At 31.3% G+C, this 144,179-nt stretch overlaps 7 protein-coding genes, 1 long non-coding RNA gene and 1 other non-coding gene across 18 annotated transcripts in view; 3 read left to right on the top strand and 6 right to left on the bottom strand.

The window, feature by feature from the left end:
* Nucleotides 1-23,872: 23,872 nt before the first annotated feature.
* LOC126845596 (uncharacterized) lies at nucleotides 23,873-79,317 on the bottom strand. Of its 2 annotated transcripts, none has more exons than XR_007686801.1 (9): nucleotides 79,121-79,317; nucleotides 72,012-72,146; nucleotides 71,527-71,937; nucleotides 65,466-65,614; nucleotides 42,629-42,695; nucleotides 26,658-26,839; nucleotides 24,470-24,706; nucleotides 24,066-24,390; nucleotides 23,873-23,987 (listed from the first exon to the last, which is right to left on the bottom strand). It is a non-coding gene; the product is annotated as an uncharacterized LOC126845596 (long non-coding RNA). The 2 variants fall into 2 exon arrangements; XR_007686800.1 differs by lacking the exon at nucleotides 79,121-79,317 and adding an exon at nucleotides 72,383-72,603.
* Trnat-ugu (transfer RNA threonine (anticodon UGU)) lies at nucleotides 68,345-68,417 on the bottom strand. Its single transcript has one exon. It is a non-coding gene; the product is annotated as a tRNA-Thr (tRNA).
* A 396-nt stretch (nucleotides 79,318-79,713) lies between the features above and the next one.
* LOC126845595 (profilin-like) lies at nucleotides 79,714-85,765 on the bottom strand. Of its 2 annotated transcripts, none has more exons than XM_050584335.1 (3): nucleotides 85,376-85,765; nucleotides 83,063-83,126; nucleotides 79,714-81,226 (listed from the first exon to the last, which is right to left on the bottom strand). In XM_050584335.1, exon 3 carries the CDS (start codon nucleotides 81,096-81,098, stop codon nucleotides 80,715-80,717), a length of 384 nt encoding a protein of 127 aa, XP_050440292.1. In that variant the 5' UTR covers nucleotides 81,099-81,226; nucleotides 83,063-83,126; nucleotides 85,376-85,765; the 3' UTR covers nucleotides 79,714-80,714. The 2 variants fall into 2 exon arrangements, with proteins under 2 accessions (XP_050440292.1, XP_050440293.1); XM_050584336.1 differs by lacking the exon at nucleotides 85,376-85,765 and adding an exon at nucleotides 85,043-85,264.
* An 8,319-nt stretch (nucleotides 85,766-94,084) lies between these two features.
* Nucleotides 94,085-106,817, bottom strand: LOC126845594 (uncharacterized). Of its 5 annotated transcripts, none has more exons than XM_050584333.1 (5): nucleotides 106,753-106,817; nucleotides 96,205-96,347; nucleotides 96,029-96,125; nucleotides 95,108-95,243; nucleotides 94,085-95,027 (listed from the first exon to the last, which is right to left on the bottom strand). In XM_050584333.1, the coding sequence occupies exons 2-5, from the start codon at nucleotides 96,317-96,319 to the stop codon at nucleotides 94,728-94,730; spliced, it is 648 nt and encodes a 215-aa protein (XP_050440290.1). In that variant the 5' UTR covers nucleotides 96,320-96,347; nucleotides 106,753-106,817; the 3' UTR covers nucleotides 94,085-94,727. The 5 variants fall into 5 exon arrangements, with proteins under 5 accessions (XP_050440290.1, XP_050440291.1, XP_050440288.1 ...); XM_050584334.1 differs by lacking the exon at nucleotides 106,753-106,817 and adding an exon at nucleotides 97,557-97,612; XM_050584331.1 differs by lacking the exon at nucleotides 106,753-106,817 and adding an exon at nucleotides 97,276-97,478.
* LOC126845591 (probable pyruvate dehydrogenase E1 component subunit alpha, mitochondrial) lies at nucleotides 99,404-117,218 on the top strand. Its single transcript, XM_050584318.1, has 7 exons — nucleotides 99,404-99,787; nucleotides 110,016-110,078; nucleotides 111,340-111,513; nucleotides 111,590-111,808; nucleotides 113,178-113,426; nucleotides 116,253-116,501; nucleotides 116,566-117,218. Exons 1-7 carry the CDS (start codon nucleotides 99,740-99,742, stop codon nucleotides 116,749-116,751), a joined length of 1,188 nt encoding a protein of 395 aa, XP_050440275.1. The 5' UTR covers nucleotides 99,404-99,739; the 3' UTR covers nucleotides 116,752-117,218.
* Nucleotides 117,219-123,642: 6,424 nt separating this feature from the next.
* On the top strand, nucleotides 123,643-132,572 carry LOC126845587 (uncharacterized). The gene is made up of 3 exons (XM_050584312.1): nucleotides 123,643-123,975; nucleotides 128,803-129,225; nucleotides 129,902-132,572. Exons 2-3 carry the CDS (start codon nucleotides 128,831-128,833, stop codon nucleotides 131,811-131,813), a joined length of 2,307 nt encoding a protein of 768 aa, XP_050440269.1. The 5' UTR covers nucleotides 123,643-123,975; nucleotides 128,803-128,830; the 3' UTR covers nucleotides 131,814-132,572.
* A 706-nt stretch (nucleotides 132,573-133,278) lies between these two features.
* Nucleotides 133,279-137,533, bottom strand: LOC126845698 (lipoyltransferase 1, mitochondrial). Of its 2 annotated transcripts, none has more exons than XM_050584527.1 (5): nucleotides 137,358-137,533; nucleotides 136,281-136,729; nucleotides 136,098-136,205; nucleotides 134,983-135,172; nucleotides 133,279-133,600 (listed from the first exon to the last, which is right to left on the bottom strand). In XM_050584527.1, exons 2-5 carry the CDS (start codon nucleotides 136,704-136,706, stop codon nucleotides 133,371-133,373), a joined length of 954 nt encoding a protein of 317 aa, XP_050440484.1. In that variant the 5' UTR covers nucleotides 136,707-136,729; nucleotides 137,358-137,533; the 3' UTR covers nucleotides 133,279-133,370. The 2 variants fall into 2 exon arrangements, with proteins under 2 accessions (XP_050440484.1, XP_050440485.1); XM_050584528.1 differs by lacking the exon at nucleotides 137,358-137,533 and having other exon boundaries at nucleotides 136,281-136,483; nucleotides 136,557-136,669.
* Nucleotides 137,534-137,860: 327 nt separating this feature from the next.
* LOC126845826 (DNA primase large subunit-like) lies at nucleotides 137,861-139,669 on the top strand. Of its 2 annotated transcripts, XM_050584758.1 has the most exons (5): nucleotides 137,861-137,993; nucleotides 138,057-138,230; nucleotides 138,342-138,595; nucleotides 138,674-139,251; nucleotides 139,334-139,669. In XM_050584758.1, the coding sequence occupies exons 2-5, from the start codon at nucleotides 138,058-138,060 to the stop codon at nucleotides 139,610-139,612; spliced, it is 1,284 nt and encodes a 427-aa protein (XP_050440715.1). In that variant the 5' UTR covers nucleotides 137,861-137,993; nucleotide 138,057; the 3' UTR covers nucleotides 139,613-139,669. The 2 variants fall into 2 exon arrangements, with proteins under 2 accessions (XP_050440715.1, XP_050440714.1); XM_050584757.1 differs by having other exon boundaries at nucleotides 137,861-138,230.
* Nucleotides 139,670-139,681: 12 nt separating this feature from the next.
* Nucleotides 139,682-144,179, bottom strand: part of LOC126845825 (neurogenic protein big brain-like) — a 5,734-nt gene continuing 1,236 nt past the window's right edge. The window contains exons 2-7 of one of the 2 annotated variants that reach the window (XM_050584756.1): nucleotides 141,510-141,636; nucleotides 141,121-141,322; nucleotides 140,992-141,060; nucleotides 140,697-140,799; nucleotides 140,206-140,613; nucleotides 139,684-140,133 (exon numbers count right to left, since the gene is read on the bottom strand). In XM_050584756.1, the coding sequence (XP_050440713.1) occupies nucleotides 139,946-140,133; nucleotides 140,206-140,613; nucleotides 140,697-140,799; nucleotides 140,992-141,060; nucleotides 141,121-141,322; nucleotides 141,510-141,636 (1,097 nt within the window). In that variant the 3' untranslated portion in view covers nucleotides 139,684-139,945. Of the gene's footprint in view, nucleotides 140,134-140,205; nucleotides 140,614-140,696; nucleotides 140,800-140,991; nucleotides 141,323-141,509; nucleotides 141,637-144,179 lie in introns of both variants that reach the window. The other variant, XM_050584755.1, reaches the window with a different exon arrangement.

Below are 144,179 nucleotides of genomic sequence, written 5' to 3' on the forward strand. Positions count from 1 at the left end.
TAACATAATTACTAATAATTTCAGTTTGGAATTGTTCACAAAACTTTCGATCGGCCGTTTAATAATAATTTACCTACCAACAATGCTTTTCGATACACTGGATTTATACCGGGGCCGTTGCCCGTCTATTGCATTTTTCTGTGACGAGAAATCATTGCACTTATACCATTATATTATACTCGTTAAATACAAACGTGCGGCATATAATTATGATTTGCACACGGTTTACTGTAACTGTGTAAAAACCACAACCTACTCTCATGAGAGTACACCGTGTGTCGACTGGCAACCAAACAGGTGTGTTGTTCCAATTGCTACTTACGGTGTTTAATGACAACTGTGGCTTGTGATAACCATTAGAATAGATTAGACGCATTAAGATTCAGCATATTACCGCGGCGACCGGAGTCTGGATGTATATATATACTATTATACCTATGGGGAACTAGAATATTTATTTATCATTATTTATTATATTCTATATGGACTTCGGCGTAATAAACTTGAATTGCGTACGATTCCGAGAAGTGTACTTACTTGTTTGTATAAAATATGTATTATATGTTCGTATACATGTATAATAATAATAATATATATGGACAGTACCAGTTTTTGTCAACCTGCCCCGCCGCGACAAGGGTATCATACTAAACATACAAATCATTATACCAATTCGTATGCGCGGTCTAAAGACTATAAAACATAATCCGTATAATTATTATTGTATCGTTGTATATGTATATATATATATATATATATATATATATATATATATATATTGTAAAGCCGTTCACACGCTGCCAATTTTCTAAGTTTAATTGGCCACTGTTTTTATTTGGTCCGATTTAAGTGTATTTCTTCGTCTGTTTGTAGTGGATACATGTATTAAGGTGCCAAATAAAATAGGCAACATTTAACAAAAAAGTGGCTTAAATAATTTCGACCATGTCAATATACTTTAAGGTTAAATTTTTTTTAGCTTCGGGGTACAGTTTTTAATGTGCACGTTTTATGTTACGGTAATTTTTCACCATCGAAATGGCTAAAACATATGAAGGGCACAGGGGAAAAACGGTAGTTGTCAGATTATACAAATTTTAGAGTATAGGAAAAACAAAGTTCGTGAATTCCTCTACCTCTTACATAAGAATAAAAAAATCACATTAAATGCTACTCTAACAATAAATGTATTTATTTAAATAATCTATTGACATAAATAAAAAAAATTATTGGCATAAATTGAAAAAAACTATTTGAAAAAAAAAAATTTCATAATGTGACAACTACCGTTTTTTCCCTGTACCCTTCATATGTTTTAGCCATTTCGATGGTGAAAAATTACCGTAATCAAATTGTAGTTATATTTTCTAGGCTAATCGTATAAATGGTTCTACATTTTAAGTCATAGGATAAAATATAGATTTTTGGTAAAACCCGTTAATGTACGCGAATTGAATAATTAAGTTTTTTTTTTTAGATAGCTTAAGTACTTGAAAAGTAATAATTAAACACATATTTTCTAAATTATTAATACTTTATTAGGTAAAATGTACTTTTGTCGCATATTTTATAAAATAATGATGATGACTCATCAACGGCGAATATATTATTTTTACCTAATACGGTATTTTAAAATGTTAACAAATGGTGTTCCAAGTTATACTGTTTTACGGTATTTGCCTGTAAGTCTAAATTAGTTACTAAATGTTTATATTACTTGCGTGTCTCGGTTATGATATCATTTGCAGTTTTACCTACGACTTGATTTACCACTGCATTATTCCCGACTCGGTATCCTCGTTCAGTTTGCAAACTACACACTACAACACAAACCTAGATAGCCCAAAATTCACGGGAATAAAAGCCCTTAAATGAAATATCTACAATTGAAAACGTTAACAATAGCCAAAATTTACATTAATTGTTAAAACTACAACTAATTTTGATTACTAATATTATGATATTCTGATAGAATAACTAAGTTTGAAGTTGGGACTAGTAAAAAAAAAAGTTAATTAAAACCATTTTAAAACGATGCATACATTTAGTTCCAGAAACAATATTTTATATTGTTATCTTTGTAGTTTTTTTTATTGACTTTTATATCAATAATCAGAATCATTTAATTACAATGTGTTATAGTTATGATGACAATTAATGTAGATTTTCGTGTATTTTCTCCGCTTATGAAAGCGAACAAGTGATAATATTTTGAACTTCCCTCTCTTTAAACTAGATACACGTAGGTTAGATGTGCTATTTTTTTGGAAGTCCCACAACATTTATTATACTAGTTAGTTAGAGAACTATTTTTTTTTTTTTTTAAATGCGCTATTTGCTATTTATTGTTGAAAAAAAACACAAAACTTTGGTATAATTTACAAGTAGAAACTAGAAACGTTTGTTGGGTAGCTGCCGATAAAGAAAATACATTTTCCTATGTATAACAAAGCTCAAAAATATAGTTTTGGCGTTGGGGCCGTTTTTATTTTTAATTTTATAATTTAAAGATTACTTCAGGGCGAAATCGCACACCCAAGTAAACTCGCGCAGTGGACGTCTCGAATTTTGCGAGTAAGCGATGCCGTTATTACAAAAGTTTATCATGCAGAAATAACCGATACGCCTTTGTATATTACTTTGGTGTGTTTTAAAAACCAAAAACATTTTCCGGGATAGTGCGTTTCCCGGGCAGGACGACGGCCGGGATACGGTGGGTCGCTTTGGAACGATTCCAGCGCATTACAAATCCTCCGGATACATATTACAGTCCTGGCGCAGCTTCGGCGAATGGCCAGGCCGAGATAAGGCCGAAAGCGAAATAATCACAATGAGCGGTCGTGTATGTACATATAGCTGTTGACTAGGTGGTTTTGTGATTGACAGTCCGCAGGGCTGTCGGATAAAGAAGAGCAAAGAAAAAAAAGTCTACACCGGAGAATGAGAAAAAATCCCGAGCAACCGAAAATGATTTACGACCACGGAGTGACTCGACCTCTTCTCGGGCAAACCACATAGCGCATAGTCGAGGCAATATAATGGCGAAGAAACTCTTTTTTTATTTTAAACCAATATAGGAAATGATGTGTTGAAAAAACAACTATAAATATCCTATATGTGCAACCTGCATAATTATATTTATGCGCCGTCGCCTACGCTTTTGTTTTTACAATGAAGTGTTTGTATGAAAAATGACATTTTTCTACGTTTGGCGATTATAATTTATTCCATCCGCACCAAGTCGATATTAGTTTCCAAATAAGTTTCGGAGTGAACGTGCATTTTTATAGTTATTAAAATGTTGAATACAGCATGAACCGTTAACGTTTGTTTCTGCGATAGAATGCGTTTTAAGGGGTTACGTTTAGGCAATATTTTTGCAATCGCATGTTGGCTAGAGTAGGTGTGCGAAAATTATGAATACATTTTTTTCCTTGACGGTTTCCATTCACACGTAAACACATATCAGTGACATTGTAATCACTAATTGTTTTATCAAATATTACTTGCAATGATGGTTAGTTTACCTCTTATTGCACTTATATTCAGAATTATATTATCGGTAGAATGTAATAATGCAATGGAGATCATGAAAATTAAATTGAACTCTTACTCCTTTTTTTTTGTCATTTATTGTTTCAGATAAGTGTAGACTATCGGTAAGAATTATTATAAATATATTTCAAATTGAATTTGAAAAGAATCAATATCATGACAAGGAAATCGAATTTGTTTTTAGAATTCTAGTTATCGTACCTTTTTGTTTTGATTGCAGTTCGGTTTTTAGTTTTAGCATGCAAATACCATTGTGTAGACTCAAAAAGGTGTCTTTATTAGTAATTTTTATGATAATCACGATTCATGACTTTATTGCATTTACAACACAAAGATTAAATAACTTGATAATAGTAATAAGCGTATCCAAGCGGTAGCGCAGATTTTTCTCAGCTGACTATGTAACGATTTATATGCTAGTTCTACTGACTTACATTTTTGTGTACACGTTTGGATACGTGACCGATTTCACATTTAACAATCGTACCGCCGTTTCTATAAGCTGATGTGTAAATTTCTAAGCTAATTGCTTTGATTATACGATTTCTATAAGACCGTAAGAGCACCACAGCATAATTATGCAACATGCAAAACATTTAATAGTATCGTGTGTAGATATTTTCCCTTTTATTATAATAATTAAAACGTGTGTTCAATTATAAAACCATTTGCAATAATAATACATCAATGGAATAAAAATATTATCAAATTTAAAGATATCATAGTAAAAACAGTTTATATTATATTGAATATGAGTCTCGTCACTGGGAGATTAAAACTAAAAATATATTTAGCATGGTACAAAAAATGAAAATTATTAATAACATTGCCATAGGAAATGGTACAGAGACCTCCTATAAATAAAAAAAGAATAAATAAATAAAATAACACTCAAATCAAAGTAGGTAGCTCCATTGGGTGCTCCCCTACATCATCATGTTATACTATTCATTTTTTACTGTTTACTAATTTACTTTTTTGCATATTTGTATCGATGTAAATACACAATATAATAAAAAAAAAAAAAGGAAAACTGTTTTCATTGTGCAACAATGAACATCTGGCACTTCTGTTTAAAAACCCTAATGATTCTGAACTGATCTTGAATTAGTAGCATGAATAGATAAATATGTTAAGAACCAGCTGGTATCGATATAAAAAATTGAAGGACTTATAAATAAAATAAAAATGTATCTATGTGAATTTACACAGAATATGAATTTATATATTTTTCTTGATTCGTGATTAAACTACAAAAGTAGCATTCGGCTTTCAATAATAATGTAAGTTCTCGCCGTAACATACTTACGTTTTTTATAACTTATAAACGTGCAAAGACCCGTGGTAGACTTCTAGACTTAAGGGATTTATCTAGTCTTCATTGGTAGGTACATATTATTTTGTAATAACTTTATAATCTATAAAGTTAATGAAAGTAAACAACATCCGATACGCTGACGATTCTGATCAGATAGTCAAGAACAATGAAGATCTTCAACAAACTATAAATCTTTTAGTAACATAGAGATTTGGATAGATTTGGTCTTACAATAAACCAAAGTGATGTTTATCGGCAAGCCAGGAAAACATGGCAATATTATGCTCAATATTAAAGATCAAGAATAATTACTACGCATTTTACTACACACGCAGGACAGTGTGTTGAAGATCACAGTTGCAGACTTTGAATTACGCAGTTACATATAAATTTGAACATATTTTGACTTATAGTTACGATTTAAAACATTCATTCTATAATTATTTTTTTTATATAAATTTGAAAAAAATGTTTGAATACGACATTGTTTTTTTGTGACCATTTAAAACGTCGAAAGAGTGAAATCAATCACATGTACGGTTAATGCAAACTTAGAAAAAGTCTTATTAAAAAATATTACTTATCCCTAAACACGTTTTTTTTATTTAACCAACCCGTTTTCTCATAATTCCTTATTGAATTAATCTACAGCAATAAAAACTAATATACGTGACCAGTTGTACTTAAACAATTCGCTACGACTACAGTGTTCTGCGAAAGAAACCAAGTTTTATGTAACATTCTTCTTCGCATATTTTTTCAAGTGACTTCTTATTATGAAAACAAACAAAGAAATAGTTAAACAGCTATTTGGCAAAACAATTTAACAAAGATAAAAATATTTGTTTGCTGGTACAGTCTATTGCTATGTAAAAAATACATTATACAGTCTAATTTAACACGTGTATTAACTACCAATAACTGAAAACTTTATTGGCTATTTATCATTTTTATTTACTTTCTGCAGATTCACACATCGAAGCGTTTTCACTTATATTAATTATTTATAATAATTACTGTGACCAAGGCAAATAGAGTTTTTGTTAAATATAATGCAAAAATGAATAATTGATTTTACTTGATGTTATATAACAAATTTATTTAAAACACTACTCTAAATAACAATATTAAGAATTGCTAGATTTTAAAATAAATTAAACATTTAATGCTATAAATACTTTTTTTAATGCATCAATAGGGTAACGGCATCAGTGATTGGCACTGCAGTGTTTTTATCCATTTTTTTTTAACATACTTTACATTTTTTTTCAATTCATTTTGAATAAAAAATTTATCTCAGCGGTATAAAATATCTTGATATTCTATCTGATACATAGAAAAAAACACTATATTGCCAAAATTGGGGCAGTGCCAATCACTGGTGCCGTTACACCATTCTAATTTATGAACAAATTTCAAAAAATAGTCATTTTTTTTATTTACTGAATTTATAAATGATATATAATTAAAAATTAGTCCAATAATTGTATTTTATCTCTTGTTGTAGATATGAAAAACATGTCGTTTAAAACGGGTTAAATCTCGGTGTGGAACCTAGTGATGGGAATCGGAAAATCTGGATTTTCACAAAAAAACGCTATTTAAGCTACTTAAAAATCATATAAGTGTTAAATAATTTTACAATATAAAGCTCTATATCTAATTAACATTTTTTTGATAAATATGTGAAAATAAAACAAAACACCAAAGAGATAAACTGCTTTTGAATTTCGGATTTGTTGAAATCCGAAAATCCGAAATCCGAAAGCATTTTATAGACAAAGTTAAGAGTTTTTTTTAAAAATTTTTATCAACAAATTTTACTTAGGTACACATCTTTATATTGTAATAGTATTGAACAATTATATGATTTTGAAATGACTTAAAAAGCGTTTTTTTGAAAAATCCGGATTTTCGGATTCCCATCACTAGTGGAACCTATGACCGGTAACATCTAAGAGTTATTAAATATTAAGAAATCTTAAATTGTATAACGTCTTTAAAACGCGTAATAAAGTCGAAAATATTTGAAACCTTATTAAAATTTCTAGGAAAACACCAAATCGATAATCGATTGACATTTCTGATGGAGGTTTTATTTTATAAACTATATTTGGTTGACATCGATATTAGTTAACAAAATACGGATCAACTTTAAATAGTCAAACCGTCCCAACTATCATAGTATATTATTCTCTGTGTGATGTCCAGTGTGAATTCTCACGGTCAGCCGGCATATTATAATTATATGAAAACGACGACCGCTAGACTATATTATGTGTGTGAATAAAATTTACCTAATGACATTTCAAAGAGCCGACCGGTCACGAATATCGTACGGCGATAGTTATCGTCCAATTTCTCTCACTCGAACCGGCCGCACACTTAAGGTAAGTACAACAATATAAAATATTAATATCATCGTAGCGTCCCATCCCCTCGTGGCCACTACACTATCTACTGGCTGCCGGCCATTCACATTAATCCGTGTGCATAGATTAAAACGATAGTCGTTCATACCGCCACACGACTTTCGGCGTTTTATTATGTGCACATTCGGCCACTGCCTCTTGTACCTACACTATTTTTTTCAGCCGGCAAAATATAAAAAATTATACTATTATTCATTTAAATTAAACGTCTCGCTGCAATCGGACGCACGTTCAAAACACTAACGCTTCGCTCGTACAATACAGTATCATTAAACATGTACAGTACGCGTTTCGAGTAACAATACATTTACCAGCACCGGACCAAGATTTTAGATTTCGATGCCAGGTTTCGGTTGGAGCAAATCCCATATTTCCATATAGACATATAGTAGTTGACGGAATGTCAAAAGTGAAAAGTATTAGCTAAACTTGGATAATTCATTAGTGTTAAAAAATGTACTCAATAGCAAGCAGTCTGATGCGGCGTTGTTCGAACGAGGATCGACGGTCGGCAGCATATTTTGATTGTTGCGTTCAATGGTTTTCCGTCGAATTATAATTTCAGAAAACAATTATTACAAGAGAGTAGTTTTGATGTGGCCACACAGAGATATGATCGAAGTATGTTTCCTTTTTGCTTGGCCGTAAGGATTCATAAGAAGTACAAACAGTTGTAAGCCTTCTAACCGGATAGCGTGTTAATGAGCAATTTGGTTGCCTTTAAAACGATTCCACCTCATGTCAATTCCATAATCATAAAACCGTGAACGGAACACATATCATTTTACTTTAATAGTTTGTTATCGCTAAATATATATAATATAATGTATATTATACTCATTTCATTGAAATCGAGAAAATAATCCATTTCATGGTATGAGAACTTTTTTGTAGTTTAAATAATACTATAATTAGAAAAAAAACCATAAAAAATACAATTAGACTTCTACGGCGCGCAGAAAAGCGGTAAAACATTCTCTCTTTTTTTTTTATTCGTGTCATTCATTACCATATCACATTAATTTTTACAAAACACCTGTACTAGAATAATAATTAACACCTCGTACGAGTTACAAATTACTCTTACAAAACATAATTTCACGGATCAATTTAAAAATTACATGTAAACACCATCAATGTGAAAGAAAGCGTACATATTGTTTCTTTGATCACCGTGCATTATTTCTTAAGGTATATAATATTATGCATGTTAAAATTAGCTTTTGGGTATACATTAGACCGAAACAGACATTATCATTTACCCGTCGACGATAAATAGGATGGATCTCCAAATCATATTACGGCATTTTATAAAACAGGATTATTGTGTAATAGGAGTATAAAAACACCTTTTTTTTTTTGTAGTCAACGTTTGAACTTTTACGCAAATTTTAACTATTTATTGTTATTTAAACTATCGTTTTGTGAACGATACAGGAATTAAAAACACTTTCAGTCTCCCAGTACTTGGCAGCAAGTCTCTGAAAAGGATAAACGATAGATCTTTAGGTACTTGCTAAGTTTAAAGTCGCAGTCGCAATTAGACGTTGACGATAAATCAAAACTGACCGGGATAAGCTATGTAGGTAGGTACACATCGACAATTAGTTCAGAACATAACCAAGTACTACATATAGCAATTAGCATCCATTTTTTTTTTAGTTTTTCTAAGAAAAAGTGCATTAGATGGTGTACCTGTGTTATTACCTTTCTTAAAACTATGTATTTATAAATGTGCCGGCATAATTATGCAGACATTGTGCAATTATTATAATCTGTGTTCGTAGGATAGTTTAACAGTCTTTATTGTGAACTAAACAGAAACGGCCGTGATTTTTATTATTTTTTTGATCGCATACAATTGACCGAGCACCATAAATTAGTAAATAATTATAATAGTAATAGCTTGCATAATACATTTAGCTGCCGTTCGCCAAGAACGTTAAGAACCTTTAATAACACTTGAGCTATATAATAAGTAATAGTTTGCAGACTTTGGAATGCTTAGTTGGGTTCAACAAAGTTAAAATATTTTGTTTGCGATGAAAAACTGCTGTTATACGATAGTAAAAGTTAAAATATGTGTGCATGTTCAGTTCCTTCATTTTACCAGTGTTAAATTAGACAAATAAATTGAAGTACCTACATAAGATATTAGATAAGTTTTGATATTTAATCTACATTTTGATTAGTAAATCAAATTCTTATTACCTACAAAACTCGATTCAGTTTGATAGTTTTTAGTCAAGTAAAGGTATACAAAAGTTGAAGTAGTAGGCACTTATTGATCGCTTTGAGTGTGGAATATTTTTTAATTTGACTTCTATAACTGACCGTCAGATTTAGGGTCTAAATAATGAATTGCAGGCCAGCAGTTTAACAATTATTATTATCGTGAGCTATCCAATTATACAAAACTCATGTCTGATCTAAGACGACCTTGTTTTTCATTATTTTTAGGTTATAGTATTCACTATAATCATAATTTCTCAGCAACAATATTATCTATCGACATGACTTTATACCGATTTATTAATAGACTACAGCCTACATTACATTCCTCTGTAAAAATATTAGTCGCTGTAAATTGTAATTTTGAATTTATAAATACTTCAAGAACAATAGACATTAGAGTTGTTATTATAAAAGAAAAATAAGGTACTATTATTTTATTGTTGTTGTTTTTGGTATCAACTGCAATTAGTATTATACCGTGCACCGGAGGCAATAATCCGTTTGCCATATCCTCGCTTGTTCGTTGTATTTCTTGGAAATTTAGTGGTCTGCCATAAGCCGTTGCATAATAATCATTTCTTCGCTGTAAAAGTTCAATTACCCACGTATATGCATTACAAATAGGGTTTAACGTAGTGTTATTTTGAAATAATTAGTAGCGAATAACTTGACCAACCAAAACATAGTCAAACATCAGTCCTATGATACAAGAGCCAATTAACAGCGTTTGATAATTATTCTGATTGCCCTAACACAATGTATATTTTGTTTTGTATACAAAACAAGAGTACACTGTTCGATAAAATTTAACATGAAGCTAAAATGTATACAACTAATAACCAGATAGTGCGACCTAGCCGAGAACAATCGACATTGATAATTATTCACATTATTTCAGTATTCGCAATGCAGTTTTCCCGGCTATTTTTGTACTAAACATGGAATTTCGAAATACCTTATTATATTTTAATTCAAGGTAACATAGCCGGTAGTTAATAATAATTAATAATATAATAATTTATTTTGTCATCGCAAAACATTTTTTGGTCAAATCCAATACAATTGTATAGTAAGTGGGGTAGTTTTTGTAATTTTTTTGCAATAATTATTATAGTACATGGGTTTATGTAGATACTTAAACATGCATAATCTATAACTGAATATACATTAATTATTTTAATGATATAACGATCAAATTTACGATCTACCAATAATTTAATATCGTAATTTTTGTACATTTTTAAACGAAACAATAATATTTATTAATTTAATACCATTGCGCACTTCTCACAAATATTTTTAATGATTCATATACGTCAATCATGAATGGTATGTTATCCAAAAATTTAAATAATATTATTATATAGGAATTGGGTGTTAAGCTGTATTTGTGTTGTAATTTAACTTCTAATAATTGATTGGGCTGTATTTTGTAAATCACGACTTTCTGTTTATAAGCTCATTACAGACATTTATTATATATATAAAAAATACAACATGTTTTTAATTACTAAGATGTATAATCTATAACCCTAAGGCCAATTAGTTAGTACCTACACTGAGTTAATTAACAATAATGAAATATATGTTTTAAGCAAACACTTCCGTTTGGTTGGCAAATGTTTGTGTTATATAACGCGAAGACAGAAGTTGTATTCTCAATCAGCAAGACTGGTTATTTATTTAAAAGTTATTTAATAAATCCCTGAAGATTTGAGTGTATATTTTATTTACAAACAATTGGAGGTGGAAATTAGTTGTTCCAGGAATATGAAGTGTTCTAGAAACGTCAACTTAAGAAATGCAACTTTCAAACATTACATTGTCAATAAACGTCTTCGGGGAGTTTTCTACTTCCTAGAAATCGTTCTAACAATTCCGCTACCGAATTCGCAAAAGTGAAACTGTGCTATCCGATGAAGTCAATTGTATAAATACTATTGTTTATAGTCTATACCGTAGAAAATAATCATATTTAAATAATCTTCGTCTGTTTCAAAAAGTATATAGATAGTAAGAAGTCCAGAATGACATATTAGTGTTTTTGTTGAGAGCTGTACACTGTGAATTGTATTTAAAACTCCCAAGTTATATATTTATAATACTTGAAAATCAACAATTATAATATTAAAGTCATTAAAATAAATTTATTTTTTTTAGTGTTTAAAATTGAAATATAATATATAATCTTCATTATTAACGTAAGCACGTTTTATATTAAATAATTCAATATAATAATGTTTGATTGATTTTTTACAAAGATAATAACATACTATTTAACAATAAGTTTGAATCAAATTTTTAAATAATACAAATAGTTATTACAAGTTATAATAATTATTAGTAAACAGAAAGTAAAGTAAAATATTTGTAGAAAAAAAAATACGTTAGTCTCGATGCACAAATATATTTTATAAAACTGTCGTTATAACATGTATTATGGTTAAGAAGTGCGATATTACGATATTTGAAGCAAAGCAATTTTTTTTAGCTAAAATTGTATTAAAAAAGAAAAATGATAATAATTAGGGTCTTAATTTCCGTACAGTACCAGGGCTAAAAATGGTATGTGTGGTCATACAGCCAAATATTATTATATTAGTTTTAATAATTACAAGCATTATCAATTATGATGAAGTCAAAGAAAAGTTATAATACTTGAAAAATATAACCACTATATTATTTGTTAATTTTTAGTTGGTGTAATAACATAAAAAATATAAAAAACATAAAAAAAAAATGAATACAAATACTTACATTTGTGGCAAATTTGTTTTAAATGTCTACTTTACAACAGCTGTAGTTTAACGAATCGTTTCCTAAATGTCACAGATTTAAAACTTTAATTTTGTTATGGTTTAACGACATTACACTGCAAATCGATAAAGCTTGCTCGTAATTTATTAGACTATGCAATATAATGATTATCGTGGATGAGTATATAATATTATATATATTAACTAAATGTTGGCCCTTTTGTGAATTAACGAATTCTTTTTTAGACATAATAATAGATTTGGTTATACTGTACGTAGAGAAATAACATTAGTCTTTAGCTAATTTTTTGTAAAACGTAGTTAATATAATTAACGTTATTATAGCATACGACATCGATGACTCAGTTTTCATTTTTTAAATTATTATTATTATTTTTTTTTTTTTCAGTAAATAAAATATTTTTCTCCAAGTTTCTAGGAAAGAAACGTTTCGAATAACTATTAAATCGAAATCTTTTATACGTCGGTGACGAATAGCTTTGACTTGAGGTCGCAATTATATATAATGCGTGTCGTCGCCATCGCCATCGAGTCCTAATTGATAATTTGCACAATTGCATTATGTCGTCGTCGACCTTGAGGACGCGATTTTAAAAAATCAAGTAAAAAAAAATAACAAATATGGTATTTCACTGTAAAAATTACAATACATTCGACCGAAGTTGACTGCGTTAGACCGCTTAACAAGTTGACTGGCTTTTTACAATTTGGGAAAATATATTAATTTGTTTGATACAAACATTAGTATGTTTGTAGTATTATACACTGTACACAATACACTTGTTAATAATTATGTTTTGTTGTTAATTAAAAAAATGTAATAACTTTACATTTTTTAATTAAAATGTTAGGTATTATTTTATTTATGAATTAATTAGAAAATTAAATGCAGCATACATATTTTTGAACTAAAACGAAATGACAATCAAATGTTTTAGATGAATTCCTGCTACTGTTGCTAGACATTTAATTTAGTTAAAGTTAAGTTATAAGTTATCAAAACTTAATGTTAAGTAGAGTCAACTTTAAAGTGTTTGTATGTCACTATATATCATTTTTTTTAAGTTGCAACCAAATTTCCCCCTCTTCTCCCCATGATTTACCAATTTGATTTGTTAGTTTTTAAAGTTTATATTTTAAAGTTTATTTTTAAACTTATTGTAAAAGTTTATAAGTAACTTGCATATATTTCTTGTGGTTATTTTAATATATAATTTGACTTAAATCAAAATCATTAATATTATATTATATAATAATAATGGAGTTTCTTTTATATTTTTAATTTATTTCACACTGCGTAGTAGAAAGACTATAATATTATACATGCCAAAGTGATTGCTGTAGTATTATACTGTCATTTTTAAGTGTACTCAATGCGTTTCTATTTATTATTAAAATATTATTAGTTGCCACGCCTAAATAAAACAAAAAATAATATCCAATATAATTTATACAATATTTATTTTCGAATACCTACTGTGATTGTATAGACCGATAGTGCAAACGAAAGCGCAAATTTATCATAGAAAACGCGTTAAGTTTATATAAACAACATAGTATTCTTGCCGGCGGCAGCTTTATTGTGTATTTTTTAACCGCAGCGGTTCTCAATCAAAGACGTTGCCGATGACATTACAATACTGTCGCATGGATACTAATTAAGTAGATCCTCATTGGATTAGATATTAATATTCATACGATTACTTCTGTATGAGAAATACCTCTGGGCCACCGCCAACGTCTGATGCCATAGTCCTTTGCCGCCACTATATTATTCGGAGCCGTTAACACCCACATTAAACATTATATTTATTTGTATTTGAAAATATTGTGTACTATTTAACTTATATAACGGCCAAAGCTCGTGTCAAATGGTCGCGATTCGTTATAAAAAAAAAAGCTGCATTCTTTTGTCTATCTTTTTTTCCAATGCAATCCTATCCGGTTTAAGTTATAATATTATTATTCAACTATTTAAGTTTTACATTAAACGCATAACAATTTATAGAACAAAACAAAAATTAGCCTATTGCTGCCGTTTTCACACTGTTTAGTAAACATTCTTATAGTGCGAAAGTAGCACCATCTTTGTAAGTTATACCTACTATTTTTATTTTATCCCCAGTAGGTAGTAAGTACCGATACTTAACATCATATGGTAAAAAAATTGTTTAAAACAATTAAGTAATTTAGATTGGGTGGGGTTGAGTAGGTACCATTTACATTTATTAGAAAAACATTATAAAATCACTGTCAAACGCTTCGAATGCTACTCCGTAGATTATTATTTGATAAAATCATATTAGTATAATACACCTTATAAGTTGTAATAATAGAGTAAATTATGTGGTGAAAACTATATTGAAGTATTTAAATGCTCAATGCTGATATCTCCCTCTCTGACGAGGGATGAAGACCCGTCTAGGATAACATTTTTAATAGTTAATAGAAACTGAGTGAAACACCATTTTACCAGTTTTTAATCTTTAATACTTTGCATAAAAAATTGTAAGGCTAAATTAAAAATTGCTCATGTCAAAATTTAGATACATACTTCTATGAAAATTGCTTTGTTCTTTAGAAAAATGTATTTACTAAGACATATTTAACACACGAGGTAAAATAAGAGTAACATATCGCCTTAACTGTAAAAGTTTATTTCTCAATATTACATGAGAGAAAAAAACTATATAACTAATAACGATACAAAACCAAAAATTATACAATTAGTATTAATATACATCCTAAAATATACAAAAGAATAACAGCTAAATCTATTGGAGCGAAATTGGAAACATTGAAAAGTAATTATTTTTTGTGTAATTAATAGTGTAATTGAATTTCCTTTAACCCAGTGCGATATCTGATAACTACACAGAAAAAAAAACAGAGTTCGTCCAAGTAAATGTGTAGTTGCTTTAAATAAAAAAATCTAGTTGTGTTAACTATTAATTTAGTTATTCCAACTATAAATTGGTTGTGTCTATATATTAACCATAATTTTAGATGGACCAACTATGTATTTTTGGTGTATATTTTCAAAAACTTTTCAGAAGATATAGTAAACGTTTTTGCTTTGATTGAATGTTTAAAATTAGACAGCTTTATTAGTGTTGTGTTTACAAGTTATGCTATGCCATAATCAAAAATTGCCTCCTAATTCTTCCACATAAACAAGTATGAAAATTTAAATTACAACAAAAAATTGGAGCCTGGAGGTGCTATGGGCTGTGCAATGATTTAAATCAATGCAAAGAGAAGGTCTGACATTTGTTATTTTTTGGCAATTATCATTAGTATATTGTTAACATCACCTCAAGAAGTCTAATCGATCCAATTACAGCTGTGCAAGCCATTAGAAATATTATTATCTTTAGAAAAAATACTATTTAAACGGATGGATAATTAGATAAAGTCATTCTTTTAGTTCTCTTAGATAGGCGAAAGGTAGTCAATGTTATATTATTATTTTAAAATGAGGAAATCAGTTGTAAAATTTCAAAACATTTTTACCTTGTTGTTGTCTTAAACAATAGCGAGAAACTAAACATTTACCGGCTGTCGATTGCTCAATAATAAAATAATAATAGCGTTTTAATAAATCGGTGTACAATTATATACTATAGTCAATAGTGCACATTTTATACATCAATCAATATATCTATAAATATGTACGTACAATAACAGTTAGACGAACAAAATACAAAATATAAAGTATTATATAATCAAATGTATAAAAATATATTAACAGTAAAAGTACAGGTTACAATACTGTACAATACAAAATATGAACACTCGGTTAATGCGCTACTACTGTAAAACAAATAAAATGGATTATTTATTTATTTATTTTTCATTACAACAATTATTTTACGGCTAGTACAATCTATTAATACTGTGCTTCATAACCAATGGTACACGAGGTCACATGATTCTCAGCGGATTACATAGTGTATGATCATTGGCCGATTTAAGAATAATATTATTATTTATTGTATTATCAAAGAAACTTAACTAGTTCAAGGAGCTATTCTTATGTGTGTGGTGCACGATAGTATATTTACATTGTACACTGATCTAGCCAGTAGCCGAAACTATTGTTTTTAGAATGTTTTTTTGTGTCTAAGCCCACAAACCACTGAACCAAATTTTTTATGTAGAAAATCTATAGAATTAAAATCGTTCCTAAAAGGTACTTTAATGGGTTAAAAATTGAAAAAAATCTCTTCTTCCTCTTCTAAATCGAGAAAAACACAAAAAATATATGTTTTTGGCGTGCTATAACTATTAATTATAAATAGTCGAATTCGTTTCAAATGTTTGTGGAATATTCTTTATCTACACTGCGCGTGCTTTTCCAGTCAAACGCTTACGTAGCAGTTGGACAAATGATGTTACACCATACGAGCCTTGAAAAAATTATTAGGAGATAGCGTTTTTTATTTGCTTTTTAAAGGACTACGGTCGTAAGGCGCGCAACAATTATTTATAAGTACGCCCGAATGGGCCGTAGGAAGGAAATACAAATTATACTTTTCTGTCTTGTTGCACTATTTTTTTTTATTATTATAATTATTATTATTATTATCATTATTGTTGTATATTTTTTTACATCCGCCGTAGCTCTTAGTGTGGTGGTCATCTACTTGTACAGTAAGGTCACTGATTATCGAATAGCCAATTATCCGGCATTTTTACTGTAAGGAAAAAAATTGAAAGCATAAAATTAAATCTAAAAAACCAATTACAATTCTCTGAAATATCCAAAATAAGCGTCATCATTATAGAGCTTATATCCTCTTCATAAGGGAACGACGCGGCGGTGGTGTAGGTATGTATAGGTTTTTTTTCGGTACTAATTTCACAAATTAATTTAGATTTCTCCTCTTTTATAGCATACATTAGTTACTGTTAGCTTACATTACCGTGAGTAAATTATACTTATCTCGGTTGAGTCTTATTAAGGTGGCTATAAAAAAAATCTACTATAATGACATTGTGATGGATAATAAAATAGATGTTAAAAAATACAGAAGAAAAAACAAAAAAGTGCTTACATAATTCATTGGTTTTATGACTGTTTTCAATCTCTTTCATTTTACAGTAGACCTCTGAGTTTTACAGTAGTTAATAAGTAACGGTAAACATTTAAAATAAGAAGTATAGAAATAATTAAAACTGTTAAATATTCAATCCACCAAAATAAGACATAAAATCGTTTGTCTTGTAGTCAGGGCGGCGTCTCAAAAAATATATTATTTAAAATTTGTACGCAAATATTTGTTATTTAAATTGAATAATGATGGGTTGACACCGTCCGCTTAACATTAGCCACTGGTTGTAAGAAATTATTTGTAGTAATGGAGTTTATTGACTTAATGAAATAGTAATTGTTAAAATTGCAAATTTGAAACAAACATAGTTTAATACATTTTTTTTTTATAAAAATAGCCTACTGTACTTAATATATATATATTAGTTTTTGGCAATTTCTAGTCAATTGAGATGATCATCAAAAGAATAAAATACATTTTCGAACAATAATTGATTATAACGTCATTATCAATAAATGTATACAATACATTTATAGTAAGAATAACTAAATAAATAGTTAGGCCAACTAAATTTTTAGTTAAACCAACTACCTATTTATTTAGTTATTCCAGCTATTTTATTGTGCCCCTATATTAACTATAATTTTAGTTGGTCTATCTATTTTTTTTATCCTTGTAGACAAAAAAACAATATTATTGTAAAATGAATACCTCCTTAGTATGCCATAGAAACAGGACTTAAGATACGGCAATATAACATCAACATTATTTTCATGGGTTTATTAGATATTAGTTTTTTGTATTATTTTTAAGTGAGTCGTCTTATAACTTTGCTAAGTCCAACAGATTATAGAAACTTTTTTGTAGAACAAAATATACATACATAATTTTATAATTCGTAATCAAATATTTAAAAATAAATGAAATAGGTATGGCCAGTTCATAAAATTCTAACTTTGCTGATGTACAGTATTTTTGTTAACAAAATATCGAAGTAGTATTAATTTTTAATGTACAATAAGGTCAATTCTACGCTGCACGGTACGCTATTGAATTATCAGATCACAATCAAATAAATAATTTTTCGACGTCAATATTTTTTGACAAAACGTCGTATTTCGTGTTTGGTTAATTTATTAAAAAGCTTTAGGGTCCAGCAATGAAAAAAAAACGTTGGTCTAATGTGACACAAACGACCCCAGAGTTATATTTTTAGTTTCAATGCGGAGCTAAGAAGGTATTAATTCTAAAATGATATGTTTTTTTTGTCTCTGTTAACACGAAAACTTTTTTCCTCTGGATCGATTTACTCGAGAAGCACCTCTATGAATCCGAAATTGTACGTGATTGGTACTTTAGTGGGTCAAAAGTTAAAAAGTCGGCTTTTTCAACCACAAAACCGGGAAAACCCGAAAACGAACAAACCATAAACCATTTATAAATATTAAATAACACATCGTAAATCCGAATTCTAAATAATAATACAATGAATGTACATAGAATATATTAAAATGTGAAATAAATTATGGTTATATATTTTTAAACACGCAATTAAAACAAATACAAATAATTAACATGTATTTAAATCCAAAAACAAATATTTTTTTACTATAAATTAACATCTTAAAATTTTTTTTTTCTTTTTTACGTTACACTAAACTTCAGTATTGTTCAAACCCTTGTAAAAAACATAATAACATAATATTATTAGGTTTAAACAGTTTCCAAAGTTTTGTTCTTGGTTTTGACTTTAGCTTTATATACTTTAAGGTTGTCAATCTCTTATTGACATACACATTTAAAATGGTTTGGGCCGTCATAAAACTTAATTACTAATTACTTGATTACTATATGAATATTGTTTTGCATTCATTTTATTATACTGAACTAAAACTAGTTATTTTACTTGACTGAAATTTATTCTAATAAAATGTTTGTATTGAATATTAGTTTAGTTTTAAACTAATATAAAATACAATTATTATTATTTAATAAAATATTAACTTCATTAGTTGTGTTGTAGAAGGTTCTTATCTATATGTAGAATTCATTCATATAATATTCTATATTTACCTAGTCAATTATTATTCCGAGCTACCGTTTAATGGATATTATACTTTCTATTCGATGAGAAAGTAAGACATAAGTCTTTCTGAATGATAATAATAGGTACTATGTATGTGTGCGTAAAAAGTACTGATATTGCTGTAAATATCAATAGAAGAACGATAATAATTAAAATACTGTCAATTTTTAAAGAAAATACATATTTTTATGATCGGACTATTCGAAATTCGGTTAGGACTCGCCTTATAGCGGAGTTTTTGTTTATTAGTGATTTCAAAAGTTACAGGCGCATCCTGCTGGGGAGAATTTAATTATATGATTCTCTAGTTGTAATTATCGAATGTGTATGTGTGATAACTGTCAAAATTATGGTAGCACCCATGCCGATATAATATATTCTAATTATAACAATTCCACACACATTATAATACAGTAGGTAATTTGGAGGTTAAATTAACAGAACGAAATTTTAGTTCTCATGTTTCCATAATATTTTTCTTGTTTAATAACACCGTACTGCGAAGGAACGGAAACTCGTACAAACAGCATAAATATTCATTGATAACCGCCGCGCCGCATCCATCACCGCCTTTATAATATACCCAGGTGTGTTGCCTAATTGAATTATTATTATCATTTTTGTTTTTTTTCTTATAGTCCATCTCCTCACATTGCATATTAAGTTACCAAAACGCAGCGCACAGGTACATAATAAGTTTCGCTGTAACTCATGCGGATATCGTCATTTACTGAATGTTAAACACGGTCATTACAATAAGGTGTAAACAAAATTATAATTAGTTTGACCTTGAACGAAGAAATATTATGTGTAAAAAAGTTTTTGTTAACGTCGTTAAATCCAAGTATAGATACATTATTTCGGTCACTGAAATGTACATTTGAATTACCTAAGGAATTACACAACGAATTAGCTTTTTTATGAAATTTAAAAAAAGGATTTGATGCAAACCTACGGAGGGCCAGAAAAACTTTAAATATTGATAAAAAATATCTAGTATAAAATAAAAAACTGACTTTTAAATAGTCTTAGGCAAGAAATGTCACCATTAAAAGACCCTTAATATATGAGCTAAAAGTGATAAAATCAGCAAAATAATACTAGATGAGAAAAAATAAAAATACAATTGTTTTAGTAAAAAATGAAAATATTAAGTAATCGCAATGTTTAGTTGACTATTTTATATGATTATCACTTCTAACCAACGCCAAAAAAATATATATAGGTATAAAAGTGGTTATTTACTAACCACCGCCCCTCAAATAGTTAAGACCCAAAACTAAAAGGATTATCCTATTATTAATGAATTTGCACAGAGCTGGCATGTGTTGCATTGCATATATGTATATAATTATGAGTTATAATGTACTCGGTGCGGTGTTATTGAAGAAGTATAATAGTAAGTGTTGCTGGTACGCGCGAGCTTATTAACTGCTTTGTTAACTTCATGTGAGATCTGAATACAAACTAGTAAATTATAGGTTTTGATCAAACGGTATATCGATCATCATCAGTAATATCTTTTGTGTCAAAAGCACATACTAAAGATACAAACGAGAGTCCAGAGAGAGTTTAATGATATACAAGACATCTAGACGACGGCAAAACAATACACGCAATCGACACCCCCTGGCGATCGCCGCGCTCTGTCCTCCCCTTTGGCACTTAAGAGTCGTCGACGTTATTCCTATTCCGGTAAGTCGTTGGCATCGCGGCCCGAGCGAGTTTTCGTACTCGTACAACGTTGGTTTTTACACGCATAAAAAGCCTAAATGTATACCGATGGCCAGGACGTATATGGCCCAAAGGCAGTAACAACAACAACAACAACAAAAAACAACAAAGGGCAAGTCGAGTGTGTGTGTGTGTGCGTGTATGTATAATTATTGATTATTGCTCGCGATTTCAAAGAGGGCCGCGCCGTTTCCGAAAAGAAGGGTGGAATAGGAAAACTCGCATATGGAAAGAAAGAAAATAACGATAAAGACACACGTGCGGCGGAGAGCGAGAGAGAAATATCGGTCGAAGGAGAGGTACGGGGAGCCGAGAGACAGAGGCCGAGAGAGAGAGAGAGAAAGAGATGGTCTATAGGCATTATTTTCACCGCAACGAAAGTCGGAGGCGGCAGCGGCGGTTGTATTAAAATCCCACGACGGGGACCGCCGCCTCGTGTGTGCGTTGTAACCATTGGCAACCGTTCGGACGCAATCATGTGTAAAGCTCGCACATTTACAATCGGTCCAGCATATATACATATACATATACACACACATTTGGAAAACCCGCGTGTCGTATACATTATTTTGCGTTCCTGCGTGGCGAGGAGGGGCAAAGAAATCTCTGGATGGAAAACGACGACGGTGCAGAGCCTTTATCCTTTTTTCGTCCGGCCCCCCCCCTCCTCGTTCTCGCATTCTCCTTATATTTTTTTTTCTTCGCCAACATTTACGCGCAAAAAAAATATATATATATATATATATATGTATTTATACATTATTCTTTCTTTCGTTTTTTTTTTATCCGCCAATGTAAGAAAAAGGAGTTCCCTTTTTTATCGGACGGTCACCATGGAAAAGTATAATGCAGAGAACATCGCCGGTAAAGGTTTTCATTTTTTTTTTTTTTTATTATTCTCCCGCCCTTCCCGTGTATCTCTAACCCTCTCCCCGACGTTCAGGCTGCAATACCATTGGGTGGTCCTAACCGTGTCGTTTTAAAACCAACCTCCCGAACGGTGAATACATTATATTATTTTATTTGCATACCATTTTTTTATATGGAGTATTCCTGTATTTTTATCATATTTTGCATAACCTTTCGGTACCACTACACTCGTTTCGTTACCGTCAATCATCATGTTACTGAGCATTTGCTATTTGTTAAAGTATTTAAAATATAATGTACATTATAGTTTAATGTACAGTGTGAAAATACTCTTAGGTCCTAATGGTACAATAGCGACGTTCAAATAAGAAATTAATTACAGATATTTTAACTTCGATGCACAGCCGAAAAGGTATTTTTTTTATGTTATTACTATATTATTTGGGGTTTTCTAAGACAACCTGTTTTTTAGCAGCTAAAATTGTTAGTGTTTTAGTGACTCAAAGTATAAAACGTATTACACTATTAAATATTCATTAAATTCTCTATCATGCCAACCGTTATTGATTATTGTATTTGTACTACATAATATTATATAATATGTATTTGTAGGTTATTATATACGTTGTACTTGTATTGCCAGTTAGACTTGCGCCTGTTATATTTGTATACATAAAAAATATAATTATTAATCGAATTAAAGTATCCAATGATGACATCTTCACGTTTAATTGTTGAATTTCAAAAGCTGTAGTTTTTTCTTCAGAATTGCCAGCTTCGTCAGGTTCAGTCTTAAAGTAACCTCCAATTAAAGACTCCTAAAACAATAGTAAAAATTAAAATGAATATTAATTCCTATTAAATACGGTTCAACACGTTTATAGACCTTGTAGCTACTAAAGCTGTTATTAATTTTGCAATTAGAATGTTGATTGCAACTAGCACGTTGACGATACTGTTAAAAATGTAACTTTTTGCGATTGATTGTAGTACATTTTTTAAAATAACATTACAATATGTTGCTAGGAAGATTATGGTTTTATAATGTTAATTCTTTTTTAATTGACAGTCGGCCGCAAAACGATCAAAACAAATTCCACGGTACTCGGCAGTTGTAGTACTTTGAAAAAGAAAACGAAAACCTACAAAGAAACGATTAGAAATAAGTCGAAATAATTCTAACCCTTGGGACTACCCAAATAATGTTTAAGCCGCAAAGCAATCGATCTCTTTGAAGTTACTGAAGAGAGAAAGGGCGCATTTTTCGGTTACAAATAATCGAATAACATATTTGTTGGAGTCGGACAACTTAAGCGTTTTACCTTAGCTCTTTAAACTGTTTCATCGTCATTTTATTAATTCGAATTTTAGACTTCAGACCATTGTCTATTAAAAAAAAAATAGTAAGTAATTAAGATTAAATAATTATTGAGATGTAATTTTTATGACATTGTAAATCCAACGTTCTGTAGCCGTTTATTTCAATTATGCGTTAAACAAAGATTGTAATTTAGTAATAAAACAAATAATACGAACTTGAATTAAGAATATTTTAACTATATTTGAATTAAAATTAAATAACTTTTTATTTATTATTAGTCACACTAAATTTTTTCTCTCGTCTGGCTGTCAATTGTCATGGTGGAAAATCGAGCGAGAAAATGCATATCATAACAATAATATCATTATACAGTTTTACACTACTCGCGTCTCTCGTTCAGATGCATAATATGCATGTTAGGTATGATATTTATTATACTCATGGCGTATTTATTAGCGGCGGCGGCGGCACACATCTTGCGTTTGTTATTCAGCATTCTTCATCTTACGCGTACACTCTTTTCTAATAAAGTGTGTGTGTGTGTGTGTGTAACGATGTCCGAATAATATAGAGTAATGACAACGTTGGCGGCGGTAGTGGAAAATCTAATAATAATAATAACATAATGTATAATATATTATTATACAACGTACATGTAATAATAATGGGTAATAAGTGTATACTTTTTGCGGTGATTGGACACGCGGCGGGAAGCGAAAATTTGCATTCCCACGACCGTCAACCGATGTAACCGGTTATGAATAAAAAAAAAAGGAGGATTTTTTTCATGCCAAACAAACGTGTCGCCAAGAACAGCACCCGGTAAGCGTAGACGGCTACTGCCGTGGGTCGTTTTCGGCCGGCGACATTTCCTCAGCTCGCGCAGTGTTCGTTCCGCACTGGTGGGTGGTCCGTCGCCTTTCGTTCCGGCACACGGAAATTATTAACCCGAACCGATCCGATTCGTCATTATCGTTGTTAACTATTATTACAATCACATCGCACACCCTGTGTATTATTGTGTGTTGTTATTGAATTATATTATATTATGTATGATAATAATATTAGTACAATTACTACACTATACCTATAAAATATATATACCGTATACGGACAGCGACAGCGTGGTGTATTTCGGTGGCCGCCTAAATCCTTAAACTCCTTCTCGGTTTTTCGTCCGCCTCTCCGAGACGTTCGTATTAATTTCACACCTGTGACCGCGCGTCTGTCGGTCCGCGTCAAACGAGGATGGCCGTATCGTATACACAGTACAAAAATGCCCGCAGTTCGTTTCCGGCTCCTCGTCGTATATAACAATTGATATCTAACAACATTATATTTTGTAATTAATCGACCGATGAAAAACATTACGATTAAGCGCCGTAGGCAACAAATTTTAATACATATCATGTTTATTAGTTAACAGCGCTGACATGGCAAAAGCCAATGAATTATGCATTATTCATTAGGCGTACGCCCAATATGGTATGGACAAAAAAAAAAAAATTCGACGATTATTGAATTTTGCAAAACTTCAAATTTATCAAGTTCAGTGTACCTTAGGAACAAAATAAATGCAATTTACATAGAACATATCTGATATGACTACAATATTTTGTTCCGAACCCCAATATCTACCCTGTGGAGATAACCAGGATATTTTGAAAATTCTCCAACATCCTTTCAAAAATCACGAAACCTTAAACCTATTTATGTAACAATAAAAGAATACTCCGCACAGAAATTGGAATTGAACTATTAACAAATACATTATGCAAACAAATTTCCTTCTCACCATCGTATAGCACAACAATTTCAAATGCGATACACAATTGATGTAACACGACAAAAAATTACACAAATAAAAATATTAAAATTAATGATCTCAACGAAATAACCAGGAACCACTATCCGGACCACGTCAGAATTTCCACAGACGCTTCAACAAATCAAAATGGAGTAGACCTAGGAATAATCAAAGGAATCCACGAAATATATTTTAAACTACACAACACTTTAAGTATTTTCACAGCAGAACTAAACGCCATTTAATTCGCCATAAACAGTATTAACATTTGTCATTTAATGAACAAAACACATCTTAATCAGTGATTCTCTCAGTTCCGTCAATGCCATTAACAATCCGTATACTGTAATTCTACTTGTCCAACGCATTCAAAGCATCTTAAGTTCAAATAAGAACATAAACATTTTGTGGGTCCGATCACATGTTGGTATTGAAGGCAACGAAAAATGCCGCAAAAGCATCAACCTCGAATCCAAGAACAATTCAAACCCAACATGATTTGCTTAAAGATAACATCGCAATAAGTAACAAAGGATGTCTAGATGGCAACACTACTTGGACAATAACATTACGAATAATAAATTAAAATTGACAAAAAAAAAATGTATACCAAACCAGAACAGTAAACACAAATAGAAGACTCGATACTATCCTCACGATACTACACATAGGCCATACAAAATGTACACACTCTTACATACTCAATAAAGAAAAAGCACTTATATGCGAATACTGTAATAGAAAAATCGCCGTCAAACATATGCCTCAAATACATAATCAACGACATACTAGCAAAATGGGAAGACGCCTTGGACAACCGAAATGAAATCAACTTCCTCAACTACCTCAACAACATCAATTTGATCGACCTACTTGAAAAAAAAATCTTTAGAGTAATGTTACAAACCGTTATTATTATTCCTTAACTACCCAATTGTATAATTGTACGGCTAACGGCTAATGATGATAAGGAAATACATATACATATTTGTAAAGTACAATATTTGACTTACAGTCGTCAGTCATAATAGGATTTTTAAAGATTGTAAAATGTATTTGCAATACTAATAAATATTGTAACAACATTTATAAAATAAAAATATATTTTTGCAGTTTAGGATTGAACTTATTTAACTTATTGAACTTACTACATCTGTAAGATGATAGATATTAGGTTAAAACAATTTAATCATCGGTTAAGGAAGTCTTTCTTTTTTTGTCCAAAATTGCTCGGGAAACACAAATGTAAGATGCGAGGCTGCCCAAAATGTGTTACATTTAATACTTTATTAATTATAATGGACCAATTCCGTGCATTTAAAATTCGTTTAAGGGTGGCTATTGACAAATAAAAAAGTGTTATGTATCCACTTATTATATACATTTAATAAACGTTCGTCGTTCATGTGACGCGCATAGGAAACAAAACTATAAAATACAAATTGGTTAAAGTGTGCAATTTACAAACCAATATTTAATAGCTGACTAAGTAATGCCATTTTGGTCTTTCTTTTGATCCAGCACCAATACAATTACTTTAAAATGGTCATTGCATATTCTTCGACTTGAATGTACGGTAGTAACAGCTTTTGGTCGGCTGAAATCGACTTATGTATTCGAGTAGTAGATCGCAGGAGAGTATAGTCGTATCTAAAACAAAAATCAACATTAATACAATATAATAATTTGCTCGTCACGGCGCTGGTATCATAACGGTGTTTAAACACAACAGTATGATGCCACGGAATCATGACTTGTAAACTAGACACACACACACACACATCACTGGTAATTTTTCTATTTATAAAAAAAAAAGGAAAATAAACGTCGCTTCCCGCTAAAATGTCGAAGAAGTTAAATTCGTTTAATGTTTTTCACGCGTATTCGCAAAGAAATTTGTTACACCGCATCAGGACGTCCGCTACATGAGGATAAATGGCTGTCAACACTTATTATATACCTACTACCTACCTATAGTTAAATTGGTTAAACGGTTGCGGTGCAAAAGAAGTCTGACGTTGGTTCGCTAGCTGACCACAAAAATATTTTATTTATTTCTGTCAATCTGCAATAAGTAGACACAACACATGCTCACAGTAGTATATGTATTTATTTTTATACAAATTGTATTTAAAGCTCTAACGAATTATATGAAAGCATAGCAAAAATGATAAATATGATTATTTGAAAATTCAAATTGACCAAATTTTCAAACTCACCCTGTAAAAAATAGCTATTTTACAAACAAAAAAAAAAAAACATTTGGCGGTACGATTCCGAAAACCTTGTACCTAGATTTGTTTGGCCGTTTTTGTTTTTAAGGTTAATTGAGAGCGATTGAGAAAAGCTGAACGTGTTTCCACTTTCAAGGTCGTGTCATACAATCAATTACCACCCAGTACTATACCGTTTATTCGGACCCCAACGGCGGCAAAATGGCTGTTAAATAAAAAAAAAAACTGCTTCAGGCCAATTACTATACACTATACATAATATAAACAATGTACATACATATTGACGTTCTAGACCACCGAACATAGCGTTAATATTTCAATTTCTCTTGACAACACCAAAATATAACATATAAACCGATATTTTCTTTATCGCTTAACCATTTGTCGAAATAACTTGACATTTTTAAAAACTGCATTATTGTGGTTTAACTCTTATATGAATGCTCAGTAGAGCCATACAATTCTATTGTAAATATTGGATATGAAGTAAAATCGAGCATTTTCTTCCCGGAATTTTATTCAAGTCTTGACTGTCATTTGTCAAAATAATAATATGAAGTAGGTATATCTCTTTTAAAACCGAAAGACAGTTTTTTTTTATTGTAACTCTAATGACAATACTTTTAATTCAACATTGTAAATTACAAATAAGAAAGTCCGTTATCTAATTTCTCTACAAAAATCGTACGTTTAAATTTGACGCATTGGCTATTTGTTTACAAATCACTAACTTAACTTTACATATAAATAATGAGTTAGCCAAAAAGATGGCGACTGTTGTTGCACACTTGACACTTCGCTTGTAATACATTTTTTTTTTATAAAAAAAATATTTTTGTTACAATGTTATGACCACGTGTTATAGTAACGCTCCTCGTTTTTTTTTTCAATGTGCTATTTTAAAAATAACGCCACAATTTTATTTAACATTATTATCGGTTGTATCAAAATTAGTAGAGACCGGTGGAGTGTAAGCCCGGGGTATCTCGTTAAGGTTGTCTGATCTCGATCGGATGTTTTGTCAAAATAATGAGATTTCGTCTTTCTACTTGTTTTTTTTTTAATTTCAATAATAACGACCGGAGGAGTTAATGTTCTGTACTTCCGACACGGAGTGCATTGACAGATCTGTTCGTCCGAGGAAAGGATACCCCGACGACGGAAAACCGATGAGCCGATCAGATACGATTCGATGATAATTATGTTACACGATCAGCCTATACTTGTGTATATGTGTATTGTTATCGTGGCGAATGAAATAATGCAATATAATAAAAATATATATATCGGCAAAATAAACGCACGAACAGATACGTAGCACGTGAACTACATTATTTTGTGTTGTTTCGCTTTTTACGTCCCTCCGATTTAACTCCATACACGTGTCCAATACATATTATATCATATTATTATCTATATATATATACACTACCTATACCCATGGCACTTATAGGCGTATTATAATGTCATTATTCTTTTTCGGATTCTTTCGCGTTCCTCATTCGTGACCGTTGAAAAAACATATAAATAACAATGCGCTAAATAATAATAATAATAAAATAATGACTGAATAAAGGAGTGAAACCCCAAATGGACGTTAATTTAATATGGTAGGCACTTATATTATTATTATTATTATGTACCGCTTCCATTTGCGACTTGTCGACTCGTCACTGTGTCGTGTGTGTGTGTGTGTATTCATTCGTTTCGAACTGTCCGGCCATTTGTATACCTATATTATATTATGTGTGTGAAAATTTAATGTAATAATATAATATATGATTGATAAAACTGTTTCCACTCGCTTCAGCATAGGTACTCTCCGCCCGAAAGAATGAGGTTAACGTATAATGTAATACTATTATCCTCATTATTATTATTATTTATTGTCGTTATTAATATTATTTTATACCGTTTCGATATGCCTTAGGGGGGTACGTCACGTCGTCATCACAGCGGCACGCCGGACCGAGCGGTACCCGGTAGCCGCGCCAACCAGTCATGCCCGTGCGATGGCAAGTCATTATGCTTGTGCATAGTACACTGCGTATAGCAGGTACCCATCATCGCGTTTAGTAAAACAGTCGTCCGATTGTAATTCGACAATAAGAAGAAGAAGAAGAAGAAATACCCCACGACGTTCCGGCCGATAAAAAAAGAGAAAAAAAACGTACATCGGGTAGCGTCTCAATATTAACAACAATGATGACGATAATAACATTATAATAATAATGATATGTGTGTGTATACATATCATTATAGTAACATCGGTGAATACCTATGTATATCATAATATAATAATACAATACAATAAAAATTATTGTTGTGATGTTTGTCGGGACGAACGAAAGGGGAGAACGGAGATGAGAGTTCTCTTATAATAATAATAATGATATAAAATGACAAATAGGCCCTGTTCACATACGTATACATAATAATAATATCATTATAACTTATATTATTCTTATTCTTATTCTTATTATACACGTCTCACAGACACACGAACACATATAATATTTATATGTACAGTTTCCCATTGTGTTATCAATCGAACACGGTGCGGCCACCGTCGTCGTGTGATAACCCCGTCGATGGTGGACCGTCGTCACCGGCACCTGATATACCTGTCATAATTCTTAATGAGGTTATACACGGTATGTGACTTAATTCGAAAAAGGGTAGCTAGCTGTATATTATAGGAATGTGTACGGTCCGATTGTCAAGGTTGGTTAACTCGAATGATTGCCAAGATTAAATGCGTGGAGCGCGTGGAGGGCGGCAGCCGCACCTCGGCCGAGAGGATAGGTAATAGTATTAATGTTATAATATACAATTTTTTTGTTTTCTTTTTTTTACGCGCATTTTCATTCTTTCAGCAGATCTTTGTATCTTTTTATTATTTTATTATTAACCCGCGTGGACACGCATCGGCGTTTTTTATCTGTGAGAAATTCGTTACAATAGTACAAATGTAACGCGACAAGAACAAGTACAAATTCGTCCTTATTAGAATTTGTCGTTCAATATACATTTGCGAGTAACACTCAGAAATGGCCAAATTGTATTAAAGTAAGAAGCATCAATAAATATCATATTTTATTATATTGAGTTTAGACTTATGGACCAAGTATGGACCGGTGCACGCAAGATCTTAGTATCGATAAAATGGTGAAAAGTGATTTGTATTCATTTGCAATGTATAAAATTACTTATTCATATAGGCCAGCAAAACGTGTACATGAATATCAATATAATATTTTGTACTGTTGTTAGGGAATTCATCTTGACCGTCGCCTAGGTACCTACCACCGAACAACAAGATATTTATCGCTTTTACCGTCAAATGTTGAAACCAATCAAAAGTATTCCGTGGCCAAAGTCATTTTTCACTGCCCTCGACAACTGTTCACCATATTTATCCTCGCACGACTAATTTTTCAAAGTATTTACAAGATTTTTCAATGGACCCCTATACTCAATCTGATGGTATCTATTGAGGTGGACCCAGCGGTCATTCCGGCCGTGTTTGAGGGAGAAGGCGACACGACTGTGTGGATTAACAGTCCAACGTCTTTGGCATGTCATCTTCCGAAGAAGCTGAAACCACCAAGTCCACCGAGGAGCCAATGACAATCTAACCCTTGGTTCCCTTGGAGTTCTTCTAGCATTGGATTTGGATGAGTTGAACATTCGTAAAGTATTAAATGATAGTAATAGATTCGGTTCCTTTTATCGTCGAGAGTCCGACGATCGTTGTGGAAGAGGACTAGACGAGATGTAGCCTGTAGGACAAGGTCTACGGTAGGTTTGTCACAGAATATGTTTTTGCTTAGGATAGGCCCATATTTAATTATTATTATTTATTAGTTATTACCAATTAATATGTATTAATCATTTCAAATTTTATTATTAATTATGTATTATTTTCTGTTGGTACTTCATGGTGTGTGGAAGCGGAAGTTAGTCACCTAGTAGGTCGCGACACCACGTTCGCTTTAATATTTATATTAAAAAAAAAAAAAAAAACTAATAATTTTATGTTTATATATTTGTTTAATTTATCTGTGAACTTTGTTATAAAATAAACTACAACGTGCATAATTGAAGTCTATTTTTATTTTTTTTTTATTTTACATACTTACGCCTTTTGAAGAATATTTTAGCAACATCTGAAACGGTAGAAATGGAGAGATCGTTGTGAAGGACAGGTTATGATTGGTAACGTAGTATTGGGCTTTCATAGTTTGTCTAAGAGTTTTTGACTGAAATGTTGGAATTCTCTTGATGTCGATGGGCTTTGCTGCCCCCCCCCCCTCGAGCTGAATACCGTACATCCACACTGGTTTAAGCAGCATTTAATAGATGATAAGTTTAATTATTAAATGCACATGTTTAGAGGTTAGTAAGTAACGTAAGGGCCGTCTGCGATCGTTGAGAGTTTGACGTTTAGAAATAATGTGGAGAGCTCAAGTGAGTCAACGGTCTAGGGTTACGCCAATATATTTGACGTTTTGGGAATAGGGTATTGGATGGTTATTGGCGAACAGTAAAAGGCAGTCTTTGTGTCGAAGTGTACCATTCTGAGTACCACGAGGCCAGTAGATTTAGATGGGTTTGTATATAAGTGGAAGCTATGTTTGGGCCAAGGTAGCATGCAAGTAGAGCTTTGTCGTCCGCAAAGTCGGCTACTATGGAGTTTGGAGTTATAGGTTGATCTGATGTGTAGAGATTAAAGAGAAATGGTGCAACAACAGCTCCTTGAAAGACGCCAGCAAACTATAAGCAATTAACAAAGGAAATGTCTCACTGGATATTTCCATTTCTTATTTCTCTTTTATCATCATAATACGGTGTTTTTGAACTTATGATACATATATTGATAGATTATACAACTAGTAGGTATAGATTCTGAACAAAAATGTGTTCTTTGCTTTAAAATTATAGTTTTTTTCAACGATATTAGTCCTCCACGATAATTACTAATATTTATTTTTAAAAAAAATACATCCACAGTACGCGTTCATTACTCGGCATTCAATACTCCCCGTGTCACAGCACCAGTATTACTGTAATAATGGTGTTAAGTCTAGCAGTTTTTGCTAATCGGGGTACACAAAACTCGGCGATCGGCACGTTCCCTTCCTTATTTCGCGATTGCTGGCCCTTGTTCCGTTTCCACGCACTTCCCTGCCCGGTCTGTTGCCAATCCCAGGGTCAGCTATAATTGGAATGATATCTCCGGCCGGACAACGCTTTTTTCCCTCGCAGATGAAGCCAATCAAGACTTTTTCCCCTTCTCCTCCTGCCGCTCCGTTTATCTTTCCAATACACCCACAAGTATAAAGCGAACATACATCATAATCGTCCACGTGCCAGTGTCCGCCCGGCCGAACTGGATTCAATACAATACACTACCAAATAATAAACTCATAGCCTGAGTTTTTCGGATAAGGAAAATAAAATGTATAAATGTTCGGCCATAATTACAGCGGACGGGTTCTGGCCGAAAACCCCTATGTACGGACGGATGTTTACACGTCAGATAACTAATTGAAAATACAATGGCGGCGGTGCATCTTCTTTTTAGATTCGCGCGTCGACAGGACTCGTGTTTCTGTCGTTCGCACGCATGTTTATTGGCGCGAAATCCCGCAGGATGACCGAAGGGAAGATCTCGGGCAAGGGGTAGAAGGAACCGTCATCGAGGGCCGACTGGTTGCGCCCGGGGGGAGGTGCGCGCGTACTAGAATTTGGCGTGTGACGAAAAGAGTAGTGGCTTTCGCGCAAGCACAAAAGGGATTTACAGGACTCGGGTGGCAAAAAAAAAAAGGGGATCGCGCGCATAATGCTTTATTCATGCGGCGTATCTCTCTAGCTGCTCCCCGCGTTTCTCCAGGACCTTTGAACTTTTCTTACAACGGCGGTGGGGGCGGCTACGATCCGAGAATAAATACATATTGAGCGTAAAGAAATTTGTCAGAGTGGCGACGGCGGCATAGCGGGAGTGTTCTTTTATTCATGTTGCTGCTCGCTCGCCATAGCATCAGCTTTATATACACATAGATAATATACACACAGTCGTGTCGTTCTAGTCGACCCAAAGCCCGGTCGATTGTCCTGGTATATTCTTGTCGCCACTCCAGCACAGTCTTCTCGTCCATGTCTCGCTTCTAGCAGAACCGGGTTTAGGTAAATGCCAGCATGTATAAACTTGAAGCCTCAAATAAACGTAAAAATGTCTATTACCAATACCCATCTTTGATATCACATAGTACAAAAAATTAATTAAAAAATATTTTAGGAAAAAAAAATTATCCACTATTATTTTTTTAAAGAGAAAACCAAAATGATAAGTTTCGACGAGGAGCTGATCTCCAAAAAATATTGATCACCGTTTTTATCTTATGTCTTATCAGCTGATTTATCCTTATATTTTCCTCTTATTTGGTGATAGGTAATAGGAAAAATATTTTGTATTACATATATTTTAAGAAAAGTAAAATCATTTTAATTATAGACATAGTATAGATTATTTTGGATTGGATGAAACATATCAAAGTTGGTTTAAACTAAATTCAATGGTATCGCTTTGTATATTATAATTTCCTCTAAGCTAAACAGCTTAAACCATTACTTCTTCCATTCATCTTTTGACTACACCATCCAACTTTAAAAGAAAATTTAATAACTATTCAATACTATGTAGGTTATAAATTATAATGCATTATTATAATACGTTGGATTTGATTCAAGGTTGATTGATTGAACAACATATAATAAATAAAACCAACCAAAAATGCAATGTGGGGTATTGAATTATTAAAACATACATTGGTAAATATTTAGTTAACCTATGCTAAACAACAAAAGTTTAATGTTTTGGTCTTCACTCTTCTTATTAACTGTTAGTATATTATTAATCACATAGTTTTTACACTTTTTTCAAGTGTTGTCCAAAAATCACATACCATTGTGTAGGACGCCTGCGGTTTTCTATCTCTCTAAGGACAATGTACCTAATACCTATTATAATTCTCTAATAAATGATAATTATTACAATTTTTCAAGCCTTTGCTCTCTAAGAACAATGCACCTAATATAATAGAAATTCAAAGAATACTATTGAATACTATATGAAGTGTATAGTATTATATACTATACGCAGTATACTCTATTTTAGGTTAACGCCGGTACTGTTAACCGATGGATATATTATGAAAAGTGCGGATTTTCTATTATTTTTTTTGTGGCAGAGGAGCCGGGGAAGTCCATTTGAGTACGACCGCTACCGTCGACGTAACCAGCGGTAAGGTGGTACTGACACACAAATTGCCACGCTTAAGAATGCGATCCACGTGGCCCGGAAAACTGTCACGGCCCTTGTAAAACAAAAGGAAAATCCGATAAGGTGCAATCGTTTTGCCGGGAAACAATAATAATAATAATAATAATAATATCATTGGCGACGGCGGAGGAGTGCTCGTATAAAGCGATTGGGGTGAATATATAGTGTGGCGCAGGCCGCAGCTATGAAAGAAATGCTCGCGACGCGGCGGTCTCGCGAAACGGCAAAAAAATATATATAACGGCGTACAGAGAGATGGAAAAAAACGAATTGACATAGCCTTTGGGGATTGCAACTTTCAGAGAATAGATGACCCCTCAAGGCCAGTAACAATTGCTCCCTAGCCGCATGCAAAGGGTCACCACGGGTGAAGACCGAAAGACGGAAACCCGCAGGAGAAAAATAAGTATAGGAAAAAAAAAAGGAACAGGGAAACGTCCACCGAATAAGAGGATTTGAATGTCTGGACCACCCTCGCGCCACCACTGTGTTAAAGCCCGCTGCATGTTCGGCTGTACACTATGTGTGCATATGATGACGTGTCGGTTTTTGGGGTCTGTCAGGCCGGTCAGACTAAGACCGATCGGAATACCAAAGCGTTTAAAAGCCCGAGGAGCTTTATACGCACGAGGGATAATCGCCCTTTAGTTTATTTCCGACGTTTACGAGTAGAGTGAAAAAGGATATTGTGGACTCGCTTTTTTCCTCCTTATTATATTTCAGCAACACTACCAATTCGATACAAATAGGAAACACGATTTGATCGCGACCACGATAAAGTAAATTTCTATAAATTGATGTTTATTTATCGTCCGATTCATCGACAAACATACAACTTATAAAAGCCACTCGACTGTTAGTTTCGATGCGGGGCTGTGAAGGTATTGTTTTTATTTTTATTATACTCGTTTTTTTGTGTCTGGACCCACTATATCTTCTAAACCACTGAATCGACTAGCAATAGGTAGCAATAGTCTATAGATACATATCAAATGTCGTACATGAGATGTTCTTTGTTGGGCCAAAAATTTAAAAAGTTCACACCTCCTTTTTCACAATCGAAAATTAAAATAAATATATATTTCGACTGGAAATATATGTGCAATAATTTTATTCAAATTAGTCAAATTAGTTACACATTTGTATGGAATATTATTTAAATAAATTATTATCGATAAATGTTTACAAATCAAAAAAAAAACTATCATAACCTCTTTCCTCTAGAAGAGGTGGAAACATGCGAAGTTTTTTGGCCTTAAGATCTGAAAATTAGATTAAAGGTATATCTGGAGTGGGGCTATAACATTGCATTTTCTTTAAAATCTGTAGTCATACTTTATGTTATTAAGGAAAATGGAAAATTACACTTCGATTTTAACTTAGTACTAGTACTTAGTTCTCTGTTCTAGGTTATCTATGTGTGACTGAATCAACAGGTATCTGAAAAAAATTTTCATTCAACTGTTTTAACTACGATAACACTAATCGTATCCACCTTAAAACAACAAAAATAATTTTAAGCATATTTTAAACTGATTTTATCACATTCAGTTATAATAATTCCTGAAGGCCTGTAATCTCCCTCAGCATAATATGCCCAATCGACAACACTTTGCCCTAATCCCAATGTGCTGGCTTTTTTTGTTTTTTAATATCATTTCTAACGTTATTACTCATCTATTTCGACTAATTATTGTATCGTTAATTACTTTAACTATATTATTTTTAAACGTAATTCAATTTATAATCCAAAAATATTTTAATGTTAAAAATCTATATAGTTTTTTGAAAGTGAAAAAAATATTTATTTAAAATAAAACACTTTTTATTAAATGCATTTTATAGAGTTCCGTGCAACGAAAATTATTAAATTCGGACTCAAACATAATATAGAAGTGTGAAAATACAATGCAACACTACGATAGTCATTATTTAAAAGTATGTTATAACTTATAAATATAATATAAGGCTTACAGTAATTAAATTGTTATATTTTCTAAAAGGGCATCACAAAATGTATTTGTTCAGACTTACGGGGTTTAATGTAGGCAATTACACACCAAACGGTAAACCGCTATAACAGTAGTCCACTGTATCAGAATAAGCTTTGTTGGATTAAAAAAGTCTTGTTTGTGGAGCCAATACGATTTAGCTACCAATTTGACAATGCTATATTGTCGTGTGTTCTTTATTTTAATGATGTCAAACCAGTATCAATACTTATATGTATTGTCGAATAGACTAATTCTATTATTCTGATATCAATATTATACTGTTGTTAGATGTTCTACTTACAGTACTGTTGAATAAAAAAATAATGTATACCAACGAATATATGTACAAGGATTCAATAAAAAATATTAACTGACTACTCCTTTTATTATAGGGTAATTGGTTAATAATTTAACAATACAAATACACGGGAAAATATCTAGCATTAATATTAAAACAGAAGTTATTAGTTTGACCTTATATTTTGTTTTTTAGATTTAAAAAAAGTTAAGTATAGCTGTAGTTAATGCATCTTACATTATGTGTAACTTCTTGTGTCATACAAACAAACAAATTAATTTACTTATATGTTATTTATTTTCAACATTTCTACCTTCCAATAATAATATTATTATTATTAAAATATTGTATATCAAATAGAATATAATATTGCATATTATATTTTATAGGCAAATGACTAGTTCTTTGACAAAAAACATCACGTCATTGCGGTCAGCATTCAATTCATTTAAAATTGTTTTTTTATTCTAAAATTTAAATTATACACAAGGACAAAAGTTAATAAATTGTTTATCCAAAGAAAAGTCGACAGAAAATATTTGTTATACTTCCTCACACAGCAATAATTTAGAATCATACATATTTTCTTGATGAAAAATATTTACAAGTGTACTGTCTGTTAAGGGGGTTGAACATATGTACATGTATAATCAATAAAAATAATTTAAATATGTATGTTTTTATTTGTTTATTTCTGACAAGAAATTATAACAAGAAAAAAACAATAGAAATTATTTCAAATATAATTAAAACATATTTTTGTTGTTTGGATTTAAAATCAATTTAAAAGGTACAAGAACGGCAAGCAAATGGTTATAAGTTAAACGATTAAAAAAAAAAAAAGTTAAATAAGACATAGAGATGGCGTGTTTGACCCAAGAGTGTCGTCAAGTCTAGGAAATGTAGCTGGTCAACGACTGGGGAACTAGGACAAAAAAGTCATAAAACATATAAATCACTAATGCCATATAGCATTTGAATGTGAAATGAGAAAGAAGAAGATACGTATGATAATCGTCGTTTACATCGCACACGCATCTATAGTTATGGTAATGATTAACGGCGATTAATGCAAAGTATATACGTGTCAACGTTACCTCGACCATGTAGAAGAAAATTGAAATTGTATAAAATATTATTCTAGCGCAAATTCCAAGTACCCCGGGCTATTTTACCACATCAGTATACACAGGTACAAAATATATTATACCTAGTTGATGCGTCATACTACGATGTGACAGAAAAACGGCAATACCATTTTTTATTTTTTTGGTCGTCGTTGTGTGTGTGTGTATATTCTCTATTGGAACAAATAAACAGAATGGTTAATACGGTGATAAGTCACCGACAAAAGAAGACAGGCTAAATAAAAAAAACACGGCAAATTGAAATCTAAAAATCCATAATAGATATTATATTTTGTTCTCACACGGTTTTCCTCAAATTGAACGTGAAATATCGGCACACGGCCGCTGCACAACAGATCACAAACACCACACACATATATAATATAACAAGAGTGAAAGAATATTTATAATAATAATGTACCTACATAAGAAAATAATATACAATAATGGAGTATACGCACCTCGCGCTTTTTTCTCTTATCAATCACACACCCATTATACACGGCTTTGTAGTGTGTACAGGCTACAGCGTAATTGAATATAACTGTACCCACACGATATATAATAATATAATACACAGTACCTAGGTTGAACGCAGTTAGTGGAGAAAATCAAAACGGAAATACATATTATTCTATTTTCTCCGGACAAATATATAATTCTCTCATACAACAATAAATGTATTATCACTTATCGATTGGTCATATATCATGTATTATACTAACGCTATTCATCTACACTTGTAATATAATATAATACTATGTTGATAATATATCATCTGCCGCAAGCGTGTGTCTAGAAATTGCAAATGAGAGGGGCTAGTTTGAGCGAGACTAGTAAAAATATTGATTTCTAGTACATCTCGTATCATTTTCATACTATTTTTGTTAAAAGTTATTAAATAACGATGGAAATAATTTTATTTTTTTTTTTTTATTAGAAAAATATACATACTGTACACTACAATATTCGTACAATAACCATATGGTATGATTATTATATACAGTTTGCAGTGTATCACTTGTTTGAAGAAACCATCCAGTGATGGAACTCCAATGGCTGGAAGAGTGGAGTTTAGGTTAGCAGTTCTCTACACCATTTTTTTTTTAGGCGACGGGGTGGGTTTTCAGGAAGATTAGGCCAGGTCGGCAATTAAAGGTTAAGGATGTCCCTGGACTCTATTTCGGAATCTTTTGTAGTAGGTTTTGGCTGGAAACAATAATTATTATAAATGCTGGTATCAACAATAAAGACAAAACAATAACGAAGTCCCATCCACAGTTTTGATTTATATAATACAGTGTGATCCATTCAGTAGATAGCCAGTTTTTAATAATTACGTGCAAAAACTCAATCGGCCCTACTTTACCACTCCTATAGTGTAGGATAAGCGGCTTACTCATACTATTTTCCGGTCTGTAATCAGCTTCCTCATTTTTAGCAGAGAAAATTTAATTTAAAAAATATGATTGTGTTTCGTGTACTCACATTTCAAAAGAAAAACTAAAATTTTTTATAATATTAAATAAGCAAACAATAAATATAATGTTTATATTAAATCATGGTCTCTAAAATGTGACAAGTATTTATTTTTATTTTTGTAAGTACAAACATATTATCGAATTAGTACGACTTTTAAATATTATAATGTGCATCGAGCTTTGTCGGTTTGACCCTTGATATCTTATTATAGATAATGATCTCAGATTTATTTACATAAATACAGACAGGAGAGACACATTGTCAACGGTATTTTAATAGGATCGTCGTTAGCTCTGAACATACCGAAATAGTTGTGGAAAAACAATTAATTTATTAGAAACCAATAATATAATTATTAAAAAACATGTCGCTCTGCGGTCTGCTGGAAAATTTGTCAAAGATTTCTACTAAAGGTTGACTATACAACCCTCCCAACATGGCACCGCCGGGCGCTGGCCTGTGGCGTTGAACGCGAGGTAAAAAAAGAAACAGCTTAGACTGAGAGAGGTACAGACATCAAACGCGCGGAAGATAACCATGTTTAGCGTCGAGGCAAACTTTGCCGTCCCTCGGAGGATTGTTATCGCATTGTGGAGAATGTAACTAAATTCTTGTTCCTTTTATCCCCTTCCGCCCACACTCCTTTGCCTATTCCTTTGTGTAACAAAATCGAGGCGGAAAAGCAATTTCTTTTAAGAAAAATCCGAGTTTGTATGTGCATTTGTATTTTTTTTTTTTAACGAATTCGTACGATTTTTTCTCCCTTTCCCCCCTTTTTTTCTCTTATCTAATACGACAAACAGTCATCTAACGAACTGGTCTTGTTTGTCTTTTGATACATACACTCGGGCTTGCCGGCTAAAAAACATCAACTATATAACAACAAGAGAAAAAAAACCGCACAGTTACGGTTTAATTAAGCTGCAAAGTACGAGGAGACCGTTTTGTACATTGGAATTCTATATGTGCGCATTGGCGGAAAACGTTTTTGCCATTTCCGCCTTATCGTTTAATTATTTCCAATGTAACTGCTGTTGTAAATAGAAAACCCGTGGAGGGAGGAACCAAAATGGCGATGGCATTGTGTTGGCTTGTGCGTAGGCGAATGGCTGTCATCACGACTAGAAAAACATAGGAAAACGTCAGAATACGATGTGCGGATCAAGTATAGATAGATTTCCCAGATTAAAGTTGCCCTACATCGTAAAGCGCTTATCGCTGTCTATTCGATTATATTGGTAAAGAAATTAAAAATGGTAAACAATATGCGTGTTAAAGTCTTAAGTTTACACAAAGAATAACATTTTCTACGATATGTGTTATAATTATTGAAGTAATCAAATTTACAACAAAGAACGCACGGCGATTTCTATGTTTGAGGTAAGAAGACAAAGATGATTCACCGATGAGATATATTATTTAAAATTATTGTGTAAGCGTAATATTAAAATAATAAGTTGCAATGAATAAAAATACTATTCAAAAGACACTCGGTCACTGATATGAAATCAAATAATTAAGCAACAGCGAAACAGCAAAGATTTTCCACAATTTCACTCTCACACAGATGCTGTTTTTGGAGAAAAGAAGTGCGATAAATAAAAAATAAATATCTCACCCGATGTTTATAAAAGTTTAGGGCTAGAGTGTTTATGAATTTGCATCTATATTACTATTAACCCAGTTTAATTGTTATCTAGCTACAAAGCACATTGATGAATGATATAAATATTACTATTTTCAGCTTATTAGCTTATCTAGAACTTAAGTAAAATCAACGTTTTTTTTTTATAATTCTAAAAGTTTTATTTGCATAATATTTGTAAATGTGTAATATTGTTTTTTATTTACATTCTTCAACTATGTTGTTAAAATATTATGTTTTCAATTAATAAACTTTTTAATTTTAGTGTTGATATTGAAAAATAATGTTAATATGTAAATATATATATATATATCGGGTGATTGGTTAACAGCTATGGACCACTCAATATCTTAGAAGCTCTATGTATTGAATTTAGGTATAGGTACCTATACCTATATTTTTGGTATGAATAACATTTTAATTACATAATTATACAAAAAAAAATACATTTCCACCATACAGTTAATGTAGCAACGTCGGTGCGAAATACAGTTTACCTATTGGCTTAATATATAGTATTTATATACTGATAGCCAATCTGTATAAGCGGATAGACCGCGACGTTGCCTAAGTGTCACCTGGTAAAAATATATAGTTTACGTTTGAATTAAAATCTCGACAGCAATCGAATCTGCGGTTCACCATCAAAGGTGTTCCGCATACAGACGATAGGCCTACATAAAGGGAATGTCGATAAAGAATTAATGCTTGGGCGGTGGGGACTCGGGACTGATGAAAATCAGGAAACGATCGCTTTGGCCGGTTGCCAAGCAACCAGCCCAGCTAACGGCCAATTTGCGATTAGCGCACGCTAGTACAATCGTTTTGCACACTTTATTCTACCGCCTGCACGCCCGTCAACCGTCGCCACCGCCACCAACGTTTAACTCCCCCGAATGACCAATAATAATTTATAGTGTCAATGACTGGCGACCGTTGCACTTTCGGTTGTTGCATACCGCCTTGGAAACTTTAAATAATGATTTTTAATTTTGTCTGATGCGTTTGCTGCACCTATGTTTAATTTATCTACAACAAGTATAGGTAATGGGGAGTTAATGCAGCTATATTAAGTAAAACATGATAGTTACATTATAGCTTTTTGGGTGATTAATATTATATTTTAATGCTGCATAATATAAGAGCCAAAATCTACTCCAATTCTAACCATTTCCGTTTTTATGCATACAATGAATTCATTCTTTTTTTTTTTTGTATAATAAACTAATTATAGATAACTGCCCATGCTACATAAAGAAGCGCTTACGACTTATTAAATATAAATTAAAATATGTTAATTTTTAGTACTTATACCTTTAACGTAGATGGAATTTTCCTCGGTCTGGTGAAAATGCCATACAACAACTGAATACAGAACGAGCTGAAAAATTAAAAATTCAATTAAAACGAATCACAAGAAAATACTCAAAAGCTAAAGGCCAATTTCGGTAAAATATATTTGAAAATATTTTCCTATGTAAAATAATCACATTACATAATGATAAGTGCGATGTAATTATCTTATCTAATACATACATATAATATAACGCGTGTACCTGATTATTTAATTTTATTTGTTAAACATAATGGAATACTACGAAAGATATAAATCTTGAAACACTTCACACACCTGGGTGCACCCAATGCTTTTGTATACTAAATATGTATTACAAATTAATCGCTTGGAATCAGAAATCTCCACAATATCATTATACCAATTATTTCTACCTCCGCGGTATAATAATATAATAACATGAAAATTAGATATTATATTCCAGATTTGTAATTATATGAAATTTGAAAGTCTGTAATGCTTTTCTGACTACGCAAAACGATGTATGAAAATATAATTCTTCGTTTCGAGATCAATTTCCCTCAAATTACACTCGAGCTACAAATAATTTTGAATTTGTTGCAAAATTAGGGCTACGCGGGTCACTGGACGCTTACTGTGGTAATTGACAATCGTGTAAGACAAATTTTCCTGTCCGTCTATTATCCGGTCTGCTTCTTATATAGCCCAGGTTATAAGTGTTTTGTTTAATCCGACCGACGTGCTCGAATAATAATTATCACAAGTTATGTTAATCCTAATGTTCATTTACATTAGTATTAATAACTCGGAAATGTTTAGTCGTATAGATTAAACAACAACTTACTCCTACATACATAAAAAACTAAGCACAATATAAACCAGTACCAGTTAAAAGTTATCATACAAGCATATTTTCTTAAATGTTAGACAGAGCGAAAGCCAAAACAATATGTTACACTGAAAAATCTTTGGAGCGAAATAATACTTTCGTATTTCAAATACTAACAAATTATATGATAATAAATGTAGAGATATTATGTATAATATAGTGTTTGATAGATGAAAGTATTACTATGTTTACTGTTTTGTATACTAACGGGTTTTAAGTTAAGAAAATGTTTGAGACAAATAGTCTTCATTAATCGTTTTATTGATTATTTTTTCACTATCGGTTTTCCACAAGATCTAATTAAACTTTCAATTGTTAATCATATTATCACTGTTATAGGTCTACTCAAGAACGCATAATACGCCTTGAAACACGACCAAAGGTTTTATAAAAAATATATTAAGTATCCTACATAGGAAAAATTGCCAAGTACCAGTATAAAAATCTTCATTGGACTGAACTAGGAAATACGTATACGGTAAATACTAGATAGGATTTTGTGAACAAATTGCCTATATTTTACTCCTTAAAAAATTGGTGGTGTCCCGTCCTTTAATTTTTTCATAATTTTCGTAACATAGCTAGTATAAATGCAAAAAAATAGTTCGAAAATTTTGTTTGCATACTTGTAAGTTGTAGTCTCTTAACTCAATATACAATTTGAGTTATACAATTTGAGAGTACAGAAAATCCATATTATTGACCACCTATAACTGTTAGTTTATACTTAAATCGATTTATGGAAGACTATCTTCTTACAATCTAAAGATTCGTGTCGAAAGGCTGTTAATAATTTTAAATTTGATTTGATAATTTTTCCTGAAATTATAGTTTTTTTTTTTCAAACGAAAAACTATACTGTATACATAAATACATCACTGTGAAATGCAAGTTATATAATTTGTTTCCAATAGTTTTAGTAATAAAAACAAATATAGAACTCCAAAGTTTTGAATTTGCAGCATTGAGTTAGATTGATCAAATTTTGTTGGCATTTTGTAGCCTTCAAATAAATTACCATATTATACTAAATTTCTAAAGTTTGCAATAAAAAAAAATGGCTTTAAATTCCACATTTTTTAAAATGTATTTATAGTGTAACGGTTTCTTTTCCTCAACAACAAAATTTGTAGTCTCAAATTGGTTTTCAGTATAATATCATAAATATGATACTAGACCTAATTCCTGTCTAATTTTCAGTTTTCAAGACGTGAAATAGAGAAGTGCGTATAATATAAGTGTCATACAAGCGAGATTCGTTAAATTACCCAATTATTGTCGTTGTTTGCAATAGAAAATGATTTTTACTGCGCCGTTTATCGATTCGGACGGCAACTAAAAAATCTTTGCGAATATCGCCGTACCTACCATTGCAGGTCCATTACGCCAACGCCGTTCATTTATCATCGCAGCAGGTGTATATTGCTGGAGCCGCCGCCGCTTGTAGTTCGTGCTCTCATTTTAGATTCCGCTCATAACTTTTATTATTATACTTTTTCGGAATTAATACGATTTTTCATCTTATATTACTTCATTGTAACTAGAACCGTACATCTTTTCCATCTCTCCACGTTTCCGGTACGGGACCCCGCCGCCGCTACCTCTGTGCGTGTGTGTACACAGCTTTTCATACGACCTATTCGTACACACACAAATATATATATATACCAAAGCCCCGCCGAGGATCTTTGGACGTTAATAATATCCTCGGACCGGCCATGAGCACAATGCGGGAATTAAAACAGTATTCATTGTTATTCTCGAAATGATTCGGTTAGGGCGGCGGTAGGAGACCTGCGGACCCAAGATAGCAAAAAAAAAAAAATAATAATAATAATAAGCAGAAAAAGAAAACGGAGAATAAATAAATAGGACGGAGAAAAAGGGAAAACCGTGAGGAAAGACGTGGAGGTTATTAAGTGCGACGGCGACGGCAGTAGCAGCAACAGCAGCAGCAGGCTTGATAAAAATAAAAAAGGACGTATGAGAAATGAGTTCGGACTATCCACCATTTATTTTTTTTCCTTTGCCATATTTCACATAGATATATATATATACCTACATACACACATTCGCAGGGCGAAGGAAATATTCTTGCCTAGATTAATTAAACTCTTGGGCAAACCGCGTATGTCACGCGTCTCTTTCACCCTCTCTCTTTTTCATTCTTTTGTAACTTCACAGGCCCGCCCAGACATTTTGCACAGTTCTATAATACCTACGTCCTGTCCTTATGACTCCCGCTATTCATTATTCGAACAACGACCACAACTATACTGTATTCAGCTGGTCATTATTCGCACGGGCTAAAAACAACTTCAGGTGTTTCAAATATTTTGTGTACCGCTGATAAAAATACTGAAATCAACCATTTCGCCCATTCTTATCAACAGTTTCTATACATATTTATATTTATAGTTTTATAACTATAATTTTACAATTATTGTTGGTTCCTAAAGGCAACAAGGTTGTGAATTGTTAACTGTTTACCCCGTGATATTAAATTATAGGTACAATAATAACCAAATCGCGTTGTATTCACGATAGCGTTTCATTTCATTTTATTTCCGTTTGCGGTTTTTATAAGCCAAAATCAAATATATCAGATCGTAAGTTTATATTTATTTAAGAAAATAGTCTATTATTCCTTAACGTTTTTACCCTTATCTCCAATTTTCATGAACCACAGAATCCATTCAATCAATCCGTCATAAATCTCTTTTATAAAGTATTCCCCGAGTAACGAAAAAAAAAAAAAACAACATCACAACTTACAAAGAAATTGTGTTTGCGGTTCATCACAACTGATCCTTGACGAGCGGGTTGTCTCGTCGAAAAACTTTCGTTTAAACCGTTCGCTTACAGTTGAAATGAGTAATTAAAAATTATTGTCGATAAACCAATGCATGCGGAAAACAGATAATGGGTAATATAATCGAAACAACAAAATATTATATCATCTAAATTTTAACCTGTGCAATTCGATTTGGATTTTTCGAGTTTAATCCGACCCTCTGACAACGTCGGTACACTTCATCGCTGCGGTTTGGCTCTTTTAAAGAGGAAGGGCCACTTAAATTTCAAACGGAAACCCTAACACGATAAAAGTGTGTGTTTCCCATACGGTTGTTTACTTCACTGGTCCATATGTAACTCGATTTATTATAAAAAAGAAAAAAGAAAGGATCCGTATGACACGCATCGACCAAGCCCTCGACAAGTATAACCGCGAGGGGAAAAGGTCAAAACCTCAGTCAACCGATTTAAAACGCTGTTTAAAAATTCCAATAATCCCGTTTACCAAATAATCCCATACAAAATATACTTTTATACAATATTCTCCCCTTCTAAAAGTCTATTCAACATCTGAAACCGTCGCTTCTCAATATTTCGCCGATAAAAAAATATTGGTTTTCATTGTTTTTACAACGGTAACTTTATTTAGCTCATAATGTTTTTGTTAGACTTTTCAAAAATCATTAATCAATACTCAATTATTCTAATACTTGTTTTACCTCAATTAGCTAAACAATAAACTTAAGTGAATAATTTCTTTGACAATAATTCTTATAGTATTAAATTATAGTTCTGAGTTACCTAAAGGCATTGTTTTTTTAAATTATTATTAAATATATTTTGTAATTAATGCTACAGGTAAACAATCAGGTAGGCAATCAAGAAAACTACTATCTCTGTGAAAACAGTTCTGTGGATAAGTTTTTTTAATTTCAAATAATCACAATATTCATACTTATTATTATTATTATTATTTATGTTACGATACGGGCTTTTGTCCAATTTACAACTTGTATATTTAAATAACAACTCTACAGAAAACAACAACATTTTATAAGCAATTACAATAAAAACAAATATAATATATTATATTACTTAATACAATATATTTATACTTATTACTTATTTTTCTACGATTTAATTTCTTTCAATTAGTTTAATAATAAAATAAAATTATAAGGGTTTAATATTAATGTACCGTAGTCTGTAAAAGCTTGGTAAAAGCTATACATTTTATTTGAAATAGTATGCTTCATGTTGGAACCATCCGTTTGTAACCTCTATATCAAGCAATAAAAACGACACACATGTGGTGGTTTGCTCTACAATTAATATGGAATTGATATTTTTTTAAAACATATTATAAATCATTAAATATCTAATATTAAATAAAGTGTTCCATTGCATCTATTAAGAACGCGAATGTAATTCAATTAGTCGAAGTTATTTTCAATAGTGTGCTTTAAGTAAGGATTTTACAAAACTCACCTACAAAAAACCACTTAAGGGGAACGGAAAAGGCTATTTGTTAAGGGCAAAGGATAGGCAATGTATGACAAAAATTGACCTAGTTATTATTTTAATATGCCGACTAATATTAAAGGGAAAACATTTTAAGTTTTTCTAGTTATAAAACTTTTAAAGGTATCTTTTTCCGAGTTATGACGAGAGTTTAATAAAAAATGACTTTCCTAAAAGTCAATTTCAATTCGTTTTATGTATATACGTGAAGCTTACTATTTTCTTGATGGAGACTAAAACTTAAAAGGACGATTTTCTTATTTAGGCATTTAGCTATTAGAAAATTAGTTGTATATATTAGGAAAAACTGTAAAAGCTTTTCGTTCCTCTTAATAAATATCAGATATATTATGAAATCTTCTTAAATTCTTTCATCGGGTATATGTACTTCAAAATACATACTAATAACTATAATTTAAACGATTTATAGCTAAATAACCCTTAATTTTAAATTCAAAACTGAATTTGCGTTTGATTTGCATACGTATTTGTGTCAGTGGCATTTTGAATTTTGTCAAGGAGGGAAGAAATATGCACTGGCAAACATTGCATTGACCCTATGGTGCTGTGCTTTCTCACCTCCCCCTCAATATAAAGGTAACATTCTCCTGAATAAATAAATTTAATTCTCCTTTAACTTATTTACTTAAAACAATAATTTTTTTGAATTTTGCCAAATAGTTTTTAAATTGTTTTCTAATTATTTTAGTGATTAATACCATCGCTAGTAAGTTTAGAAGTGTGCCAAGACCTGCGGCAGCAACCTGCGGGTTAGCATGTAGGAGAGAGGGGGCGTAGTAAGACACTTAATTTTAAACTAGACATGACTCATGTAATTGTAATCATCAATTCAAAAATCTAATTTTTTGTTTTATTGCAAATTAAATGCACATTTAAGTAGAACTTAAAACTAATTTACTTTTTATAATTTTTAATGTTATTTTTTTCGAAGTCGAATGTCTCAGTGTATCCCCCAGTGTAGGACTAAACTCAGGCACTGAACTGTTTGCTTGCTATATTATCCAATAAAATATATTTTCTGTAACTGTGTTAATTAGTTTAGGTACAAAAAAACAATAGACGATTTATAAGGTTTTTCGAAACAATACATAGGATCAATTCATCGTGCAAAAAAACATATTATAGAATCCCATTGATACCGGACGTTTTGCCAAAAATAAAGCTTTCCTGGGGTTTTTGCCGTTTCGTGCGGCCAGGTTCAGAACTTTACCGGTCGGCATTTTGTGTGTTTTTTTAACTCAGCTAATATCAGGTCATCGCGAGGGAATTCAAATTTGAGATAGCGCCAAGCACCGCCGTGTCTGAAATTATAAATAATTACTACTCTGGGCCCGAGCCATGATGCACACGGGTGTCTGGAGAGGTACACGCTATGAAGGCGAAAGCGTTTTTCGACCGTAGTGGTCAGCCGCGGTACTTAGTATTGATCCCGGAGGCCAGCCAAACGACCGGCTGGGACTAGCAGGGAAGAAACCGTCGCCGCGCCTCCGAGTGCACCGCCTCTGATCCGGAGTTTCTATGTACAACTGCAGGCGACGAGGGGAGGTGTTGCGCTCTCGGTGTTTACACAATTAGCCGGAAGCGGTGCACGCCATCCCTTGCCGAGCCAGCACCTGTGCCGAGCTTTACGACAACAATTATGATTATATACATACTATTATAATTGAATGTTGAAAAAAAATACACGACTAAATCGCTATGTCGCTTTCGAAAGCCCAGCGCCCCCAGTACTGCGTTATACGATACACGACGTATTAAGAGGGCGTCGCACCGGTGATTTTCAGTGGTAAAAACATGTTTAAGCAGACTAAAAATAACTCACTTAATTTTGGTTTTAGAGTAAAAGCACCCATTATGAAATTTAAAAAAAACAATATTTTTTAAAAAAAATTAATTTTTTGGAAAGTTACAGTCATTTAAAAATGTTAAAATAGTCGTTATTTCTAAACTATGTATTGAGCGTTATACTTAGAATAATGAAAAAGGCGCACCGTCTTGCCCTCCGAAATATTGTTCTCTTTGAATTTTATAATGGGTGCTTTTACTCTAAATCCAAAATTGAACGAGTTATTTTCAGTCTGCTTAAACAAGTTGAGATAAAAAAAACATTTTTAAATCGCTTTCAAGGATGCAGTCCAAAAAATAAATGAACTACCAAAATTGAGTCCTAGTTATTGAACTAATAATTACACATCACAGTTTAACCTTTAAATTAAGATTTTGTAAAAAAATTGCCTATACTTTACACCTTAAAAATGGGCGTTGCGACGCCCTCTTAATATTATATAATAATATATATCGTTAGCATTAACGTTTGGCCATTAACGATATTAAAAACACACAACGATACTATTACTACATACGAGCAACGTAATATAGTAGTATATCGGCATACCGCGGCAGGCTCGTGTGAGAAATTGCGCAGAAAAAGAGCACCGTATACGAGGGAAATTAATCAAATTACTCGCGACTGCCCTGGCGGTTTTTGACGAAATGGAGCGGAAATATTGGTCGGCCATATCGCACATATATATATATATATATATATTTAGTTGACGACTGTGTCATTAATTCTTGTCCGGTTTTGTTTCTTGGCCGTGGCGGTTCACGTGTCAGAAATTAATAAATCCGACGGCGGAGAGCGCTTTTTCATTTCGGTAATGGATTTGCTTCTGCTTCCGCTGCTGCCACCCGACGGTCACATACACACACACCAAAATATCATACGCACGACCGAAAAACCTTCCTCCCCATCCCCCGCCATTAATACACATAAAAACTATGATTAAGTCACTGAACGTCTCGATGGCCCGTGGCTATTATAACCGTAGCGCTCTTGTGTTTATTGTGCAAATAAAATATGTGTATATATATATATATATACCTATTAATATAATATACCTTATGTATCAAATAAATAATACGTTTTCGACTAAGAAAACAACAGGTTATAAGTAAGTACGTTGTACGACAGGTTATGGAATTCAGTCCAAAATTCACAACTAAACTAAACAATTATTAATCCCTATAGTAAAACAATGTGTTTTTCTGAGTAAAAGCTTCAGCTACAATACCAATACTCCTCCAATTTTTTTTTTACAATTTTCCAGGATGATAAAAATAAATTCTTTATCCCATTTAATACTTTATTGGAGAGGGGGAATTGCGTTTTGTGACATCTTTGTTCAATTTTTTATTGATTTCATCAGTGACATTATAGCAAAATATTCGTCTGATTTGTCTCTTTACTGCACCAAAATATAAATCGTTTTTCTATAAAAAAGAAGATGTTTGATAATAATGGTTTTGTTATTGCACTGACGCTTTCAAATGGTAAAAAATATATTTTTTTAATAAATTATAGTATAATATAATATCATAATGCATTTAAATATATTTTATAATATATACTATATAATAACATTAATATTATCTTCTCAGTGGATGATCTATTGGTGAGTGATGTAATAACCTCTCTAACTTTTCTTTTCAATTCAAAAGTTCAAAGGAAAATTCCGTTTATTTCTGAAAAATTCTCAGTATTTTGATCCTTAAAAATGAGAAGATTTGGACAAGTTCACAAGTCACCACAGATATTAAATAAACAAATTACATGAACCTAAGCAGCAATAAGATCAGAAATTACGCCTCCGATAATTGAGCTAATGAAAATGATTGCCCTTTACTATGCGCCATCTGAGGGGTGAGATTGAGGGGCTTTATTGGTTTTATTGAAATTCTTTATAATATATACCCATTGATTATTAACAGAAATTCCGAATTAAAATACTATGTGATTTTTACTTTTAAATATTACTATGAATTTATTTTTATTATTGTTTAATACTTTCTACGAAAGACTATGTGAAAACGATATCGTCGTCTCAGATCTCCCCTATTGTTGTCCTATAGCTTTTTGTCTAATTTCAAAGTTAGTATCGTGACGCTTGCACATATTTTGTATTTAGGAAAATAACAACGTGTTCGCGATAACCGAATTAATCTAGCTCCCTCCCAACAATCGCTTTTGTGTGTAAAGAGCCTTGTCGATGTTCGCCAGCGCTGATGTATATTCATTCAAACAGAGTATTACCTCCCCCATACATGGACAATGGCCACTCGATTTCCGGATATAAAAAAAATAATAAGCCTTATTTATATCCGCATCAGCTACGGTCGTAAGCGAATTTTTCAAACAAAAGCAAGTCTCTACAATATAACAAAATATAAAATATTACTATTATTAAACTTGGCGATTTTTAGATAATATTTATCTGATAAATTAATAATTGCTAATAAGGATTAATGATTAATATATTATACAATATTGTATTTTTTATTACTGTAGTACCCACTTGCAACAATATTGTAAAATGCCACTAAACTTAATTTTGACTTTTGATAAAAGTATGGTACATAGATCACTTCGGCTGTAAAATTATATAATTATGCTTTCTCGTGTATTACAGATGTTAACCTATTAACGCTCGGTGGTCTCTTTTGGGACTCAAAAATTTAAAAAAATATATATTTACGGGCGTCAATAGGTTAAAGTAAATTGCGCTTAATAGTCAAATTACTTCAGCTAGCAAAACAGTCAAAAACAGTTTGTATCGATTCGGTTTTGTTGAAAAACTGATTAATTTCTTTGAGGTCACTCGTTTTTGAACAAGTGAACGTAAAACGCCTTAAAAATTAGCCTCTTGGGACAATACGGTATACTTGCCGCCCCTTTCTTATACAGTTTTGATAACATGTGTAATAAAACTAATAATTGATAAACAATTGATAGTTCCAATATAAAGCGGTCGCTTTACTTTCCTAGCTATCAAATTAGTTTTTGTATTTTCCTTTTTTTGATAAAAATACATTGTACATATTAATTATTAAACATGAAGAGGTAGCAACAAATTTACCACCAAAAAATGCACGTCTAGTCCTCAAACTTTTACACCATAAAAACTATTTAAAATATAGATCCCCTCCCTTAGCCTTTTTTTTTTGTAAGACTAGGTATAAACAGAATAGATCTCGCAATATCTGTAAGGTGACCCGTGATATATTATTATTCTACTGAAATATTTTTAACACTTGAATATAACCGACACCAAAAAACTTCAAGTCTATAATGCTTTAGGAATATATTTAGCTCAAAAAAAAAATTTCACACCTTTCCGCCTCCTCAAGAAAGTCCTATATACGCCTCTGGTTCTGCTTATATTATGGTGGTGGCGTTGTATATTAATATAAATCGAAAAATAATTACATATTATGTATCCGCGAGGGTTGGGAACAACTATGTATTTTCATACAAATGGATATTATATGATTTTTTTTTTAGAAATATCAACGGTTTGATCGTTTAAATCGTTAAAACATTTTTAGTCGATTACTACGAATACAGACAACTGCAAAAAGAGAAACCTAAGAGAATATAATAAATAATAATATAATATATTACCTATTATTTATTATATTAATTTTTTTGTTACCTATGAGATAATATTTTTTTTTATTATTTTGTATGATCAATTTTTTAAAAGCGAATTCACAGTAGGTTATCATTGATTACCTATTGAACCTCCCCCTCCCCTTCCACCGTGACATTTAAACTATCCAGTAAGTCCTCCACGATTACATACATACACAAAAGGCCGAACTGGCCCCAGTGTTGCAGTCCTATTACTATTATTATTATTTCTCTTTCTACTTCGAAAAACTTTTTTACCCCTCCGGCCCCGAGATGGCAATAACAATAATAACGCGCTCGGTGGCGGACTCGGTGATTTTATGGCACGGAAAAAGGAGGAGAGAAAAAAAGGGATACGGTCAGTCCGCGGGAATTGATGGCGCGCGCACGGTTTCCTTTCTCTCGCCAGGCGGTTTTTATTTTTAATGCATAATGTAATGGCTTAGAACACCCTATATTTATACATAATATATATATATATTTATATATAAGAACTGATAGCGTAGAGAAAAACTTACCGCGTACCAAGAGGAAGATTTTCCATTTTCCTTTCTCTCTCTCTCTCTCTCTCTAGTTTTGAATCCTACTTGGTTTTCCTTTCTCGGCGAAAATAACAAATCGTAAAACAAACACAAGCGTTGCGGATATTATTCACCACTGGAGACCGGAGGGTATCATAAATTATGTAACAGGCCCCACGCGAATATTTCCGCATGACAGATACACGGACCCTTCAGATATATACATATACAGTCCGGGGATTTTATTTTGATTATAAAATACTATATTATTATTCGGCCGCATTAAAGTCATTCTATACATACTATTTATGTTAGGAGAAAACTAACCAACGGACAGACGGAATAACAGACGAGCGACGCGGTCAAAGAAGGGATGTTTGCCAATGCGAAAACTACCCGTGGAATAGACCACTATGAAAAGGGTGCAACTATAATAATAATAATTGTGGTTGTTTATATACATATATATATTATATATATATATATATATATTTGAGTGTGCGTTAGAGCGTATACATGGAAACCCTGAAAAACGTTTGCCCAAAGGAATTCGTTGTACAGAACGTCGTATATTATTTATCATATGTGTTCTGTACAGTTCAGTTCCTTAAAATATCAAAAAATATAACATTTGATCATTTTTTAACCATTTTTTTTCACCTACAAACTGAGTAAAAATAAAAAGTTATTACCAAAGATAAATATAATATCTAAAAAAAAAACCAAATGTATTATAAGTTTTAATCCAATATCTGCAAATTAAATACAATTTAAATTGTTAAATTATAATTATCTAAACTTTTCAGTCGTTTAATATGTTTGGTCTTTTCACTTTAAAAATCTAGCTTGATACTATTATTATACTTTGCTTAAAACTTTCTCGGATCAACTTAATCACAAAATTTCATAAAAATCTGTCCAGCCGTTTAGGAGGAGTTTGAATACTTACCCATGGACAGAATAAATATATATGTATAAAGATAAGTACCTAATAACTTATTATTATGTGTATTCTAAAATATAACTTGGCGTAAAATTTAAATTCTCTCTCTTAAACTTCACAGATAATCGATGCAATTTATGAATGAGCATTGGCGCAACTAGAGGGGGCTAGAAAAGTTCAGACCTTTTAAAAAACTCCCTCGAAATTCCAGTAAAATGTAAAAACGTCACTTTGGGCTAATGGTTACAACTAGTTTATCTAACTAAGTTGCACCAGTATACAAATATAAATTAGAACTTCCATATTATTATTTATTATGCTATATCAGAAACCTAAAAACGCCAAAGAACTCAAGTGTGATAATAAACCTCCTTGGTTTCTGTATTGCAATATGATCCAATTTCCATTTTGTTGCTATTTTGTATAATTATTAACTATTACTGATCTGTATAAAATGTACAACGTATTTGAAGCTTTCCAGCCCTAAGATGGTATATTCAAATTTAAAAACGATATCTATTTTAAAGATACATAGGCAAATTGCGAAAATGATTATTTAAAAATTCCATTACCATCGCGTAGCATTTGATAAAGCTAATGCCTAATACACTAACTGCAGAAGACGTTCGGACGTAAAAATACCCAGTCGTAAAATTTGAGCATAAAAAAACCAAAAGCCGTATAAATAAAACAGACATTCGTGAAATGTAAAGCCGTAAACTTTCTGGTTATTGCCATTTCATTCCAGTGTGTATGTTTTTATAAACATCCATGGACTTGCTTTTTTACTTCGCGTTTTTTTTTTTTACAATCCCCTAAACGGCCGTTAAGTCACGTGGGGCCAAAGGCCATTTAAAAAAAAAACGCTTCCACCCCACGAGAAAGATTATTCGTATTCATTTTAAAGTACAAAAAAGAGGAAACCTCGGGCGTGTAAATATATTATACTTGTACTGGCAAAAAAAAACCATCCGAGGGGTTCACTACTACCCAAAAGTGAAGTTTAATATTTAATAGAGTTAAAACATGTTTATATGCATTATGCACGGTAGCAGGGACCGTATGCTTTGAAAAATCGGCTTTTAACCGATTGATCGGTAAATCACTTAACATTTCTTATAGCTTTCACGATTGCCTTATAAGCGCTACTAAAGTTATTAAACGCGTGTAACTGCTACTACTATGTACAGCTGCCGAACGCTCATATTTATTTTATGTTTGGCGCACTTGTAGATTACAGATAAACGTCAAAAGTTCCGACTTAAGCACCAAACAAGAACTATAATAATTGATTAAAAATCGTTCATCCGGAAAATTGTAGAAAGTTATATTGTTTTTCCACTATCAACTTGCATACTACTATTATTGTTATTGTTGTGAACAAAGTGCGTTTCGTGATATGCATTTTGTTCATTGATAATATTCATATAAAATTTGCATTACTCTTGTAGTCTAATACCGAAGTTGTATATGAAAACCCAAAGAATTATAAGAAAAAATATAAGAGCAAACATATTATAATTTCTAAGTGTGTGAAATATATTATTATATATTACATTACAGCCTGTCAGACATTTTTCTCTAGTCAGAAGTCCAGCCAGATATATTTCCACCGAGGGACTTTTACAGTACAATAGGGACGATATTATAATAATGTATACAGCCAAATCTTTCGGGAACGCGCAATAACGTTTTTTGATTCGTGATTTCACCGAGTGTTCATCCGAAAATGCTTTGTTTTTCAAATCTATAGGTGGTTGTTTTATATCGCATTATTTTATTACAAACCACCGAACCTCTAACGAATAAACTGTCCGACTGTCGTTTAATATAATTCTAAATCTAAATATTATAATATAATACTGCTCGACGAAATTAGAAATACCATCACCCAAAATATATATATATAACTATATAAACCGCATTGAATAAAAAAAAAAAACTGTGAACGAACAAATCATTTTTTTTTTTCTCGTGCACATCGTAAAGCCGCCCGTGTAGGCGAAAAGTTAGGGTCATGTGGCTTAATGAATCTATGAAGTCCGGGTGTAAGCAAAAAAAAAAAACGAAAGGAAAAATCCCCTCGTGTCCGTCAATCGACGATATTATCGACTTATCTCCGCGCGCCAAACGCAACTGGGCAAAAAAAAAAAACAAATTAATTTTGGCAACAAGGAAGAGAGCAGACGAAGCAGCTGATTGTGAATTAAAGAACGCAGTATAACGTGTGTGTGTGTATATTGTGTGGGGTGACCCGTCCAACTTTTGCTCCAATATATGCGACAGAGCACAGGTCATTAGAAAGAACCGAATCGTCCCCCGCAAACCGGGGGACATTGCCCCTCCCATCCCTTTGTAAGTACATTTAATTTATGCGGCATCACACGCGCTCACCCTCCGCACAACGTTTCGAGCACCCGACGACGATCGTGATCAGATTCCGAAAACGACCGTGTATGTATTTTTAACCCCCAAAACACCTCTCTCCTCGTACGGTCATTACGCGGGATGTGTTTTTTACGCTCCCGCCCTTTGCCGGCGGTTTTTTTATTTTATTTATTTCTTGCAAATGGGTTTAATTCGGACGCCATTTTTTTCCAGGCCAAGACGAGATGAGAAATTATTGCTGTCCACTTTTTTTACCGCCTACTATTTCCTCTGCTATCTCCGTTTCCCCGGCCGAATATATTTCAGAATTTGTGTGGCAAAAAAAAAAAAGAAAAAGAAAAAAACTTTCCTGGACAGCAGCACGCAGGGTTTTGGCGGTGTGGCGCGTTGCTGCAGAATAAGCTTAAAGAAAAGCCTTAATGCCGTTTCAGCGTAGTTTCGCCCTCTGAATAATCAAAATTTATGAGTTTCCTACGAACCCCGCTCGAAATGACGGTATATATTCCATCCCACGTCCTTCACCTCCACACACACCCCTTCGCACGCAAGCACCCTTCGGCCACAATTCACGTGATCACAATATTATATGTAGCTCTGGACAACGGTCGCCCCATCACGTATATTGGTCATGTGTTATACCGCCACCGCCGCCGTTGCCCGTTTCTTCCGCTGAAAAACATCATTTTCCCATTTGAAATGTAAAAATGAAACATAATATACAATCGTTTTTATGATTTGTTCTGGATTTATACGTATTGGTTACCTCACTGAAATCCAAATCCAAAAGCTCATTTAGAATTTTCAAGTACAACAGGTTGAACAATGATCTTTGTTGCTAAAATGTAATTTCAATAAATCACATTAATTAGTTCAGTTTCAAGAAAGTATGGTATCTATTTTTAAGAGTTGACCACTTGAAGGGATTATTTTAATTAATGTGTATCATAGAGTTAAAAACCTTTTAGCGACTTTTACCGAACTCGGAAATTTGATATTTTGTTCTCCAGTCTTCGTTTCCGCCTATTTGAAAATTGAATGCCAATTCCTGTATTTGGAATGCTTTATTATTAATATTGAATTAGCTATTACAGCAATAACGTTTTTTTACATTTGTATTAAATATTATGAAGCGTTTTACTAGCACAGAAACTTCATCAATTACAACAGTTGTTTTAATTAAATTAATGTATAACTTGTTTTAATAAAACTACATTTTATTCAACAATAGGTATAGCCTATACATCTAATTAATAATAAATAATAAACAAAACAATAATTAAAACAATATATCTTGTAAAACTGTTGACTTAAGAATTCATTATCTTCCTCAGTCATTATGTCATATTTATTCATTATTGTTAAACATTATATGAGTACATTAACATTTTTTTTCTCGTGGGACTTTCGCAGACTTTTTTTTTTTGGGGGGGGTATTATTAAGGTTTCTCCCACGCCACAAAAAAAAAGGATGATAGGTCTCTTTCTCTAATCAGAGAGGAAGAGGCCACTCCTAGCCGTGTGTTGTACCGGCGACAGTGAGCGCTGAAACAATGCCACTACACCCACTCGGCCACTCGTCCTCATCCATCATCATCCGGCATCATATTAAATTATCATGCCAGCAAAAATATGAATTGTAAACATGTGAATTATATACATTTTTTAATCATTATTTCTAGGAATTCACGCATCAAAGCGAAGACCAGACAATCTGTATACCTACACTAAACATAAATACGTAGATATGTACATGCAATTGTGTACAATTCCCCCAGAGGCGACACATACAAGCGTGTCGTTGAAGTTTAATGGGTCTAAGCCGTCGACACGGGGACAAGACTGATGCAAAGACTACTATTTTTTTTTTTTTCCAGGACGATTTTTCTAGCTAGTATTTCCTTCTCTTCCCCGACTGTGCTCGAGACCTTTTTACCGGAGGCTCCGACGTCGATTTATTTTGATCCCGTTTTGTAACGTGTCCCCGAGGACGGTCCGAAAATCGTTTCCCGGACAAAAACTAAAGGGACTTAAAGCTCAGAGGAATGATTCAACACTGTCGTACGTGCATTATCATTTTCCCTTTTGCTTGCCCGACAAACACACACACACACTCCCTTTTACTTTTTTCTCTATACATATGTGTGCGTGTTTGTATGAAAGCACGAGACACTATATACAACAGACGCTATGGTGTTTATTTTGCCGTCTGTTTTCACCTTCCCTCGGTGGCGAGTGTAAGGCACGTAACACTGTATAGTACCGTAGAAAACGTATTTTGATGAAACCCGTCCACAAAAGAAAAAAAATATATACACCACAAAGCGTATTTTTTTAATCTCACGTCGTCTATACCAATATACCCCAATAAGTATTTCGACGAACTCAACACAAACATTTTTAACGTCGAGTTCCCCACAAATAGAAAATACAAATTAAGAAACAATAGTTGTAATATGTACAATAATATGTAATATTAGGTATAAAAATAACCATAACTGATCCGATTTGAAACCAAAAATGCAAAATAGAGAAAGAGTGTTAAACATTTACTAAAAATCACTATGAAAAGACTGTTTTTATAATTGCTTAGAAAAATTTAAATTGTAATCCTACTGGTCTAAATAAACAAATAATTTACATAGAAATTACCAGCATAAAAAATGTAATAAATCAACTTTAAGATCATAATTTGATTCTTTTTTATGCTAATAATGTCCATGTTAATACTTTTTTATCTAGATTATTATGCCTAAATTTTTTTTTTTTTTTATTTAATAATAGGTACTGTCGAAGAAAAAACGATAAAAACTATTTGTCCAAACCATAACTTCCGGAAGGTTAAGACTTCTGATTGTTTGGCATTGCAGTTATGAACAAGGAAGAAACAAATAGCGCGTTCTGGGCTGGAAATACACTAAAACTCGGTCAGAAATAAATGCAAACTCTCTACGGTCGTTTCAGTCGCAAATAAATCAACATGATTGATTCGACTTCATGCGCAAACATTAGCCTCACGCAGCACAGGCGACCGGATCGAGTGCAAGTGGTAAAGGGAAAATTTCAATTATCTTTAATAGACGGTAATTCTATACTTCCCCAGCGTGCCGGTCTTTGGCTGTGGTAGCGGCAGCAGCTCTGCAGGGATGTTATTATAGCGAAACGCACACACATAATGCTCGAGTGAAACGTTAAACGGCCCACCCCGAATCCAACAGTAATTGCGTTTATACATTTTGTATATATATATATATAATATATAAAACAGAAACGTTTTGACTGGCTGAGAAAAGTTATTTGTGTGTGATAACCGTAGTTATTTGGTTCGAAGAAAGACGTCAACCGATTTCGGTCACCTCCTTTCTTCACCCCGTTTTATGCAAAATCCGTAAAAAAAATAACAGATTACATTATGTTTAAACGCTGAATGTATTTCTATGTACTATACCGGTAATAAGATTGTGCGTTTTTTATGCAATAACTTCTGTGCTGTAAAATTTGTAGAGAACAAACGAGCTTTGGCCATCTCAGTTAGCCCGAAACTGTTTACAATTAGTCGGCGTTAGCCACCATAGTCTTGTATCTGATACCGATTGCGTCATGTCTATTTAATAGGTAAGACTCTAACCGTTAGAGTCTAAGTTACAATATTTGTTCTTAACGGTTGCTATCAAAAAGGCCACTCGGCCGATACTTTGGAGTCTGACACCGTTATTGCACCGATAGTGCGACGTTTTTCGGCCGAAAACGTTTATTGTTATTATAATTTTTATGTACCACGTTATAAGGGTGAAATTGCACGTTGTTACAAGAATGAGCCGAGGCTGTTTTTGGCCACCGCCGAGTCGCGCTCGCCCCGAGTGCAATGCGCCTGCGCCCGTCAGCAATTATGTTTATTCACGCTCTATACCACCGCCCAACGTGCCCCCTAACCCTAAGCTCGCAAAAAAAAAAAGGTCCACCAAGTCGGTCGTGTCATTCCCTTAACCCTGCACTACTTACTGTCTATCTTTCCCCGTCCCTCTCTCTCTCTCTCGTGTACACACATAGACACGCATTCTTTGTGCTCCTCGCGCCCCTCGTCCGGCAGGCTTTCCCGTTCCGGAATTTCTTCTCTCTTTCTCCACAATCTCTCTTTCTCTTTTTTTGCTTCGCATATTCTCTCTCCCCGTTGACAGCCGTCATTCTCCCGGACACCGCCGCCACACACCAACGGTCGGTCCCGCGATCAATACCCGCCACTCTTATACGTATATCCCACACACACACACACGTATATAGCAGACATGTTGTAATATTATGCAGTGCACACAGTCGGGTTTATTCGCAAATCATACCATAGAACTACGAGTAAAGTGTGGCCAAGGTTCCCGCCGTTGTATTCGGCACATTGGCGCAACCAGTAACGGGCTGTGAAAGTTCAAAAACAATCCGACACAACCCCAAAGATTTTAACCGAATCTATCTACAGGGTGTTATGGAAAAATATCCTGTATATTATAAAGTCAGCAAACTGCAATTTACCGCTCTTGTAGGTTCTTAGAAATTGGGTAAAACTATAATAGGACAGTATTAATGTTTATAAGAAAGTAGTCCATACGCTGTTTCCGAGCACGGTTTGATTGCACTTTAAAAAGTAATAGCTCTTCTGCAGTACGTTGACTGATATCTATTATTGAGGTGCCAAGTGGTATTTGTTTACACTGCGATACACAATATAAAAACGTTTGTGTCTTGGCTTCTAAACGTCTCGTTTTGCATTAAAATTCGTAGAAAACCCGAAGAACGTCTTAATGTCATTATTTGGAGTATCTCTTTTAGATCTAAACTTTAAGTAACAAGTAGAAAAAAAATTGAATTAAATAAATGAACGCTGATGACGCTTGTTAGCCCACCGATTGACGACAGATAGAACTTACACACACACACACACGTCCCACTCGATGGTGTAAAGGAAACAAAATAAACGAGATGAAAAAGGAAACAACGGGAAATACTAATTCTCGAGCGGGCAAAACGAGGAAAGTCGAAATTAAATTCTTTGTAGAATTCATGCTTGTGTTCTGGGGGCGATGGCGAACAACACACGAGAAATCCGTGGAAAATAACCCGAATTATTTTCCTATATTGCCCCTACAATGGCGGAAAAGAAATGTGCTCATATGTGTGCAGTGTGTGAGCGCGTTTGTAGGGTTTATCTCTGAGAACAACCACTAATTGAATCCCGTTCAACGCATAGCGAGGGATTAAATCGATGACGTAGAAGACATAGGGCGAAAACTACAAATTATAAGAGAATTAGAAAGAAAATTACATACATACATATTACATTACATATTGTATTTTAATCGAAATATAATTAATAAAAATAACGATGAATCACGAATGCATCATATTATTATGACTGTCTTAAACAATACACACTTAACTATTTTCTCAATAAGCTTTAATTCCGCAAAAAATAAATCTGCATTCCTACATCTTGTTGTGATTTTTTTTTAACGAAATACTACGACATATTTACAAAAACCTTTTTTTTTTTTTAATTTTTTAATTGTACGTTCTTTATTTACATATTATTTTCCAATGCCTTTGCTGTGTTGCGAATAATTGTAATGTTATTGCTAAACAAAAATAATTGGAATAAAATGCATTCAAAAGTCCAAAATATTCTGAGCAATATAGCACAAAACTAATTTCCTTTGTAATCATTTGTCCTTGCGGTATATATAATCTGTATAATTAACATTGATACTAGATGAACGCAAATTTTAAAATTTTAATTTTTGCAAATGTTTATTCAAATAACAATTGGAATGGAATTTAATTAACTTAATGAAATTTAAATAGCGTAGTTTCGAATAAATGTAAATGTTATTTAGATAACATTGTATTAAATTAATTTCCAATTCTGTAAACATGGTATGTAAAAATATATTAGATAAAAGCGGTTTTACATAATACTGATCGTTTTTAGTTTTAGCGGTGTGAATGGTGTGTTAATTGTTTTTACTATAGAAATGGTGGATGAATCTATGAACCAACATAGAACGTGTCCTATAATATAAAAAAAACGTTGTTTTATGGAATGAATTCTGACACTCGACCCCCCCCCCCACCCTTCTTAGTGTTATTTTATACACAAACAATGAACTTTTAAATTTACAATATATTAAATTTTTATAACAATTCTGTTTAATTATACCGTTTTTTCTTTTAGTATTGAGACCAGTTGAGAATTCTGTTTTATAACTATATTGGGTAAAACGTATAAAAAGAAGGGAGACTATATTTTATTTGACGCCTATATGTATTGACAGTAGAACCATAAGGGATTTAAATATTTCTTTTCCAGTCAAATGATTTCCATGTTTAACTCAACATATTTTAAAATAAATCGTATACATTATTCAGGTTCTCCCCTAACGCAACTAGCGGACGGACGATAATGTTATAAGCCCTATATACATGTTTTTTCCAAAAAGTATGATTTACATTTCAAATAAACCCACATAACGTGCAAATGTAGAGCGAGTTTTATTCTAAATAATAGTTTTACAAGTCTTGTGAATTTACATAGATTGATATAGACAGGATTTTTTAAAGGATGGTGGGTCCTAAATAATTGTTTTTATCAATGGTATAATAGAATAAAAAATAAGGGAAAAATAATATTATAGGTTTTTTCTTTTACAAAATAATTTATTTCCATTAAGAGAGGTCTCTTTTTTTATAATAATGATATAAGTAATAACACAATAACAATTTAATTGGTAATATTATAACTACTTAACCCATTTGTTTAATGATTTATTCAGCTTTATTCGTGACTTATTTAGTATTTTTAGGAATTAATAATTATTATCTTTAGATAATCTAGATTTTTGAAGTACTTTAAGAACGAACCAAGGCCAATACAATTAGTTCAGTAAAATAAGTAATTGTACGCTTTATACCAATTTTAATCTGCGTTTGGAGTATAATACAATTGAAGGAAAAAAAAAAACAAAAATCGGGACGAGCTTAATAAGCAAGTAAATAAATAACGGAGAGAAGCTCCTTATCCACTGCCCACGTCTCCAGTTCAAGAACTCAAGTTTTATTTATAAACGTACATTTATGTATTAACCTCGCACGCGTGTGCGTTTATGTGAAAGAAAACGTCACAAGGTAAAGTAAAGGCGGGACAGTTTATAAAAATAAAAAAAGCTGGCGAGAGAAAACCTGTACACATAACGTAAATAAAAGTAGAGTGTGGTTTGTTTACTGTCTCTTAACGCATATTTCCGTTTTTTTCTCCTCCGAGGAGATCATTTATCACGAACGGAGAGAGAAAAAACGCCAATCCCGAATGTTGTCGACCGTTTTGAACGTCTCGGCTTTTGACAGATTATCATACACGCCGTTTATAATACGGCGTTTGCGACCCAAAAACCGTATATAATAATAAAAAAATACTCGGGCGCGCGTAGAAAGGGGAAAGTTCCCGGACTCGACTGGATAATTTTGCGGAATAATCGAAAGCTAAGGAACCTAACCGACGGGTTGTAGTATATGTGCACGGGCTTTGGGGGAACGGCGCGTATGGAGTACGGCTTACTTAACCTCTGTGACCGCCGCTCTGTATTCGCTCTTCAGTATAATATGCGCCGAAGGGTGAGTTTCGGCTATTGATAAAAAAAAAAAAATAATAAAAAACCGACCGACCGACGACCCCGTCGACTGGTGGCCAGAGCTGCTGAACGAGAGGGATCGCATCCATTCTAATTCTTGTGTACATATATATATATATATATATATATATATATATATATATATGTATATGTATAAAAAAAAATCGTGTCCGAAAATAGAGGGGCGATTTTTTTTTTGAGGGGATGATTCCCCAATAACAACTGTGTGCGCCGCTCGCGGGCGGAGGGTGGGCGATATATTTTTTATCAGCTATTGTTGTTTTGTTGCCTTGGAGGAGCCGTCCGAGCCATTAGGCCGAATTGAGAAAATATTTTTATATAAGTCCCACTCTCTTGGTATATTCTGTTATTATTATTTTTTGCCTTCTCCTTCTCGCTCTCTGTTGTTTTTGCCCTTGTTTTTATCGTGCCCATCATATATCTACACTGTGTAATTGAATTATATTCTGTGTTTTTCCTATTTACCCCTTGTCAAAGGGTCGGCCCGTTGTCTTTATATTTTGTTTGCCAACACAATTCGGCGACGGCGGCGGCTGTATTGAATCCATCATAGGAACATACTATATCATTATTATTATTATTATTATTATTATTACCATCTTATCTGTTTCGGAAGGCGACAGCAACGACGACGACGACGACGGCGCTCTGTGTAGGCAACACCGTAGCGGCCAAGAAAATGGAAATAAAAAAACGCCTTCATCGTTATTTCCTGAGTCGTTATTTTTCTGTACATCTCTGTATCCTGAAAAAAATGCCGTTAAATTTAAAAAAAACAGCTATCGGTGTTTGTATTTGCTACAACACAATAAAAGGCATACTAAAAAAAAAACTTGTAAACTGGTAAATTAAAACAAAATAATTTACATTTTTATTTGCAAGCCCAACGTTGTAGTCGTTGTAGAGGATGCCACACCGGCCATTTCTAAGGTGTATACCTTATTTAGAGTTTGAACTATAACGCATACTTCTTAATACAGTAATGAGGATACTTTGTTGATTGCCACTTTTTTTTTGCCAGACTATCACAGTCATTTCTATAGGATAAATTACAATTTTTTCCCTTCAAAACTGCTTTGCGCGAATTAATTTTTCTCGGGCTTCATACTTAGTTAAGGAAAGAAATTCATAGATATTATTTATGTCAAAATTATCTGTGTTTCATCACCCGTATTTTTTCGACATACCTAATACAACTAACGCTTTATCGTTTTTAAAAAAGTCCTTTCTTAATTAATTAATTATTCACTAACTGGTTTAAATATTAAAAAAAGGGCAATGGTAGAACACAGACAATGTTGTTGTCTATATTATGTAAACATTTGGTTTCTTAGTTTCGATTACAGCCTTTTTAAAATTAATCCGCGCAAGGCGGGTTTTTCGAAGAAAATAAGACTCTTAAGACTTATGACGTAACTAATTAGTACATAATTTTAACAAATGAAAGGCTGCGGGGAAAAAAGATCAATGTCAATTTTTTAACATTCTGAAAAAATCATGTTTTTAATTTCAAAACGTAATACATTTTGCCTGTATGCCTAAACTTCCGGCGGTCGTTACTCTCGACTAATCTATTTTTTCCCCTGGTTCGAGCGCATAAAAGATACAATACATCAATACAAATAATTTGATACCAAAATCTCATTTTCAAAAAAAAAAATTGACATTGATCTTTTTTCCCCGCAGCTCTTCAAATACATTCGCTGTAAGAGACCTTGAAACGGTATAGAAAATAAAAATGAATTACCCGTAAAATGAATAGGTACACCAAATAATAGTCAGGGTTTATTAAAAAAAATTTTAATTATAATATTTATCGGTAGTATAAATATTAAACTGGTAATACTGATAACAAATATTTCGGCACAGTTTATAAAATGTCAACAAAGTAGTAAGTGATGTAATTAAAATGTTGTCATTTATTATATATATTGAATAAAATTAATAAAAATGCTATCGATTTCATATGAAAGGCATCAGAGGGAAAGAATAGCGTTTACCAATTTTTTTTTTTTAGATTTTGAGTAAGTGGGACTATTATCTAATTTAGAATCCATTCGATGAAAAAAATAGTTATAATTGAGTGAATATTAAATATATACAGAGGGGAACAATTTAACTTCATTATCAAAAATACGACTTCTCAGTTTTTTATTTCCTACTGTATATAATGAGCCACAAAACCCGTTTAAAAACAGTTAAATCGAATTTTTTTAGAATATATCAAACCGTTCTTTTAATTTACCGGTTTTTATCTCCTACAAAAAAAGACTAATCGTCTATTTTTCCTTTATTATTTACGTTTTATAATAATAATCTAATAAAGAATGTATGAACTCTGTAGTAGTGTATAAGACTTACCTAAGGTATAAACTTTATTTATATTTTTGAGTACCTATTCCGTATCGTTTTACTTTAGTAATATAATAGGTAATATAATATATTACTAAAAAGAAGTCTAATGATATATTTTATCATTTAGATTAATGTAATTACTATGTAAACATTATATAAAACATAATTTTAATTAGCAGTTAGCGCAATACGTGAAAATTAATAATTTGCAGTTAATAGAGAAGCTATATTGATAATCATTGTATTTAATCAAAAACGTTCAATGATAATTTAGGTTGAAATTGTAATTGAAGCATTCGTTGTTAGCCGACTTGTGTCATGTGTAAGACAAGTTGGAATTAAAATAATGAGTTACAACGTGTTACGCGTATTTGGTTTTCTTCGGTATAACTTTCAGCTTGACCAACAAAACGCCATTTACTTAAATTATTACTAATAACACCACGGTTTTTACGTGGAAGCCAATGGACGATATATTTTCGAAATTACAATAATGTTGGATTTACAATATTGTATATTTTATATCTCTAAAGACTGCGCTATATAATTTTAGTGTGCAATTCGGCGGTTTATGAGCTATAAAATATCACCCCGAATTATCGGTCACTCTTCAATGCATGCGTTTACGAGTTTAAGTAGAAAGAAAAAACACATAAATGCTTTTAATAAGTACAACGGCGCATATTGAGTGTATTTTATTACGGAAATTCTGGAAAACACAATTACCGACTTTTATTGTTGGTCTTCTTACAGTTTGCAGAACTAACATATAATTTATCATTATTGGCTTTGGTCTGGTTTACGAGAACTTTACGTTATACATAGGTCATAGGAAATAATAGTTACGTTGTACACAAAACAATGCAAATTAATTCAGCACAATGTAAGCTCGTAGACTGTTAGTACTATAGCCTAAAGAAATCAGAATCGGATACATGAAAACTAAGCTAGAATCAGTAAACACCGTTCTGTACTTTGTAGTGGAAAAACTACTTAAAAAAAAAAAAAAATGTATTAAATTACTTTATTAATTATTATTGAAATAATCGTACAATTTGTTCAAAGGCAAATAAAGGAAAGACTACAAAAAAAATAGAGTTCAAAAAATGCAAAAAACGTTTGCCCCCAGTGAGAATTGAACTCACGACCCCTGGTTTACAAGACCAGTGCTCTAACCACTGAGCTATGGAGGCTCGGTGGTCACAAGCCCGTAAATTTCCCTATTTAAGACTACACCATTGAGTATTTACCAAAACTAAATAAACATAATATAATTTTCTAGTTTATCAGCAATATATTAATTATAATAATCATAGCAATGATGGACCATTTTTAAATGCTTATAAATTATAATAATAAACAACAGCTAAGTTAACACAACCATTTAGGTATTTAATACATACTTAACCAGTAACCTAACTAATTAACGTGCAACTCTCTAATGTGAATACCTAGAAAATAATTAATATGTAGGTATAAAATATTGAGCGCCCAAGGTATATTATGTATGTAACTGCATAATATATAATTTCGATTTTTGTGGTAGGATTGCGTTTCAGAAAACATAAAAGATTATACTTGCCTATAAAATATTTAAATTTTTGCATTAGTGATGGATATATCCGAATTTATTGATTTTAGAAAGTCATAGATGTCTGAAAAAGAATTATAATATTTATATTTGCCATTATAATGTGTTGGTATTAAGTAGTAGTTAATTTAATTTAATAAAACAAAAAATATGGGATGTTGTCATTATATAAAAAAATGAACACATCTTACCATGGTCCCTAAGGACAAGAAAAGTAGTACATTTAAGTAATACCAGATATCTATATTTTTTACTAGATCAAGTACCTTTGTCTTACTTCTCAAATTATACCTTAGCTTTTTATCATAATTTGCTATAACTCAATAAAATATCAACATATTCCTAAAAAAACATTAGTAAAAATTCAAAATTAATAGAAAACAATTTGATTTAAAAAAATTCAACATTTTTATGCGTAAATATTTAATATTACATAATCAGGGGGTCAAACCATTATTACCAATGATTGCTAAAATTGATGATTGATGACAAAATCTGTTTGAATGTGTTTAAGAATTGGTCACCAGAGGTTTTTGTGATTAACATAGAAGGGTACAAATTCTATCAGACTATCTAATACACAATAATTTACCATTCTAACTTGTATAGAAATTTAACTAGGTATGTTTCTAAAATAATATGTATGCCAAAAGCTATTTTTCTCAAAATTGTTCTTTCCTTTAAGGACATTATCGAAAAAATTGAATTATCACACGTAAAAATTATATTACTATACAGCATAATCCATAAAAATTATTTATTAAATAGTTGTATAAACTATTTAAAAAAAATATTAATTCTTGAATATAAGTGAAATTAAGCCATAAGTATGTACTGTTAATCAAACACTTTTTATTTTTTATAGTATATAACACATTGTTTTTAAGTATATGTGACACATTATCGAAATTGAAAATCATAAAATAAAATAAGGATACGTGTATTTTCCTATTAAGTAAAATATATAAATACATATTTTAAACAATTTTATAGTTACAATTAAACACTACAGAATCTCATATTTATATTATATTGTTAATAACTATGAATATCAACTAATAATAACCTTGAATATAATAGTATAATAATTACTAAATAAATAAAAAATATCTTTAATGCCTAAATATATATGTACCCAAACTATTGTAATGTATAAATTATTTTTTGTAATTAACCACATTAGACCTATAACAGCTATATGTTAAAAAATAAGAAACTACATTTTTCCTATCATATTGACATGAGACATCCCCATAAAAAAAAGGTTGTATTTCAATTTTTTCCAAAAATATTAGTTTTTTTTCTGACTTTTTAAAAATTAAAAAAATTGAGATAGGACATTATTCGTTGTGGGTTTTATATTAATAATTTATTTTATTATGATTGACAATTCCATTAAAGTATACATACACTTTTGGTTTAATTTTTTAAATAATTAACATGAATGTACATGATAAGTTGAATTCAAATATTATTCCCAATACATTCATACCTAATACCTATACTGTAAAGTTTAATCTGTGTATTAAATTTCAACATTATTGTGTAAATCAAACTCAAATTAAATCAAAAAAGTATGCAAGTTATTGGTAAAAAAGCAAAAACTCGACCAAATAATGGATTTTAGAAATTATTTCTTTTTATGTCGTTTTAAAAACAAAACTGGCTAATTTTACAAAAATAAAATTATTGAAGTTATTTTATACATTTTGTATGTATACATTTTTATGGATCTTTAAAATATTGTAATAATAATATAATTTAACAAATTCCTAAAAAGTTTCTTAATAAAAAATAAAAACACTAATAATTATTGTTTAACATTACTTAATTTTTAAACAAAAATGCAAATTGCAATTGCAAATTTAATTTAATACTATATTATAATATAAATAGTACATAACTTACATAATATTGTACTACGTAACAACAAAGAATATACTAATTTTTATTACTAAATTCGTTAAGACATGTAGTTTGATTCTTAGCATCTATGTCACTTATCAGATTACTAAGTATAAATGTTTAGCATTTTTAATGTATTACACTTAATGGATATTATTATTAAAAATTATTGTTTAGATGATGAAGATAAATATATGTAACAAAAACTAGTATACTATAAAGAAATTATGTAATAAAAAGTGTAAAAGATTCCTACCTATGGAGGTTGTAATTTATAAAAAATGAATTTTTTCAAAAGATTGTTGCCTGATGATTTTAACATTAAACCACCTTCACTAATTCAAATTAAAAACTTTTAGTATAAGTAGAACTAAATACTGTCACTGATATGATTTTTAAAATGAAATATTTAATAATAATATTGAAATAGTAACATATTTTATCAACATTTATGCAATGGAAAATATCTGATTTTAAAATGTGTTTTGAAAAAAAAATTCATCCTAGTTTTACCTCTGACTACTATTGTTTAAATTCTTAATGCTTACCTACTTTTAAAATGTGTGAAATAATTCCTTAATAAAGGCCATATAAAAATATTTAATAACCGAAACTATACTTTAAGAGACCATTTTAGTTTGTTGTAGATAAAATATTTTTTTAAATTAATTAATAATGGTTTAAAAAGTTTGTAATAAAAATCCCTTCGAACAATATTCTTTTTTCATACAAAATTTAAATTGTATAAACTAATAATAATACCAGTTTTAATAAAATAATTTGTTAAGTAAATTGAATAATATTACCTTATACTATAGTATTATGCAGGAATCCTTAAAAAATTAATCCTTGCTCTTGAAAAACAATAAAAAATGTATAAAATGCAAAATTAAAAAAAAAAATAATAATAACAATAACGCGTTGAAATATTTAAAATAACTAACACTAACTGTAAACCACCACTACTGCACTAATCGAGCACGTTGACACTACTGCAGGAGTATACATCGGCATCGGACGACTACAGCTCACGGCAGGAACCCTTTTGGTGTCCTTTGCATGAAGCACTGAACTCTGGTTGGCCAAAGTAAAAAACCATTACCCTTTTTTTCCTTCTCTGCCCATCGTAGGTCTCAGTTCCCCAATCGTATGCGAATCGGACAGTTAGTGCGCACTCGCTAACAAATATGCCCTTCTGCGCAGCCATACACATTATCCTGTGGATAAAAAAAATTATATAGAAAAAAAACCATATGAACCATGCAATAAAATTAAGCAAGGGTTAACTTACCCCTTTATTGTGTACAGGAGCCATTTTAGTTTTTTGCACCCTTTTTTTTAATGTCCCAGTGTACCTCTGCAGCTGGTAAAAAAGGGTTGCAACCCTTTCTAAGGTGAATCACTGCTAACCCTCCCATAGGTGCTCCTAAACATTTACAATAAAATAAATGATACAATAGATTTAATATTAGTTTTTAACAGATTACAATATAATATATTCTATAAATAAAAAAAATGTTCATAATGCACCATTATTCAATAATAATAATACCTACATGGTAAACAACTTTTACAGTTATAGTACGATAACCCATTTAATAGTACAATTTTTAAAAATTCCAAATAAGTTTTAGTAAAATGTATGACGTATGATTTGTTTACCAAAATGTATACCAAAGTCCCAATATTTTATTGAAATTTCATTAATTTGCGATTATCACTCATATTTTGTCAGTTCTTTTTCAATTGTATCATAAATCATTTATGTTCCATTACCAAATAAATGTAGTAAAATTATGTTAATCAATGTTTACTCAATATTGCTATTAAAAATCAAAAAATGAAAAAACATTCAAGCTATTAGCTAAGCCAAATAAATAATAATTAACAATGCCAACGTTTTTTAAAAATATTTTCCAATTGGTTATCAATATTAGCCAAAAAGATAACAGTTATCTCATGTTTGTATTAAACAATTCAATTTAACTTTTTAAAAGGTAAACATTCATTTGTTCAATAATTTCTAAAAAGTAATTTTGAAACAATAATATGATTATTTGTATAGTATTTTCAACTCACGAGTTATTACAAATTTAAATAGCGCTAAGGGGCAAAATATATGCAATAATTGTTCGAAATAAAATATCTGTTTAGTTTAAATAATATTAGATTTCGATATGAATACCTTTTTTTTTATTACACTATTGATAATTTATACTAGTAAAATAGAGTACGACTTTCCCCGTAGGTATTTAAAACAAACAGCCTTACAAAATGACAAATGTCGACTACTTTGAGGAGCTCGCTCGATTTCAAGTATTTAGTAAAAAATAAGGTTCATTGACCTCTACACGAAGTATTTTAGAAACAGATTTTTATTTAATAAAACGAGATTTGTCCTACAAAAAAAAAAACAAATTAAAGTATTATTTATTATTAAAACGTAACTTTGTTTTCCTTGTAAAAGAGCAACAAATAAAAGGTTTTACACAAAACCTAGTAAAGAGGCCAATGGACTTTTTTCAGAGTTTAAATCGGACAAAAACGTCAAAAAATATCTGACCGTTATTGATCACCTTAATAAATAAAAAATGCATAATAATAATTAATTATGAAGTGAGGGGCTGGGTGCAAGAAGGGCATTTTCTAGAAAAACGTGTTTTGAGATAAACGTTAAAGTTTCAAATATTTAATGACAGGTTAAACCACTTATGTCTTTAGCTAAATACAAAAACACTTTTTAATTACTTATATATAGGTAATATATTGTTGTTGTCTCCTCGACTACAAGACATACGTTTCGCTACTGGTACCTAGTTTATAAGCTGTTTGTATGCTAAGGTTTCTATGTTGTTTGTTTTGTAAGGCAATATGTTTTTTTGGAAAAAATCAGCCAACCCAAAAACTCCCCAAAATCAAAATATACTCTGTTAATATTTATTATTATTATTACTCTATTAATTATATCGGCCACACGTTTCTCTCACTTACTTGTGTAGTACAACTATTCATACATTTACAAAATAAAATTCCTCAATAATTATTAATGGACTATACGCACATGAAAACATGGGAAATGCAAATTTGATTAGAAACTAAATTAATAATTAATAAACGACAAAAATAAAACTTATAACTTGTAACTTTTTTACGAATAGTTTTCTTAAATATATTATTAAATTGCTTTTATTAAAAAAAATATTACAGCACAGTGCGTTCTGTATAAATGAAAAACAGAGTAGGTATATAATTTTGGTTGTACACTTGTACCTAATAGTTTAAAACGATAGTAGGTAAAACTTGGTAAAACTTATTTACAAAGAGTATTATCAACAGATAATAAATGATCAATCGATTAGTGAAGATAAGAATACGGATCAAGATTTCCGGCTATTCGGATGAGTTAATACCTCTTTCCGCCATTAATTGTGTAAATTAGGTAATGATTACTTGAATCTATAATACAATATAAATTTGGCGAAAATAGGATAATTGTTGGTCGATAAAAGCGTCGAAAAGAATTCAAACGCTGATTACATACATAATTAGTATGTGCTCTAACAATATTCTAGATGAATATTCTGGAGGAAAAATGAACAGCTAGTTAAAAATACAAAAAAATAATTTCGTTCTCATCAAGAGATAAGCATTCTATTTTAATGGCGTTAGGCGTTATTCCAATTATATAAATCTACTTCCCTGGCCAGGAGCCTATACTGAGAACAACCAAAATTATTTAAAGCACAAAACATAATTATATACAAACCCATGGGGCCCTCCCACGTATGTGCTCCACTTTCATCTGTGTTAATTTTGTTTTTTTATCTAAATCGTATTCCATTATATTACATACAAAGCACAATTACATATCCCAGTTTAACCTAAACACATAAAACCGCCAAATGTACACATTCCCACTTCCCAGTCATTAATTGAAAACTTGCAATACCGACTACCAACTATACGGCTCAATAAAGAATAGAAAATTATACATAAATATATATATATATAATATCTATATTTAAATATTTACTTACTATTTATTTTATTAAAAAATTCTGTCAGATTTTTTTTGAACACATGTATGCAGTATGGTCAATATTGGGGTAAATATTAATTAGTGTACATACATTTCTTCTTCTAGAAAAACTAACAATCGTTGTTCTATTTAAAAACTAGTTTTCTTCTATTTAAAACTCAGATAAAATTATAAGCTGATGATTATTTCATTAAAAAACACAATTGCCCCACCTGGCTCAACTTATTTGTTTTTTTCACCATTTCAATTCTACAAACTACACGCACTAAAATTAATGATTCATTTTTTTCACTAAAAATTTATTTTTATTTTATAACGATCATAATATTAATACTAAAGTGTACACAACTTTGTCAATACATAAAAATAGATAACTTTAAAAAATTCTAGCAATACGCCATTTTAATAATTATTGGCCTGTGGTCAGTACAAACATCACAGAGAACGGATGGGGGTGATCAATCGACTTAATAACGAGTCGAATACCAAAGAAAATAACGAAATGACACTCAATAGGTAGATAGCGACTGAACTAATATATTTATCTAATACAAGCTGTCCCGACCCGGCGTTGCCCGAGATTTAGTTTCCAGGGCTGAGTAATATAATTACAAATAAGATTACAAAAAAAAGTCTGTTCTCCAGGCTGCATATTGTAAAGCATTAGTATACCCCGTCTTGGCTTTTTTTGGATCTACCGGGGGTGCGATATGTACATTACATTGTATTGATTATGCCCCCCCCCCTCTTACTCAAGGGTCCCAGTCACAGATCTAGTTCTAATTGTGAAAAGCGTCCCCAGAATGGTGGTACATAGAATTTTCGTTTCTGAAGCTCGTAATGCCCTTTTCATTCGTGCTTGAGATGTAGATCGACTAATCGTCGATTGACTTTGGGGCGGCATAACATAAAATTAATCATCATTCGCTCGAGTACCGTGGTTACCATGGTTACAAACCAAGTGTTTAGTTTGGGTTAGCAACGAAAAAAATTTCGTATTTAAAGTACAAAATTAGTGTTTGAGGCCATCCTTAGGGGTGGAATTTTCGAAAAGTACTATGCCAGTTATCTTCGCGGGAGTGTACTCAAAAACTTCCCAAATTTTCATGGCGATCGGATGAATGGTGTACTAATGCATAAACGACATATAGACAAACATTCATTTTTATATATATAGATTTATAAAAAGTATGATTTAATACAATATATAATTATCATAGATTTAAAATATAAAAACTACGCATTTTCTAAATTGAAATATGTTAATCAATCTCTAAAAACCTTAGAGACTAGAGTATCGTGTTAGTGCAGGATTTTTGACCCTACTGCATTAGGCCTTTAACGGGGAACATTGCGGGTAATTATTTTGTAATATAATATTATCGTTATATTACGTACAAACTAATGCGGTTCGCAAGAGCGATAAACGAGATAACATAATTTATAATTAATTGATAAAACACATTAAACTACGGCTATTAGTCCACCATTTACATTGTGTACTTGCTATGCTGTTATAATAACATATGTTATGGTTGCAAATTGTAGTTAATACTTTTACATGGAAAAAATATATAATTTTGAAATAAATAGTCACAACAACTAAATGTTTAGTTAAAACAAACTATACATTTTATTTTGTCCTTATTTTAATTATGAAAAACAGCTTTTGTAAATTAACCATTTCGAAATTTCTTGCTAGAAAAAAAAATGTAGTCATATCTCAATAGACACATAATTCTACTGAAATTCAATTACCTTAATTCGTTCGTACTTGTATAATAAATTTAAGCTTTGATATACAAAATATAAACGTTTGTAGGTATTATCCCAATGTTTAGTGCTGAATATTGTTGTCTAACAAGTAACGCAACATTTAACGCTGAAGTTAAAATCACAAAGAACTGTAGTGTTAATGTTACATTAACCTGTTGGGTACATTATAACCCGTGTAACCACATCAAAATCGTGATCAATAATAAATTGTAAGCGATGTGTACTTAGAATATTATACAAGTGCAAGCAACGGGTAAATCTTTTTCTTTTAATCGTCTATAGCAACAAAACCAGACAGGTATAACGGTAAACCAAAATATAGAATGTATTCTTCGAAAACCGTCGCGTGAAAAGAATACCATATAGGAGTATGTAAATTTAATATAAAAACAACAGTTAGTTCTAGGAATAAAAATCGGTTAACCGCGTACTCTAATAATCTACATTACTAATATACGATAAAACCCATAGAAAACGGAGTAGCTGATAAAAACTGAAATTAAAAATGGCTTTTATTACTTAGATTTAAAAAAATATATATTATATTAATTGCCGATAAACGCCCAGATTTAAGTAGTTTTTTACCCATATGAAAAAATACCAGTTTCTCGTCTCAATACATTATGATCAAGTGTATTGTTTTGAACTAGTCTTTTCTAAAAAGTAAATAAAATATGACAATTATTTAATAATTGCTCCAATATTGGGAATTTAGTTCAGATCAAATAATTTATCGCTCCAGTCAGACCAGCAACACTAAAACCTTGGCTTGTGGGTCCTATGATTCATAATATTTTTATTCGGACTAATGTAATATAATATACCTACCGGATATGCAGTTGTTATAGTAGAATAATCTTAGACCTAAAGTTAAAATCAAACAGATTTATATCGAAACACGTTATTGATACAATCTTTACTTTGAATTGATAGGACATAGCTCAGGTCTCAGTATATTATTGAACATAAACAATTTTGTTTCTCAACATCATTTATTTATTTTAAAAGTGTAACATCACCTGATCAGTCCGCCTCTGCTTGTATGTCAATTCCAAGCTCTCCCATTAAAATCGAAAAACACATAAGTAAACACATTTTGGAATTTCCAAGTATTGAACTTACTTAAATTACTTCTTTTATAATTCTTAAGATAATATGCTCAAAGGCTACCCAAACGACAATCATAACTAAGACGTCCTTTTCATAAAAAATATGTTTTTAAATGAGAATTTTTAATGTCTTTTTTTCTACTTAAGAGGACGTCATACCTTTTAAAAATAATCGTAAAAAATTGTTTATGGCAAAGCGAAAATGGTCATAGAAAAAAATGTCGACATCGTTAAAAAGAGGAGAACTTTAACTAGGTTCTCTCGTCGGTATTTAAAAAAAAATATGTTTTACTATAAATACAAGCGCTTAAATGGTAAAAAAATATATAATGTAAATTGTGAATAATATTAAAGAAGCCAACGAGAGAACCCAGTTAAGTTCTCATTATTTTAAATATGTAAAAAAAATTGTCTTCGATTATTATTAAGCCAATAATAGAGGGATATGCGTAGCTTTGTTTAGATAAAATAAATATTTAAATCAATGTCAAGGATGCTGTGATAGTCTGAAAAATAAATTAACAACCAAAAGTCCTAATTGGTGAACTAATAATTACACATCAAAGTTTAACGTTTAAATTAAGATTATACAAAAAATTACCTACACTGAACGTCCTCTTAAAGGATTGGAAGCGGTTTATTATTCGCCTTGGTTTCTAATAAAACCAAATCATGTTTGCAAAAATAAATTCTATTCTATTTTATCTAACTCCATATGGGAAAAATGTATTTGCAATATCTTTATTCACACAAAGCACCTTCGTTTACTCGATTCTTCCAACTTTACATTTTAAACCTGCGTCCGCTCCGACACGGTCCCCCCTCTAGTTTTGCTTTCTAACCATGCAATCGCTAAATGAAAATAAATAAAAAATACCAAATTTTCGGGTTGCTCGCAATCTTAGAGACGCGATTATTTTTTCCTCTAGTTAATTGTGTACATCGTACAGGTACGATTATATGACCGCACTTGACACGAACGTCAAAAAAACGATTGGTGGCGAATTCGCGGTGGACGATTTTCACGTCAAGGTCCCGACGACGACGACGGTGATAACGGATGGTAATAATAACGGCCGAACGTTTTTTTTATTTTTTATTTCCATTTGTTTATTTCCTAGAAGTAGGACAAAAAGATCCGGCGACCACAATGCAACACACACACGCTATATATTCCCGGATCAATCAATGGTACTCGATAATGCTTGGACCGTGGTGGGTACCTATCTACAGACCGTAGACTACAGTTCCCTGCATCAGAACACTCACACACTGGCTTTGGTGTTTGACTACCCGAAAATTAATAAAGATAACAATCGGTTTTTCGCGCAGCACACACAAGAAAAGTTACGCTACACTCCATTATTGGCCGTTTCGCCGTGTGCGTGTCTATCTATTATTTCATTTATGTACGTATACAATACATACACACATATTTTATATATATATAAATTATAGGTGTACAATATATTATACCTGTATGTGGTGTGTACTCGAATGCCAGTTGCGAATACACGGAAGACACTTTTGTAAAAGAAACACTTCCACAGTCTGTCGATGGACATTTTTATAAGAGTTCGAGTAGTCGAACAGTTGGCACACTTGACGATGCAACAATTCTAAAAACAACAAAACTCAATTACAACTATTACACAAAGTTCGGATGATGTTAAAACTTACTAATTAGTTGAACAGTATCCGAGGTTAATTTTACCAATAAACAATTGAACTAGAAAAACGTTTAACTATTCAGGTGTAATTGAATTTAAGTCATTAAGAAAATGTATCCCATAAGCAGACAGAAAACCTGTATAATTGATAAATCCAATAATATGAACTACATTAGGTCAATAGTTCATTACTTATAATCAAATATTATTCTCAGCATTAACTACAAGAATTATCTGTACACAACAGCGATTTGCACAAGTCCAAATCTTATCAAATTTGCTTATTACATTAACCGTTAGATTGAGTACAATTTTTATGGGGAAAAAACTAAGGGTTATAACTATGATATTGTGTAAGTAACTCTTAAATATCAAGAAAATAAAAACAATTTATGGAAGTAAAATGTTGTATAAATATTTTTATTGGTTGGTTATAATAAAAAAAAAATATATATATTATACAATAGAATTATTTTTATTATTATAATTACTTATTTGCACGGGAACGTAAATTGGTATCAAAAGCTATACATTTATTATTGCTTAGAAATTAAAAAATATATATAATTAATAAACATAAAATAAAGACACCACACAGCCAATTAAATATCAAACAAATTACAAAATACATTACTGCTAGGTACAATTATTATTATTCTTTCATTTGAGTCATGGATTTGTATAAATTATATTATTATATATTAACTACTGTTTCTCTAAATAAAACAGTATAATGTGCACATCGTAACAAGTATAAAGCAAAAACATCTAAAAGGGATAAGAATATAAGATCAGAATTGATCGTTTGTATACAATATAGGAAAAATATAAATATTAGTAAAAAGTATAAAGAAAGATTTTTGGCTTATCAGGTTTTCCTAATTTTGACTATTATTAATAATTATTGGTAATAAGTTTCAGGCAACTATGCAAAATAAACAGATGTGTAAAATTATATTATAACACATTTAAAAATTATAATTCATAATTATGTAGTTTTATTAAGATGTCCAAGATTTGCTTACATCTAATAATTTATTATTTTAAAAACAAACCTACAGTTCCCAAGCAACAATTTAAAAACTTTAGCAGTAATCAAAAAACAATAAAAGCTACATAGAAATAATTATGTTTGATATTCAATAAGAAAAAATAAATAAAAATAAAATAATATATAAATATATTTATAATCTATACCTAGTTTGTGACCCAAAATCATGAACATTAATTTATCAGATGTAATGAAAGTTTGATTATTTTAATTTAATGTGTATTAAATGCCATATCATGCTGTATAGTTTTTTTTTTAAATCTGTTTAGTCATTCCTGATAACCTGGAGTTTCCAATCAAAGATAATATTATTGATTTTCAAAGCACTTAAGTGACATTATCGTATCGTTCAATATCCATGAGCTACCAAATGGTCACCGAGCTTCTCAACAACGGATGCAGCCTGTTGTGGTTGAATGGGATCTTCATACAATGAAACGACGACCGCTTGTTGGGTTTTTACACAGTGAGCACCAACTTTGCCCAACTTGGCCCTGATGACTTTGTCAGTGCCTGATAAATAGATATATCTACTGCCGGAAAGCGTCACACCAGAAGCAGCCAATACACTTTGATTCTCGAAACCCGCAATGAGCCTACTGAGTTCTTCTTTACTAACATCGAACCCATCTGATTTAGCCCATACGGTACCATCGTGACCTGCTATTGCAGCTTTAGTTACACATCTGGATGCTATTAAGTGTTTGTCTACATAATCTTGCCAAGAAGACATTTTTGTAGGTGTTTGGTGTTGATTATTAATGTAGAAGTAAAACTAGAATATATATTCTAGTTTCTTAAAAGATTTTAACGACTTATTTATATCTCCTCTTCACAGAAACTTCCGAGTAAAATAAAAATCTGAAAGAAAACAAACAATCTAATTACTCATAACAAAAAGGTTGTCTATTTTTAACAAGTTATCTTAAATAAACAAGTGTTTTATTGTACAAAATTGGATTGGAAAAATTGTTGTTGTCTATTGAAAACTATAAAATAACATATACACAACTTAAATCACTGATAAAGATGCAACTAAGTAGTTAATTAATACAATTAAAGGGAAAGCTTATGAAAATGTGTAGCTGTACAGTTAACTGAAAACCCAATTCTATTTATATGATAGTATAACAACACATCTAAAGTGGTTATCAGTGAGAAAATAATAAAAATATATTCTTAGAACTTGAAATGGTATTGCGCTTTAAACAACACAAATTTCATTTTCACGGCATTTTATACTTTTTAAATTGAAAAAGTTATATTTATTTAGTTGTAGTTACTGTTAGAAGTAAGAAAACTGTGTAGATATTACAAGAGTTATGATTGTGTAAATTGCCCTACTTGTCCTTAATTTAGAAATATTGTTTATATTTTTCCAGTAATCATATTAGTTGAATTGGTTATAACTGGAGACAGTTTACATAAACTTTAGTATAACAACAAAATACAATAACTGCTTATTGTCATAGAAGGTGTGAATTTTTTTCAATGTTAACTATATTATATTATATTTTAATTCGAATGCACCATTATTTATAAATAATTTACTATTGATTGAATTGAAATTACAACTGGTAAGGTACTGAAGTAAAAAAAAAATAATAACTGATATTATGTTATACACAGATTTATCACATCAAGGACTTATGTATAAAAGTACATTGAAAATATGACTTCACTATTTTTGTTTGCTCAAGTGCAAATATCAATATTATTGATGATTACAACCTTACATATTTTAAATCCAACTGTTTGATATAAAACAAATAATCTAACAACTACTAAAAATACACTCTCATAGATTAGGTAACCAGTTAAGTTAAAAACATGTTTTAGAATTCATAAAATTGCATTAGAGTACACAAATGCAAACTAATCGTAAAGAACAGAGATAAATAAGACAACAGCAATAATGTCCCTCTACCTAGTACTAGTCAAGGTTTTTTTGTTCAACATCACGTACCTATTACAATGATAAAAAAAAATCATTTGAAATAAATATAAACAATATTAGATTTTGCTTAGTGCAAAAATGTTGTACACTATGAAGTATGCAACAAATTAAATCCATAATATTAATACACTAAAATCAAACCTGGACATTTTTTATTTAAATAACAAACGAATATTTGAATTAATTATTATTTACCACTGACATTATTAATTATTAAAGTAGAATTATGGGGAAAAAAATATTTGATTTGATCTGTTACTACGCGCGTCACTTAAGATGAAGTAAAAATGGATAAAGAAAGATAAAGGAATGTTTGAATTTATTATCACATTATTAATGGTCATTTGAATTAAAAACATGTTTACAATAACAATGTTTCTACTGATCAAAATGAAGGACAAGACAATAAAGAACTACAACAGATGTTAACAGTATGTGAGACAGGGGGGACATGACATCATTGATGAGGTCACAGAATTTTAAAACATTACACTTAGATAATAAGACTCGGTGCAAGTAAATTACTGTTCTTAAAATAATTAGGACTCATATGGAATTCCAAAACTAAAGTAGATTTAAATATACCACCTAATATATAAAACTGTAACACAATACTCTTACATACTATTACATACTCTTACATACTCTTACATACTACTGTAATCATCCAACCGTTATGTTTTATACCTATTAAAATACTTATAGCTAATTATATAACTGATTAAAATATAGGTACATACCAACAATAGATTTGAAGCTTGTAAATTAAACTGCAACAAATCGAATGAACTCCCAGTTTTTCTTCTACAATAAAAAAAAAGCAAAAAATAGTCATTAAGAAAAAAAACTATTAATAAATGACCAATTTACAATAACAAGGAAAAAACCTTGGGGTAATTTTATACATAGTGTTTTTAAAATGTCTAAAATATTTTAGAAACTAGTCTAACCTAACCACTAAGGTTAAAAAACATTTTTGTTAAATTAACTACATAGCATTTAAATTCTAAATTCACATAACACAAATAATACATAGTTTCCATTATCAATTGGTTATAATACCTAAATATATACTACCGAGGCAAATATACATTAACTATCCTCTGTCCTACGAGATAACGAGCCTACACAGAAACTAATACATATTATTACTCTTGTATGTAACTGTGCAAAAGCAAACAGGTGTAGGTAATGAGTTTTGGTTTCTGTACAGGCCCATTTTATCTTGGGACAGACTACAATTCATTTTTAAAATTGTTGATACTTTTAAAATAAATAGGGAGAAGTGGTTTTTTTTAAATAAAAATATGTATTATGAGTTTATATTTGATATAAATCATGATAATTAAAAATATAAATGAAAAACTCATTTGAAACTAACTGTGATATATTATGCATATTATACAAAGACAAGTTGTTAGAACTTATATTGTTATATCTAACACGCTAGCAATTTGGTATGTTTTTTCGAATGATTGAAGTACTTAGTAAGATATAATATACACATTTTTAAAAAATGAACAACAATTATTGAATTATCTGAAAGTTTAATTTGCTGATGTTTTGTTGCTTTGCAAAAAACTGAATATACCCATTATATTTTGGTTAAAAAAAAAATTGATTTTAACATACAGTGATACATTTTAGACAGATTTTTACAGTTTACTCTGATATACTATTCCATACAGTAACAAAGGTGGCAGGTGAGATTTAAAATTAAAACCATGTGTTCTGGTTGAAAGGTTTAGACGTGAAGGCAAGACCAATTCAATTTTTAACGCACAGATGTATCAAAATAAAGCATGGAATGTTGAAAATCACAATAGAATATAAAAAAGAACACTCGTATTGCCATTCACAAAACACTTAAAAACAAATAACACATGTTGTTAGTCACCCAAAAAACATCAAAGTGCCAAAAGTTGAACATTTTGAAATCTCCAATTCAAAAATTTTGAAAATCACAATAAGGAAAAATTATGGTTTAAATGAAAAAAATGTTAGTATTATTATTGTACAAGATGGAAAATATCATAATTTAAAATTTTTCTGCGTTTGTGTAATTTATGAAATGTAGTAAATATTTTTTTTATACTTCCGTAATAATTGTATATTGTACATGGGTTGTTTCTATTGAAACACTAAGAGCTTATCCATACATAATTTTTTCAATCAAACCAATTAAATAAAGATGGTATTTAACAAATTTTTAATGAATTTCAACATTTTAATTTTTTTTTACACATCAAGATTTTTTTTTTAGATCAAAGACAAAATATTAACATTATTCTAAAAATGTAGTTCAAATTTTTTTTTTTTAATTCGAAATATACAATCTATGCCCTAGGCATAATAAGAATATGTGCTACAAGTAATTTAATATGTATAGGGTGAGGGAAGAAACCATCCAGTGATCGCACTTCCTATAGTTAAAATCTAAAAATGTAAATAATACTTAGTAAAAAACAAAAATATAAGACAACAGTATAATTTATGAGAAAATTTGTCTAAGCAGAAAGTATTAAATTGTAAAAATGTTCTTTGAGTCATTTAAATGCCTATTGATTGGATTGACAATTGAAGAAATTTAAGACAACAGCTACAAACATATGAATGCAATTTAAAGTAACATTAGCCAGAGATGAAGAATAAGGGAGAAACATTTGAGCGATTAAAATAAGAAAAATATATCGTTATCGAACTTTGCAGTCGTCACTTACCGAACACTAGCAAGGAATTTAGTACTTCTCATTAAATAATAAACAATACAAATTTTCAATGGCCTTATTTGGCAGTTAAGGTTGGATTGCCTTGTTGAGCGCGGTACTACTACATAATGACCTAAATTTAGATAATACAGCATGCACGACAGAAAACAAATAAGTAAAATCCTAAGTAAGAGTGGAGGAACACACAAAGGTGGAATAACGTGACGTCGCAGGCTGAGTATGTCAACCTGTACGGTGTTGATTAACGAACAAGCAGACATGTAAAAATAATTAATTAATTAATCTACGGTAAAAAGAAACGAAATAAATCAAAAATTTGTTTACCGGCAGACCGTTACACGGTTTGATGTCGATGGACGAGTAGGCAGCGTTCGAGTGCGGTGCGTGAATGTGTGTGATATGAGCGGCGTCCGGGGTGAGTATGCGGCGGCCGGTGGCGGCTATAAGTGTAGGTTGGTCGGTTTACAGTATTGGTATTGAGAAAAACAATACGGCATTTAACACATCGTGCACGAGGTAGACGTATGTGGTTGTTGGTTGCCGTCGTAGAGCAACGCGGTAAAACGATGCGTTCCACTGAGGAATTATTGTGCGTTTTCGACAGTCAAATGACGATCGATAATGATCGAACAGGATGATATTATGAAGAATAGCCAATAGGTACGAAGGGAACGCCACGGGAATATCAAGTAACAATTGCCCAATAATGGCAAGTCGCTGGTGGAATCGGTACGGCGTGTGCGCGTGCGCCAATACTGCAGCTCGGACCGGACGGATGTTGGCAACGGCCGCCAGTTCCCCCGCCGAGCGACGCGGCTCGCCGACGGGTTGTCCGCGCAGCTTACCAACCCCTGGACTCCACGGTCTTTGAATACGTCTTGAATCGCTCTCCCTCGTTAACACTTGACAGTTTCATCATCGGCCGTGTGCAAATGCTAAAAACAATTAATAACTAAATAAAACCAAACACTGATTTATATTCGTGTCGTTCCTTGTTTTTATTTAAATTCTTTAAGAGTAATTAAACGCGCGGACAACATACATGTACTACATAGTATAGTAATTACTATTGAAATAGTAAAAACTTTGACCCGTTTCGTATTATTTATTATACAAGACGTCGCTATAGTGCATCGCGACTACACTTATGCTCACTCACAGTTTGTTAAAATATCAATGCCCATTTTACATATTATATTAGACTGTCAAAAAAAAACCTCCGTCTCCTCAATGAATAGTACCACGTCTATTTAAATAAGAAATTTAATCGTTGAAACAAACTGTGAGTTACAGTTTCAAATAAGAAATTAAAAAAAAAAAAAACCCTAAAATTTCAGATGTCTAGCACTACTTATAATTTATAAATACATCCTCCAAAATTATTTTTTGAGTCTAATTAACATTTAACATGGCAAATTTTAATTTTTCATTAAAATTGTAACTTAAATACTAATCAACATGCTTACACACAGGTTGTAGGAGAATGTATGTCGTATGACATTCAGTCAATTCAGACGTGAGAGTAAACCCGTTAACTTTTGCAGTATAATTTAACATTGAGAGAACGTGATACCTCCTATTTATTAAGTTCTAAGGAGTAAACTTTAGACGATTTTTCGCAAAATTTTAATTTAGAGTTTGATGGTCAAGTGTATACTTATAAATACAGTAATGAGGATTCTTCATTGGTTGGCATTTTTTGTCAGACTACCGCAGTCATTTCTATAGGGTAAATTACAATTTTTTCCATCAAATGGAGAAACTTACGAGGTCAATATTCACAGTAAAATTTACAAATTTGTACAATACATAGAAGAAAACTTTATCTCTGCCGTGTCGTTTTTACATTTTTAAATATTAATACTGGAGAAAAATAAACAATCTTTACGAATGAATAACTTGGATTGGGTTTAAGTTATCAACTAAATAAAAACGCAACGACCCAGGCAATGGCGTAGCAAAGGTATGGCGACTGTGCTTACGCCAGGGACGCAAAATTGTGCTTCAAAAGTGGTATTTTTATTCTACTTTCAAAATGATATTTTTTATTATATTGATTACTGTGTACAAATTGTTTAAAAAAAATATCATCACATTAATTTTTTAATTGGTAAAAAGGTGTTTTTTTCTAAGTTTGCCAAGGGCCAGGTAAAGTTCTTCTCTGTGTACCTACTGTAAAAATGTTGTAACTTAACTACGAATACCTACAATCCAAAAAACTCTTGTCCCCCTCACGACGACTTCTACTGCCAAGATACGGGTGGGTGGTGTGGCGTCCTCGTAAAGTTCATTATTTATTTATTTCACAAATTATTTTAGTTTGAATCATTAACTATTTATAAATTACTAGGCTACATAAAAACGTTTAAATAGTAAAAACATATTATTTGTGTGGGCGATTAACATAAATGAGCCAAAATTCAAATATTTTGTGTGATGACCTAAATTGTTTACTAATTCGGATTAAATATTGACCTATTAATGTTTGTAGAGCGTATATACTATATATAGGCATGCGCCATGCACACTTCATAAAAATGTATTATAGATTATCTCATTTGCAATTTATGTCTATTTATACGTAAATTTGATTAGAATATGTTTAATAATTGGTTTAATTAATAATGGCCCATACGGAATCTCTTCTCATAATTTAGGGTTCTGTAAATACTTGTTTTATTAATATTTCTATTTATATGGATTAAATACTAGTTAGTTGAATTCATTTTTGATTTTTTTAATTATGTTTAAAAAATATGTAGACAATACTTACGGTAGGTAAGTACTTCATTAGATTATCACTGTACATAGTATAGCGCTGTTGATAAAATTATTATAAATTCACTTTGTTTCAAGGAATGGTATTATTCTATTTTTAGTTGGAACTGATCATATCAAATAATTTGACTGTTGTCTAAGTACCTACCACATTTAAACCGTACTAGGTACTTAACTAGATTTTATTATTGGCTACTGGATTAATTACAGTAAATTGATTTTTTATAGTTTTTATTTGGATTCGATATTTAATTATGATATCACAAAATGAGATAATCAAACGCGACTGTATAACAATTTGTTTAAGTACAAACTACTTACTGTAGTTACGTTATTTAATTATTATTCCTATAGGCATTACGGAATAAAACATATGACATCACATATGGCCCCGTTTAAAAATTAAAATATAACATTTAACTGTTTTAATTTATTCAAATTTCAAAACAATTATTGTAATAGTTCTAAAAAAAATATTTAATACTTGATGTTGGTTGATTCTTTATTCGTATTTTAATGATATAAAACTATATTTATTAGATATTACTATATATTATCATACATACAGATTACAGACATTAAACCGTTAACACTACAAAACTATCGTAAAAATTGGATAAATTGTGTCGTAGATCTGGTCAGTGTTTTTAATACACTAAATTTTTTTTTAAAAATATTTTTAAAATGGAATAGTTTAATGGGCTTACATGAAACAGTATACGGTATATTATAAACACACTAATAAAAAGTTCAAGCGCGTTGAGTAGATATTTAAATATTAATAAAAATAAAGGTACGGGATACCTTTAAAATGTTGAAAATGTACTACCTACATTACCATGTGATTTGTAAATGCCTAAAAAACAATATTATTAAACAACATATTAACAGAATGGTAGTGGCCTATGTGTACAATTGTATAGAAGAACTTTTGTTTTAGAAATGTATTGGATAAATATTACTTTTTATGGTGAATGAAAGTCGCGACCTTGTTTATCGCTTTGACATCTGTTTAGAGGACACGTTGATTTATAGCTTGTGCTGATTTTCAGTCTTTATTCTTTTAAGATGAACACTATTTAATATTAAACACTAACCTATATTCTAATACAGTATAAACGATCTAGCATTTTAAATTGTTATTTTATCTACAAAAATCATAGTTTTTTTTAGGATATTCATACTCATTATGACACAACATATGACACATCTGACATCATACATACAGGACACACTTTTGATAGGAAATTCTATATTGATTTAAAAAGTCAAAACACTAATTAGGTATAATACTAATAATAAACACACAATATAGAGCTTATACAAAAACTAAAAATACCTAGTTATCTAGATCTAACTTCCTAGACTAAACTACCTTATTTTAAAATTTCTAGTCCTTGTTAACATAGATTAACATAGATTCTATTCAGGGCTATGCTAAAGAAGAGAGGAGAAAAATCTAGGGTAGGTGGCAAAAATATTTAATTAATATACATAAAGGATCCCATCTTTGGTCAATGTTGATAGCTATTTAGTTCGGGTGAAAAAGTTCATAATTTCACTTTTCAGGATGAGCTTTTAAACGTTTTTTTGTTACATTTGAATCGTTAAGTATTTTCAGGTTATGAATACATTTTGGAATTGGTTAACTCTGATAAGTGTGACACATTAATTCTGTACAACTTTTTTCCTCCGATAACGTGGTCAAAACAAATTTAACGAGAACAAAATAATGAGCTAAAAATTTTAATTTATATTTGTATAATTCAAAGACATTTTATGATAATCTATTAAATATTGTCGAAACCGTCAAATTCATCCACACGGTTTAGGTTACCGCTGCTGACCTATATTACCATTTACCACTACTAACCTTTAAAATATACTCAAAAGGTTAGGTATATTAATTTAAAAAAAAAATACAACATCATATTACTCGCTTTTTGAACGGTTGCCAGGGTTTAAGAATTGTAAACGACTTTTCACATTGTTTAAACCCCAGAATTGTAATACTATTGTCATATTATTAAGTATTGTAATATACCGTGACATAAATAATAATTTACGTGTTTTGTTATTTATAATACACTTTTACCACCGCTTACGTCATGACTCATGACTATTACCCATAACAATTTTTTTTTCATCAAAATATCAGCTTTTAAGACATAAGGTACTTTTTGTACGATATGCGGCGCACGTGACACAATTTATTTATTATTATTTTTTTGTGTTAACTATAATATGAATATCCTTTAACAATTTCAGAACATTAAACATATCGGCAATATAAATACTCTTTAACCTAATTGGCTATAACGTCAAAATTATCTGTTCGAATAGTAGGTACATATTATGTCTTAGAATGCGCCTGAAAATAACAATAGGTCCAAAATATTAAGAATTATAATTTAAGTTTTAACGAGGTTTTAGACATTCAGGTAAATAAAGTAGTTACAAATAGCGAAGAAAAGTGGTGGTGTACTTACACAATAAAACGTGTTCGCCTCAAAAATGTATAGTAATTTCAAATGAACTCAATGACCACGAAAAAACTAAAAAGTGAAGCTAAATTACTGGAGTGACAAAATATAATGAGTTTTCTAGCTAAACGTTAAGCTGTAGACAATTAGATTTCTAAACAATTGTAAAAAATATTAGGTACTTAAATATATTAGGTACCTACATGGATGTCTGATGGTGTGAGTTCTGTATTGTGTGTTGATAAAATAAAATAAATTATTTCATTTAACGGTGTTTTTTAATTATATATTATAATGTATAATACCGTATACCTAATTAAGTAAATTTGTATTTAGTAGGTAATCAATATATATTTTACATCTCAAATAAAAAGTCGAATTCAGCGCAATTAACCTTAATAGAGAGGAAAACAATTTTGCGCAGTTTACTACAACCTAATTGATAAGATAGAAAAACACTGAGCAAATTTACTATTGACCTAATTATTTCAGCGCAAATTATACAATCGTCCCATTTTAGAGTGAAAGGAAAATTTTATTAAACAGTAGTAAGGCCAGCAATGATGTATGAAAGTGAATGTTTGGCTCTAAACATGAAAGGTAAGAAAAATTTGAAGTAGTTTTTTGTTTTGTTTTGTTTTGTTAAACATTTTAAATAATAATTAAAATAGTTTTTTTTTTAATACTAAGATTATATATAAAAAATATTATGTATTGTAATTTTGTACTTACCTGTAAATAATTATCAAAATCTCATGCACGATATATCTTTTACACCTAATTTTTTTTTCTAATTTCGAAAGAATTCAAGGGGGCCAAGACTTAATAATACTAACTGTTTTCTTCGTATCTCGCTTATGACCGGGTGTAGACCCTGTTTGGGCCAAATTTGTTCATCAGTTAGCAAAACGTATAGTTTTATAAACTCCTTAATTTACTCTCTTACTCTCCGTCCTCTATATCATTATTATATAATGATTAAAATTATTAATGGTTAATGCGGCACTGGCACTATTGGACCTAAAAAAACTTTTATTTGTTTGCCATTCACAATGATGTTTTTGCTTGTGGTTACATTATGGATTTTTTTCAAAGTATATATTTTTATTATCAAAAACCAAGTTAACACATTAAAATAGTTTCTTTTTTTTCTTAGAATCGTTTTTTATAAGTGATAAATAATTGAGCTACACTTTCTAATTTAACTTAATTCTTCGAAAACAACTTATGTACTACCTACAATCATTTAACCAGACTAGTCACTAGTCATCTTATTCAATATAAATCTTTATCTATAGATGATAAAGTGTCCAGTAGAATGTTATTACAGTGATATACCTAAGGTAACATAGTTTACCTATGTTTCATATTTCTATAAACTGTAATTTAATTGTTGTTAAAATGTTAATTAGTTTTGTGCTTGGATAGAAATTAGCTGTGGACTTTAATATTAAAACGATAAATTTTTATTTTTCATTTAATATATAATAAAAGTTCCTGTTTAAGACTTTTAATTTATTTTAAAGCTTTTTTTTTAATTTTGTTTTCTGTGAATTTTTTTTTTAATTTTCATTTAAATAGATATCAATAGTAATTTTAAAAGTATAAAGTTCCCAAATAAATTCCTCTCTTTTAGTTGGCCCTACATATCCTTACCCCTCTTTTTATAAAAAAAGTATTTTAAAAAAGTCAGAATACTTTTATATGAGAACTATTTCTAGGAAAATGGAATTTCTAGTGCTTTTTGCTACCTATTCTTAATAAAGGTTTATGATTGGAACTTGAAACTTTTCTTAAAAGTTTTTAAATAAATTAAGTTCACTAACTCTTTCAAACCAGGTTTTTGTCTATAAAAAAAAATTGTGATTATTTTTACCCAATTTATTTACAGTTAGATTACGAAGTTACGATTACCCTAATCGAAACTTAACCTTAACTATTAAATACCATTTTAAAACGACGGCTTAAATGTCATTTGTTGTCTTTGTCAGACATACTCAGAGATTAGAAGAAATTATATCACATTCCGCATGTAAATTTAGTAGTGTGACTCATAGTATGTGTAAACAGCTATGTACGGCAATCACCAGTTGTAAAATATGGATAAAAAAATATATATAATTTACATTATACACCTATCTAATATCTATTCGTGCTTATAAAACGAATGAATTTTTTGAAATGTATTACATTTTTAGATTGTTAAAATAATTAAAAACAACAATTTGTTTTTAACATTATTTAACATTTGCGAGAATTTAAGTAAAATAAAACATGTTTTCTTCAGTTTTCTTGAGTAAAGGTACAACCGAATTTGTATATGCTAGGTACACACTATTATTATCGCATTTGGAATTCTTTAAAGTTAAGCTCTTTGTTAAAAAAACAGAAAAATAACAATGTAAACCTATTTTACCGCATACGTCCTTATAATATAAATAGGACCTGACAACGAAATATTTTACAAACTTTTTAATTGTTTAGTTAAAACACACCTTGAAATCACAAAATATATAGTTATATACGTATATGGTCCTAAATTATTTTTAACGACAAAATTTAAATACCTACAAATTGTTTGAATAATAAATAGGTACACTCGTTTGTATTGTATATACATTTATTTATATTTTTTTTACGATGTAAGTATTTTAGTCACGATTTTGGTCTACGTCAATGTGCTTGTTGAGTCGATTATTAATCATATACTCAACTTAAACCTACGTAATATTATAACTATGTTTTGTATTCAAACGTGCCGATACCTCAGTTAGATGCAACACCACCACAGCCCTTAATTAAACTATTTGTATGCAGAACTCGGAAAATTGTTTGAATTAAGTACTTACATAGTTATAATAAAATATATGTTGTTACAGCTACCTATATTCTATTATTATTTATTGTTCGTCAAGGTCAAAATATAAAATGTAGAATAACTAGGATATACAGGTACAAGGGAAGGGGTAGTAAAAATTCTATTTGCAAATCATATTAATTGACAGATTGTCTTTTTAAAAAAATTACAGTAATCACTTTAAATCTAAGACCGTAATTTAAAAGGAGAATGACGGGGTACAATTCGTTTACCTACTTCAAATTAACTTTAGACAAATGGTAATTTTAAACTTAACTAAAAATTGAATTGTACTCTAACTTGAAACTAAATCAATGACATTATATAATATGACTAAGCATAACAAATAACAAAGTTAGTATAAATCGGACTATTCTACGAGATGTGAGACTTTTTCCCGTAAGGTATGTTGACAATGAAAAACTTCATTATGTATGTTACAATAACAAAGTATTTGTCTAAAAATAAATATTCTTCAATAATTCATTGATATCGATTTACTCACATCTGTCATCTGCTTATCTAAGCATAATTATAGAAGTCTAGTTTAATTAGTTTATTAGTACCTATTATAAAAGTGGCCAAAGTCGTCACTGGTTTCCGGACCTGACACATGAGATTGGGTAGTTTGATCATTTGATTATTGGCTGCTCTCCAACGATTGGAGTGTGTACAAAAGTGAAGAGCTCCGGAATTTTTGTATTTATGAAGTTTTTCAATGTGCCGCCCTTAGTAAGGTTAAGCAAAGGGATTTTTGACTCAATATCGGCCACCTGCCTGTGTATTTTAAGGATTTTCAGTTATTGTAGGTTTGTCGACTAATACTAGTAATAAAAACAAAGTTTTGTTATCAGTTGAATGTAAGACTTTATTTACTAATTGCTAAAATCTAAGAAATTACTACATTTATTTATTTACGTTTAAGTCAAAAACACAGAATATTATTAAACATTATTATATGACGTTAAAATTACAAATATAAGACTTTATTTACTAATTGCTACACTCTAAGGAAATGACTACATTTATTTATTAACGTTTAAGTCCAAAACACAGAGTAGTAGTAAACATTACTATATGATGTTAAAATTTCTGTTTTTTAAAAATTTAAAACGTATACCTACAGACATTTTCTATCCAATCATTTGCCACGGGGTTACTTTTTACCAGATGAATATATGTTGTCATGGAAATTTACTTTTAACATGTGTTACGATATTACTTTGTTAGCGAGTTGAACTACAACTTTAATACAAATTAAAAATCTTTTGCTAATTAAGTAATCTTTTTAAAATAATATTGATTTTAGAATTCACCAATTTTATTCATTTAAATGTATTAAAATTAAATTTTTTAATTTTGTAAGAGTAATAAATAAACATTTTTATAGGTAACTTGATTATAATATTTTTATTTTTGGAGGGGGTGGGGTGGCAAATGTAGGCAGCAGTGTTCTGTACTCGTGAGTATACAATTAATCAGTTCACTAATCCTCTTTTGTGTTTGGACTGACACTACGGCTTATATTTGTACTAGCTTTAGGTATATTAGGTTTGTCCTAATATATATACTGAACAACTACTGTTCTAAACAAGATATCATACACACTTCTGTTTATTAGGCTTAGTTTAGGTATGTAGAACGACAAGTGAAGTTTTAAAATGATTTTAAAATATGAACGTACTATAGCTCGGACCAAAGTCAAATCAGTGGTATGATTTATTTCCATTATACCAGATTCCGTAAGTTTTATGCGGTCCTTAGGATGAATGTTATCAATCATTTCAACTCTCATGTTAAATACCATTTTTCCCAGTGTTATACCTTGTAATTGGCTGATACGACCAGGACACCAAAACTATAAAAATATATTTATTGTTAAGAGGTTATACTTTGTTTCATAATTCAAATTAAAACATTTAAAAATGTGTATAATACCGCCATCGTGGCAACCAATACAGCCATAATAACCTCCATATAAAAAACATGATTTGCCATGTCTTCTACCCATATAAGATAATCATAAAACGTAAATGAGCCAACAATTGACAACCAGTCTTCCAAGCGGTAGTCCCTAGAAAAAAAAACATTATTTATTTTAACAATCCATATTGTTTCCTATATTTAAATTAAACCGTTTAATTATTAAGTATTTTAATAAATGTTTATTCATTTTTGAAAAATCTATTTTTGTGATTAAAAATTCTTAAAATACTTTAGTTTGTTTTTTGAGTCGTTAAAGAAAAAATAAATAATACTGGTTAATTCACTAAGAATTATTGAAGTAATCGTATGACGCTCATGACTGACCATTTAAATTAAATTTAACTATTCCTGTAAATGTCAGCATGTTTCATGGTGTATTCAACTGAATTCTTCTTAAAATAAAAATATTTTTTTTATATTACAAGATTTTAAAGTTTTTTGAATAACATAGTTAAAAACCTTTTATTCTAATTAGGCATACTCCATACATAGTTATCAAATTACATAATAGTATACATTTTTTTAAAAATAAGTGTGTGGGCCTTTTAGAATTTTATTTTATACTAAATATATTTTACTAAAATTAAGGATAGACAGTGTTTCAAAAATGTATGAAAAGTAATAGTTAATAGTTCTAAACTATCAAATTTTTGTAATTGATGTTAACATTTTAAGTATGAAAAAAATTATAATACGCTTTAATGTAATGCTGAGGAGTATAATGAGAATAATGAGGATTTATAACACACAAAATGATTAACCCCTTCCAGTGTGATTATACTGTAATTTTTACAACTGGATTGATATGCAACATATAATACAAGCCTTGAAGACAAGCCCCAGCATTAAACATATAATATAAATAAATTATACCTGTTAATGCATAAAATAGGCAGATGTTTTAAAATACACATGAAGACGAAATCAATGAGTTGGGCTGCCATACGTTTCCACAATGCAGGCACTCGAGCTAGTCAAAAAGTGTATTGTTAATTAATTCATTTTTATTAACATAATTTTTATAAATATAAAACTAATGAAAAATTTACCATTATATTTGTTAGATATCGTCTGAGACATATATTCACGTACTTCATGCTCCAAAATGGTATTATCATAAAATCCAATGTAACTGGAAAGGCCTTTAAAAAAGTTTCCTGCCATTTTTCAACAAAAATGGATATTTTGAACGCTAAACATTAAGAATAATACAATTAATTAGTATAAATATATTAATTTACAAAAAGCTAAGTAACTTTTATCAAGGAACCTCCACAAAAGAATTTTTTACCCAATAAACAAATTTTTTTATTATTGTCTTAATTAGTGACATAAAAGAGGCCAATGTACAAAATAGTCATACTAGACATTTAATTTAAATACAACACTTAATCATTAACTCAAGTGGTTTTTAAATATACTTGTATAACCAATCCTCAGACACCCACAACGTCCCATTTTATGTATGACAGTGCACTAGGCACACATACATTTTATCATTAAATTTATAAAAAAGTAATTTCCAAAAATTTGTTTCATTATGTGAGGCAATATTGAAATAATTAACCCTTAACTTTGTAATGTATTTTATACATTGCAAAGTACCTAACATTTCTTTTAAATATTATTTTTCATGACTAAAGTCATCATTATTTTTAATACTTTAAAATTTGCTATTGCAGTTCAAAATAATTGTGTAACTGTGCATTAATTAATTTCTTGTACGTTGGGATAAATAAATACCTATATTCTATAAAAGGGACATAAAATATTTTTTTTACAACTGAAATAGACTTGCACGTTACAAAACATTGTCAAACAATCATTGTATTACCATTTCTAGCCGAGTTGTACACGCGGGTACAAATTATTGCACATGTATTATTGTACAGCTCAATTAATACAAAACGAGTTGTTTCAAAAGTTATTGATACTCTATTGATGTTTCATAAACAATTAATACATTTAATGGTTCATTAAAATTTAATGGACCACTAAATTATGTTTAAAGAACCCTTTAACATCTATTGGTTTATTAAACGTTTAGTGAACATTTATGCAACAACGTGAAAAGTTTAAATGTAACGCTGTCGCATTTAAACTTTTCACACAATACACACTCCCTGTCCACTTGTGATTAAAATAAATTCCAGACATCTCTCCTTAATTAATGCTGATTACGATGTGCCTTAAATGTTAAATAACATATAACAATTAACTAATAACACTTTTAAAAATCACAAGTTTACGATTCATTTTACGTTTTGAACATAGACCTATAGGCTATAAAGAAATATTTCTTAATAGGTTTATATGGTTTTGAACGATAATATAATAATTAATATCACAAATGATAACATAGTTGTGACAATTTTGATAATACGTGTAGCTGATAACTGACCAGGTGATAAAAACACCATTGATTACTAGGATTATTCGTTTTGACAAAAAGTGTACACTTTTTACACCGACCGTAGAGTAGGTCATATTTTCGGTGTTGGTCGTTATCATATTTCTTTTAAACTAATATCATAGATATATTATACTAATACTAAAAAACCGTCTTTGTCACAAGCACCCTGAAATTTGTTGAATCCGCTGCCAAATGCAATGTAGGCACAATCGGTAAACAATCATTTATTATTAATATAATTTTTTTAGTTTAGATCCGAAGCTGGCAAGATTATTTTTATACCTGCTAAAAACTTGTTCAAAATGTATGATTTTAACATGCAAGCCCTAAATTCATAACTAAGTAAATTTGTTGAGGTATCAAACTTTCTATAGTATGAAATGATTTACGAAAGCCGCTAGAAATATAATATCATTGAACACACTAAAGTTGTAACGATGGCTTTATACCTGACATTATTGGCAATAATATGTTTGCATATTTTAGAATATCATCTATTTTATTATTTTCGATAATTATTGTTGTATATTTTATATATTTTTTAATTGTGTTCATCTAAATCTACCTATAAAATAATGACAATATAAGAGATTTTTTTTTTTAATAAGGAAATTATTATATTATATCGTAAAAATTAGTATTATCAGATAAAAAATAGTTGACAGTTATTTAATTTTTAATTTTTTTGTTTATAAAACTGTGCTCACAATTATTAGTCAATCTAAAAATTAAATTAAATGTTTTATGTGCCTATTTAGAGATTTATCAACTATTAGACATTAGTGTATATATGGGCCAATTTTAGAGCTTAAACGCATGGATATTTTAGTTGTTATAAGATCATACGTAAACTTCCAAGTCTACGATTTTTAAAAATTACAGTTATTAGGAATCATGGATGCCATTTAAATGGGAAAAGGGGGATATGTGTGCTTATCTAGTCCTCTAAAGTCCAGACTAATCACGTCCCATACCTTAAGAAGTGGCTTAATAATATTATAATTAGGGTTCGAACAACACCTCTTTTTTCTTAGCAAAATTGCGCCCCTGAGTTTTTAGAATATTTCTATTATATTTTTCGTTACCTGATAAATATTTGAACGATGTATATTACCTAAATCAATTTATGCATTGAAAAATATAAGTATCGCTTTTCTTTTCTTGGCTTATGGAATTTTTCAAAATTCAGATTTATAAAAAAAAAACATAAATATTCTAATAACTTTAAGTCTTAAAAAAATTAAATAACTATTAATAAATAAAGTTGCATGTCTACAAATTTTATTTGAATTGAGTATTAATAAGTATTTTATGCTCCTAGAATAATCGGTTTTGTGAAAATTATATAATATACACATTTTAAATAAATATACTCTTTCATTAATAATTTATTTAGTTATTGAAGAACTGTTGTTGTCGAGATAACAAGCATAATAAAATAACAAAATATATATGTATACAGCCGATATAAATTGAATAAAAAATATGTATAAATATTGAGAGGGGTTTGGAAGTTTTGATTGTTAAGCTCTTAAAAAAGCTCTCTAACTATATTAAGTTTGATTATTATTATTGAAATGAATTATGAAATAAATAAAACAATATAGGAAGAACTGAAAAACGTATTATTAAGGACGATAGTCGTTGATTATTTTTTAATTTTTTAGAAGACTTTATCTGGCACCGTTTTCTAACATTATGGTACAAGGGGGGTGGTGGACGGTGGTCGACATTCGTACCTTTTACCACTTGATCCTGTTTTCGTAAAAATCCATTCGATGTCCCACTGTTGATACCTATACTCATCGTTATTATTACTATAGTTCCCAGTATAGGATCGTCAGTTTTTTTTTTCGAAAACATAGTACAAAGGTTTATAGAGTTTTTCACCACACACTCGTATGCGACATCTATCGGCCGTCGGTCACTATTAGCACGAGGACCTGCCTTAACATTGATTCATCCGTACTATGTTGACGGCCAAAAGCCCCTAGTATAAGTAGTGCGTTATTATACTTAGCAGTTGGACGACATCAGCCGTTTCAATCATAATCACTTTCCCTTTGCCTCACATAGCTTTTACCGTGTAGGTCGTGCCGAGTGAAAATTAGCCACTGTTGTCTTGTAAAAAGCATTAACGATTTGCCTTGTTTTTTCATTTAAACCACACCATGCTGAAGACGACAAGTACAGCGACCCTACTCAAGACCACAATCGAGGTAAAAAACATAACAAGTCTTATCTGATATATTATTCAATTTTATGTAGTTGAATTTTTTAAACAAAAACGTCGTATGTACACGTTTTAACTCGGCAGACAGACCAGGGGTCACATCTGTATAGATGACAGTCGTATATAGAGATCTAAAGAAAATATCGTTTAGGATTTATTTTCGTACCGTGTAGGCTCGTTGCCAGCCGAACTATATACACATGACTTGTAGTTCTCGGAAGACTGCAAATGCCTACTTCGATTTTCCATAGAATATTATAACAAATTGCTATAATGATTATCAATCGCCTATAGTATGACCACATGCCCTATATATTATATAATATATGTATAATCGCTAGTTTTACTTTAACAATCGCTTTTTGATTTGTCGACCCCAAAAATTGTTTTTTCATAAGGCACGTTAAAATTTGAGCTTCTAGTCCCACATCAATAAAATATTTAATTATATATTTATATACCAAAAAAAAGAGACTAAACTAATCTAACAAGTAATAATAATAAACAAGCATTGTACAACTAAAATTTACTTTTTTGGGAACAAGCACCAAAAATTAAAACACATTTATTTTTCGCTGAATCCCTAATCTGGACTCAGATTTTCTCTAGCATATCTAGCTGTTAACTGTTAATTTTTTTACATGCAGCTTTGAATTATTCTATAGGGTGTTCTGTATGTTTGAATTATTTTTTAGGCTTTATTTCAAACATAATTTTTGTATTCTGCTTTCTATGCTGTATTCTAAATACAACATAGAAAGCAGAATGGTCTGCGGATGTAAAATTTTTACACAAAAAAAAAAGGTCCGATTTTTTTTTTTTAAAGTGTTTTGAAACTTAAGGAGACAATATTTACTCTACTTATTGTTAGATACGGAGTTTGGAAAGTATTGATTTAAAAAGTAAATGTTTTTTTTAAACAAATTTGTGAGGACCCACGAAAATGTTTTAACCATTAGTCTGAATCCTTCATGAAGCTATATAGTCAGGCTCAAATTTAGAGGGAACGCTTCCCCAGAGCCCAAACATTTTTAGGGTCCACCAATAATTATTACTAAATATCCATATTATACATATGTGTATTATAGTCTCATGTTTATTTATTTGAGCATTAAAATTGCCTTTTTCAAAAACAAATAATTGTTTGTTTTGAAAAATGTTTTAGACTTTGTACTAATAACTATTTGTCTATTTAGCATATTTCAAGACTACACTCTGTTGTAGGCAACACATTTTACCTATTTTTCATATTTTTTAATTAAACAACTAAAAAAGGTCATTTTTCTCACATTATCACAAACAAATTTAGATACTTATGGTCACGCGGCAGCTAATTCTTTTAAACATTGTTTTAGTAGCTCATTTAATTTAAATCATTTATTGAAACAGCTTATAATTTTTAAAATATAACCGTCATAAATATTTAATTATTTTCCTAATATTAGCAATTTTTAAATACTGACTATTCAATTCGCAAATATTCGTATTTCTACTGTATGTACCTACTATTCTCATAAAAAAATTATTTGCTGTTTGTAGAAGTATTACATTTAAATATTATTTCTACATTAATGTGCGTCAGAACCAGAACCTAAAAAAACTTGTTTAATGCGTATACCAATAAATCGTATTAGTTAACAATAGCAAAAAAATAAACCCACTACATATATGTTTAGGAATTAATAAAATATATTTGTACTAAACAGTTCGAACTTGATTTATGGTTATAAATAACGTTTCAATTTTTAATTATGGTCATAAGTTGGCGCAAACTTTTTTACAAAATGTGCAAATATCAAATTACCTTTTAATCACAAAATAAAAACAACCCCATACTTAATTTTCTGAAACCCAGATTTCAATAATTTCAAAGATGATTTTGACTACCTTATAAGTAAAAGAAAATTATGATTGGAGAATACATTTGTTTGACTTGGTAACACGATCTTACTTACACTATAAGACATAAGTAATATAAGAAATATCTGTTTCATCTGACATTGGATTTTATAATTAATGGTCGTAAGTCGATGACCTTCAAGAACACTTAACAACCTTTAAAAATTCATAAATCGCCAAAAAGTATTCAATGTGCCTGCTAAGTTGACTTACATAGGTACTATATTATCTAATAATGCAAAATAGTTTTTATTATATTCCTTTAAATAATGTTTAAGACGACGCCACGTCATATTCTATTTATTAGTGTTTAATTTAGATAATTTAAGATTTTAGCTAAAACCACATTACACCTATATTTTACATTAGTTAAGTATACTAAAAAAATTCTTTATTAGTAAGAAATTGTTTTGTCAAACAACAACTACTTCGAAATGAAAGCATTTAAAATCTTGATCTTTGATCGGAGAACTCCAAGTTTCCAAGTCTTTTTTGAGTTGATATATTTAACTTTTTTATTGGATATCAATTTGGAATGTATGTTAATTTATAATGTAATTATTAAATAAACTTAATACAATAATACAAGTATAAAGGCGTCGATAGCGATAAACTGTGCTATAAAGAATGGTATTGAAGTAGATTCACTTTGAATTAGAAATAGATTGAAACTAATGTAGTATTGTCAATCAATATTTCATGCAGATTACATTTAATAGTTATAAACGAAATATAATTATTAAAATGTGTTTTTTTATTTAATTATAATTATTTTATTTATTAATTTTAATTTATTGAAGATCTACAATTTAAAACATTATTATTTTACATAATGTAACGATAGTTTTAAACAAATAAGTGTATTACGTTACATTACAATACCTTTTTAGCTCCACATCGAAGCTAAAATATATGAAAAATATAAATAAATTAGGCATGTTATTGTTAGGCTTCGTCGAAACAATGAAAAAGGACACAATATATAAGAAATTTTATAATTAAAGCTTAAAAAATGTTTAACTTAATAGAACTCACTTCATATGAAAAAAACCTACAAAAATAAAAATGCTAAATAATGTTTTTAGCAATCTTAATACTGATTTTATTCTTTAAATAGCTGTTCCTGTTTCAATTAACATTTGATACAAATATATTTACCTAACCGTTCTAACGCATTAACTTAGTTATCATTAAAAAAACGACCAATCGTTAAAATTACCATATGGTAGTTGAAGTGGTAAAATACAAATATGATTTATTCGTATGTAATAAGTTCCTAGATTAAAATCGTTCTAATAAAATATATATAATGTAATTTTTTTTAAAATTTATTTAGTAAAATTGTGAAACATGCAAATACAAATATAATCCTATGTTAATTAAGATTTTAGGTGTTATACTGACTCTTATAAAGCCACTTATGTGACTATAGATACTGTCACACAACAGGATTTTATAATTGAAGGGTGGTCCGTGGTATATAATTATGGGGTATTTATGGCCGTAAGGGCCATACATACTCCATAATTAACTATATACAGTTAAAAATAACGAAGTGAAAGGTATAATTAATGCGAAACTATGGCGGAATTAATGGAAATACAACTTTGCTTAAGTTTATGTGACTATTATGATTTGTACTGTATGCAATATATACGAGGCACGTCCAGAAAGTAAGTGTACTGAGGCTCTCACGGCCGTAGAGAATATTTTTTTGCTATCCTCTTCTTCAAAAAAAGACCAGAACGAGTTCAGTACGTTGAAAACTGTGATCACAGGAATTTTTCTCGCGAAACATGTCGATCGAGTCTGCCGCCAAGTGCGAAATCCTCGCGAAATCGAGTGCAGACCTCCAAAGAGTTTTTGGAATGCTATGAACTGGAGGGTGTGATTTTTTCAAGTGTATTGTTACTGGAGATGAAACTTGGGTGGCACACTAAACGCCTTAAACCAAGAGACAGTCTGAACAGTGGCGTCACACCAATTCACCCTCAGCCAAAAAGTTCAAAACCACCATTTCAGCCTAAAAAATCATGGCATCAGTGTTTTGGGACCACGAAGGCATAATTTTGATAGAATATTTGCCTCAAGGGGGGACCATCAACGCAGCAAGGTATTATGAGACCCTAAAAAAATAGAGAAGGGCTATTCAGAATAAAAGGAGGGGTCTGACAAAGGAAGTCTGCCTGCTGCACGACAACGCTCGACCCCACACGGCCAACGTCAAAAGCAACTGTTGGACTTCTTTGGATGGGATGTTTTGTACCACCTTCCGTATTCCACCAACCTGGCGCCTTCAAATTACCATCTGGTCACTTCCCTAAAGATGCACATGGGTGGTAAAAATTTGCAACGGACGAGGAGGTGAGGGGGGGGGGGTGGTCGACAAGTGGACGAAGGAGGTAAGAGTTCTACAAGGTAGGCATTAAAAAAATAATCCCATCTTCATCACCTGCATCGAGAGATGAAATAACTTACATATATTTACTAATGTAACCATGTAATTTTTTTTTTAATACATTTTTTTGAAGCCTACAAAAATCAAGTACGTGCCTCGTATTAAAAATAGATTTTAGTGGGTAAAAAACTCAATTGAAAATATAAGCAACATATCTGCCGTTACATCAAGAATAATAGAAACATCAAAACATGTTTTCCTAAAGAAAAATGTTTTTTATTTTGTAATGGAATAGGTGTACGGGAATCTTTAAGAAATTTAGTATTTCTGTATTGTGGTTCAGTTTATAGCAAACTAACGAACTTACAAATCAGCTATCATAATTCAATACCATGTAAAATTACACAAGAAACATAAAAGTAATTTTTTTTTACTCTATTAAGTTGTAGGAATATATATTAAAGTGTTATAAAGCTTAGAAATATTTTAACTTTGACGTAAAGCTGAGAAGTTATTTGATTTGTAATTATGGGTATTTTTTGTGTATCTGATGATACGATGTATTTTTTTCCTGAAGATAGATTATCTTAAATATCATATCTATTCATCGCATACATCTGGTGGGTCTCAAGCTGAAGAACTCGTTTACCCAATAAACCAGAAAATAACGTTGTATTTTTAAGCTTAGAATTTTAGCTTCTAATTTGATGAATCGTTAGATTACTGAGTATCACTTTTACTACAAAGCGATAGGTATAGTTTTATTTATCTGTTTACAAAAAATGAATCAGAAGAAGAACTGAGTAAACTCAGTCAAGAGTATCCATACTTTATGCAGGTACATCAATACATAGATATGTCCTGATATCTGCATGAAGTGTGGATACTCTGAGTTTACTCAGTTTTCTTAAAACCGTTCTTTAAACGATAGCAACGTTAAAATATGATAATACAGTATGGTATTGTCTTAATTTTATGTTGTGGCCCAATGTTTTTTTAGTAGTTTTTTTAATATTTGGCCTTAATTTGTTTATTGGTAACATTCATGACATGGTCAGTTATTTTGGATAAATTTAACCATTCATTTAATCGAGCTCGTTTTGAAAACATATACAATTTACATTTATAATACAATTTAGCAATCAATAGTCAAGTACCGATGAAATCGAGAAAACGTACTAGGCGAAAGACTACTTATAAACTATAAAAAACTTATTCTTCTAATTAATAAAATATGACGTTTCAGTTCTAAAAAACTCAATTTGGCTCCCACATACCTCAATCCAATTAATGAAAATTATCAATATAACATATTATGTTAATATGATGGTACAGTGTTGCCACTTGTCTTAATTTTATGTTGTGGCCAAATGTTTTCCTTAATACGCCTTCATACTCCCCCCTAACCCCTTTATCCACCCACTGTGACACTTCAAAACATGACGGACAATGGACAAATTTTCAGAATGACCCCCAGCCATAAGACATATCCTTGTAAAAAATGCCGATTTGACAACTCTTGACTCGCCCAAGTTTGCGAAAACGGTCGGATCATTTGAGATTTTTATGGAACATTTATTAAGCGTTTTTGTGGGACGAAGTAGCCTAGTGGACTAAGACGGCGGCTCCAATGCGCGCACCGTCGCCCTTTCGAACTCGGCCACGGGTGGCATCTCTCCCTGGACTCGCAACTGTCAAGAGAAAGAGGCTACCTATCACTAGATAGCGCTGCAGGACGTGCGACAGGATTTGTAGTTGTATACATTCGTGGCGTTGGCGCGGCAGGCCACGAACAGACGGCTGGAATTTTTGTCAAAACTACTGACGCGATTTATATGAGATTTTTTGTATTTTGCAAACAATTTTTCATAGGCTAGTGTAAACTTAAGAATAAGTCCAAAACGATAAAAGCCCCAAGTCGGGAATCGAACCCGAACCACGACCACCTTGCCTTATAATATGTATTATATTATAACGCTATGTCCATATAATATTATGTACGCTTTTTGTATTTTTTCGCTGCTTCCACCTGCTCGACGCGTTGAAGAGCACGAAGGGGCGCTCTCTAACGTCTGGGGACCGCGAGGGCAATATTTTTTTGCTTCCGATGCGCGCAACGAGCTGGCGAATTCCCTGTAAGCCGCCAATGTGTTATGGGGCGGGGGGGGGGGAGCAGCGGAGTACTAAAACATAATTTCACACCCCATGCAAACAAAGCCGGGTTAACCAGCTAGTAGTTTGTAATAAAATAAAATGTGTAGAGAAACTTGTTTCATTGTGTAAAATTCACACAATTAAAGAATACTAAAATTTGAGTGTAATTTAGAAGTACAAACTTGCGATAAATATGTGGAAATAGTTTGGAAGTTGCGCTAATTACAAGACAAATTAAAGAAAATAAATTGAGATGGTTTGGGCACAATGAAAATAGAAGGAAAGCGAATAAGTAAAACAAGTTAAAGAGATCACGGTGGAAGCGGAAAAAAAAAGAGTAGGTACATAATATTCTTTATACATTTTATCGAATACGCAGCCATTTAATAACCGAGAAAAAAAAGCCCCGCAGTTTACAATTATAATATAACAATTTACCCCCTATGCAACTAGCCGTAGTTATTATTACGTTTAAACGTGCTTTAACAAAAGTTACTTACCTTTTAAGGTGATGATGACTTGAAACAGTTGACTTGAGCTCTGTTACTCTCGAACTAAGCTTTACAATTGTAGGGTGCGGCTCGCAGTACTGAAAACGCTATGCCTTGGCAAAATCAATACACAGAATCCATCCAGCGCGCTCTGCAAAAGGGATGTACAATGACCTCTGTGACCCGACGCGTTGGCGACCCCATAGCCAGCGCCATTTTGTGTATGCAGCGTCGCAATAGCGTACAGGAGACACGATCAATATTATTTCCTGTTTTTATCTCCGAACGATACAATGTACGAAAAAGCTCCTTTATACTCCTGTAGTATAATGTACTAAATACCCGCTCTGTGTATTATCACACTCTCGGTAATACTCTCGTTATTTGATAACTAGGATTAAGCCCTTCAATGCTAATTTACAAAGTTTATTATAACTGTTTAGTGCTGTACGCACAAAATATAATATTATTCCCAAATATTATCCCCAAAATTTGGGTAAAACTATTCCCAAATAATATTACCAAAATTTTGAGCTGTTTATTGTTGAGTAATTTTGCCCTGCTCTTTCTAGAGACACGAGATATAGACACAAGTTAGAAAAACTTCGTATAACTATGGGTTTCTGATATTTATACTACGTTAAACACGTTTATAAAGTTTTGTAACGCGATCGGGAGTTATATTCTATTGCTGCGGCCAACGAAGTTATTCGTATTTTATTTTGAGAATTTTGTCGAAGTCTACAAACATATTTATTTATTGTGTCAGTTGATTATATTTTTCTTGCAGCTGTTATACCATCAAGTAAAAAGCCAACTACCTATTTACGATTTAAAAGTTATTAACATATTGTAGTATGTAGTAGAATATAGCCGTGAGAAAAAAAAATTACAATAAGCGTTACAATTTTATAACATTTATTAAATATTTAGTTGTTAAATAATAATGCTAATCCAGCAATATGTACATGTGCCTTACATCCTTTTAATGTAGCATAAGCAAAATTATATCAATTGTGTTTACTATTTAAGACAAACGAAAAGAAAGAATGTCGGGGTTACTCTCTCGACCGTTTCTGAAAGGGAATTATTGTACTTTGCATTATCATTTATCGTATGTCTTACGACCACGGTGTCTTATATATTTCGGTGCAATCCAAACGGCTCCCATCCATTGTTCGTTTTTTTCCAAACGGCTCCCGTCAATTGTTTTTTTAAGACTTAACTCTTTTGTGTGTGTTTAATTTTAAAGCGTTACCTTTTACCTTATTTATTAAACGTCTTTTTGGTTCATTTCTAAATAATAGCCACTGGGGCAACTAGTAAACGATAATTTACTTGATATAGTAATCTCTAAGTTTCAATATTATAGATATAGCCACTAGTCTAACTTTAATTATAATTAGAAATAGAGTATAATATTGACTAAGAATCGTATTAGGACCTACTTATTAGGAGATACTGGCTAATTATCGTTCTAGTGTGGATTAGTCCACTGGCTGTGATATAGTGTCAAAGGATTAGGAGATACTGGCCATAGACATTTGATCGTCTTACAGTGTGTCTTATGTCCGCTGGTTATGGTGAACCGATAATTGAAGTAGGAGTTTCTCAGTAAATACTTTTTCACTAATAAAAAGAGTGTTTGACGAAGAAGGTTTAGGTTTATAATTTGTGGGTACTTTGTTGCAAGTCTACTAATTAACCTGGGTACACGGAAAGCTTAAAAGCATTGCGCAATTATTTATTAAATAATAACATTGTTAAAATTTACTTTGAATAACGCTCTTACTTTTACTTTAAATAACTTTAAATGTTTAACAGTTCGTTGAAAACAATAGTTTGAGCATATTTATATTAAAATAGAAACAATTTAATAAAAAAATAATTCGAATATTGACGCGCCAATTACTTGAGATATAATTTTAGAATTTTGTTTAAACTTAGCTGCTCTCATATTTATTGAACACCTTATATGTGTATACCGGATTTAATCATATTTTTTTGCTATCATATTTCATCGATTATCTCATTATAGCAATTGTATAAACAAATTTTGTATATATTATACAAAGGAAAAAATCGCACATGCTCAAATCAGGGAAGCGGCGCGGCCAGCCTACTTTACCCCCTTTGAAAGACCTACCACCCAGGGAACATATGTCGAAAAAAAACCATTTCAAGGGCTGCGGGGAAAAAAGATCAATGTCAATTTTTTTTGAAAATGAGATTTTGGTGTCAAATGATTTGTATTAATGTATTGTACCTTTTATGCGCTCGAACCAGGGAAAAAAATAGATTAGTCGAGAGTAACGACCGCCGGAAATTTAGGCATACAGGCAAAATGTATTACGTTTTGAAATTAATAACATGATTTTCTCAGAATGTTAAAAAATTTACATTGATTGCATCCCTTCATTTAGCTAAAACCAAACGTCCCCCAAGTCATATACTTTATCCATTTCCTCTAACCTGTGCAGCAGTTAAGTTTCCAACATCAGAACATATCGTGCGGAAGTGACAGTGTCAGTCCTGTTGTCCAGCCGATCACCCCAAACTGGCACAGCATACCACTTTATCATTTTAGTGGAGTTTCCGTGGGTTATTTTCGGCCCAGTATCGAAAATTTTGTTTATTCACAGATCCAGAGATCGAAGAGTAAACTTAAAAAAATCGGCCACAGCAATGTATTGATGCTGACGGCCACCATCTTGGAGATATCATTTTCAAAACATAACTTAAAAAAACGGGATTTCACACTGATTTTAATAAAAAAAACTGCTTTTTTACTAATCATTATTTATAGCCCATCAAAACTCGTCAGTCCCCCCACTCTGTACTTCTATTTACACATTAATTTATTATTAACGAAATTCATTTGTTTATTATTATTATTAAATTTATAAAGACAAAAAAAAAAGTAACATCTATATTATTTTATTTTACAATTTCACTCCTACTAAGTTAAAAATCAAACGTGCTTTAACCTGCAGGCTTCTGAATAGTGATTATTTCTGATCTATAATCTCCTTGCGATTTAAGATGATAGTATAGTCTTAATTATATTTTCTGGCCAAATAAACAATAATTTTGTTGCTTAGTTATTGCGCTACTTTAGTATCGTAATTTAGTGTCGTTTTCGGGCTGGGGGGCAATGCTAAAGCATGTTCCGTGCTAAAAAAAACGATTTAATTATTAATTAGATATTTTCCAGATCATCGTGTATGTAGTATATACATAAAAAAATACATGTTTTGCATTTTATGTTTTAGAAACTTGTTCCTTTGTGGCAACCATGGAGGAGCCTTGCAACTGAAGCTACATTTGAAACAAAAGTAAGTAAAACGGTGATTATTAGGTATTTATTGTACATATTAGGTAAGTACTCTTAGTTGAATATAATAATAAATTATGTAATAAAAAAAAATAAATGTTTATTTTACAGAAAACGATTTAGTGGTAAATTAATAGTGGTTACGTTTTAGTATTTCCGCACATACTTACATGTTTTAATTGTAATCATAATTGTCAAGTGCAAATTGCACAAAACTACACACCGGAACGTTCTTGAACGGATTATTTTTACGGTTATTACCTACTACTAATTTGATCACGATTCAACCAAATAAAATCGTTAAATAAATTTAGTCAGGTAACCGATTATTCATATTGGTTACAAATCACTTGGATTTATAATAATTTAATGAATTTTGCAATTGAAGGTACACGTTTATCACAGTACACAGTCATCTTAATTAAATACTCATTTATGTTACTGAATAGTAGTTATGTAAACATACAATATAAATCGATAACAATGGTAATTTATATCTTAATTGAAATCCTTTAACAGCTTAAACGAATACAAAATACATTTATTTCAATATGACTACTTTCACATATATATCTTATGTGTATTATACATTATAAATATTAAAGGATTATAATTATAATATGATTTATATAAAATGTCTCTCACTTTCTTTTTTTTCGCCTTACACTCCCAACTACATGGGGTCGGCCTCCCTAGTTCTACACCGCCACTGACCTCGATCTTCTGCATCTCGTTCAATCACCCCAGCTATTCTCATATCACTCTCTATTCCGTCTATCAATCTTTTCTTTGGTCTTCCTCTTCCTCTTTTTCCCTCTACATTTATCTTCATAACGTCTCTCACTGCCTCTACCTCATCTCTTCTCATAACATGACCGGATCATCTCAATCTTTTCTCTCTCATTTTCCCCACAATTGATGCAACTCCTAGACTCCCCTTTATGTATTAATTTTTTATTATATCCTCCCTAGTTACTCCACTCATCCATCTTAGCATTCTCATCTCCGCTACACTCATTCCCTATTCAGTTTGCTTGTCTACTGCTCAATATTCCGACCCATATAACATTGCTGGCCTCACTACCGTCCTATAAAATTTATCTTTAAAAATGTCTCCCACTTTCCGACATGGAATTCGATTACGGTTTTATGGATATATTTTAATGTTAGATTGATTTGGTTTTATACAAGATTTTAAGTATTATAATTTAAAGTAATAATGCAATTCATTTTTTATTTGGGCGCGGTTTTCATCGTAATAGCCGTATAAGCTGCACAAATTAGAATCGGGACCCAACAGTACGGTGACTGTGACTAAAGATGATGCTATCAACTTTTACAAGCAAATGCAATACATTAGGCGCATTGAAACGGCGGCTGGTAATTTGTACAAAGAGAAAATCATCCGAGGATTTTGTCATCTTTACTCGGGACAGGTGAGTTTTCGATAAAGTCATCGGGTTGGAAATATAATATTGTGAACCGCTAATCTGTTTGACGCGTCATTTACAGGAAGCTTGTGCAGTGGGCATGAAGGCGGCGTTCCGGGATCAAGATTCTGTGATATCGGCTTACCGAGTGCACGGGTGGACATACTTAATGGGCGCATCGCCACTCGGAGTGCTGGCCGAACTCACTGGCCGTAAAAGCGGTGTGGTTCGCGGTAAGGGTGGCTCCATGCACATGTACGGCAAAAACTTTTATGGTGGCAATGGCATTGTCGGAGCTCAGGTAAATTGTTAAATTTGGTAATTCACATTTAACAAACTGGTAAATTGCTATTAATTAAAATTTCGCCAATGCCTTTTCTGTGGGTGCAGTGGCGCAACTAGCACAAAATCCAAGGGGGGCTACAGCCCCACCTTAATATTATACCAAAAGTAACCCACCCCCACATCTTAAAATTTATACACTACAAAAATACCAAAATTCTTTAACTTTTAATGAATTTTTATATATTATACTATAGTTGCTAACAAATTATTCAAGTTTCAATTTTCTTTTACTTATAGCTGTAAATTGTTATAAAATTTGATTAGGATAAATTTCTATATCTTTTCCAATACTCAGTATGGATAAATTACTGAAACGATCTTAGTCCATTATAGATCATAAGTAGGTATTTATTCGCCGCATGGCAGAAAATGCACGCTCAGATGTTGCAGAGGAAATTGGCAACTTAAACTATCTTGTACAAGTTTGGGAAAATTTTTTTTTGGATGAATTTTTCTGAGTGTAATCAAAACTAATTGTTTTTTTATTATTACAGTATGAATTTTTAAAGCCGGCCATTTCATTTTTAAGTCACTTTTATTGATTCTAAATAAATCCTGGAAAAAACATCAAAATATTGTATTACAATACTGAACATAGTTATGAACATAGAAACATATTATGTATTGATAGTAACCATGATATAAGATAGTATCACAGAATATATGAACTCAGAATATATATCGCGATGTAAACAAAAACATTTTTGACCACTGATAACTCCGCAAAAACCAGTGTTCACGCATGATACCACAATGTATGTACACTTTATTCCCGTGACTATGATAAGATGACCAGACACTGTTAGAGTTGAAGTCCAGCGATAATCTTATATATGAGTCCTACGTAGGATTCTCCCAACCCTTCTTTTGACTATTACAGGAAGAAAAATAGGGCTCCTGGAGATACTGTGTGCAAGCACGGTGTCCTCTTGACGGGCAAAGTATTCCCTGTGCTATTAAGCCAGCTTAAGAATTTTTTTTTTAGATTTTATTGTAAATTTATTCAGTTATGGAATGTATTATTAACAAATATAATTTATAATAGTTAACAAACTTCAAGAGATTGTGAACTCAAATGCTCTCGAAGGCAAATCTTTGAGGGAAATATTACAGATATGTAACAAGAAGACTTAGGCCTTTTAATTATTTTAAAATATTTGTAAATTAAATATAACAAATTGTGCATGAAAAGTTTCATAGGTATGCTTATTTTCATGTTTACTTAATTGCGTGTGTTACATTTGCTCATTCTTAGGAATTTTAAAAAAATCAACAACATCGTTGATAAGTATTTGTTTAAGAAAAAGGTCTGTTTTTACTTTTAGGTACCTTTAGGTGCAGGCATTGCGTTCGCTGCCAAGTACTTGGGCACTGGAGGTGTGTGCTTTGCTCTGTATGGTGATGGAGCTTCAAATCAGGGTCAGGTGTTTGAAGCTTACAACATGGCCAAGTTATGGAATCTGCCGTGCATTTTCGTATGCGAGAACAACGGATATGCTATGGGAACAAGTTCAGAACGGTCAGCATCAAACACGTCGTACTACACCAGGGGCGATTACATACCCGGCATATGGGTAAAATTATAGTGTGTCAAAACATAACATTTCAATTATCTTGACAAATTTTAACTGCTGAAAGAAAACTGGGTGTGGTGGAAAGTAATTATTTTGTTTTAAGTTTTAAATTCAATATATTTTCGACAAAGGTGTATCTAATATGTAGAATATCATCAAAACTAGTCAATCATAATTTCTGTTTCTATTCTTTCAATCAGATACATATTTTATTATACATCGCACGATTATTTATCGATTATATTCAAAAAAATTATGCTTCCCGTTAAACGAATTTAGAGCCTATTGCTTAAGTATTGAGAGCCAATTTGGTAAATTAAAAAAAAAAACTGTTATTAGTTTGAATTATTAAACTTTAATGCCCCCCCCCCCCAAACAGAGTTGAGTCAAATTTAAATCTACATAAATAGATATTTTTTTATTCGTGAATAACATTATTTATAACACAATAAATAAAATATATCTAGTTTATTTATAATTTAGAATTAAAAAAAAGTATTTTAGATCATTTCAAATTTACTTAAATTAAATTACACAAATAATAAATAAGGTATTTTTTTTTTTAATTTGAATAAACAAATATTTTAAATAGTATTTTATTTATAAACAAAATATCTTAAACTATTTTTATTTATTATAATTAGTTACCCAATACTTTTTTGACAAATGTTTTTAAATAGTATTATATAGGGTGAAGGAAGGTATTTTCGTGGCATAAGCAATTTCGTGATATAGTTTGTTGATCGTATCGCGTAATTCCCTATTAGAAAATTGTCTTGAAAATCACACTGATTGTTAAAATAACAGTTATTTCAAGACAATTTTCTAATAGGGGATTACGCGATACGATCAACAAACTATATCACAAAATTGCTTATGCCACGAAAATACCTTCCTTCATCCTACTCTCTATTACTAAAACGTTATCTTTCTTTTGTTATTTTAAGTAAACATATGTTCAGCAAATGCAAGATAAAAAAAGAAATGTAACAAATAAACAAATTTAAGCTTATATAATAATGAATTTTTAATTACAATGTTATACCTGTTTGACGACCTGTTTTTTTATTTAGGCGTCTGCAGTTTCGAATAATCATAAGCAAAAATATATAAGATGTACAGGGTGGCGCTAGATTAAATATTGTTTTTTAAGCAACTATAACTTCTTTATAAAAAAAAATACACGTATATAATCTGTAATAAACCTAGTTTTTAATGGTACACAGCATTTTTAATCTCAAATGATTGTCGGGGGAAAAAATGATTTTTAATAAAAAAAAGCCAGCACAGTCCAAACCAAGTACAGAAAAGATCAGTACAAAAGAAGTTGGATCAAATCTATTTTTAAATCTGAATGTGATTTCATCACAATCGAATCCATCGCAAAGTATCTACAGATTTGCATCTAAGCGTTTTCTGCGTCAAAATTTGGATTTAAATCCATTAGTGGGTAGAGGCATCAGGCATGACTAATAAACATTCTATGCAAATTTCGATCAACTGTGATCGGTTTTTGCTAAGGTATAGCACGTCAAAATTGTTGGTTAACAATTGTTTTTCCTGGTTTTGGGGGTGAAAGATTTTACTTTTGAACCATTAAAGTACTATTCGCATTCGATTCCGGGTCTATAGAGCTGCTACACGAGTAAGTGTAGAGTAAGTCTATAGAAAAAGGGTTATCGTGTCTTCAGACACGAAAAAAAACACAGCATTATAAAACCAGTACCTTCTTCACTATCGCATCGAAGCTAAACAATGATTTTATAGTTTAAATTGATTTTGGTTATGATTATTTATGTGGGTTTTTTAAGGGTTTTAGTGTACGAGTGCAAAGCCTTAAATACAAAAAAATAAAATGAGGATAAAATTAACAATACTGGTTGGGGTTATTAGTCAATTTTTAAATAATATACCTAATATGACGTGTTTGTTAGTTGTAGCTTGTTTTTGTTCTGCGGTGTGGTTCAGTCGACATCATTAAATAATAAATAAAAGTAAATGTGATTTCCCTCGCCATACAAGCAGTCGAGATTTTATTAAATAGTCCATTTTAAATTAAACAGTTTTTAGGGGGTACGGCCTTATAGACTTAGGATACAGTCTGGCTGTGAGCATGGCCAGCGTAGCCAAGCACAGTATTCCCGCAATCTGTTACTCGACGACGGTTAGGTATAAATTAGATATTTAAGCAAATAATAAATAACGAATAAAAATTATATTCGTTAATAATAAATACATTTCGTTGACAAAATATCTTATATAACTACCAAATAATATTGATGCCTCAGTTTAGAATTACTGCAACAACTTAAAAATGTTCAAATACGAGTTATGTATTCTATATTTGTTGCCATTTGTCAATACTTATAGTTCAAGAATGCAATGTTAGCATACATACTATAGCTGTATTATTCTCCACTAGAGAGCATTTATTTCACTTTAATATCGCATGTCTGTAAGATAGGTAAATGTTTTTTAATCATTATGTACTCGAAAAATAAGGTTTTTTGAGTTGTTGCAGTTTTTAACTGGGGTATCGATATGATGATTGTCATTAATAATCAAATCACAAATGATTAAATAAAAATTAATTATTTATCCATCGCTCCATTTGTATAATGCCCAAAGTAAATTATCAATTGTAAAATGCACGCAGGCATTACATTCATTATTGTCAACTATCAATTTATTAACACCATTCGGCGGGTAAAAAAAATATTATTTGTGGGTTTTCACATATTTCCTTGTATTTTCAATCACTTTTGAGTTTTTAATGCGTCTAAATTGCGTTTTGTGTAGTTTCACTGGGATATTTTCTTTATTCAGGTAGATGGCATGGACGTGTTGGCGGTGAGAGAAGCGTCCAAGTTCGCTGTGGACTATTGCACTCAAGGTAAAGGGCCATTAGTGCTAGAAACCGTCACTTATAGGTATTCAGGGCACTCGATGTCGGATCCAGGCACGTCGTACAGAACGAGGGAAGAGATACAAGCCGTGAGGATGACCAGAGATCCGATCACGTCGTTTAAAGAAAAAATGCTTTCGGCCAATTTGGCGTCGACCGAAGACCTCAAAGTAAGCTCTATTAGTACCGATTGAGTGTTAACTGTAACATTGAATAATCCGTTAACTTGATTAGGTGATCGATAAAGAGATCAAAGCAGAAATCGATTACGCGACGTTAAAATCCAAAGATGATCCAGAGATCTCGCTTGAAGAACTGGGAGCCGACATTTACGCAAAACCACTGGAAAGCGAACACCGAGGGGTTACCCCTTGGCAAAAAATCAAACACATCAGTGTTGGACCGGCAATAAATGTTTAAGACTTAAAATGTAAACATAGTCAAATTTCCACAGACCGGGTTTTTTCAATTTTACATAATTATTAAACCCACATGGTATAGTTACGGCCAATTGTGTCGATTGATCATCGATTATCATAATTAATTAGTCATACTTACGTTCCTAGTACTACAATATGGTGTCTGGATCATTTTTTGCCAGATTACTTTTCGTTCAACCGATCGTTTGTTTGGAATACTTCGTCGTACCAATTCTACATAGAATGCATATTAGATATGCTTACAATTAAGGAAATTAAATTTAAAATGGTACTCAAAAGCCAGATTCCTTGTTATTGAAACGCAATTGTTTGAACTATCTAGTGAATGTTGATTCCTATATGTAACAAGTATACGTTTTGGTATAATTGTTGTAAAATTAACTATATGATTAACACATTTTTTGTTGTTGTACGTAAGTGAATAAAATTCTATTTTTTTATTAATTATTATCGTGTGCGTTTTACCATACATTCGTAGTGGCATGTTTTGACAATACTAATTCCATTATTACAAGTTGGTGTAGTTTCTTTTCCATCAAGACATTTGAACTTTTGACGTTTGAAATATAACTAAATCTCAGTAGATTGTAGAGAGAGTTGGGCTAATTTATAAATGTATTTGACTTAACGTTAATTAGAAAATTAGAAAATTTACTATATACCGCATATATGACAAGTTTGGAGGGTTCCTATTGTTTTTCCGAACACTTAAATTAATTCGAATGGTTTTGGCGATATAATTATATATAGGTAGGTACAATCAATGTATTTATGTGCGCATATATATACGAATACAAAGTGACTATTACATTTAAATAAAAATAGTATTATAATTTATAGCATTAAAAAATTCCAAATGATAAAACGGTCGTAGGCTATGACATGACAGTCCTTCGCAAGCGAATGCCGAGTGTTGTATTATCGAGATAAAATCAATAATGTGATTGTTTGAATTTACTCGGAGTACAAAAAAAGTTGTACAGCCGATAGCGTGTAGATCTAACCATGGATTTGTAAGTAATTATATAACCATGATTGAATTACCAACACAATAATATAATGACCTAAAATTTATTGAACCATAAAATAAGGTAATGCTAAACAGTATTTCAGATTATAATTACTCTTGTAGTCTTTAGGCCGCACAGTGCTCTTCACTATTATTATAAGAATAACTACCTAATTCATATTATAGTTTGATAGTGGTACTTCAGGATTTAGCTATAATTTAATGTATAGTGTATTTAATTAATAATCATATACCTTCACAAAACAAAAGTGATCAGATAAGCTTAATACTAAATATTAATATTAAGTACTTAGTACTTAATACTAAATATTAATATTAAGTACTTAGTACTTAATATAAATATTATTTTTTTTGAAAAATTGCATTATAAAATAAATTGGACCGTGATATCAAAGAAAATTATTTGTTAAAATTAAATGCAACAAAAAAGAAAGTGGATTATTGTAAACTATCAACACAGAATTAAAAAACTAAAAACAGCTGGCTTTTAGTCTTTTTTTCGACAATTTAAAGCACCAATTGAATAAGTAATATCAACGCCAATAATTGCTCTTAAGACGGTTACGGGTACAATCACCGGATAGATTTTTTTTTTTCATTTTCTAGAGGGATTTTTTTTATTTTCTGCGTATTCTTTTACTTACCACTACTTCACTAACTAACGGTTTCTTGAAGTTGGATATTAAGTTACACGGGTAATATAATCATGTTATAGGTATAACCACAACATTAATCAATAAAGAAATAATAGAAATAATAGAAGTTTCATACAATGTTGTTTACATATTATTATCTAGTAGAAAAAATATGTTATTCTTATACGTTTCCTCTGTAAGGCAACTATTTTCTTGTATTATTTAAGCTGTAAGCATGTTAACAAGTGTTAGTGAAAAATTAGCTAAGGGCAAACTATTTTATATTGTGCTCAAAATTCAACGTGAGTCATGACCATCGACCGCGTGCTCAATTGCCAATTAGATTATATTTGTGCAGTGAAATATTTTTATTTTGATGGGCAAGGACAAATGTTAATATCCTATTCAGATATACCTATTATGAACTCAATTACATTTAACACTTATTATATAATATATTTATTTGGTCGGGCTTCCTAACATGACACTCGAGTACTCCGAAAATGTAATTAACTAACCTAGTTTGGGTAATGTTAAAATAAATTACTCTCCGTAGGTATACTTAAAATATTTTATACATTGTGTTCACTTTACAGTAACAAGGTTAAGGTCAATTATTTTTACTGGAAAAAGAGTAAATTATAAACCTATTATCGCTAGAATCGATTATTTATTATTTTATAATACATTCAGTACGTTTTTTTTTAAATTATAAAATCAATTCTGAAATGCCAATTCCGGAAAAAGTATTACACGTACCTAAAATATCAATTTTGCAAAATCAAAACTTACAACAACTAGATAATTTCATGTTTTCTACAACGTTAAAATGTATAATACATCTATTACTTATCTGTAATCTATACTAACGTTTACCGTGTTATATTTTTAAATGAAAACTAAAAACTCTGTACAGACCTTTTTATCTTTAGCGCCTACATAAAATGTATTTCTTATTCCTTATTAATTTTAAAGTGAATTAACTTTTTCGCAAATTTCTGTTATACAATTTGCAGTGCTGTAGCCAATGGAGCCTTCCCATCCTCATTGAAATTCTTTTTTTTTTAAATATATGTATGTAGCTGGGCACGCAAACTCAACTGTTGTCGAAAACATACACTATTCCTTAAACCTTATTATAGGTTTTTTTTTATAACTAGTTCCCCTTCAAAAAAATGTCTGTTTGCGGTGCTAAAATTTGCATGTTTAGTAACAACATAAATTTGTGAGGTAAAAAAAAATAATTGTTAGCTAATTTCAACATATTATGACATGTCCTGCGTCAGTGGTACTACTGCGATGCAAAAATAAACATTGACGTTTGCTGATTGACTATAAGTTATGAAACTAATAATAATTAATTGGTATTTTTAGATTTTGAGTCTTTTTAGATACAACAATATCCTAAACGTGGATGTAATCAGATATGTAATATATTATTTAGTTCAATGACGCCAATCGCTGATTAAGCGTTCGTTTTTTTCGGGTCAGTCTATAAAAATAAATTCATCGATTATATTATCATTACTTCAAAAAGAATATGATATTCTAAAATCATACCATAATTAATAGTAACATTTATTTGAATAATGTATAAATAAACTTTACATTTTAAACTTTTTTTTCCTATTCACATTAATTCGTTGTACACTGGAGTTATTTGTCAGTTACACTGGCGGCCCGTCATAAGAGACTTTGAAACTGAGTTTCCCCTTAAAAATCTTTAGCTACTAAGAAATAAGTATAGATTAATAATAATAAATAATATGGACATTTTCCCGAACCACAAAGTATATCCAAAATATTTTATTGGTGTTTTTGTCATTATTGTAGTCCACGCAATCTATAAACAGTTATTTTGATGGGTTTGTTATGAAGTTATTAGTCATTACGACGGTCGCCGCACAGTGGTCCGAGAGTGAATTCTAGGCGTTTATAAGTTTTATTTAACTAGTGGATAAGTAAAGGAAAAAAATATTTTTGCAGGTTTTTAAAAATATTCATTTTTGTTGTGACAGACAAAAATTAATTAGTACAGGCAAATTATAAAGTACGATTTTTCAGTTTACCGGTTATTTTGTTTTCAGAAAATAATATTTCGTTTTTTTACCCTTTGCTATTTAAAAAAAAAACTGTCAACATTTTATCCACTAATTGGTTGGTTTTTACAACCTTATAGTATAAACGTCTACAAGTGGTGTATTATTGTTCAAGCAATACGATCGGAATTCCGTTAAAAATGCTCCTTTTATAATTTGTAAGGATTGTAATAACAGTGTAATAGTAAATAAGATCGTATACTAGACAATAATATTGACGTTTTTATGTTCTCTCGAAAAGTTGGCACAATATATGATTTACGTTCGTCTGGTTCTAAGATGCAGATTTGTTGAAAACCCTATCCGGTAAAATTTCAAATCTAAGTTGTAAATACCGTAATAATTGAAATACCACTGTCGATTTCTTTTTTCTAAAGCGTAGATTTAAAATAAAAATAGACAATTAAAATATGATATTATGCTTGTAATTAAATATTATTTTTTATCAGTTATATTATATCATGTGCATTTATGATTGCTGCACGAGACAAAGATGATCTATTCGATAAATAAACAAAATCAATGAAATATATACAAAAAGTGTTTTATCGAATATTGAGAACAGTTTGTATGACGTATTACATATATATATATTTATAAATTACATCATATTGTTTACATGAATATCCCTTAAAAAACAGACGGAAAAGGTCATTTAAAAATGGCTACCCGCTACAAATGCGTAATACTGTATGTTGTTTACATTAAATTTGAATTATAATTAAACGAAAAATAATTACGGCCACTTTGACGGTGACGTATACATTTAAAAAACTTATCTTCGACACTGTGTGATAAAATAAATTAAAAAAAATGAATGTTTTTGTGTACGATGTAACGTGCAGCTTTTGAACTTGTTTTTTCCTTTCTTTAATGATGTACATTACATTTTTATGGAAACAAAGTTTTTAAGAAAAAGTATTGACATTTCTAACCAGTGGCAACCTAGTGCCCATTCTGTGTAGGTGTTAGTGAAATTTACTAAAAAAATAGTTTATTATATGTACCTAATTTCGAATCGTAATAACTAATATTTATAATTAAATAATAAATTGTTTTTAATAACCATGAGTTGGTTTAATTTGTAGGATTATTTTTTTTTACTTAAAAAAAAAATGGGTTGTGAAAATAAACAATGTGATAAAAAAAATTATGAAAATTACATGGTTTCAAGTAAAATGTCGCTTCATTTTTTGTGAGTATATTCAACACTTGGCAGTATATTTTATTAAGTTATTAAGTCTAACCCGCCAAATAAACTATTATTTAACTGTTTCTAAAGATAAAACTGCTACACTAAGTAATTTAAGAATTTTAAAGCGTTTTGAAATACTTAAAAACGTTATATTTAAGATTAAACGTCAAATTGCATAATACATACATAATTACTACAAACTACATAATAACTACAAATTATAAAAGTAAACATAGATAATAGTTAATAGATAATGTTAAATTACAAAATTATACTACTAAGCTAGTTAGCAAGTCGCAGAGAATTTTCTAGACTCTATTTTTTCAATTAATTAAAATGATAAACTTTGACGGTTGACCACTACAAATGGGATCAGCTGAATCATAATAATATAATAAATTCATGAATGTAATTATTACTATTAAATAATAATAAAACAAATTATTGGTACCTATAATTATAATTTAAAAAAAATTGAAATTAAAAGTTTTTATACAGTATGTTCTCTGCAGTCCATTTAAATGCAATCTATTGAAATTTAATTATCTATAAAACAAATGTCCGGCCCGAGTTTTGGGCTAATAAAATGCCAACCTAGGGAGACAAAAAATTCATAATTTAGAAAATCGATTTATGAAAAAACTTAAATTTTAATAAAATTGAGTTTCATTAATTCTTTCATAATCTAGTCTTCTCTTCAGTTTCTAATTTAACTCAAATTAATAATGATATTTATAATTAGTATTATACTAAAAAATAGTTATTATAAAATTAAATATTTGGTCTCTTAAATCAAGTAGGGCAATTTTACCAAAACAAATGGAGAACATGTAAATAAAATGTTTCTAACGATATATTAAAAAAAAATGTAGTTTTAAAAAAGCCTTTATTTTAAAGTTGTTAATGTATTGTACAATTAAATAAATCACAAAACAATTTTTTTTTCTTTGCAAAAAATTGCATTAAAATATAATTGCCCCATTCGTTTACCATTACTTCACCCGCCTTAACGGAAATTTTGTAGTAATTAAAAAACGGAAAATCATGTAAATTCTGTTTTTAACGCGACTTGTTGTTGCGATTTTATTTTTTATCACAACAAAGTGTAAACTGGTTTTCTGATTTAATGACATGCTGTACTAGAAGTCATGACTCACATCAGTATTGAAAACAATTATTAGTATTGTAAATAGTTAATCTTAATTACACTAATAAAAGCATCCAATTAATTATCGCTATAACTATTTTACAATGAAAACGCGAATCAAATCTAACGCGTCATAGCATGACTGGAGCGAACACAAATTGGTCTAATAAATAAATAAACCGAATTGGATAACAAGTAATTGAATAATAAAACGCATTTTTCTCGGTCTCCTTCGCGAAGGACGGGAATCCTTTTAACGCGTTCCTGGTGGTGTTGTTCAAACATGCGTTTAAAGTAGCTGAATTGAGTTTTTATCATCTCGCCTTGAATTCCCCCCCCCCTCTCTCTGCGGTAAAAATTAACAAGCAAATCGTCCAACAACGATCGGGTTGTCTGGTTCGGGCTGTGTAAGAAAAAAATCAAACTTACGGGTATTTTTTAAAAAATTGTTTGCGGTAGTTCTCTTTTTATCATTTTAATCGCTTTAAACTCAAATACAATGCGACAGACGCACAATTATTATTATTGTATCGCACGTCCGGCTACGCTCAACTATATACGTTTATTATCATTTATTTTGTATTTTGACGAAATGGAAATGAGTCACACGGGCGGTGTAATGAAAACACCCGACAAAACTTGTCGGCTAATTTGGGGTATATATTATTATTATATATACACTGTATTTGACCAAGAGGAGAGGGCAAACGGCTATGTGTTGAGCACGCGCGAACAGTCGGGCCAACTTCCCCACCGTTGACGTTGCCGCGCCACCTTCACCGCACCGCGTTTAACACACAAATCGCCGTATCACAATACCGAACCGTTCACTATCCAGCCGACGGTTGTGTCAGATACTGTGTCCCTGTGCTAGTGTAATAATTACTTTGTTGTTGTTGTTCTGTTCGCAAAAATAAACTCACTGTCGTTGTGCTTTTACAATAAATAAATAAAAAAACGCATTTTTTTTTTTTTAAGAGTTGTTGCGCGGTGCGGCGGACAGGTTGAAAACAAAAATTCCGAAATTTGTCCCCTGCGGCACCTTCGAACAAAACCGATCCTCCACGAGTGTGCGGCACCATCATTAATTGTACTGGGGTAAGTTATTTTTCATTATAATAGTTATCATTATTTTGTATTGGTTTGTGTCGGCTTCCGTTTTGGGTTGGCCGCCCAACGCACGCGGTGGGAAATGCGCGGGCGAAAGTGTCTGCCCCGAACGGTGAAAATCGATACTTACGACCCCGAAAATATTATTTTGTGCACACGACTTGGTCGGCAGAACAAAAGGGTGGCAAAAATTAGAACATAATTTCCCGGCGATAAAAAAGGCCCATCGAAGGAATTGCGAGTAAGTCGAATTTGCGGGTACAACATGATCCGTCGCAACGACCCTTTTTCTGCATTTTTTTAGTATCTATTTATTCGCAATCGCCGTTTAACGGTGAAATGACGATGATTTGACAATACGATACAGTACAGCGGACGACCTCGTCCAATTTAATTGACCGAAACAAAAAATAAAAAATAATTAGACATAGGTACGTGCGGCCGGTCACGTGAAACCTAAAAAAAAAACGCACAAGTATTAAATGTTTTATTATAATAATAATATAATACTATTATTATGTTGCGACAACATTGTTATTAACGGTGCGGTTGCATTTGAGTAAGTTTTGATAACAGTACCGGGATAAATGTTTACTGTTTGTGTGGCAAAAATAACGTCGACTTACCGAACGATAAAAATACACAATATTGTACACACTGCACAGCGAAACAAGTATCAACTATAATAATATACATGTTATTATTATTATGTACTTGTTATTGTCGGTCGAGCATTACACACACGGCTGCTGGTTTTATATGTAATTTTTTCCCCAGCGGATGTAATTTAATTTTGCCAAGGTCCGCCCGATCACACTGTACAAAACACACAATAACAAGTTGTAAAAAATTCACTGCCCGTGAACCGAGGATGCATTTTCCTATTGGGCGGCCGACGGCCAATTACAGTTTCATTAAACCGAAAAAAAAAACATCAAATTTAATAATAATATCAGCAATTTTGTTTTTGTGCTCGGCTCCGAGGACGAGTGTTAGACTCAACATATGATGTAGCTGGACACATTAATCTGTAACTGTAGCTAGTATTCTAATTTGTCAGAAAAACAATACTAGCTCAAGATGACCAGATAAATACCAATAGTTGTAAGTACGTGGGAAAACAATTGACCGCATGTCTTCTGCGTACTTTAATATTATATTATTATAGAATGACAAAATTTAATTATAACGCCTCGTTCATTTTTTAATAATATTTAACATTTGTATTACTAATCAATGTTAAATTTGCAACAAAAAAAAAACAAGTAGACCGTCGTCAACTTTATACCGATTGACCGCCAAACACATACTAGTTTTTATATTTACAACGTAATTAGCCCCGAAATGAAAAACAAAATACTAAAAAAAAACAATCGTATTAACATTAACTTCATAAACCGGTATTAGCCGCAACGCCAAACCAATAGCAGTTATAACTGGCTTCGATTTCATTTCATAACATTTAATTCGTGATTTGTCTTATCTTCTATACAAATTTAATTGCTGGTCGACGTAGAATTTCTTTCAGTATGTGTGTGGTAGGAGACGTTTAATAGCAGCAGTATAGTTGTGTACCTATACAATATTATACTTGCATGGTAATAATAACAAGTAATATTCTGTTGACAGAAACTCGGCAGGTACGTTTGTACAACGTATTTCGAATACATATTAATAATATTGTATATTAATATAATATACAATTGGGTATTTAACGTTTAGACGGCTACGTGCTGCTTAAAATTACTAATGTATATTTCCACGTCTTTGGTTGTCCTTTGAACATATTTTATTAGTTTCGCCATTAAAAACGTGCAATGTGTGTCGTTCGAACCGTTATTAAGCCGACGATACGTTCGGTAATAATTATTAAATAATAATAATTATAATAATCGTTATTGTTATTCTTTACCAGCGTGCTACTCGGTATTATCCACACCGGTGGTCGCACGCAGTGCATGTGTGGTTCTTACAACTTACGGTACAAAAAGCGGTCGTCGTGGGCTTTCACTTCACAACAGTATTGTCACCGTAGCCGGCAATATAATGTCATCATTTTTTTTTTATTTCCCAACGTGTCGTCAGCGCTCATCAATTAGAAAAACGCACGGGGGGTTGTGCAGTCTGTACTTAATGCAGCCAAGGACGTTTTGTGCATATCCCCGGTAGAGTTGTTAGCAAATGGATTTCGTGTAATAATGTTCGTGATTTTAAGTTATACATTTCATCAATATCTAGTCGCCAAAAAGAGTCCAAGCTTTAAAATAGGTATAGAAAAAACTAGAAAACGATTATTGTCATCAGCGCCCAGGTAGGAGAGTGTAGGTACGCCATAAGTATACATGTATTGTATGTTTAATCTATGATTGACATTTTTTAATTTTAGAATATTTTAAATATTTTATTTTATATCTAATGGTTTGAAGATAAGAATTATGTTTAGTCAGGTATACATAATTTTAGCGACCCCTAAAAATTACGTCTAGTTGCGCCTGTGTTGATCACTGAACAAAGAAAACCTATCCGACCAACAATGTTTTATATATTTTTGGTAATTTTGTTGTTGTGCTATCCCAACAGAGAACATTTCAATTTTAGAACAACAAATATTTTTGAGTTGGCTTCGTAGCACTTTACTCTTGAATATGATATGTGTTATTGATTCAAACTGCCTTGCATAAGGGTAAATGTCAAGTTACATTAATGAATGATAAATTGTTAATCAATAATGAACAAGAATGGGGCATACAAAGTAATGAACAAATAAAACAACAAAAATGTATGTAAGTACAAAAAAAAACAACAATTACAGTAGTAATTATATTATAATATAATAATACAACCTTCCTCGAAAGAGGGAGTTAAAATTAAAATTAAATTAAAAAAAAGTTATATTCATATGTGTGGGCATTATTTATGGTGGGTTAAAAAAAATGAACAATTTATAATGGCTGTTAACCACTATATTTTGTAGTTTAAAGAATTCGAAATTTTGGACACTATTATTTGTAACTCATCGGGCCCGGTTATAATGCAAACCAACAAACAAAATATCATAAGGTGTTTAACGTACGTTGTAAATTGAATGTATGCTGATAGTATGTTGTTGATAGTGTTTGTTTGTGTTATTTTCGGACACGTCGGAATCTCATAATATTGACGTAAACGGAGCAAAACATTACAACGGTCGTCAAAAAAAAATAATAATAATAAGTATGACCGATAGGTTAAACGGCCGTTCTTCGTTGCGGTTACGTTATTTGGTTATTATTTCGTACAAAAAAAAAAAAAGACAATATCATTTTTCTTTCAAAATTAAATCCGTCGCGCTTTCCTTCAAACCGTTTTCCGGGATCAAGGCTTCGTCGATTTGCCAGTATTGTGTATTATTATTTGTTGCTGTTTGTCGCCTTAAATCGCTTTAAATATATATCGTTGTGTGTCGGTCCGTCCCTGCGGTTTTGGTAAATAATAACTATACGCCGGCTGTTTTAAAAGGTCGGGCTATAGAAACACGACGCCGGGAACGTAGGACGTCGCGGCAAAGGACATATTTTGATTAAATCAATAATATTATAATTTTGCACATCGGCGGCGGGGGCGACGGTGGCAGGGCGTGTGCCTATTTAAACGTTTCAACTCAATTGGACCCGATGCATTTGTTGTTGACATTGCAACGTGTACGCGCGTTTTGGAATAACAATTAGTTGATTTTGCATATTCGGCAGGCCGCTTTTGGGACTCGGGCCAAAGTCCTTGGCGATTCCTTGACACGTCTGCGATATTTCGCCCGACCGTCGACGTCGTTTCGTCATGCTTTCCGAAACGGATTAGGTTTTTTTATGAGAGGCGAAAAAACGAAATAAAAATAATAATAACGTAGTAAAACGCGCCCGCCTGCACCTTCCGAGAAAACCAGGCTTTCTCGATTATAACGCATAGGTACACATACATAATATAATGAATTCGTTGACCGGTAAAACGTGGCGTACACACCTTCACTGTATTGCACCGGTAGGAAAAGGCTGCAAACCCACCGGGTTGTGGTTTGGGAATGAATTTGTCCACTCTGTGTTCGTTCAGAGTTCTAACAAACTCTTTGAGGAGATCTTGTGTTCCCTTTTAATAACACCCGGCAACTTGTTGGCATTGTGACAGGTTAATTTTGGATTACATTCGAAAATTGCCAAAATCCCGCAAAAATATCATGTTATTTACTTAAGCGTTAACGGTACAATGTCGTGACTCGGATATTATTCACCATACCTAATAGGGTTTATATTGGGTTAAACGATACCACAATTGAGCTGATTTTAAGTGTTTTAGGAAATGACTTGAACAAAACTTTATTTATTCTGAAAATCTGCGATTGCTACACAATTAACGACTAAAACCGCAAAATAAAATACTAATTTTAAGCTGGTAACGTCGAGGAGCACGCTGAAACCTATTAGGGCGTAATTTGGGTGGGTTTGGGCATGCTAAGCACCTCTAATTTTGAAGTTAGCACCCCGTGGTTTATAATCCATACTATTATAAGTATTACGAAGAGGAGGACTCCGGACTTCATATTTTTACCACCAAAATGCTCCACCAATCGCGCAGTAAAAAGTGGGAAAGTATGCGTGAACGTTTTTATTTGGGAAGTTCGAATATATTATTTATTCTTTTAGGAAAAATTAATGTTGACTGGCAATCCAAAGTACTAATTGGCGGTTAAACTAACTGAGCTAACTAAGAAGAGCCTCGAAGACAAAATAGAGAATGTTCGATAAATTACACACAGTTTTAATAAAAACGTCTTGATTGTTTCAGAGTTGCTCTTTGAGTGTCTAGTCGCACCATGGCGACGCATAAATCTGTCATCATTTTTGTCGTCACTTTGTTATTGGCATACACTGTGTACAACACCAATGCTATTCTGTCGGAGCAGTTGGATTGTCCGGAGGACTGCGATTGCCATTTTTTCCGGATCAATTGGGTGACCGACTGTTCGGAGAGCAATCTTACCGGCATCCCTCACGATGGGCTCGACAGCAATGTGTACATTCTTAACATGAACGGTAACCACCTGAAGGAAATCGAACCGTTCCCAGCCGACCTCAAGCTCAGGACACTGACGTTGGCCGAGAACATGCTGACCAAGATCCACAAAACAACTTTTGCCGGCCTACACTATTTGTTGGACATCGATCTCTCCTCCAATCTGATCAATTACGTCGATCCAGAATCATTTGTGTAAGTAGTATCTAGTTTAGGTTAGGGACATGTACCTGCATGGGTGTTTGGCCTCTACAAGGTCTTCATCAGTCCGGGAACAACTTTTAATTCTCCCCGCGTATCATTTTAATCAAATATACCAATTCGCAGTTTCCACTTTGTCGCACCCAAGGTCAATTCCATTGTCAATTGACGCACACGGAAAAGGCACACAAATGTTATTTAAATTGCATTCGCCGAAAGCAACAATTATTCGACTCTAATTAAGAATCACCTTCGTATAACTGTGTCATTTACGTTTGAAGATGCAAAAACTTAGTACGATTTCTTTTGAACGTGTAATTAACATTACTTTAAGCATTGACACAAAAAGAAACTATTTAATTTTTAATTTTAGCGATTAAAGAAATTCATTATGACTCCGACCATTTATAAAAAAAATTCGTTTTGCAACTCTGTACAAGTAATCTATTTAATATTATCTTAAAAAACAACTAAAGAATTAATAACACTATATTGGAAGTGATAAAATTGCCTCCCAACCTTAATTGAGCCTTCGTGTATAACTGTCGAGTATAATAGCGTGTGAATGCTGAAATCTTTAAAAAAACACTGATAAATAATAACGACCTGTCGTTTTTGTTTATTTTTTCATGTGCGTATTAATTATTAATTTTGTTCTTTCATACTACAGGGACAGTGCTGGGTTGATTACATTGGAGTTACAAGGGAATCCGCTGGAACCAGTAGAAGGCCCATTCTTGTATTCAAAATCGTTGTTGTACCTCTACCTGTCGAACTGTCACCTGTCCAAATTATCGCCTCACTTTTTCGCCAACATCAGTGGCTTAGACAAACTGGATCTGTCCGGCAATCCACTTCATATCATCGAGCCCGGCATATTCGATCCTCTGACCAGCCTGAAACATCTCATACTCAATAACTGCAACCTCACACATATTTCCAGCGTTGCGTTTTCCAGTCTTGGCCATCTCACCGTTTTGGAATTGGCCGGAAACAGTTTAAAAAGCCACGTCGACTGGACTCTAATTCTGGGCAGTTTGGGCCGACTTGAACATCTCGACCTAAGAGAGTCGGGCGTCTCGAATTTACCCGAAAATGTTTTCTCGAACAACACATGGTTGAGGAGTTTAGTGTTGGCGGAAAACGAGTTGTCGGATCTCGATGTCGCTACGACTTTGGGTCACAATTTAGTACACTTAGACTTCCTCGATCTCAGTTACTGTCATTTAAAAGGACCATTATCCGAAGACGCGTTTGCGAACGCTACAAAACTGCGGACGCTTATTCTGTCTGGTAACCCTTTGTCTGCTGCCGACTTGGCAGTGGCTTTATCGCCATTGTTAAAGTTGGTGAAATTGTCGTTGAGAGATTGCGGCTTGACACGACTGCCGGCAAACACATTCCACAAATTCACCAGCTTGCAAGAACTGGATATATCGAGAAACCCATTGAACAACGCTTTCACAGCACTTTTATCTCCGTTGGAGTCGCTGGAACATTTGGACATGGGCTACAGTAATCTACAAAGAATTTCCAGGACCACATTCTTGAAAATGTCTGCTTTGAAAACGCTTATATTGTCCGGAAACAAACTCAAGAGTCTCGAATCGGGATTGTTCCAAAATCTCACTCGGTTGGAAGTATTGGAATTGAACAACTGTGGCTTGGCCCGCCTCAACGACACCGTGTTTTACGATAACTTCACGTATCCGGACCTTCAAGAATTGAGACTGTCTGGAAATCCTCTGCAAGTCCCTGAAGAAGGTCCTATATTACCGTTACAGTTGTCGGGATTGAAAAATTTAGACATAAGCAATTGCAATTTGAGTAGGTTGCCCGTAGACGCTTTTGCGTCCACGCCCAACATCACCGAACTCTTATTGGGCGATAACAAGCTCAGAAACGAAGAAGAGAACTCGATGAAATTCTTGGAACCCCTGTCAGGATTGGAACAATTGGACTTGAGTGCAAACAATCTGTCTTCGATCAAACCGGACAAATTTACTTACAACCATCAACTGATGTCGTTAAAACTAGTCGGCAACCCGTGGAAGTGCGATTGTTACGTGATGGACATGTGGGAATGGGCTTCGGCAATCAAAGGTAACATTGGCGTGCTGGTTGGTTCGACAAAATCCATAGACACCAATATCAACAATAAGAAAAAGAAGAGTTTGGTGTGCAACTTTGACCCGAAGACTTCGCCCATCAAGGAAACAAAACTCAAGACGCTCAGAAAAGATCCTAGCGTTCAACGCACCTGGGCTAGATACGTGCGCGAAGCTAACTGTCCTCACAGCACGATTTTGGCGAGACCAGCAAGGATCGTTACCAGAGAAGTACATGGCTATCAGCATCTAGAAGCTGATGTGGGAAGCCAACAAAAATGGCAGTCGGTCAAGCCCCTCTACTTGTGCGCAATCATTTTATTGGTGTCTATAGTGGGTATTGTGTTATTGATGAAACGCAAAGAGAAAACAATAAAAATGGACAAAGACATTTTGAGCAATTCTGTTGAAGCCGATGTTGTCCAATCGTCCAAAAGCGCTGCCACCAACATATCTCGCAGGACAACCAAGTGACAGGTCGGCAGAACGGATTAAACTTCCACTGTACGGTGTCACCGTTTTTAAAATAAGAATTTTTTTCTTCTTTTTATTTTCGTTTTAGTAGCCAAGCACGTTTTTACCATACCAAACAAAAAAACAAAAATACCATACGTATAAGTCGATTTATGTATTTTATTTTAGAAATTAATCTTAACGTTATGTTCTAATTTTTTATCCAATAATTTATAATTCAGTATTTGATTTCCTAGCAGAAAAGTTCCTAAAGTTCGGTAGTCGTTTGTCAGCGGTGTTGGACAAGTCAATCAAAAGCAATGTTTCTCACTTTTATACTTTCATTCCAAATGCAAGGTCAAACAGTAGCAGGGTGTATAATAATATACTCACACTTTTTTTTTTTTGAAAGAACAATAGACTACTAGTCGAGTGTCCATGTTTCATTGGTTTTTTTTTATTTTTTATGATTTGGATTGACTGATCAAATATGTATTATATATGTTATAGTTATTAAGCTTTTCATATAATCTTATTGTGCACGCTCTCTGTAAAGCAACCGTCTCCGACCATAGATTGTGATGCTATTAGCCTTTGACATTAATGTTATAACTATGGCGTAATGTAAACCTATTTTTATTTATGATAAATAATAACTATAATATACATTATCAACCTAATATTTTAGTTATGAGAATTTAGTTATATTTAGCAAATAATTGGTCATATTATTCTTGTTATAATATTTGTATATCTATTAAAAATTAAATTGCATCTTAATGCAGTTTTTAGTTTTTTTTAATGTTACTATTATCAAACCCTTATCTTTATAATAATTTTATTTATTTATAAACATAAAACAAATGATATATTTGTTATGTCTACAAAAACATTTAAGCATTACTTATTTCAAACAGAGATAATAATTTATCAAATTAAATCTAAATAAAAATGAGAATAATTTTAATATATTTTATTGATTAATATATACTGTTTAAATAAAGATTTTTCTGAGAGAAAAAAATATAATACCTTATAAAAACAATTTTAATAACACATAATTTTAGAGTTAAATATTAATTTACAGCTGCTGATATCATATTATCAGGTTACAAGTACAATATTACTAGAGTTGTATGTATGTAATTGTAGCTGATGAATGTAATTCATAAATTGATAAAAAGTCAAACTAGTGACATTGGACAGGTCAATGATTACAAGGTCAAATGCATTAAAATATGCAAATTTGCTTGGACAGCTCTTAAAAGCATTGATTTTATTATTATTACATTTTATAAAATATTATTTTATAATGAATTAAATCAAGATACTAAATTGTATTGTACTGCAAAGTAAAGAATTAAATTAATAATTTTTAGATAAATTGATTAATTTTTATTTGAATCTTATCTAAAAACTGAAATTAAAACATAACATGAGAGAACCCTTAAAAATAAGAATATGGAAAATGAAATGGAAGATAAGCTTGATAAATAAAAACTTGTTTATTTGGTAACAACTCTATATATTAACTAAAAATAACAAAAAAGAAATTCTCATGTAACAAATATAATAAACTTACATGACATCTAAACATGTTTTTATATCATTAACAATATTTTCACTAAATTGTTTACTAATAAATTTTTCTAAACTTACATTTAGCAATGTTGAAACATTCTCAATTTTACCATTTTTTACTGATACAATAGCTGATCCATTGTTTGACTTAACAGTGATAGTAAATTTTGGTGTTCGGCCATACCTCCATTCCCAACTACTCATTTCTTCTTTAATGCTATTTATTCCTGCATTTAAAAAAAATGTAAACTTCAATGAAAAATTATAACTTGGATAGTACATGATTTAAGTGTACAATAGAGTTTTCATTAAAAGAGATGCAATTGTCCATAACAATAACTTTAAAGACTTACTTAGTAGCTAGCAAAAACAAAAAAAATGTTTTCAGGCAGAAAAAAAAAAGAAAAGGCCTGTAATTTTAATGTAAATACTGTAAGGTAGTATAACATAAAACCACCAATTAGTGAATTTAGTAAAATATATAACTAAAAAAGATAAATAATAAGACAAAAAATAAGTAAATCTAATTAATAAAATGTCTAGTCACTCATGTCAATCAAATTATAAAACCTGAGTCGAATAACACGTTTCCAGTTACAGGGTTTATTATAAATTTTGATAAATTGACAAATATAAAGTTTCATCTGCATGATGAAAACTAGGTAATACGATTAAGATTTAAAAGTCATAAGTTGCGCTGGAGGACGTGATACCCCATATATATTAAAGAGTTAGGCATAGGCAATTTTTTGCAAAATTTTAATTTAAAGTAAACTTCAGTTTAGTAATTAGATCTCCTTTTTGGTAGTTAATTTATTTTTGGGACTATCACATTCACAGCATCTTTGTCAGTGATTTTAGAGCAAAAACACATACCACAAAATTGAAAGAGAATAACATTTCATACATAGATACAATGTCGTAATCTATTTTTGAGTATAATGATTTAAAAGAAGTTATAGCTATTTTATATAGGAAAAAATGTGATTTTAAATGTTAAATATAAATATTAAGCTACATAATAGGTTTATCTAAAAAAGGATATGATATTGTCTCTAAAACCTTGTCATTTTTCGTTTTTGTTTAAGGTATTTTTGCTCTCAATACTCATATCTTTGGATACATTAATACGTAACTTTAACATCCTTGCCAAATGAAAATGTGTTACAAAATATACAATTTGACAGATATGGTTTATATATTATTCTTTTTAAGAGTTCACTGTTTTCTTCTAATAAAGTTTTTATTTCAAAACAATTTCAATTTCAGTGTAATCCAACCTAACTTAATCAACTATCAAGGAATAATAGTACTTAAGTAATAACAATCAATATGTGTGATGAGAAAAGTGAAAAGGGATTTCTTGTAGGCATATTTTTTTTTAGTAAGAAAAACTTATTTTGGTAAATCTTGATTGATTTTTGGACAGTTTGAGACGTGGTACATTTTTTTAGCTAAAAAAATGATTAAGTTATTGCACTTTGAACTTGAACAATGTTTTAATTTTTTTTTTTTTAAACCAACATTGCCAACAAGTCACAAGAGGCTCATTTTTCGCTTTCTGTATCACATTTAGTTAGTACATGGTTTAACATGAAGTTTATTTTACCAGGAAATGTTTCTTCGTTTGGCGTGATATAATTAAATCCATTGTTAATTGTGTTTTCATCTCCTACTAACTGTAGATAATCCATCCCTACAGCAGTTATTAGTCTATTGATTGATATTTTATAGTCAATTTGTTTTAAGTTCATAACATCCGATGGTACACTGACTGTAGCGTTAGTTTCAATATGTTTCTAGAAAAAAAATATTTAAAATTAAATTATAAATGAAATGACCAACCCAGTACGATCAGGGCATAGTGGGCATAGGGAACCACAAGTCTTCAGGATATAGTTGTAAGTGATAAAATCACTATCTAGTAATCACTTTATTGTAAATAGAGATAAATGGTAAAAACTATCAATCATTTTTTAAATAGTAACTATGTTAATCATGTTATTTAATTTTTTGAATTCCTTAATAAAAAAAACCACGACTACAAGTATCAGCTATGTATGAATTTCTTAAACAAGTTGATAATAATTTACTAAATAATATGTTGGATAAATTATGTAAAATATTTAACAATATAAAAAAAAAAAACTACAAAATTTACCATTATTTCAAAAAAAACAAATGTTTTACATTAAACTGATATGCTGAATTAATTCTGTACAACATTTTAAATAAGAAATATCACAAAAATGATAATAATTATATATCAACAGGTAATATTTATAATTTAATACAAACTGTACTTAGAATCGTGTAATTTAGCTTTTTTTTTCTGTTTTTTCTTAAGAAAAAAAGTGAACATTTTTTAATATTATAGGGGTTTACTATACATTTTCAGAATCAAGTCCTAAAAATACACCTAAAAAGCAGAATAAAAAAAGATTCTACCCTCTCTAAAGGGAAGAGTTAATGTGTAAATTTTTAAGGTGACTTTCTCCATTATGAATAGGAAAGGGAGTTTTTAATTTTTGGCCTTTAATAAAGTACCTTTTGGTTTTGACTTCTGATCTAAAACATGCTACATGTAGACATCAGGTCACTACTAAAAAGTTTTTGTAAATCTATACACAAACATAGAAATAAAAACAGATCATTATAAAACCAACACCTTCTCAGCTACGCATCGAAGCTAAAAACAGAATGACGCCAGTTTTAATATATTACCTCATGTTTGCTTAATAATTTTGACATAAATTCTCGATTACAATTGATCAGTAACGTACAATGGTGATATGCATTTGGTCTACCTAATCTTGATGCAGTGCCAGAAATCTGCAAACAATAATACAACAAGTGTAATTAAAGATTTTAAGAGAAAGTATAGAAGCTTTGCATAAACTGTTTAACTTTGTACTTATTATTGAAGACAATATCCTCTCGTTTGTTTATTTCCGTAACAATACTCCATTCATTTTTTAAAGTTTGCACAATGAGTTTTAAATTGTTTTTTCTGTTATACTCTTCTTTGTGTGTAAAGAATGACAAGTTTAAATTTCCACTATCATGATAAACAGCACCACCTCCACTCTGTCTTCTTGCAACTCGTGTATCTATCGTTGGAATATAATTTACTTCAAGCCAAGGGTTTTGATGTCGACCAATCACAACACAATTGTGGTTTACCCATAAGAGCAACATAGATTTATCGGTGAAGTCATAATGGCGGTAGTACCAGTGTTCTAAAGCAAGGTTTTCAAATACATCTTTAGACCTTGAAATAAAAACAGATTTCTCTCGTAATGAAGAAAAAAATCGCCGAACAATTAAATTCATAGTATCCAATAACCATAAGCCGTCTGAAAAATAAATTAAACTCATTATGATTGTAATTCATGAAGTTTTATTTGAATTATATTAAGCTGGTACAAAAACTTATTATATTATTCATTATTACTGTTATTAAATAATAGAATAAGATAGAAATTGTGAATAAATCAATTATTAACAACAAAAAGCAACTTACAAACATTTATTTATAAGAAAAAAAAACTTATTATTAATTCTTAAAAAATTGTATTGTATCGATAAAAGAATTATAAATTATTTATACTGTAAATTATATTATATTAGCTGGATAAAGCTTTATATGGTTGATTAAATTAAATTAAATTTACAAAGTTTAACAATAATTCTCCAATGTTTTCAAATTGACTTGTACCATAGTATGCTAATGTTTTAGTAGTTTTTAAGGCTGATTTTGTAGTTTGATTTGCCCTAACCATATCAGCAATGAAATACATTGAATCAACTCTAAAGAATACCTTTGGCACGTGTAAATAATTTAAATAAAATAATAATTATGTTAAAAAAATATATATTAAATTTACAATAGTAACTAGATTGTTTTTTAACCAAATAAAATATAGTAAGTAATAACTAATAACTTTAAAGAAAGTTTCGCAATAGTTAAATGTAATATGTTACCTGGATTTAAAACAAAACGTGAAACAACAAGGTTAACAAATATTCGATAGTAAAAAAAGCTTTTAAATAGTTTAAATGAATATCAACAATAATAGTATACAATAATATTAAGAAATAAGAACTCTGTTTAAATTCTTCTTTTTTGAAATTAGAATCCTAATTTAAATTTTTAAAATAAAATACGAGAAAAAATGATAAAGTTATTTTATCATCTTTGCCTAGAAGGTACCAACATCAACATATTAGGCTTTTAACACTTAAGGATATTAAATTACTTATTATTTTACAGGGGTAATTGATTTTTTATAAAAACATTTAACTATTTATTTTTAGATATTTTAATTTTAACAAATTAAAATATGTACTATAATGCATTTATATTTACAGAATATAATATTTCACTATATTATCTTAAACTGGTAATCTGATTTATCAATATCGATTATCATTTATAAACAAAAAATGATAACAAACGGTTTGTTTTTTTGAAAAGTAAAATACCATGTAATGGCACAACATTTTCTTTGACAAAACTGCTCACCTTGTACTGAAAAGTACTTGTATTACTTAATAAGAGTTAAAATTATTTTTATAAATTAAAAAAACCTACGACTGTAGTTTTCAATCATTGGAATGGTTATTATTTTTAATTTTTTAATTGCTTATTAGATGACTATATTTTATTAATAATTTAAATAGTATGTTCTACTTACACGTACCCGATATAAACATATCTATAATTGAAGTGGAAGACTCTTCTTTAGCACGGTTAATTCATTTTGTTACTTACGGAAAGTTAAGTGAAAAGCCAAAACACATTGAATATCTCAAGAATTCATCATTGTTAGACTATGTTGGATTTTTATCTTTAAGGTATGTACTTAAACATAGGGAAATAATGAATAATCATAGCCATTATCCATGGTACAATTTTTAAAACACAAAAACCCTTTATGTAATTATACATATATGTTTCCCCCTCAGAACACATGCGAGTTTAACGAAAGATCCAGATTTAAAAGAAACAATTATTGAAGGAGAGTGTAATCTGATTGCGGAACGTTTGCGTTTATTAACGCCTAAGTACTTGAGAAAATATCTGATTCAGATAATAGATGACATAAAATGTTTGAATAAAACTGATGACAATATTGATGTGCTGTTAAAAGTCTGTGAACAGTATAAGGATAAGCAACACGAGCCTTGTGGTGATAACTGTGATCTAGAACATATTACAGGTGAATTGATCAAAAATAATTTGCTTTTTTCATTGTATCTTGGTTTATTTAACTAAATAAGTTTTCTTTTTTTTTTAGTTCCTTGGCAGAAGTGCTTGTCTTTAATGACCGAGTACAAAGTTTTTATTACAAAAGGACATGCATGTGTGCCTTGTAAATTTTGGAATGGTTTGTTAAGAGATTTGTTTCGTTTAATATACTATAAGTCCTTATACCAAATACGCAGGTGTTGTTCTACATTGCCCGAAAGCGACTTGCGGCTTGATTACATAACAAATCGAATAGACATGTTTTATAATTCTAAGGTGGCGTTCTGGAGAAATAATATTGAGAATGTAACTTTTGAAGAATTAAATATAAATCGACATTTGCTACCGCCGTGCATGTCTTTGTCGTTGGATTCTTTGTTTTCAAACCACCGCCTAGCACACGATTCTCGTTATCTGTTAACATTGTTTTTAAAAAACATTGGGGTACCGATAGAACAAACATTAGAAATGTTCAAACAACAATACAGCATGATTGACAATCAAGGCAGTACGTGTACTCATACATGGAATGAACATCACAAACAAATTATATACAACGTTAAACATACATATGGCATGGTTGGATCAAAGAAAAATTACAATATGCAATCTTGTTCTTTTATTCAAGTATGTTGAAGTATTAAATATTTTGTAGAGAAAGAGAGAGAGATAGATTGATTTTGTCTTTATAATTGTTTGGTTATTTTAGAAGCAAAATTCTAGTCAATTGTCAGAAGAAGGTGGTTGTCCGTTTGTCCATTGTAGTGGAGATAAACTTAAAAAGATATTGGAGAAAAACACAACATTTGATAATACCGAAATTAAGGTAATTAACGAATTGAGAAATAGCGATCGACCAATTGAAGCGTGCCATTGGTATGCGCAAAAATTGTTTAAAAAAACTACTTATTTATGTCACAGCACACCCGTTCAATATTATTTTAATTTTAAAATGGGCACAAGACGTCATATATCTTTAAACCAATAAGAATTATATTTATCGTTGTTATTATTGATGTTATTAAAATAGATCTAATTATTGTTACTCAGGGAGTTTTTATTTTTTTTTTTAAAAGTATAAAAAAGTTCTACTTTATACAAAATAATTATATACAATTAATCGTTTAGTATTTACATTGACTAAACACACATAGATAGACCATATTGTATGCTTTTTAGCAGCGCTTCTTTGGACTTCACTATAAGACCATGTGTTTTATGCAGTCCAATCGTATTGAAATAGGTAAAGTTACATGTGTGTTTGTATGTTTAATCTATGGTATTTACAAAATGAAACTGTACAAGTATACATATACATTAATTAAGAGTACTCGTGCATAACCGAGTTAGGAGGTGTCCACCGATAAACATATTCGCTTCGCGAATGATTGCCGTGATGGTTTTGTGTTTTGTTTTGAGTGTTGCCGTAAATGCCGTAGAGGTCGTCGGCCGAGTCTTTCGGTGGCTGTCGATAAGAATCAGTTCTGTTAGTCTTGTTGTATACGCCTCCTATAAAGAAAAATCAAAAATATGTTTACATAAGTTCATTATTTGAGTCGCGTTAGCTTTTGATCTACACACCGTTATGGTTGCCACTGGCTATGGCTGTGGTCGTGGTAGAACTCCTAGTGCCGTAAGTCGGTTCGTATTGCCTTTGTTGATTCTGTTGATTTTGTCGGTCCGACCTGTCGTTACAGGCCGAGGGAGCGGCAGCGGTGGTCGTTAGTGGATACAGAGATTGCGCTGGCAACAAAGGTCCTGGCCGCGGTAGGTAGTCGCGAGGCGGCAAGTTGTGTGTCGATTTTGAGTAGTAGAGCGATTGGGAACGACTCAAGTTTGCTCGGCTCAAGACGGGCGAACGGGTGTACAGCGATTTGCTTCCTTCGTACAAGGGTTCGGGTATGTCGATTTCGGGCGCCAACGTGGGAGGAGAGAGCGGAGGTCTGATGACTTTGTGAGGTATTTGAATCTGACACATGTTCTCATCGTCTGTTAAATGTGAATGAAAAGCAGCGCCGGTTAGGTTTGGTTTAAAGGGTTTAGCGGCTAAGGGCTGATTGGGGAGGTCTTACCGTGAAGGTCGTCCAACGTGGCTTTTCGCTTTTGGGGGTTGAATATAAGGTCGTACACGATGCCGGCAATAATTCCTCCGGCTCCAGGACCGAACCAATAAACCTAAAATATAGTGATTAAATATAGGTTTGTAGTTGATATAAGTGTAGATCACATGCCACCTTGTATGTTAATTGTCAAGGCCTGAAATATGGTTAGGTCCGGGTTTTTACCGGCTAATCTTAAAAGCATTTGTCGGGAAACAAGAGGAACGGTCGCAGTTACTGAGCTACCTGAAAATATTGGCGTACTTACCCAGTGGTTGTCCCAGTGGTTCATCACCAACGCCGGTCCAAAAGCGCAGGCCGGGTTTATGAACGGCATCTGTAAAAAGTTACTCGTTGGGTATTTGTATGAGACCATTGTGGGGTTGTTATGTCTTACCGCCACCAGGCCGCAAGCAAAGTAAACTGCTCCAATTGCCGTGGCCGAAGTGCCCGTCCATTTGTGAAACGTGTTGTTTGTCACATAGTAAGTGAACACTATGAAAAACATGAGCAGCAGACCCAGGCTGAACCGCTGCCAAGGGGTGGTGCTGCTGTTGGGCAGGTCGTACAGGCTGGTGAAATAGTTGCGAGCGGAAACGCTGTTAAAAAAAACGATACGGGTATACCTTTAGATTAAGATACGTGTAAGTAGTATAATATGGTACAAGCAGGACTTTGGCAGCTTGAATATAGGATTATAGTACAGAACACGCGATGCGGTGTACGTGTCACGCGTTGAATTCTCCACACAAAAGATCTCCGGCAAAAGGGTTTATTGCATCATACCTGTATATAACGGCGGCGCCTCCCACCGCGCCCCCGCATTGTGCAGCCACGAACATGACGGCCCTGACGGGACTTATCCTCCTCGTGATCAGCATGGCGGTCGTCAGAGCAGGATTTATGTGTCCTCCTGTAAAAAAATCATCGACCACCTCTATTAACACCTTTGCATGTACCCCATTAGGAACGTGTAAGGATATTTTATACTTTTAGAAAAAAAACCTTAACCCAACGTTTTTTTAAACATTTTCTAGCTAGGAGCACTCCAGAATATAAGGAAACCGTATATATTCACAAGCAAATTTAAATAATATTATCAAACAATTACTTGTATTCATGTTTGTACCATATTTTAGTCTGATGGGAAGGATAGCCCTGTGTGATGGGCCCTGGGTAAAACAATTAACAGGAATAAGTGTGGAAAAACTGTATCGTACACATTTTGTTAAGCCACTCGAGCATTTCATTTTTATTTCCGTTGATGCATTCTCCTTTGTACACGTCAAGTTGTAATTATTAGAATATTACTTGTAAACTTGTAATTTAACAACTCCATAAATAATACATATTTAGGCGTGGGATTACAAAATTTCGAATTTTTACAAACATCATTATTCCGTCCATATTAAAGTTTCGTTGATACTCATTTTTGATACAATATGTATTTAAGTGTAAATGTACTACTAAATTACTTGCTTGAAAAGTTATTAAAGTCAAAAGATAATGAAAAAATGATTACATTTGAAAACTTCAAATAACTTTAAATTTGTCAATTTTTTCGTTCAATATTGTTTGTAAGTACTATATTTTTTATTTAGACATTAATATTGCACTTATCGTTTTTTTTTTTTATTAATCTGGATTATGAAAGTTTTATAATATTTAGGTACTTAATTATCATGTAAATGTAACCGGAGAAACTCATAATTCTATTGTTAGGTGAGGCAGTTACGTGGTACAATTAGGTGTATTAGTAACTACAGTAAAATTTAAATATTTTCAAATTATTAAATGTTTGTTATTTTTATACTTTTTAAACGAGTGTCTTACATTGTCCACCTGGTATTTTTAGAACTAAAAATCTTCATTAAAAAAAAAGTACGCATAATAACATCATTATCGTTAATACATTGTAAAACTTTTTATTATTCACATTGCGCTTGTTCGCTTGGCGCGTGAACTCTTTTTTGATTTATATTCTTTTTTTTTTTTAGTAATAATAATTAAATGCCATTGACGAATTTGGCCGTTGTTGTAGCCCATGTAAGTCGGTCATCGCGAGCAAATGGTAAACACGTGTGCTCGATGGCGTTTGCGATGACGTCTTGTTTTTTTACTTTTTTCGTCTGTTGCCGTGTCGCATATTATAGTTATTATTAACTTTGAACGGACAAAAAAAAAAAAAACCATGATCGCCACACCGGATTGATGTGTGTTGAAAGAAAAAACCACCTATCCAAAATGGGGGGGTGGAAGCGAGCGATTCGCAACAATCGCTATAAAGGCTATTGCCAAAAAAAAATCAAACGCAATTATAATTTTTTGTTTTTGGCTTTTGGCCATCGCCGTCGAGTTTGTGTTTTACATGCGTAGATGAAGTTAAATGACAAGTTCATATTATTATTATTTTGTCGGTGCCCGTTTGATGGTCCCTCGCCCTCGTCGCGGCCAAACGAGCCGAACATTAATAAATAATTCACCGCCAACACGATCGGGGTCAAAACGGTTTCAAAATAGTAAAAAAAAAAAAATAAATCTCAACAGATGCTCGCTGCATATTATATTATAACCGCACCGACTTAATCATTATCTCATTGTCGCCCGAACAATATACACTTGCAGCCCTTATAATTTTTACCGCCGCGCTCGAGTACCAATTGTCAACCGATACAGTTTTTTTTTTTTTTTTATTACCGAAGAGGGATCACTTTTTTTCTAAGCGTTTTTTATCGAGATCAACGGACCAGGTCGGCGGCGAACATGTGCGCCCGTGTATAATAATAATAAACGCCGTATTGTTCAACCCTCTGGATGTGACGGTGGCGGTCAATTAAACCCGGCCCAGAAGGGATACATTATAACGCCGCAGTTAGCACCGCCACTATTAATATAATCTATTGATATCATGTAAATAAAATTAAAAAAAAAAAAATGAATACTAAAAACAACGTTTTTCGACCGTTTTTCTGTAATATCGGCACCGGCACACGACCTTTATGTTGCCGGGATCGCGCAGGTGGTTCTACAGTAATCACCAGGACTCGGGAGGAAACACGGTATACTATTATAGGTAAGATCATAACATTACAAGGTAACGCCAAAAGAGAAACCAGGTGCTCTTCCCTCCCCACCTCCCCCGAAAGGGACGTATAAACGGTACGGCATTACAAGTAATTTCATCGGCACCAAAATCATCATTGTACGCTGCATTGATTATTAAAAAAAACACGCATTCGAAAAAGAACAAAACGAATATTATGTTTTCCAAAAATAACAACAACGATAAATAATATTATTATTAGTTTTGCCCATTGATGCTTGGCAAACACACTGTCTTGAACGACGAAGAGACGATGAAAGACCCGTTCATTGTGAACACATGTGGCGAACACATTTGAATATATTTACTACTATGATATCGCCGGGATAAATAGGTTCCTTTTATTTTTAACA

This window comes from Adelges cooleyi, unplaced genomic scaffold (assembly GCF_023614345.1).
Source record: "Adelges cooleyi isolate 19-005CV unplaced genomic scaffold, UGA_ACOO_1.1 ACOO_flye_CR_arks_rails_tigmint_CR_PRNA_8, whole genome shotgun sequence".
Taxonomy (NCBI): Eukaryota; Metazoa; Arthropoda; class Insecta; order Hemiptera; family Adelgidae; genus Adelges; species Adelges cooleyi.

Coding starts and splice junctions, on each gene's coding strand:
- LOC126845595 (XM_050584335.1), bottom strand. CDS start 81,098: ATGTCTTCTTGGCAAGATTATGTAGACAAACACTTAATAGCATCCAGA.
- LOC126845594 (XM_050584333.1), bottom strand. CDS start 96,319: ATGGCAGGAAACTTTTTTAAAGGCCTTTCCAGTTACATTGGATTTTAT. Junction 95,244..96,028: donor CCTATTTTATGCATTAACAG/GTATAATTTATT, acceptor TTTTTTTTCTAG/GGACTACCGCTTGGAAGACT. Junction 95,028..95,107: donor TATTGGTTGCCACGATGGCG/GTATTATACACA, acceptor ATATTTTTATAG/TTTTGGTGTCCTGGTCGTAT.
- LOC126845591 (XM_050584318.1), top strand. CDS start 99,740: ATGCTGAAGACGACAAGTACAGCGACCCTACTCAAGACCACAATCGAG. Junction 111,514..111,589: donor GTCATCTTTACTCGGGACAG/GTGAGTTTTCGA, acceptor CGTCATTTACAG/GAAGCTTGTGCAGTGGGCAT. Junction 113,427..116,252: donor ATTACATACCCGGCATATGG/GTAAAATTATAG, acceptor TTCTTTATTCAG/GTAGATGGCATGGACGTGTT.
- LOC126845587 (XM_050584312.1), top strand. CDS start 128,831: ATGGCGACGCATAAATCTGTCATCATTTTTGTCGTCACTTTGTTATTG. Junction 129,226..129,901: donor GTCGATCCAGAATCATTTGT/GTAAGTAGTATC, acceptor TTCATACTACAG/GGACAGTGCTGGGTTGATTA.
- LOC126845698 (XM_050584527.1), bottom strand. CDS start 136,706: ATGAATTTAATTGTTCGGCGATTTTTTTCTTCATTACGAGAGAAATCT. Junction 136,206..136,280: donor TCTTCAATAATAAGTACAAA/GTTAAACAGTTT, acceptor TATTGTTTGCAG/ATTTCTGGCACTGCATCAAG. Junction 135,173..136,097: donor AATTATTAAGCAAACATGAG/GTAATATATTAA, acceptor TTTTTTTTCTAG/AAACATATTGAAACTAACGC.
- LOC126845826 (XM_050584757.1), top strand. CDS start 138,058: ATGTTCTACTTACACGTACCCGATATAAACATATCTATAATTGAAGTG. Junction 138,231..138,341: donor GTTGGATTTTTATCTTTAAG/GTATGTACTTAA, acceptor TTTCCCCCTCAG/AACACATGCGAGTTTAACGA. Junction 139,252..139,333: donor AATCTTGTTCTTTTATTCAA/GTATGTTGAAGT, acceptor TGGTTATTTTAG/AAGCAAAATTCTAGTCAATT.